This window comes from Mixophyes fleayi, chromosome 12, assembly GCF_038048845.1.
Source record: "Mixophyes fleayi isolate aMixFle1 chromosome 12, aMixFle1.hap1, whole genome shotgun sequence".
Taxonomy (NCBI): domain Eukaryota; kingdom Metazoa; phylum Chordata; class Amphibia; order Anura; family Limnodynastidae; genus Mixophyes; species Mixophyes fleayi.
This window is the reverse complement of record NC_134413.1, coordinates 38,123,447-38,267,625: the sequence shown is the minus strand read 5'-3', so window position 1 is coordinate 38,267,625 and position 144,179 is coordinate 38,123,447. Positions and strand designations below refer to the sequence as shown.

Here is a 144,179-nt window from a genome sequence, read left to right as displayed (position 1 = left end):
CATACATGTAATCAGGCAGAATAGCCCCGGGGTAGATGTAACAAGCTGAATGCTCTTTTCTAGTGTGTCTGCTGTTTATGATTAGACAGCTGGATGGGTGTTATCCCGTTAGTGACTAAAAATACCACCATCGTCTTTATACAGTATATGATACTAACACCTATAGTTAATACTTCATTGGCGTGTGAGAGATGGACAGTTAAGACATTGTTTATGCACGTAGCCGGACAGGGTTAGAAGTTAGGATTGATAGTTCTATAAAGAGAAGAGTGAGCCCAGCTGTGGGGAGATGAAGTTAAACCATACTTACTATTTCTTATTTTCTCTGTGCAACGATTTATCTCCTCACAAATGTAAGCAAAAAAAACAGAACAAATAGAATTGCAAAACCAGTCCCAGGGTTACAGGAGATGAAATTAAGTCTTCTCTTTGCAGGCTCAGGATACGTTTGTTCATACACTTCCGTTCCTTGCCTTGTAAATATTTCCTCTCTTACAACGTGCTGCTAATTTCCATTTTTGGCTCAGTCCCAGAGAGAGTGACCAGCCCAGGGTGTAACGTCTCTGGCTGCAGAGAGAAAACTAAGAAAAGAAAACTTGTTACAAGCAAATATGTTTATCAAGTGACTGTTTGTTTCCCTGGTACCTGCCTGTAGCTGGCTAACATGTATTATGTTTTATAAGGGAATTGTTTGGCAGCATGTTGTTGTAATATGGATAGCCACTGCCAGATCACTGTTTGCTTAAAAGGGGTAGACTTCTCTGAGAACATAATGCATACATTCTATTTGTTAGGTTACCCATGTTTCAGTGTAAGATGGAATTTTAATGTGAAGAAATAGAAACTGTATCACTGGGCTTGAATTTCATGCTATCAGCAATCATTCATTGATAGTGATAACACAAGTATCTAGGGGGGGATTTAATTCGCAAGGATGTGCTGCGGAGTGTCTCTAGATCGGTCACTCAGCGGCGATGTATCTTCTCTGATTTTTCTACACCCCATAGAGCAAGAAAATCATCAATGTTCGGGGGACATAGCACCCAGAAATGAGAGCTGCCGGGTATCACCGTTCGGTGACACTTTGGGGGGAATTTAATTACAATTTGCAGCCGCGAGTTACCCACAGCTGCGCGTTTAAAGCGTCATTACGGTAGCGCAATATCGTGGATTTCTGTGCACACCCCATACAGTGCGCGCACAGAAATCCACGATGTTGCGATACCGGGACCCGTGAGGCCGCGAATCATAATTGATTATGCCCCCTTGTGTCTTTATTATGCCATTAGTTTCAAGAGAAGTGATAGACTGTATTCTCATGCATATTGGGTCAGCCCACAAAATGGCTACCTTCACTATAATACATAGTTGCCTACTCTCCCGAAATATCTGGGAGACTCCCAAATTTTTTTGAGTTCTCCCAGACTCTCGGGAGAGCAGGCAATCCTCCCTTATTGTGCCCTCTTTGCTAGTAAAGCGGGTGGGGCTAAATGTGTCGTCATGTTGTGTTAGGCCGATATTGATAAAGTTTGACTAAGGCGGGGCCTAACAACGCACCCCATGTGGCCACGCCCCCATGACAGAGCCCGCTCCCGGAGATCATACTGCCAAAGTTGGCAAGTATGCTGTAATATATAATACTGCAGTATTCACGGATGGACACTTAGTAACTATAAATACTACGTCAAACATCTGGAGTTCCATTAGTGTCCACAGATACCGCCTTATGTCCATCTTCAGGCCCCATAATATCTACCCGCAGCAACCCAGTGCTCACCACATACTGTACATCCCTGACCTCAACACAGTCATAGACATCTGAGCCTTTTGTTCAGATGATGTAGTCTGTTGAAAGCAACCTGGTCCTATTATTTTGGTTCAACCATAGAAACTAATAGAGATCTATGTATATGACTATTTCTGTGTTGTTGCTTGCAGTGTTAGAGTTGCATATGTTATATTAATCTCTGAGGGGCCTATTTATTAATCTGTCTTTACAGCAAAATACACCAAAAACAGCAGTTTTCGCAGGACAGCTGCATTTTAAAGTAAAGTTGTAATTTATGAATAGGGCATCGCAGCAGATATCCTGTGACCATAGAGTAGATAGGAGACAGGTCTTTGCAAGAACAGCAGTTTTTCGTGACTCCTGTTCCTAGTGAAGATTTGTAATAAATAGTCACAATACTTCAATCCTTATCTTTGCGATAACGATTGAAATGGATCTTGTTGCAAATGCGATTTTTAATACATATGCCTCGGACTCTCATACACGTGAATTTCCAGCCATAGGTTAACCTACTGTTTATACTGAGTAAGCATTTCATGCTTGTGGTGTTATCTCATAAGGACATATTTATTATCACCTCCTAAGCAACGGGGACAAGAGCGCGCTCACAGAATGCATACATTCTGCATTTTGGTACTGCCCCTGTGAATGCTCACAACACAACTTTTTGCAGGATTGCAGGCCTATTTGGAAGAGAACAAATGTCACTTCCAAGTCCAGCCTCCAACTTTAGGACCACCATCTCCATTTATTTCAACTTTTTCATTTTCTCCTTAAATAGTGCTCGGCTTAGCCTACTTTATGACTCAAATTTCTCATAAGAGTGAAAGGACATTGGTGTGCTGTCTTTATTTCCTAAATGTTTCAATGTTTTTTTTTACTATGATCTCGGTGCGCTTCAAATGTGTTTTTATTTATATAAAGTCTGGAAGGTGCAACAAGTGTCCCGTTGAATGTATAGGCAGAGCCTGGTCTGTACCTCCAAAGATCTGTACAAATAAATACTTGTGGGCAGTGGTGGAAGTGGGCTGGTATACAGTGGTACGCCATACCGCCACTTCTCCTACTGCCCTCATTGTAAAACTAGCAAATTCCATTAATTTGCAATTCGACCACTGCTTGTGGGAAATAAAATGCTCAGAGGACCCCCATTAAACAGTGATCTCCCCCTAAACGCAGACTTCTCAACCTTCACTATTTTATTGGGACTGTCCTGACTTGTGGACCTTAAAAGGGATAGGCTTGGGAAATAAGGGACAACACCAACACGTAAGACACTGAAAGCTGGAGCTGCAAAGACCATGCAACTCCAGAAAAATTAGCCAATTTGCATGTACAAAATAAAACCACACACTGCTAAATGTAATACTTTCAATACAACTCTTTAACTTTGCACACATTCTCTAATAGTGATATTTATGGCCATGTTTTACTTATTTAAAGCAAAAACAATGCTTTATGTAAATAAGAACATTACAGTTGTTTTTACCACGCCCAAAAAGTACTCTGACGCAGGCATCGCAAACTAGAATAAATATCACACAATTGCTACTATAAATATAACAAAGTACATAGGCAAAGTCCTTGTTCATAATTTCTAATGTATTTCTACCACATGCCAGTTGAAAAAAAGGCTTATTCAGTGAGACAATTCTCCAAGGCACAAGGTCCAAAATGTCCCTGAATGTGTGCAGCAGTGGCGGATCCAGGGGGGGGGGGGGGGGCGATCGGGGCGATCGCCCCCCCCCCCCCTACCAGGGGCTTGCTGCCGACAGCTGCACACTGTGCAGGTCCGTTCAACAGTGAGAGTGTGCTGCCCGGCTGCTCTGATTGTGTTTTAAACACAATCAGAGCAGCGGGACAACACACTTTCACTGCTGAACGGACCTGCACATACTGTCCAGCAGCCGGCAGCCTTAGAACACAGAAAGGGGACGGGGCCTAAATCGCCTCCCCTAAAATCGCCCGGGGTAGGACAAATGTCTGGGTCCGCCCCTGGTGTGCAGAAAGGTGGCATTTAATGTAGTGTCCTTCTGAGTCATCAAATATCAATCCACTTGAGCATCTGTGGTACAAGCTGTTCAGAAATCCACCAATGACAACTAACAAATTGTAAACAACATGGGCTAGCATCATTGTGCACGTCTTTTGACACCTTGTAAAGTGCAATCCCCAACAAATTTAGGTGGTTTTAGTCATCCTTTATCGCATGCCACCTGATGGATAGAAGGGAGAAGGGTTATGGTCTTTCAGATCAGTGAATTCCCATTCGTATCGGTAGTGCTGCAGCTTATTTAATACCTATACTACAGCAAGGCATTAAAAGGCTACATTGTGGCATAATGATCCATCCATTTCCTGTTGAGGGGGGCTTAGCTGAGGAGCGCTCCTAAACCAAAGCTGGAGATATCAATTCACCCTCACAATCCATTGTTTAGGCCGAAACCCCATACTAACCTTGGCAGGATGGTGCCCAACCGAAGCGCAGGAATAAAGGGCTTCCAGCATGCCAGTAGGCCAAAGAAAATAAAGAAAATGTAGATGAAAGATGTGGTTTTACAAGCACCTGGAATGTCGATAGGGAGTGGTAACATAGGTTGTCTAATCCACAATAAGAGAATATTAACCTTTTGAAGCAATTCCTGCTTTTCCATAATGACAAGTCTTGCAACATTTTTGCAGAGTAGAATCCCATATAACTATCCTCGATTTCACATGCAGGTGGTTATAAGCTCCAATATAGAGTTACAAAACTGCCAAAGCTTATGATAAAATATCTCTCACTTGGCAGAAGTGTTTATCTTGATCTCTTTCTTTGGAAACTTCATTTCAAATTTGTGTCACTGTAGGAATTTAGCTCTGAATATTTGATCAGGTAGTAAGTAGATATTATTAATTTATACACAGCTAAGTATTAAAGTCATCAGGTTTGACATGCATCTGATGTTGATGACTGCTGTGTCTTTTATAAAGGGCACGATCCATGCTCACATTCTGTTGTCACTCATCCTTTTGATTAAAGATTGCCACATAAGCTCAGATCGTGGAACACTTGCTTACTGTACATTGCTGGCACCCTGTCTTTGCTGGACTTTTGAAAGGTGGACCTCAAATCTCGGTGCATAGTAACTAACACTTGGTAGCTAACTTTCTGCAAGTACTAGGGGATGAACTGTAGCTAAAGCTGGCCACATACACTTAGATTGAACCACTTGGGCAGAAAGGTGACCAACAGGAACACAATCTAATTTGGACAAACACATGGGGCAGCCAAACAAGTCAAGGTACAGTCTTTAGGCACTCAGGTAGAGCAGATGGATCACGTCTGGTGTCATTGGAACCTTTACGCATGGTTCTAAGATGGCTGCACACACAGGCTTATAGCGGTCATCTTCTGACAGCATTTACCGTTGTGTCTGATAATAATCTAATTGTTGTTCTGGAGCCTCACAGACTGCGATAATGGGTCAATTGCCCAAAAAAATATTGGAGCAACAATTCTGATAAGAAAAAAAGCAGCTACTTCACAGTTTGATATGTTCATTTGTTACATGAATAGCAGTATATTCTAACCCAAGGGGGGATCTATGTATGCAAAAGACCCCTGGTTTAGGGAGTGGCACAAGTACGTGGCATGAGTGGTATGACAGCCACTATTTTAGACTACAGTTTTTGTTGAAATGATAGCAGCCACATTATGTCTGGCACCTTGTTCCTCTTAAATAATTATGCCAAAGGGAGGCGTTATGTGAAAAGCATTCCTTGCTATACTACACAGTAGGTACAAATGTGTGCCTGGTTTTAGAGCCATGCATATACAAGATTATTGAAATGCGATAAAGGGGTGGAGTTGGTTCACTTTTAGTGGTGTTACTGATTTTTGTACCACCACTGAGCTGAAGGAGATCAGGGGGTAAATGTATCAAGCTGAGAGTTTTCCGGTGGGTTTGAAAAACCAATCAGATTCTAGCTATCATTTATTTAGTACATTCTACAAAATGATAGCTAGAATCTGATTGGTTGCTATAGGCAACATCTCCACTTTTCAAACTCGCCGGAAAACTCTCAGCCTGATACATTTACCCCCAGGTCTCATCCTATACTTTTATGTCTTCAGTAGAGAAGCAAGTGTCTAGGCATTCTTTACTAAATGTAGAGGAAAGCTTCAAACTCACAAAAGTGTCCCATATTTTAGGAGACAAAATTAAAATGTTGAAGGTGGTGGTTCTAACGTGGTAGAACTTGTGATATTTACACGTTTGTATACCATGCCTCTTGAGATATTTCCACCTACCCAAAAATCTAGTCGTACTTCTAGATTGCAGAGACAGCTACCAAGAGAAGACAATAGGTATGTACCAAAATGTGTGGTGGGCGGATCATCAGGGCACGCCAAAGCAAGTAAAAGGCCCTTATTTGTGCGTATTCTTGAGTTTTAAGCAATTCTGATTTTCTACTGACATCTACTTTCTTCTTTATTTTATTTTGTGCATATCTCAACTCCACACTTACTGTGTGTATAATAAAACTACAATGTAAAGGCTAGTATTGCTTAGCAACCTACTTTTTATTAGCAACATTAATTGAGAGCCACACCTGGAGAAGAAAAAATGTTATTGGTTGTGTTATAACCTAAACACCTTAAAATCATTCAAATATTTTCTTGTATTAACCGCTGCAGAGCCAAGGACAAGCAGAAATTCAAACCTTTTAATCCTCACACACACTTTTAAGACCTGTGAAGTGAGGGCAAATATCATTTAAAAATATGGTGTTTAGGGCGCGGCTTAAACTGACAGCAACAAATGGAAAGTACAATATAAATCATAGACGAAATCTTCTGAGCTGCTAACTGAGCATGGATCCTACTTTTGATTTCGTATTGTAACTTCCCTACATTATTATTATTTATTTATTTATAAGGTGCCACAGATTCCGTAGCCCAGGATACAGAAGCAAGTAACAAATAGATGAGGTAATACATGTCAGCAGCACAGGTGAGTGTGAGTAATGCTATGGGGACTTACACAGAGTGCAGCAAAAGACGTGACGGGACGTACGAGGGACAGGAGACAGACGTGGAACAATAGGTAGAGAGGACCCTTCCCGCGAGGGCTTACATTCTAAAGGGAGGGGTGGGGAGAGACTGTAGGATCAACTGGGAGAAAATTTTTAGATGGGAGACGAGGAAGAAGAGGTGATGGATATAATGGTTAGGAGGTGGTAGGATAGGCGAGCTTGAAAAGGTGAGTTTTTAGTGAGCGTTTAAAGAACTGAAGGTTGGAGGAGAGTCGAGTCAGACGGGGTAGGGAGTTCCAAAGATTAGAGGCAGCCCAGCAGAAGTCTTGGAGGCGAGCATGGGAGGAGGTAATGAGGGGAGAATTGAGGGGGAGGTCAGAGGCGGAGCGGAGTGGATGGGTAGGTATGTACCTCGAGACAAGGTCAGATATGTAAGGGGGAGAAGTTTTGGTAAGAGCTTTGTAAGTGAGGGTAAGGAACTTGAACTGAATTCTGAAATGCAGAGGGAGCCAATGAAGGGATTTACGCAGAGGAGAAGCGGAAAAGGTGCAGTGGGAGAGGAAGATGAGCCTAGCCGCAGCATTCTGTATGGATTGAAGGGACGGATTTTCTAATGTTACGGAGGCAAAAGTGGCAAGATTTGGTGAGGGACTGGATATGAGGGGTAAAGCTGAGGGCTGAATCAAGGGTGACTCCAAGGCAGCGGGCTTGGGTGACAGGAGAAAAAGTGATGTTGTCAACCAAGAGGGAGATATTGGGAGGGATAGCAACATTGGCAGGAGGAAAGATTATGAGCGCGGATTTGGAGATGTTGAGTTTCAGAAAGCGCTGTGACATTCAGGTAGTTACAGCAGAGAGACAGCTAGATACCTGGGTTAGGACAGCGGGAGAGAGGTCAGGGGAGGAGGATAGATTTGCGTGTCACCTGTATAGAGGTGGTATTGGAGGCCAAATGATTGAATGAGTTTACCAAGAGAGGTGGTGTAGAGAGAGAAGAGCAGAGGGCCAAGGACAGAACCTTGTGGGACTCCAATAGAAAGGGGAAGAGGGGGGAAGGAAGTGCCAGAAGCAGACACACTATAAGAGCGGCCAGAGAGTTAGAAGGCAAACCATGAGACTGCTGTTTTACGAAGATATATGGAGTGAAGGGTGGTGAGAAGAAAAGAATGATCGACATTGTCAAAAGCAGCAGAGAGGTCAAGGAGTAAGAGAAGGGAGAACTGACCATTGGACCTAGCTGAGGGCAAGTCATTTGTTACTTTAGTGGGGGCAGTTTCAGTTGAGTGAAGGGGACGGAAGTCAGACTGGTGAGGGTCAAAAAGAGAGTGGGAAGAGAGAACGTGGGTCAGACGATTGAAGACAAGCCGTTCGAGAATTTTAGAAGCAAAGGGATCAGAGATATGGGGCGATAATTGGAGAGAGAGAGGATAGGTCAAGGGAAGGGTTCTTGAGAATAGAAGAGATGAGAGCATGCTTGAAGGCCGAGGGGACGATAACAGTGGAGAGAGATAGGTTAAAGAGGTGAGCAAGGTGACAACAGGCATTCGAAGAGAGGGCGTGGAGGAACTGGGAGGGGACAGGACTGAGGGGACAGATTGTAGAAGAAGAGGAGAAGAGAAGAGAGAGTATCTCAGGCACAGGTGAGTAGGACATAAGGGTGGCAGAGTGAGTTATAGAGAGTTCAGGTGGGGGGAGGCAAGTCTGACGAGAACAGATATCATTGTGTATAGAGTCAATTTTGTCTTTGAAGTAGGTGGCAAAGTCAAGAGCGGTGATGGACGGGGGGGAGGAGGTGGGAGAGGATACAGTAGAGATGGTAGCAAAGAGGCGTGAGAGTTTATTGGACAGGGAGGAGATGAGGGATATGAAATAGGTTTGTTTGGCAAGAGAGAGGGCAGAATAGTAGGAAGAAAGGATAAATATTTAGTGGGTGAAGTCAGCAATGGAGTGGGATTTCCTCCATTGGCGTTCAGAGGAGCGGGAGCACTTTTGAAGGAGACGAGTAAGAGGGGCATGCCAGGGTTGGGGTTTAGATTGGTAAATTGGCAGGGATGAAGGGGGTGGCAGGTGATGCAGTTTCAGGGGCAACAGACAGTGTGGTGTTGTAAAGAGAAACAGCAACATTGGGACATGGTAGGGAAGAATTGGGAGCAAGTAAGGGTTCAAGAGAGGACACAAAGATGATAGGGTCAATGCTGTTGATAGGAAGCAGCGTGCGAGCAACTTCCGGCAAAAAACATACAACCACGCTTGGGAGATTTGCTATTCTTCTCCATGCAGCATTTCTCAGTTTGTCATGCTTCACACAGCCCAGATCACTATTTTCACTATTCCCTGCATGACACTGCAGCTCAGAACCCAGTGCACAGAACTAGGAGAGCTCTGGAGATCTGATTCTCCTGCTATTGGTTGGGGAGGTGGTGATTCCGAGGGTACCAGTCAGCTGAACCTTGAGTGTTTATGTGGTCACCATGGCAGCAGTGCAACTTAGGCCATTATGTTTGAGAAGTGTCATTCAGGTTGTGTAACAGTGTCAGGGTTGCTGCCCCCAAGTGAAATAAAGTAACACAAAATTTAGCTGCAACAAGACTTCAAAATTAATACTATCCAAGGTTAGAGGAGCTGCTATGAGAAACGGCCTGGGCCTTTGTAACTATTTCATAAGGAGACCCACAGAATTTTTGCGCAGCTTAGTTTTAACCATTAAACCTGCAACCAGTAATAAGTATAAACAAGCTGGATGCATGACCTTTGTTTTATTTATAGGTGTGTATGACACCACAATGTTTGACAAGTGCCTCATTTCACTGCTCTGTGCTTTTGTTAATGTTTACATACTCAGATTGGTTACCTACGTAATGACAACTATATAGTCTAAATTGTTAATCTGAGCAGTTTAAGATCTAAATAGTATTTAGCAATTACTTTTTTTTAACTACAAAAATGCATAAGGGGATGAATGAGACCTTTTCATGAAACTATTACAATGTTACTTTTTTTGCCTATAACTTCTGATATAGAATGTTGTGGGAAGAGAGGGATAAAGGGCTGGATAATGAGCTCTATGCTGTTAGAAGACTGGGAGTTCTAGAGAAAAAGTATCCATACATATACATCAACAGTTTTCTTTAGACAGTCTTGATCTTGGGTAACCAACAAAATGGTGGCATGGTAGATCAATTCATGGTTGTGGCACTGGTGGAAAGTTGGTGGGACCAATATTGTGGAAAAAAAATGTTTGAAATGCTTTTCTTAACTAGTGTAACCAGTTTAGGGAACAGGTTCCATCTCCTGGGGTAGATGGTAGTGTACAGCAGCAGAAAATCACACAAGTCCATGGTTTTGGCACAACTGGCCTAAGCCCTGTTCACTAAGCAGAAAAAAGGAAACTTTTTAAAATAAACACCTTGGACTAGATTTACTAAACTGTGGGTATGAAAAAGTGGAGATGTTGCCTATAGCTACCAATCAGATTCTAACTGTCATTTTTTAGAATGTGCTAAATAAATAACCCAGAATCTGATTGGTTGCTATAGGCAACATCTCCAGTTTAGTACATATACCCCCTTGCCTGTCTGGCACTAACTAAATACATGTCATTCCTGACTATCAAACTAAACAAAAACATAAGAAGTTCGAGCACATATAGTTTACTCACAACAGATATCAGGCTTTCCCCTGCAGTCCCCTTTCCCAGGCAGAACAGAGACTCGGACTGATCACATGGACATCTTTTTTTAAACACACCTTACAGGTGCAACCATTAATCAGTCTGCTGTCAGACTGGAAGATCAGAAGACCCGGACTGGTCCTTATAAATGGAGCCCACCCTTTTCTCTCCATTTATACCCAGGGACCTTAAGCTGAACACACTCTTTTGGAAAGTTCCTTCCCATACAAAATAATCTCCCTGGGGTTTTTAAAACATGTAGGTCAGAAATCTGGGACAAACATACCTGCCTAAACACTATTCCAGGGTTTTTGTTACACTAGTTAATTTTTAAAGCCTCATTTACATGGCCTGCACAGAGCCCTGACCTTAACCCCATCAAACACCTTTTGGATGGAGTGGAATGCCAACTTGTAACCAGGTCTTCTCGCCCAACCTCACTAATTCCATGTTTTACATATCTAGTGAACAGCCTTCCCAGAAGAGATGAGGCTGATATGGCAGGACATTACTCCCCATGGTTTTGGAATGAGTTGTTCAACAAGCATATAAGGATGTTATGTAAGAGTGTACACAAACATTTGGCCATGTAGTGTATGTCATATCTGTAAGATGTACGATTGTCCAGTGCTTTGGAACGGTATAAATTGGTGATGATGATGATAACATGATGACGTGCAAATAAATTGCACTCAACTATTATCTGTGAGTGTTTAAATATTGAAGATCATCAAAACTTGTTTCTTCCATGGTGTAAGTACATGTAAAAAAAAATAAGAGCGAAAAGATACAAATAATATTTTCTATATGGCTGTGCATATTACATATCAATGAATAGGCAGTGATCATATAATCACCTGATTATAGATGAAATGAAAAATGTTTCAAACTTTTGAAACCATGTTTGTATATGAAAAAGAAGAAAAAATATTTTGCTCTCTATAAATTAATCATAATAAACTTAACATATAGATGGGTCCCATAAACCTTGGACACTGTGTTAAGATGTATAATCCACCAATGCCAGTTTTTAATACAATAATTAAAAAAATTCAGTTTTGTGGTCCAATTATGCTGCAGTGTTAATTTGATTTGAACATTTCTAGATAAGAAATTTCTTTCACTCTATCCAACATCAATTCATGGACTGTGCTTTCCTATTATCTGGAATATACTGGAGGTGTTCAAAATTTTCACCAAAGATCATTGTAATTAACTGAAGCTTGACTTTTTTTTTCATATCCACAACAACTTACACATACCATACTGTATATAATCTGTGCTGCACTGTAACTTGGAGATCAGGATTGTTCCATAGTGATCTGAAGTGTAGGTAGATGTAAGAGATGAGATAGCCTTACACATATTCCTCACTCGACAATTCAAGTGCTATGTTGACTGCTTTGTTTCATAGTAACTACCGAAATCTGCACTATTTAACCACCAAGCAGTTAGCTTAGGTGCCTACTCCGGTACGTATCACTCAGTTGCCCATTCCTATGGAAGAAAATTGGGGCTGGAGTGCAGCAATACACTCTTTAGGCCCTCGCTCTGTGCTTCTAAACACGCATGGGGGTTAGCACATATGCAAGGACGTCAACTTTTTGGCTTTCATTTCTGGAACTGAAACCAAAAGAGGGCTTCACTCTTTATTCTCTGGCCTCATACATGCTGAGAAATACCGAATGTCTGCTCCCCTCACTGCCGAGCTCCATAGCAAATCCATTGGATGCTTTGGTGGTAGTTGGGTCTATTCTTCTAATGAGGAGGTGTACAAACACATGAGCGGTCACATCTGTCCAGCCAGAAGTTCAGTAGGGTGTATGAAGTGTATCAAGATTGAGTCTAGTTGGCTTATACCTTTTGACTTGCCTCTAAATGAAGGATGCAAATATAGTACATAGCTTGTAAAATAAAGGTCAGTGGGTAACTTACTGGTGAGTTATGCCAATGTACAATAGTTTAGGTATCGGTACAATTTAGACTATTTAACTCTCTACCGCTGTCAGCAGTTTGTACCAAGCTTTACCAATTTTACTTTAGTGGCGTCTATTATTTATTCATTGCATTTTATACAGTTTACAAATAGATTTGACTGTATTAAATGTACATTTTTTTTATTCTTTAGGTAAAAATAAACATGCTTACTATATGGCTATGGTTATCTGTTCAGTGGCATCTAAATTTATCTAAGACAGAGATTCCCCTATACTAGAATTCGCTCCACACAAGCTGTTCCTGCCGTCTGCCCTATTGTCAGTGACCGAACTACTCTCTAATTTTTCCAGACGTGGGTGACCAAATAAGATCTTACGGTGTGGTGCTGCAGCCACTACTAGTTAAATGCACATTTTTCTGCATTGCACATAGATAGTGCTCTCTCTATATATGCGTTTAGGGGCAGAAATGAGAATGTGAATGCCGATATAGCAGCATACATGGCCAGGCTCCCAAGGGTTTCATGACTGTAATACTATTAATGCTGCCTGGTACTTCAGAGAGAACAGTTACCTTCTGCTACCTCCTGGCTGCCAATTGCACCTGATGGTTAAAGTATCATTAGCTTCTGCGGTAATAAGTTATATTATTGCTGCAGCAGCAGTTTTTGGCACAAAGCACATGACACATACACTACTTTGTACATGGTGTATAGAGAGAATTTGCTATTACGTATTCAACTGAACACTGGAGATTTGTCTCCACGGCATGTCATACTGCCCAAAATGTTTTATTCATTGAGTGTAGCTATAAAGTCTTAAGTATGTAATCCGACATACAGCAGAGTTCGCTGCTCAGGTTTGCACTATTCATTTTTAAAATTGCTGCTGTCTTTTCTTAAGAGAATGCTGTTTAGATTCTTTCTGTCCCCTGCATCAATGTTTTTTGCATACTTCCAATGCAGTGAAGTCTTGAATTAATGGGCAATAATTCAATATAGTAGTGTGTATTATGCACAGTGTTTCATCACCTAGGACGGCACTGTCATGCATAACTGATGCTTATAAATGCAAATGAAACAAACATAACACAGATTATCTGATATACGTGTTGGGCACTTATATATTCTATGTTAGGACTCAATTGTATGAAACGCTTGGATAGCTTAATGGAAACATTTATGTGGAGATGGTGGAATGCTCATAGCTCTTCTTTGCATATAGAATAGTTTTACAGAAGCAGCTATATGTGTTCTTTTATAATATTTTTGTACTACTGACCCAAGGATTTTCAAGAGTTCAGTCCCTTGGTCATTTTTACCTATGATCTGATCCTGCAGTATGTTTCTTATTTTCATTAAAAGCAGAGATACCGGCCAAACTATGTTTTTTGATGACCCGGTTGAAGCAACACGCTACTTTCTCCCAGCCCCGTCCTCGCATAACTCACCGGGTAGGGAAAGACGGTCACCAACTCGTTGACATTATCGCTCTATGAGATTTTGATATTTTATTTAACTACGTTCAGGATATATTCCTGATTTGCTCAGGTATTTCATGTTATAATATATATCCACAGTTTATTATGTCTTCCCGACATTCAATAAGTTCAAAATTTACTTGTTAATTGTTTTCTTGGTACATCCCGACTCTTGGTCTGGGATCTACCTTTGTTTATGGTTGGATAAGGAAAAAAGAAAATGTGGTTTGAGGAATGTTTGGACATGTTTGCTTATTTTATTATTGTTTCATCCGAGGTCAAACTCAAGAATGAATCCGAACCGACACTGGAGAGGCCGGGGTCAACTTTCTACTTTGCGCTCACCCTTAATCTGGATGTGGGAACTCCATTCCACTAGACCGCGGCCAATTGTGAGTACCCTGCCCCTGGTTGGGGGGACGAGCTAGCCATGTCACACCCACAACATATTAACACACCCGCTCCATCTACACCACCGTCCCTTAAAATCCTCTCTTGGAATGTTGATGGTTTAAATACTCCTGTTAAGAGGAAGAAAGTTCTCTTACATATGAAGCGCTTTGGACCAGACATCATCTTCTTACAAGAGACTCATTGGAGGATGGGGGATGATTCGACCCTACGGGATTCATGGTTGCATGATTGTATCTCTGCACCATACAAAAACAAATCTAGAGGGGTGGCTGTTTTGTTGGGAAGGAAGTTGCCATATAGTATCTTGGACACAGTTATTGACCCTGACGGTCGTTACATCCTATTGGACATCCAAATTTGTGACCATAAATATACACTCCTTAATATATACGCTCCAAACGATCACCAGAGAGAATTCTTCCAAAATATATCACAAATATTAGCCTCACGTGAAACACATAGCTTGATAGTTGGAGGGGATTTTAATATTATTGATGATCCTTCCTTAGATAGACAACCGTCCCTCTCCGACACTAATCGAGTGAATCTACATGTCTTACCTAGGTTTAAGATCACACATAGCCTAACAGACCCCTGGAGACTTTTAAATCCTACAGATAGATCATTTACCTTTCACTCTGGGGTTCATAACTCTTTTTCTCGATTAGACTATGTCCTGATAGCGGACCATCTTGTAGCTGAGGTCATGAAGACAGACTTAGGCAATATTGTAGTCTCTGATCATGCACCAGTACATTTGTCTTTGCGTCTCCCGGTGGTGGGCCCTGGAACTGCCTCGTGGAAATTCCCCTCATATTTATATACTTCTGAACATTTTAATCAGTATCTTCGCAGCCAGTGGTTGGAATATGTTGACAACAATATTGAACATTTAGATAATCCTGTCCTATTCTGGGAGACGTCTAAGGCAGTTTTAAGAGGCATTATTATGTCTTATACAGCAAATAAAAGAAAAGAGGCCGCTATTCGTTACCACTCTCTAGCCCAACAGGTGAGATTATGCTTTGACGCATTTACATCTAACCCTCAAGAAGTTTCTCAGGCCAATTACAAATTAGCAAAGCAAGCCTTGGATGGCTTCCTCTCGGTTCAAGCTCAATCAAAGCTCGACTACACTAAAAATAAGTACTACCGTTGGGGCAATAAAACTGGAAAACTTTTAGCTAATATGTCTAAAATGACCAAACGTAGAAACCATATAGTAGCTATACAAACATCTACTAATACCCCCTTACTACGAACATCTGCTGAAATTGCAGAAGCTTTTGTTGATTACTACAGAGATCTTTACTCTGACATTCCACCAGATAACAACCTGATAGACAGACTACTAGACGAGGCAAACTTACCTGTTCTATCTGATTCTCAGAGGGAACTCTTGGATGCGGATATAAGCCCTCAAGAAGTGTTTGAGGTAATATCAAAGCTTAAACTTCACAAGGCTCCTGGGCCAGATGGATTTACAGGAGAATATTACAAATTATTAAAAATTGAAATCACGCCCATCCTCCTTGATTTATACAAAACGATTCATCGTTCACATCCCACCTATTCTACATTTAATAGGGCATTTACATCCCTCATTCCCAAGCCGGACACTGACCCCAAACTATTAGCCTCATATCGCCCCATCACATTGTTGAATTTAGATTTCAAAATTTTGTCAAAAATCATGGCAAACAGACTTCAAAGCATTATACCCTCGTTACTGACGGAACATCAATTAGGCTTTGTTCATGGCAGGCACTCGGTTAAGGGAATTCGCTCAGCTATTGCTGCCATAGCGGCTTCCAAAGGTATGAGTATTACCAATAATGTGCTGGTCAGCCTAGACGCCCATAAAGCCTTCGACACTGTATCTTGGCCCTTTATGTATACAATTTTGCAGAGGCGTGGGTTTGGAAGGGACTTTATTGATTTGATCAAATACTTCTATAATAAACCAATAACTTCCCTTCTAATTAACACACTTCAAGGGGCTCCCATAGAAATGCACAGAGGGACCAGACAGGGTTGCCCTTTATCCCCATTATTGTTTAATTTATCATTAGATCCAATGTTAAGGGTTCTTCAAAATTGGCCAGTCATGCAAGGGATCCAAATTGGTGATGAGAGTATCCGTATTACGGCATTTGCAGATGATCTTTTATTATACGTGTCCAACCCTGAGGCCGCTCTGATTCCCCTGATGTCGAAGATTGAGGAGTTTGGATCTGTCTCTGGATTCAGGGTCAATTTCAATAAATCAACTGTTTTCTCTCTGGGCATGGATAGACATAAACCCAATTGGGCATCTAACACTCCCTTGAAGTGGGAGATGAATTATATATCCTACTTGGGGGTCTTCCTTCCTCGTAATCTAGCCACTCTTTATACACTCAACATAAGACGTATAATCGAATCTATAAAGATAGAGATAAAAGGGTGGGAGAATCTCAATATTTCATATCTGGGTAGAGCGAATCTCTTGAAGATGGTGTCCTTCCCCAAATTGCTATATCCTCTACAAACATTACCCTTACTTCTCACAAAATCAGATGAACATTTATTGAATTGCCTATTCCGCACGTTCATTTGGAGGAAAAAACGTCCCCGTATCCCGTTTATCAAACTACAACAGTCATCTTCCAATGGAGGCATCAACTTTCCCAATATAGTTCTGTATAGTTACGCTGCACATTTACGGTACTTGAGAGATTGGATATCACAAACTAGTATATATACCAATTTGGCATTGGAAAAACAATTTATACCTTCTATGCATATAAAGTCCTTTCTTCACATTCATGACCAGGAAATATCGATAGAATTATTAGATAACCCACTGGTGATGTCTGTGAGAAAGATTTGGCACATTCTTCGACATAAATTTCATTTAAATCCTTACAAATCTGTACACCTTCCTTTTGTTGGTAATCCTGATTTTCAGGATGGCATGGCGGCTCGTCCCTTTAAGACATGGGAACAACAGGGTCTATACTCTGCGGGTCAATTGATGAATAAATTAACCAAGAAACCATTGCGTTATGCCCAAGCTAGTGAAAAATTTCCATTTCTAGGCCCTTGCGGGATGACATTTCTCCAAGCCCAACATTATGTCAAGAGCCTAATTGTTTTTTTCTCAGACATAGATTGGGATAACCCATTAGACAATATACTACTCTCTAAATCCCCCAAACAAAAAGCTATTTCAATTCATTATAGACTCCTGAGAAACCACATAGACTATTCTACCATACGCTCGGGCCTTGCTCAATGGTTATTGACATTCCCGCACTTAACTAATGAAATTTTGCTTAAAAACTTAAACATCTCGATCAGATTACTCCCAGCCTCTACATATGTAGAAATGTTCCTCAACATATTTCACAGGGGATATATATCTCCACATCGCAGATTGGCTATGGGTCTGTCAGATAATGATAGGTGTCCTAAATGTGGGATGGGAGGGGCAGACTTGTTTCATTGTTTCTGGGGATGTCCGGTTATTAGAGGGTTCTGGATACGTGTGTGGAGGTTTGCTACTGCTGATCTTGTAAATTATCTCCCTTTCACACCAGACTGGGCTATATTGGGCATTCTCCCACCAAATGCCCGCACATCCAGAGGTGGCAGACGTCTGCTGCTGATTATTTCGGCAGTGGCAAGAAAATGCATCCTCCACATGTGGATCCAGAGCACATCCCCCACACTGGACCTCTTTAAAGAAAAAATGTTCTTTGCCATGAAAATGGACTGGTTGGAAGCCTCCCTCCAAAAAACAAAATACACAGGGAGATTTTTTGACACTTGGGAGAGCTTTGTTGGCACTTTGTCAGTCCCGCTGAGAGAACAAATACAAAAATGTTTTCAACATACCCTTTGGTATGAAACTAGAATATTCATGCAAGACCCACCTATCTTTCTGGACTAGGAGAGTGCTTGTGTTGCCCCGGTCTCTCCAGGCTTTTGTACCTTATGTGTGATATCATATTTATAGTTCACTTCAGTGACTCACAGGTGACGTTTTTCCTCATACTATGTGTCATGGTTCATGATTATTAAGTATAAACATATCTTTGTTCTAATTTATTTACTGATGTGTACATGTTTGACATTCTTCAATAAAGAAATATAAAAAAAAAAAAAGCAGAGATACTCAGGCTCGGTTCCCCGAGAACCGAACACACCCGAACTTAGCAGATCTGAGTATCGAGCCAAGCCGGCTCGGTACTTTCGCATGCCCTCGGAATTGAAAACAAGAGAAAACATCATTGTTACATCGTCGGATCTCATGAGTTTTGGATTCTATAAGTATCGCCCTCCATGGCGATCCAGTGCCATTTCACAGAGGGACACAGAAGGAAGGGCACCGTCTCTAGAGCAGTTGGGCAGTGTCATAGGTAGAAAAGAAAGAGGAGGGGTAGCAGTGTTCTTCAAAGTCTCCAGTGACATTCAGGAGAGCTCCATTGCTCATTGTCATTGCTGAAATAGAAATCAGAGAGCTGGCAGGCTTGGTCTTCTAAATCTGCAGTCACATTGTACTGTGTTATAGAGGTAACACACAAAGAAGAGAGCTCCATTGCTCCATTGCTAATTGTCATTGCTTAAAGAGAAATAATAGGGCTGATAGTCTTGGTATAAATCTGCAGTCAAATTTTACAGTGTTATATAGGTAACACACAACGAGGAGAGCTCCATTGCTAATTGTCATTGCTGAAATACAAATAATAAGGATAGCAGTCTTGGTCTTCTAAATCTGCAGTCACATTGTACTGTTTTATCAAAATGAATTCACAGCAGTACACAGAAGACCAGGAGCACCAAACAGCTACTGGCACCAGTCATGATGATAGTAATCCTTTTACGTCATCTGCTAAAACCTATGTTTAAAGTGTTAAAGTGTAAAGAAAAACACATTTTACCTTGATCAAGAAAAAAACTGTAATTCAGGCAAAGTTATCTGCAGAAAAAAATTAAATTGCCACACACAGTGCAAGGAAAGAATGAGGCCTTCGCCTTTTTCTATGAGTGCTAGTTCTGCAACAGTCACTGAGGCATCTTCTTGTAAGGTCAGTCACGACCAAGCAAAACCTTGTCATTCTGACTACAAAAGTGGTGTCCAAAGTGTAAAAGTCGAGCTGGAAGAAAACAGTGAGGCATTAGAAGAAAATGTATGTTCAGATTCAGAAATGACACAAATCCCTGAGGAGAGTCTATCCATGAGTGCTATGTGTAATCCTGACCTGTCTGATAGTGTACCCATAAAGAAGGCCCCTTTCAGCATTTCTGCAGATGTGTGCATGAATAGCCAAAGTGTAGCCGGTGATATACAAATTGAGGATGCCAATTTGGAATTGCAACAGAATGAGGGGGATATTTGTGTAGCTTACAAGGGTGCTAATGAGAATGTTGATGAGGGTGATGTTGTTTGTGTAAGTCCTGCACCAGTGGAAGCAGTTCTTGCACGTGATAAGAAGAAGGCCATTGCCATGCCTGGGCATAAGACCAAAAAATCCACCTCTTATGTGTGGAATTATTTTTACCCATATCCTGACAACAGTTGTCTAGCCATTTGTAGCATTTGTAAAGCCACAGTCAGTAGAGGTAGGGACCTTAATCATGTAAGAACCTCATCCATGTTACGTCATTTGAACGAGTTCATGGCAATCTGTTGGGAAAATCAGAAACTTGTGCTAAAAAAATAACAACAAGCAGTCCAGCATCAGCTAGGTCCCTTCTCTCAGCTAGATCCCAACACCTGCAATCTACACCTACAACACCGTCCTCATCAATATCGTCAGTAGCAATCGGAGTTAGCCCTGCATCCAAGTTGCTAAGGCTAGATGACTCCTCCACTATGCTGGATTCCATAAGAATTCTTGAGCATTATTCCCACTGCTGCTGCTGAGGGTGAATCTTCATCTCAGAAGCAGACCAAAAAGAAGGCTACTAGAAGTTTACAACAATTCCCTGTTAAACAATCCTTTGCAAGAGGAAGCAAGTATGAAAGCTGTCACCTAGTTGCAAAGCGGATCACAGACGCCATGGCGACTATGCTAGATTTAAATCTGCGTTCAATATCCACTATTAATGTAGCTGGTTTTAGACAGTTAATTGAGGTCTTGTGTCCCCGTTATCAAATTCCATCACGACACCATTTTAATAGAAAAGCTATTCCTCATCTCTACTAGAAGGTTCGTAAAAATGTACTTATTGGGCTACAAAATGCCATTCTACCCACTGCACACTTAACCACAGATATGTGGACAAGCAGAACTGGGCAAACTAAAGATTATATGACTGTGACAGCCCACTGGGTAGGTGATTCGCCTTCATCAGCAGGAACAACAGCAGCATTTACCCAAGTACATCACATTTTTCAGAGGCAGGCTACTCTGTGTATCACCTGCTTGACTAAGAGGCATACAGCTGACAATCTGTTGCAAAAACTAAGGGATGTCATTGTAACATGGCTTATCCTGCTTGGACTCTCCTCAGGATATGTCATTTCTGATAACACCACCAATATTGTGAGAGCATCACAGCTGTGTGAATTCCATCACATTCCCTGTTTTGATCACACAAGAAACTTGGTGGTGCAGAGCTTTTTTGAAAAATGACAGGGACATGCAGGAGATGCTGTCTGTGACCTGTAAAATATCTGGACAATTCCGGCATTCGGCAACAACATTTAGGAGATTGCAGCAGCTACAAGAGCAATTTAATTTGCCCTGCACCAATTGAAGCAAGAGGTGGTGAAGAGGTCGAATTCCACTCTATATATGCTTCTGAGGATGGAGGAACAGCGAAAAGCCATCCACGCTTACTCCACAAGCCATGACATTGGGAAAGGAGGGGGATGTATTTTACTCAAGTGCAGTGAAGAATACTTTCGGTGTTGTGCAAGGTGCTGACACCATTCGAAGTATTCACCTGTGAAGTGAGATCAGACACTGCTAGCTTCAGTCAAGTGATTCCCTTAATTAGACTTTTGGAAAAGCAGCTTGAGAAACTGAAGGAGGAGTTGAAACAAAGCAATTACGCTAAGTATGTCAGACTTGTAGATCAAGTACTTTATTCGCTTCGCCAGAGTTATCAAAATCTTGAAATCGGATCACTACATTTTGGCAACTGTGCTTGATCCTCGGTTTAAGATCTATGTCTTCTCTTTGTTTCCAACTGACCCAGATCTGAAGAGATGCAAAAAGCTCCTGGTGAGCAAGATGAAAGCTCAAGTGTTACGTGACAGGACGCGTCTCCTCCTTTTAGTTTCTCACTCAACTGCTGCTAGGAAAAAACTTAGCATCCCAAGAGACGCATGGATGATGCAGATGACTCAGCACAACATTTTTACATCTGGTCTGGTCTAAAAGAATTGACCAAAAAACGTGACACCTCTACCACCTGATCCTACTATTAACATCCAAGAATGGTGGAGGATTATTTTAACAACAGCATAGAAATAGACAAATCAGACAGTCCCTTTACATACTGGGAGGAAAAAAAGGGAATTTGGAGCCCCATGTACCAACTCGCTTTGCACTGTCTAAGCTGCCCACCCTCCAGTGTCTACTCGGAAAGAGTTTTCAGCACAGCCGGGAACCTTGTTAGCAATCGGCGTAGGATGCTACTTCCTTAAAATGTGGAAAAGATGATGTTCATAAAAATGAACTTCAAGGGAGTGGGCTCACTCACAATTTTTCCTACGAACACAGCAATGAATCAAGAATGGTACCAAAATATCTTCCAAGAGCAACTTCTCCCAACCATCCAAGAACAGTTTGGTGACGAACAATGCTGTTTACAGCATGATGGAGCACCTTGCCCTAAGGTAAAAGGTGATAACTAAGTGGCTTGGGGATCAAAACATCGAAATTTTGGTTCCATGGCCTGGAAACTCCCCAGACCTTAATCCCATTTAGAACTTGTGGTCAATCCTCAATAGGCAGGTGGACAAACAAAAACCCACACATTCTGACAAACTCCAAACATTGATTAGACAAGTATGGACAGCCATCAGCCAGTATGTGGCCCAGAAGTTGATTGACAGCATGACAGGGTGAATTGCAGAGGTCTTCAAAAAGAAGGGTCAACACTGCAAATATTGACTCTTTGCATAAACTTAATGTAATTGTCAATAAAAGCCTTTGACACTTATGAAATGCTTATAATGTTACTTCAGCATACCATAGCAGCATCTGACAAAAAGGTATAAAAACACTGAAGCAGCAAACTTTGTGAAAACCAATATTCGTGTCATTCTCAAAACTTTTGCCAATGACTGTAGCGATTCAAGTGTTGGACACGCCATTGTGGGAGTGGTTATACACCCATCGGTCGGGCCCACGCCCCCCATCCCAATGCTGCATGCAAAAAATATATATAGGTATATGATGTGAATGACAAATATTCTTTGTTCAGCACTGCGTAATATAGTGGTGCTTATAAAAAAATGCTTAAATAATAATAACAGAACATATTCTAAAGAATGGAATTTCTGTTGCAACATTTGAGGAAAAAAATATATGTGGCTAGTACAGTCCAGTTCATGCCCATTTTAGTCAACCTCCAGTAGCAGGGCTGCAATAAAAAAAACTTGTCTCCCATCATCAAAGATGATTTTTCATAGGCTTAAGGTATTCTTACTACTTTTTACAAAGATCCTTTCCTGTTAATATATAGGTGAAATTGTGTTTCTGATGATGATATTCAATTAGCTTCACTGTCCTTAGGATACCAAATTCCCTTGAGCCTGCTTTGTATTGTAATCATGAATATATTTGCATATATACTCGTATACTTTTGTTGGAAGCTATTTTAATGTAAATAAAACTAATTTGGCTAAACATAATAAATAAAATCTTCATTTCCTTTAATGAACTCTATGCATTTTGATCTGTTACCTTTCTATGTAAGTCAAGGGATGGGATGGTAATATATTATATGATATAAGGGAAGAACTAACAGAAATGCAGCTAGTCAGCCTTTTACATGATGTTCGTATATAACATAATAACATAGTTTTATGGGTTATAAAAACAAAAGCATCCACCTAGGACACGGAAATAATTCAGTGGTCTTATTTAGATGTTTTCCTGCTTGTTCTGTACATTACAGATGATACCTACCTCATCAGCCCTTCATTGTCATATAAGTACAATTTTATACATTTTCATATGTTCAGCCTCATTTGACCTGCACTTTGTTTCAACCTTCCTATCTACATAAAAATATTCTCATCTTGCATTCTTACAGTTTTTGTAAGTATATGTATAGCGATGCACAAAATTATTATTTTTGTAACACATTATATTTATCACCAAGTCGCAGTATATAGGCAATTGAATGATCTCATCGCCGCCCTAGTTTTCTGTAATGTGACCTTCAGGTAAGTTTATCAGTATAAAGCAAGAAACCAAGTTGTGTTAATGTCATCCAGCAATCAGGTATACATACAGGTGTGTGTATATATATATATCTATATCTATCTATCTATATATATATATATATATATATATATATATATATATATATATATATATATATATACCATAATCCTACTGAGAACTAGTGGTTAATCCTCGAGAGGTGGGTGGACAAACAAAAACCCACAAATTCTGAATGAAATGCTTGTAATTTTGCTTCAGTATACCATAGCAACATCTGACAAAAAGGTCTAGAAACACTGAAGCAGCAAACTTTGTGAAAACCAATACTTGTGTCATTCTCAAAACTTTTGACCGTGACTGTACAATCCTCATGCCTAACAATTTATTTGCAGGGACTAGATCTTTCAATCTGAATTTTTGCGTCAACAAATCTTTATGTATTTTTCTTGACCTGCTAGCAGTAGATCATCCACGCATACCACTATTATGAACTATTTTTCTTCTATAGTTTTACGGTATAGACAGTGATCAATCTCTGACCTAATAACATTTTACCTTCGCCTGTGTTGCCCGCCTGCCCCTTTCGTATTCTCCTCTCCGTCCCCCCTTTTTTCTTTTCTAATTGAGTGGGTTTCGTTTGTCCTGATATGCGGTGGCTTCCATGCATAAGGGCCTATGGGAATTTCTGTGTTGCTGTGTAGTGCTTTAAATGTTTTGTTTTGCTGCCTTACAGTGCATGGAAGTCCGCTGAAGATCTGCGTCCTGGGTCACTCAATGGTACGTTGGGTTGCTTTGCACCGAGCAGCTTTCTCTTTACAGCTGTTATACAGTTCTTTATCTAGAATTTGACAGCTAAGCAGTTTCAAATTTTCATGCTGATGGTTCAGCCATAATACATGCAACGCAATCATGCTTTCCAGGCACCCTGCATGTCTGAATAAACTTAATCATATGCTTCTATACAGCTTGAATCTCATCTCTGTCCAAGTTTTTTTTTTTTACTTCTTTACGACCTGAAAGGAAGCAAATCTGTTAAAAACAGAGAAGGCAACATGCTTTTGCATAACAAAATTATGTGGTATACCAACCTTTGGAAGTCTTGGCTGGGCATTGGTCCTATGTCCCCATACACCGTCTCCCTTCTGACAGGAAATTGTCGACTAAATGCATGCCCACTTGTCTCACTGTTTGCGGGGATAATTCATCCTCTGACTCGCCACTCAATAGCTGTTCTGTTTCTAAAAAGGAACATATATGTAAATGACTGGGGTAAAAGTCACAACCCTACATCAGATACAAGAGTTCCAACTTCCCATCTGGATCATTGTCCATCTCTTGACAGTGTTTGAAGTTTTTAAGTTCCACACTCTTGGGCAAAGAGGTGTATGCAATCTGAGCCTGTGAAATGTGACAACGCAGCTGGTCTGGCAAACATATAGGCACTTTGGGTAGCCACTCTACATTCTTCATGCTTTTCTGGAAGAAGTTTCATTGCGCTTTGCATTGCTGGTGTCAACAGAATTGGAACTTTTTTCCCTTGTTTTCCCTAGATTTGAATCCATGTGATGTGCTGGCAAAGCTTCTCCTTAAGCTCAGAAAGCGCTAGGGCAAAATCTTCTTGGATATCAGAAGTATCTTTTGAAGAGAAGGTAGTCAACAGCATCTTGGAAACTTCCCCTTCCTTTTTTCGATTGAATAAGATCACCTGTGCCGGGGTGACCTTTGCAAGCAATGCCCAGTTTTTAAGCGAAGGCTCGGTGTATAAATAGCTTTGGTACGCTTGCTGTTTCTCATCAAGCTACAACTTCATCTTTTTCACATCTTCAGTGAAAGGTAAGAGCTGAGGCTTCAGGGCAGACGATGAGATCAGATCATTCCTTCTTGCCTCATAGATCTACCTGGTTACATGCATTTTCAACTGCAGCAGTGTCTTAAATGTACCTGTTTCATCGTTTTAGCCAGCTGCCAGCTTTACTTCGTCTACTACATAGAAAAAAAGTTTGCTGGGATGATAAAGTCCTCCCTCTCCTCCAAAGGGGTAGCTCTTCTGGCATGTAACGTTAGCCTTCCCATTTCTCAAAGCTTCTGACACATGTACTCATGTTTGCAACATCTGACTGACCCGGTTGAAGAGATGCTGCCCTATCTGCATGATGCATCTGTCATTTTTGTCTGAGTAAAATTTAAGCTGTCGCCATGTCACTCAAGAGCTTCTAAAAGCCACCATTGATGTCAGGTGGAATTGGCTGAGCAAGGGCACACAGAGACTGGACTGTTTTTGCCAGGTTAGGCTTGTTGCCCCTTTGAGCAGGGTTCTCTTACCTCTCTGTCTGTATGTATTACCCAGTATTGTCTTATCAATGTTTGTTCCCAATTGCGCTACGGAATTTGCTGGCGCTATATAAATAAATGTTGATGATGATGATGGTTTAGTTTACATGTCTTCATGTGTAGCTGCAGGTATTTTCTTCCAAACAAGCCTTGGTAAGCAGCATAGTGCACAAAACCTTCAGGAATCAGGATGGAATCGAAACACCATATCATGTCCTTATCACCTCAGAGTTGTGTGCAAATTTGCCTTTACTCCGAAGATGTGCAAATTGCATACACGTTTCTTTTGTGTGCTTGGGATATTTCAGGCAACTTCAGTCTTATTACGGTTAAAATGCTTGCTATGCCGACTATTTTTGAGAGGTGCTTCTCACAATACAGGCAGTACTGCTTTTTGTTATACACCCTGAAGCAAGTGCCTTTCTGCATAGTGTTTGGACAGATTCCGCATCATCCTCTGACCTTCTGTGTTTAAAACCCCATTGACAACTGGTCGAGAATCGTTATGCATAGAACGTGTCTCTGTGGCCCTTCGCTTTGTACCACTACTCTGTAATGGTGCATCACCACTGCTGCTGCTGGCATCTGAACCACTCTCCTCTGAAGGATCAGGGGCATGCTTGTCTCCACTGCTCTCCAGGTTATAGTTGGAGCAACCACTGGGCTGTTCATGCCTCACTGTCCACACTTTACTTTCAGCAGGAGATGGATGTGACATTGTTTTATGATCCATTTTGCAAAAGGGTAGCAAAGCTGCAATCTCCTTAATTTCTGGTGCATAGCCTATATATGAGCCTGCTGTTCCACTGACATCCAGGCAGATGTCAGTGGTGGCAGGCGGAGTGGTGGCAGGCACACACTCCGCCTTCACCTCAAAAACACACACATATTTTTGGTCCGACAAAGGTGACTCGCGTGGACATGCCAGGTTTTGAGGCAGAGTATATTAGCCAGGTCTCCTGCATTGACTAGCATTGGTAAGTTCCATGGGGACCTCATTTTTCCGCCTCACTACGACTGAAGTCCCCACAATGTTGCTGTGCAAACAGGTCAATATCCCCACAAGTATAGGAATACATGTAGACACACACAGCCATTTAACTTACCAGTATGTTTTTGTACTGTGTGAAAGGAAACCAGAGTCACACAAGGAGAACATACAATCCACACAATCTCCACTACTATCAGTTGGTACAGTAGTTATTTGATTATCTTGAATTTTGTAAAAATCTGGATAACATATTGCAAACAAATCAGCTATATGTTTAGGATTGTTTTTATTTGTTAGTCTAAACGGAAGGGGATGTTGTGCCCAAGTCTCTGTTGTCTCCAGTTATTATTCGCTGGAAGTCTAACAGCTCTGTGACCCTTAAGACAAAATATCATGCAAGTTTGACATATTGTTGATTGTTTTTTCTTTTGTATAACATGCAAGATAACATTCTCTTAGTATTGCCTTTTGAGCACTGCAAACAGATGTTAAGCTTCCATTGGCTGTATTGTTCTTTTCTGAAAAACCCTGACTGTGTTGATGGGATTCTTTTTGTTTGTGTCTTTGGATTGTAATAAATAATTCTGAAGTTTTCAGTTGCAGAGGGTGTGTGGTTTAGAAGTCAATTTTTTGTGTTCAGACCTTGTGATGTCATGAATATTGGATGATTGCAGAAACCATTTATCAGTGAGAATTTCTACTCTGGAGCATACAAAAAGTATAATCTGTAGTTGATTGGTGTACTCTCAAGACATCATGCACAGCATATTACTTTTAACCAATTGGAGACTGGGATAGTTAATGAGTCGTCTTGGCAACTTATATAGATCTCAAATCTGATCTAACCATATAAGGATGGATTGAGTGCCATAATAAATTCCCTCAAAATTATAACGTTACCCTGGTTAGTTTATTTAACTATGCCAAGTATTTTTTAAGAGAGCAGATTTGATGAGAATTTGGGAGATGTATATTAAAACTTGTATTGTAAATTGAACAAATAAGGACAAAGTATCTCATGTATTCATCCAAAGTTTTGCTGGATACAACATCACCAGTATGATGACACAATGGAACACAATTTTTCTTTAGAAAGGTGTTTATTGAACACTTACAGTGGGGTTAGAAGCCTTAAAATGTTTTTTTTTGGATGGTTGTTATGTGTATTTGTTGCTAGTGAAAAAAATACATAATAAAGGACCTTTTATTAAGATAAAATAGACCCTTGGCATTAATGGACATAAGATTTAGTGACACATGTACTTTGAGGGGACTAATGCACAATGGACAATATCTAAAATCATTGTAAATGAGAGAAAAAAATAATACATCATTAGCAATGGGAGCATGATTGAGGAAGGCACTTATTATTAAATAAACTTATATAAAATAGGCTTGAAAATAAATGGAGTGGTTCATGTATTGGCCTGGAATGGCCAATACATGCCTTATATAACCTAAGGAAAAATGTAGGTGAAGAAAAATAAAGTGGAGAGGCATGAGGGAGGCAGGGGGTTTCAAAGCAGCCAAACAGCAGCTCAACGAGAATTGTTATTTTTAATAAAACTAGAAGAAAGCAGTCCTAATAAAATTGTGTAAATACCCCACATCAGAGAGCCTGAGGGCCATTATTACACACGGGGGAAAAAAACTTACATAAATATTATAAATGTCTCAAAATGGATTCAAACCAGGTAAACTGAGCCCAACTAACAGTGCCCACTTGTCTTTAGCAATATGGGATATCTGCAGTAGAAATAATAGTAATAGTAATGCTTTTCATTGCTGTACAATGAGCCAAGGCATAGTGCAAGAGATGGATAGTAAGTAGTAGTATAGTATAACATAACCTTGGCTAGTTTTGTTGCATTTGTGACACAGGTGGACAATCATAGTCCTAGACCTATATGGTTCTCATGGGTCCAAATAACATAAGACTGCATAGAAAAAATGGTATTAAATCTCATAAACAGTTAATTCAGTCATTGTCAGATGTACAGAATTGCTGAAATAGGTAATAATTTTGATATATTTGTCCAGACCCAAAAAAATAAAATAGGAAAGAAAAATGTAAGACTATGCTGAATGATTTGGGCACAGCTATAGCCATCAAACATCACACAATGAGTTGGTTTTATCCGCCCACAGGGAATTTATAATATTTTAAATTCATGGGATATATGGAAGAAGGGGTGTAGAATCGTCATAATTTATTTATATAGCGCCACCATGTTCCATAGCGCTTTAAAATTGGGGACAAACACAGTAATATACAATACTAGGTATTACAGACAGAGAGGTAAGAAAGCCCTGCTCACAGGCTTGCAATCAGTAGGCCAATGGGAGTTGGATACATGAGGTTAAGTCTACATATTGCATTTCAGTCCAGCAACATTGTAAAGGTAAAAAGGATTCGTATGCTATATGATTCAGTCCCAGAGCAATGTTAGTCAGGGGTCAGAGGATTGTTGTCTTGTCTGAATTGTGTAATGGGTGGTAATAGGGTATCCAAGGGGAGGTTAAGAGGGTGGTTGATGAATATTATAAGCTTGCCTGAAGAGGTGGGTTTTCAGAGAATGCTTGAAGCTTTGTAGACCAGAGGGAAGTCTTATTGTGCAAAGGAGGGAATTCCATAGAGTGGGTGCAGCTCAAAAAAGTCCTGGAACTGGGAATGGGAAGATGTAATGAGGGTGGATGAGAGACGCAGATCTTGTGCAGAATAAAGTGGCTGTGTTGGGAGATATTTTGAGACAAGTGAGGAGATGTATGTTGGTGCAGTTTTGTTGAATGCTAAAAGTCCTTATGTAAGCTACTCATGTATTACCCACCAAATTTATAGAATTAAAGATATTTATAACTCTCTCTCATTTTATCAAATGAGCGAGTGCATTTTATATATCCCTAAAAGCAAATAGTGATGTTCTAAGCTTACCCTTGTAGTTTTTTTTATATACATATAAATGTTATCAGTAAAAACTAAAATAACCTTTTCATAATCTGAAAAGATGAGTGCCCATAACTAATTTCTATATATTAATTCCCATTAAAGAGTAGAAAGGAAATGCTAACATATCTACACTAAGATTTGTCATTACACTGTAGCCATATGGAACACATAAACTGATGCAAACACATTAGAAGACTGTTGTTTCTTTTGAACAAAAACTGTGTTGGTAATTTGCCATATATAAAACTCAGGGCAAGGGTTACATTTCTTTGGTAGACTATGGGAGATGTTTTAATTGAATCATAAACTCATTGAGGTTAACTAAGGTTTTAACGATAGTTTAAGAGTATAAAATAAAAAAAGAATGATGGAGGTTACACATTTTACAGAGCTTACATCTTACTTCTGGGTTTGAGATTAGTTTATGCTCATCATTTCATGTAACAATAATTTGTCCTGGGAAACCCCATTTGTAAAGTATTCCATGATTACCAAAAAATGGTGGTGATTGGGGTAAATTCTCTTCTTTCCATTTTAGATCTGAGTAGTTTGAATAATATGATATGATGTGGAATTTTTGAGTTACTCCAGGACTGGTAATAATTGATCATAATAATTTTTTTCACTGTAACCAAGGGAATTCTTAGTAGGACATCTCTAGGTAGCTCAGCTCCCAGATATTTCTAGTTTAAGCAGCCTATGAGTTCTGTCAATCAACAACTCTATATTGGTAGTAGCAGGGTACAAGGTTCGTAAGTCTTACAGGTATGGCCTCTGCTGAGAATCTGTTATGTATTCTGGTATTCCCCGTGTGCATAGGTTGTCTCTGCTGGAACAATCCTCCAGTTTGACTATTTTCTTTGTGTAGTTATGGTATCTTTTCTATGTTTTTTTGTTTTACTTATTATAAGATCCTGAACCCGTCTAGGTGCTCAGATGTGCCAAGTTTTAACTTCAGCTTGTATATGTTGATAGCTAGGAAGGTAACTCTTTCTGTTTTGAACGGTATTAGAAAAGCTTGAAGCATTGAAGCTGTAGCTGGTTCCTCACCATGAGAGAGTCGGTCATCATATGAAACTTGTTGTGAAACTGGAGAACTCCACCTTGCAGACTCTGCACAACAGCACTATCTTAGAAATGGGTGCTGCATGTGTCTTATAATTATTACTATTATTATTGCCTTGGATCTCTTAAACTCTCTAGGTGGTTGTACTGGGTTAGGGAATTGCCACGTTTTTTCTGCTGTCTGATCAAAAATCACTCACCCTGGCTTGTATGTCTTTATATTAGTTCAAATATCTGTAGAGATCACATTTCCCCTTAACTCTGACTGAGAGTCATGCATCACACACGTCGGCTATGAGGAATTATTGCTTCTTTACTACTCTTACTCTCTCAGATTCCACTGTTTTCAATCAGAAGATCGCTATACTGTGACAGAAACAGACAGCAAACCTGCATGTGTTTCTTGAGGTTTCTAGCTTGTATGCCCAGGTACCAAGAATGCTGGGCGCAGTAGTGCCACACAGATTGATGACATATCTTCTGGTCACGGATGCCTTTCTCCCAGGTGTGCATGTGAGGGAAGTGTGAGAGTGTGCTTGCCCAGTGACCCATTCAGAGAGCATGTGAGGTATGATAGAGGAGGCTGAGACAACTACTTGTAAGATGTGAAATGGTCACTGGAAACAAACTATTGCAAGTAAGATAATGGGGGCAATATATGAAAGAGTGAAATCCTTATTGACATAAACAAATGGGCATTTTCACTGGAGATAGGGCTTGTTTTCACTTCAGCCTATATATGAAAGCCTATCCTGTTAACGTCACCTCAGGAGTGGTGGTAACAGAATGGACAACTGGAAACAAATGTTTACTGATTAAATGGTTTTTTTTCAGTCCAGAAGTCTTTGACATGAACAGGGGTGGGGTGGTAGATATATTACCACATTCATATGGGCTGCTAGATTAAGTTTATTTTATTTTTATATGTTTGTAATAACAGTGGAATTGAAAGCTGAAACTGAGCTTCCTGTCCCATGTATGCACTGGCCTCTGCACAGGCTTAGTAGAGCAGAAGAGCTTATCCAGAGCGATAAGTAAGTTTCTTCACTCTAGATAGCTATCGATCAGCTGCCATGGTTAGAAATTACTGTTAGGTTGTGGCAAAATTAATTTTTTTATCGCTGCAATAAGAACTGTATTTGAATAACGTTACCCTGCTGTTCAGGTATGAGAGGACTTGATGTCCATTCTGGTAACTGTACACTGCTACACCGGCTGTATCTGCACAACAGGTGCTTTGCTGTTATTAAACCAGCATGGGCACCTTTATTCTGATTATCTACAGAAGTCCGAGGTGAGAGAGCAAAGCTACAGCTGGGTGGCTAACCCAAGGGTACTACAGAGCAGGGCCATCTTTTCCATTGGGCACGATGGGCAGCTGCCCGGTGGCCCCACGGGCAAGGGGGCCCCATAGGCACCACTCTTAATGAGAATAAATAATCGTGCAAAAGAAAAAAACCTGCAAAAAAAACCTTCAAGGGTCACTGAGCAAGTACATCCATCTATCTCTATATCTGTATCTGTATCTGTATATATCTATATATCTATATCTAGGGGCCCCGGTGCACTGCTTTGCCCGGGGGCCCATAATCTTGTTAAGATGGCCCTGCTACAGAGGAATACCACCAGCAGGCAAACAAGGGTTACACATGCAATAAATACAGTTCTGATGTCTCCTTGCTCTCATGATTAATTTAAGACATAAACTGAGCAGAGTTTTAATAGAAACATTTAACAGTTTAAATTAATTAACATTTTCAGATGAACGTAAATATGGCACTGCAGATCTCCATTTTGGTGATGAATACACAGTGCAGATCCAAGGTTCATGTTACCAATATAACCATATTTACCAGTTCCTAATTTCAAGGAGCCAGTGCTGTGATTGGCTGCTCTTGTTGTTTTTCTCCCCAATGGAATAGAGCAGCCAGTGGCTTAACTACTACCTCTGCAGGACGTTAGGCCGACACGAGGTCCGGAGGTGAGGGGGCCCGGCAATGCAAAAGAGCAGAGGGGGAGCCACGATACAGTGGCTGTTTGTGCCATATTATGTACATGAGGGCCCATAATACATTTTCTTATGCATCCTACAAATGTGTATTTACACCCATGAATGTTTCAGACAACATCACTAGCTAGTTGGCAATAATGGCAGCTTTGAAGTGTAAAAGTAAACAGGCTTCAGTGACTGCCAGCTACGCAAGCTAAACAATAGACTATGTAATTGTATATAATGCACCCACAGAGCATTATTGCATCAGAATCACAACATGTAGCCGGTTAAACAGGGAGCATTTGTTTGCAGGATAAATGATAGCTCTGTACACATTTATCTGTGTAATGTCTAAGTGTCATATGTATTTCATTTTGTGTTTCATTATTTTTTTTGTGAGGTTGGGGTGAGGATAATTGCAATTTGTTTTTAGTTGAGATTATGACAATTCAGTTACAGAGTATAAGTAAAAGTGTTTGTGGCAAAGGGTAAAGTGATTACAAATTAAGATCTAGCAAAAATTGATCAGCAGATTGGACAAAATGTGCTAAAAAAAATTTTTTTTAAACAAACTATGGGGTCTATTTATCATTGGGGCTAACCAGATGAGGGATACTTCAGCTGGATCCCACGTTAGAGGCTAGTAGCATCATCCTGAGATGCTGTTATTTTGCTGTGAAAAGCTTTGCAGATAAAACAATCCTTAATTTCCAAGGATAGTCCCAGGGTTTAAGAATTCGTCTTTGGAAAGGTCCCTATTTTTCAGTACTGATCAGCTGCATAATAAAATGTATATTTTATTGCATGTTATATGCCATTCTTACCATCTATTTTTATTCTCTGGGCCTGATAAGTTAAAACTTATAGCAGAGGATCAAGTTTAGCAAACATGATATAACGGTAATGATCAAAGTTGATGGATAGGGACTAAGAGAAACATTCAAGGAAGCCACAATAGATCAAATGTAAGGATATTTTACATCAATAATTTAATCAAATATGTGCACTTACAGTTGTGTTAAATCAAGCAGACTTTGGGCACTTTGGCAGCCCCCTTAGCCCTTTAGGAAACGTGACCCCGATACTGGATGCAGCACAGCTGTAAAATATCACCAAGGTAAGAAATAGATCAAATGCAAGAAGATTTTAGATCAATAAAGTCATAAAATGTATTATTAATTATATTTATATTTTATTGATCCAATATCTTCTTGCATTTGATCTATTGTGGCTCCTTTGATGTTCCTCCTAGCGCCTATCCCTCAACTATCCCATTTGGAGTTGATACTTGTTTCTATGTGGGACGAAGTTCAGGAAGTCAATCCTATCTGGTTTAAGGGAACCTTTACAGGATTATTTTGGACAATAACTTTTTCTATTTATTTTGGGTAGTGCTGAATATTATAATACATTTGGTGTATTCTTGTTTGAATTATGTGAATGATAGTGATCCGAAGTTTGCTGAGATAATATTGCATGTTACATGCATCGACACTGTAACTATGTACTAGTAATTTCTTCCTAGTAACCAGTTCTGATATATTCTATAGAATTGCTGTATCAACTATATGAAGCAAGGCATTATTGTTAGATTCGTGCTGTCATGAATCTAAAAGTAACTTTTATTGTAGTTATTAAGAGAACCAATCTACATGACTTCAGTCTCTGATGCGAGTATAAATTCAATAGCAGCTCTATCAATATGCAGCGATTAGTATATACATTTATCCGCAATTTGTCAATAAAATATCGCCTGAGGAAAACAGTAAGGGTTAACTTACCCCTTTGTCAGTCCAGTCTCGAGGACTATGTACACGTGTGACCCCACTAGCCAGTTTGCACATGGGCAGTGGAACTGAAAGTCTGACTTGGGCTTTCAGCTCTACTAATAAATAAAATGTTAAAAAAAAAAAGTTTAAAATATTTAAAAAACAAAAATGATTTAGTCAAATAGTAAAGCATTTTTTCAATGATTTTCTTCTGCTACCACTTTCCTGACATGGAGATAACAGAACAAGTAGTGAGGCAGTACATGTACCGCCACAATGCTTGTTAAGCAGGCCTACACATGCAAAACTATCACTGGCGAAATATTATTGACGGTGGGGTTTACACACTATTGGTCCCAGCATGCCCATAACTACACTAATTGTCTCTGCAGTGCCACATGGTTGTCACACTGAAATCTGCCAAGCGTATCTCTCCAATGTTACTCTCTCTCCATGCCAGTTCTCTGCTCAGCATTCCTTCACACTATTACCAGACAAGGTCAAGGCTATCTCAAAGGGCTTGAAGTTAGACTAAACTTGGACACTGCTCATACACTAACTAGCTCCCCAGTTAAGGATAGGTCATTAAACTACTCGACTTGGATCTCTGTACTTCTATTTTTATCTCTGTCAGCAAGGATCATTACTCTCTCGTCATACTCAAACCTCTTTACTCTGTACTTTCAATAACATAGACCGCCCAGGATTGAACTGGGACATTTTTTAAATGCTCTGATCCCATCACAAATTAACATTCACCCCCTTCTTACCTCTTTGGCCTCTTCCTTTGATGGAACTAGCAGTCACTATACTATGGGGCGCAACAAGTGGTGTTACACCAAATAGTTTGAGAAAGTTCCCCTAATATAAAGCATTACATTTATTAGCTACTAATATTAGCCAAAGAGGAGGCAGGGCACTTTAAGAATACAATTACTCTCCCTATACTAGCTGAATCCCTCCCATTGCCAAGCAGATTTTGATAGATCACTTGAGCTCCCTGAAATGTTTGCAGACTGATGTGTAAAGCTTCCAACTCTGCTGAAGCTGAAGGGGTTCTTCATCTGACAAAGTAATTCCTCAAGAAACATGATGAAAATCAACCTTCTAACCTTTCCTGACAATGCTCGGAACCCACTGAACTTGAATAGAATGTGTTCATACCTCTGCATACTCTTTGATCCTGCCACCAACAAGCCTGAATGCCCAAAAGGGTTGTTCAGATGCAGTGGTACCACCTTGTCTAGTGTATTGTCTCCTAAGCTTATAACTTTGTACATTGTTACAGTGTTAATGAGATGAGGAAGGGAAATACATCAAATTTCAATAATGCAGACAGTTAGATATACCCCAAGAAAACCTCTGCATCACGGTGTCTAGATTATCACCAAAGAGCAAGGAACATTCAAAGGAGAGTATTGCTAAACTGTTTTTATATTGAGCCTTCTGCCCATGGAGGCAGCCAGAGAACTCTTCTAGCTACAGTTGGTGAAGCCATAATTCTGGCCGAAAATGTAATGGTTTCCAATGATACCTTGCAAAGAAAATCTGTTCCCATGTGCATAACTTACTAATACTTTCCTGGACATCTATATGAAGATTTTTTCCCCATAAACTGAGTGCTCTAGCCACTGAAGCCTTAACTACCCCTAGTTTAAAGGTAGTTACATAGGATCTCTTCCATAGGATCTTTTGTAGCTTCTAAAAGAATAGTAGTCTAGGCTGATTGCTGCATCCACTTTTGAAACTGAACTACATGCATTCTAATCTTTTCCAGTTAGACAAAAGTTTTTCTACTTGATTCCATTCTTTAAGAATTAAATCATTTACTACTTGGTGCACAGGAAAAACTATTTCTATTACTACAATTCTCAAAGAAAGACTTCTGAGCAGCAGTGGAGGTTGGAGATTCATCCACCCCCATGGATTTATATATGTGCATAAGAAATCTCCACATTATCCAAATTGAATAGTCTGGGCTCTTCTTCGATTTCCCCAGATTCACTGTCATAGGACCGCATCCATATCTTCCAAAGAGTCTAATTCTGATTGGGAAAACCTCTAAGTCCATACTTGTCACACTGGATCCTTGGTCTCTGTATCCCCTGCATAACTTATAAATCCTCCTTAATCACAAGTGATTTCACCATCCAGGTTAGCAGCTCCTTAAAATGCTCCATGCTAGTTACAAGCTACACAAGACTCCTTCACAGTCAGTAGGCAAAAGTTTGTCACAGGCGCCACGGACCTGATGCTGCTGGGCTTTACACTCTTTTTTTTTTTTTTTTTTTTTCCTCCTCGTCCACAGGCACTACGAGAGTAATGATATTTCAGAGTATTACTAGATGGCTGTCTACAAAAATCTAGAAAACCAACCAACCCAACCTAGGGGCTTACCTAGGGCAGTAGCTCTTCTGCTGTTTGTGGTTGGACTCAAACTCCATTCTGCTGGCAAATGTCTGGTTACTCCTGTACTCCAATTTTCCACTGCGATGGCCAGTGGTGCTTCCAGGGAAAGCTGATTTTAGCAGTTCTGCTGTTCTCCACTGGCCGGTCCTATATGTTGTCATTGCACTTTATCCCCTGATGTGGTGGGCGCACATGCGTAAATCACCCTTGTGGAGGTGGACACCATTTTTAAAATTGAATTACAAAGCTCCATTTCTATGTACAGCGTTTACTATCTAAGGTAGCAAACTAGCAGTTTCTGGGTAGCTAGTCCTGATCCTCAGCTTGCACCACCTACAACTCGAGGGACCACAGAAGCCCCACATACAGAAAACAAACTACTACATCTCCTTTATACCTCAGCTAGAGATGTGAAGACGACACAGGGGGAGTGCACTATATACTTCCTGGGAGTATTTGTATTTTCCTCTCTTTACCTATGCCTAGAAGGGGACTAACCCACTGTAATGACTGCAATGGAGGACTGAAGAGGGATTGTTTTTTTACAGAGCGTTTTAAGATTTGAAGGCTGGCAGGGGTCTAATAAGGTGTGATAGGAAATTCCATAAGTAGCATAGAAGAAGTCTCATAGCCAGAAGTGAGAGGTTGTTATTAGAGGGGAAGCACAGGTCAGAGGTATATCAAAGAGGGAGATGTTGATTGTTGTATGTTGATTTTGAGATGTACAAAGGGGTCATGTTGATGAAGGCTTTGTAGGTTTATATAAGTAATAGCAATTGTATTTTTGAGGCTATGGGGAGCCAATGTAGAGATTTGTAGAGTGGTGCGACGTATGTGAAGCGGCAAGAGAGGAAGGTCAATCTTTTTATGGCATTTAAAATGAATTGAAGTGGGGATAAATGAGTTAGAGGAATGCCAGAAAGAGGTTACAATAGTTGTGGTTGGAAATGATGAGGGGATGAATAAGTGTTTTGGTTATATCTTGGCTAAAGAAAAGGCATATTCCAGCAATATTTCAAAGTTGACAGGACTGAATATGAGTAAAGTAGAGGGCAGAGTCAAGTGTGACTCAGGAAATTGTGGTGTCGTTGATGGCGAGGGAGATTTGAGTGGAGGTGAGAACGAGGAAAGATATTGTTGTCATATGAAAACAGACACCAAGTATGATCTCCACAATGTACGAGTCCCTTCTTTTATAATGGCTGAGCATATCATTAAGGCTACATTCTCTTTTGTAGGTAACACAAGGCGCAAAATTGTGACAGGGAGAGATACAAAACTGAAATTAATTTTAAAATGAGTGAATAGTTGTTGACCAAAGTAAAAAGAAAAATGTAGTAAGAGTCTTGAATCTTGACATATTTCTATGAAAGACTGAAGACAATGAGTTATCCTTGGGCAGGTGCAAGTAGGAGAGACAAGGATGGCATCAGCTGCAGAAGTGACAACTCCCTACCCTTCACATCTTCACCTTCAGTAGTTATTTTAACACGTCTTCCTTTTTAGGATAAAGCTACATTGAACTATTTTATTGTGTAACCTTCTACTTTGCTTTAGCATAAGCACATACATGTTATTTTACAATAGAATAGCACAAAAACAGCATCTGAGACTCTCACAACACATTGGAATAAGTAGACAAGAGCATATTTTCTTTTACAAAATAAATTTTACTGCCAAGTTTACAAAAAAAGTTTCCATAGTTTGGGTGGACCTGAAGAAATTCACTGTGAATCATGTATGCCGCCCCCCCTTTTACTCCTCTACTGTGGCCAGGGAGAATACATGCATTAACCCTTTCTCATCCAGCGTATTGGAATGATTCTGTCAGCCTTCAACAACTTGCAGATGGGACAGAAGCAGCACATTTAAACTGAGATGCATCTCCTGGTAGACATACATATTAGACAAAAGAGCCAGCTCCTACTGCTCAGTGGTATGCCTCCCATACACAGGCTGGGAATGTGCCCACTGCTTTGAGGAGGTGTGAATATAAGCCAGCCTTAGCACATACCAATAAATTACAGAGCCCATTTTTGCAAATTCTCTAGACAATTAAGCATTGTTTTTCTGTTTGGCTGATAATTGTACTTTGTAAAAAAGCTCCACTGTTCTCATGACTATAAATAGCGACAGAATATCAGAGACAATAGTGCAGTTTACTTGCTATGGTTTCCACACTCCAACACACTTCTAACCAGGCTGTTTTTAATAACATATATTAAACATATGTGCAATCCTTACAGTGGTGTAATTTTATCTGCATAATATCCACAGCCTCCCTTAGCAAGAAAAGTATACTAATATATGGGGAAAAGTTTTGAGAAATTAGTCCTCTGTCCCTTCATCTTCACTATATTCACTGTCACTGTCCCTCCCAGGGTGATCAGGCATCTTTTGATGTTCCACATTCTCTTCCTCAGGCTGACTGCTCTCACCCCCCACTTTCACTGCCGTCTTTTCAGCTTCCATAGCATCCACCTCTTCCTGTGGCACTGCCTTGCTAACTTCTTCTATGGTCTCAGGAACTTCACCCTGTGCATCTGATGGTTTCTCTTCCCTGCTGTGTTCCGGCTCATGTACTTCACATGTATCTCCCTTGATTTCCTCTGATGCTTTCTCACAGGTCTCTTTTGTATTAGTAGGTTCTTTCTTATGCTCGTCTCTCTCGGCTGAAAGGGCCCTCAATTCATTCTCTTTTGTCTGTACAGGATCTGCCTTCTTGTCTGGCTTTAACGACTTTGATTCTGCAACAGGGCTCTCCGACTCTACTTTATTCGCCATCTCTTCTGCTCCACTCTCTTCCACTTCCATCTCCTCATCATGAGACGGGGTGATGTCTTGTTCCTTTGTGGCAGCAGGTGGAGGCAAGAGACCTTGCTGTGATATAGATATAGAAATATACACAATTAGGTGAAAATAAACACAACTAGCCATTTTTACCTTTTTTGGGTTACTGAATAACTCTGAAATGCATTCGCATAGATTTTTACACCTAGACAAACACATTATGTAATGGCATTGCATCATTCATTAATTAATGTGGCGACTCCCTCCTGTCTGGAGAATGTGAGATCCTTTAAACATTTAGCTGTTGCTCTGAATAAATCACTAGATTTTGACCTGCACATTACAACTATTTGTAAATCTGTAAATGCAAAAAGACAGAAGCAGCTAGGCCAGTGGATTCCAAACTTTCTCAGTTTGAGACATCCTTAGGCTCTTCAAAATGTTTTCAAGGTACCCCATACCAAAATAATTAACAAGTAGTCTCCACCGGCCCTGGCCGCGGCACCCTAGGGAACCACGGTGCACAGTTTGAGAACCACTGAGCTATGCCCTTACTCCCCGAGCTAGACCAGCTGTGGCACAAGCTAGTTTATCCATATCCAAATACTTTTATCTTGGCGTCAAAATCCTCTATACATAGATGGGACATTGCCTACAATGCTATCTGCTCCTATGTCTCCACATCCAGCTTGTTGCTGGAACATTGTCAACTCTAGGTCCACCTAAAATGTCACCAAAACTTCCACCTACAGACTTCTTACTTTGGCACTCTCACCATATTGCCAGATCAGGACCCTCTTGCCTCTCTGCAGCACATACACAGACCAAGCAGCTCTTCACATTCCTAAATGCAGAACCAACATGGGTGTATGAGCTTTCTCACTAGCCACTAAATATTGGATATCCATGCTTTGCTTGGTATGTAAGGCAGCCACCCATGTCAGTTTTAATAAAGGTCATGAACAGCTCCCTCATCCTAGAAACCCTACTCCCCTCTTACATATCTTGTATTTTGTTTTCACTTGATATATATTTTACCTTATATGCAATTTTTCACTTGCAATGCTTTTGCCTTATTTGTTTTTATTTTTTCTGTACAGTTTATTTAAATGGATTTACTTTATGACCCCTGTGTTTTTTACATTTGTGTAATTTTGTTTCTCCCCGGTTGGGTCTGAAAATAGGAACTTCTATGTCTACTGCACCTACCCAATCAACAACAAATAGTTTTACTGCTGATGCACACAGCACAAAAAAAGGCAAACATTGCTTGTTCATTACTCTACATGAGTCATTTTAGTCATATGGTTTTGTTTGACTAACCGAACAAGACAGATGATAGGATTGGCAACTGTTTTCAATAAGGTCTGCAAGCAACTGTTAAAAAATGTAAACATGTTATGGTTTAGTCCTGCTGCAAGTCAGCAATAGCACAATAGCATCTATTTACATAAATGGGAGTTACATGGAATTTGTGCAACAGAAAATGGTTGCATAGTCTAAGACGGGGGTCGGCAACCCGCGGCTCTTTCAGCCATCAGCTGCAGCTCCGGGTGTCAGTGGCAAAGGGGGGGGACAGAGCGCCTCTCTGTCACCCCCTTTGCTAAACTAATTCCGATTGAAAAATATAAAAAACTAATGAGAGCCGGCAGAGGAGAAAGCTTCCCTTCCCCCCCGCCACAGCTCCCTGCTGGCTGAATGACGCCGACGTGACCCTAAGGTCCTGTCAGCAGAGAGCGCGCCGAGGAGGAGCAGAGAGGAGAAGATCAGATAAGAGAAGTTAAATAGTAAATAAAAATAAATAATTTCTTTGGGGCTGAATAATAAAAAAGGAACCTACAAGAGGGGAGAGAAGACAGTAGTTTCTAGTAAACTGATAGGCAGGACTTTAAAGATGGCCACATTCACAGGTAAGCAACAGGTTCCTTAAAAATATGTCAAATATTTCCCACGGATTATAGAGCAATATCATTGACGTTAACCTCATTTAGCAGTTAGAGTGCCCTGTTTGGTACCTTAAGAAAAGACTTATAAAATGTATATTTTTAACCATATTAGTTACCCTTTCCTATGGAAATTGTAGATCCAGTTTTACATGGAGTTCCAGAAAAGAAATATTAATATAGAATATTACCTATCAGCTCCAGTGGCGCAGACTAGCAATGATCTCAGATGAAACTGGACCCCAGGAAATTAATTCTAGAACGTAAGTTCTCGCCGGCAGGCGCTCTTTTCCATCATTTGCATAATAAAAATGGACAATTGTCATTTTAGATGTCAAAAGGGTTTTGTGGCTCCCGAGGTTTTTTTCTCTTGAAAACGGGTCCAAATGGCTCTTTGAGTGTTTAAGATTGCCTACCCCTGGTCTAAGAGATTTGCAGGTGGCACTGTGGTCAGTATTGTTGCCTCACAGTGCTGGGGCCCTGGATTTGATCCTGACCAGGACACTATCCATGTGGTGTTTGTATGTTCTCTCCTTGTTTGTGTGGGCTTCCCCTGGGATTCTTCCACAGTCTACAAACCTACCCGTAGGCTAACTGGCTTCTGAGAAATTGGAACCTAGTGTGTAGTATGGGGTAGAGAATTTAGACTGTAAGCTCCAGTGGGGTTAGGGACTAATGTAAATGATTCAATGAGCTCTGGAAAGTGTTGCATAATATGGTGGCGTTATACAAATAAATGACAACAGACTTCCCTAAGCTTACTTCATAAACACAACAATACAAACATGGGTGGGAAATTGGGCTGCGATGGGAGTCCCTCAAAGAAAAGGAATTAATGGTAAATAATCCGTTCTGTTCTCTAATGGACTGCATGGCAGCCATAATGATGGGCTGTACTAAAGCTTATACAATAGGGAGGGCCACATAATGAACAAACTCATCCACATATGCTGCAAATTAAAAAGTTATTTGTAAGCTGAACTAAGAACATCTCTTCCAAACTAAGCATCTGAGGTGTGAATAGATGACCATCCAGCTGCTTTACAGAGCTGTGCCACTGAACCTTGAACCTTGCTTGCTCAAGATGTTGCCACTGCTCCAGTTGAGTGGGCCCTTTCGTCATCACAAGGAGCTTTTCCTTCTTCCTGATTCCTTCTGTTCTAGACAGATATATGGATATTGCTCTCACTAGATCCAGTGAATGCAATTTTCTCTCATTTCTATCTTTTGGATTTGGATAAAAGGATGGCACCACTACTTCCTGATAACTGTGGAATCTAGATACCACCTTTGACAGAAATTCTGGCTTGGCTTGGAGTACCATTATCCAAGTAGATATTGAGAAACAATTCCTTGTACCATGGAGCTTGCAACTCCCTCCATCTGTGAGCAGATGCAATTGCTATCAAGAAAACTATTTTCAATGTCATCCATCTCAAGGAGACTTTCTGCAGAGGTTCAAAACGGATCAGAGCTTGAGAGGCTACCTTGGTTTCCAAGAATACGCTTAATGCTGATACCTGTACCTTAAGAGTAGATACCGCAAGGCCTTTCTTGAGCCTATCCTGGAGTAAGTCTAGGATCTGCAAAATAGTGGCTGGTATTGGATTCAATCTGTGGCCACACCAAGAGACAAGCTTCTTCCAGAGTCTGTAATAGATATCTGAAGAATTCTTCATTCTTGTCTGTAATAAGGTAATGATTACCTGTTCTGACACTCCTATTACTCTGAGCTGGTTCACTAAGTCTACAAGCCATAAAAGCCAGTTTCTCAAGATCTGAATTCAGAATCGGACCCTGGCACAGCAGAGCTGGCAGAGGCCACTGCTGCTCTCTGAGCATTTCTCAGGCTACTGGAAACCACAGTTGACAAGGACAAAATGGAAGAATTGCCATAACGTCTACCTTTTCCTTTCAAATCTTTCTTAGCATGCAAGAGAGCAATGAAAATGGAGGGAAGACATACCCCATCTGGAATGTACATGAAATAATCAGAAGCATCTTTCCCTTTTGATTTTGGATCCCTGTTTTGAGTGAAAAACCTGGGGACCTTTGCATTTCTTCTTGCGCTATGGCTTCCACTTGTTGAAGACTATACCCATCCACTAGTTGGTGTAACACCTCTTGGTGGAGAGACCACTCTCCTGGGTGAATCTGCTTCTGGCTTAGGTAGTCTGCTACTATGTTCTCTTCTACTGCTATATTTAATTCTGAAAGTGCCATCAGATTCTTTTCTGCCCATCTATCAATGTTCTGTTCTCTGTGAAAATTCTGTGATACCTTCCTTTCAGATAAGAATGCTAGTGTAGAACCCATTTGCACACTGGTCTCATTTCTAGGAGGTTTACGTGAAGACTTGTCTCAATTTAAGACCACTTTACTTGCACTTGTCCTTGCAGGTGAGCTCCTCAACCCTGTAAGAATGGCATCTGTTAAAAATATTAATTCCAGCTTCAGCAGAGACATCCTTTTTCTCTTAAGTTTGGGCTTAGCCACCATCTGAGGGACTGTCTGGGGCTTCTTGACAGGGCAACAACCTGGTTCAGAAAAATCCACCTGTAGTTCCATTTCCTTGTGAGCTTCAACTGGAGATCTTGAGTATGCCATTTCGCCCATGGGATTATTCCTATGGTGGATTAGAGCATCCCTACCAATCACAGACCTTTCTTTACTAAAACTTTCCTCTGAGTTTGCAGCTGATATGCTAGGGACTGGGTCGTGTGACAATGATAGCCTATACTGTACAGTGTCTCTCTGGACTCCTAGGAACTGAATCTTTTGTGGTGGGATAAGATGACTTTTTACCTTGTTCACAATCTAGCCATACTGATTTAGGAACTGCTTTACTTGAGTAGTCTTGCATTTGACACTGATCTCTGAATTCCGCACCACAAGAATGTTTTCCAAATAAGGCCATATATTGACCCTTTTTTTCCTCCATTAGACCATGTGTGACTAGCACCATGGTAAATTTCCTCCAAGTTGTTGACAGCCCGAAATGCGGGCAAGTGATCTGAAAGTGTTGGCCCAGTACACAAAATAAGAGAAACTTTCTGCGATGAACAGCCAAAGGGATATGGAAAGAGGCATTCTGAAGATGTATAAATGTGAGAAAGTCCCCTTATCCTATGTACATGAGAAGGGAATTCAAAGACCTGATAAGGAAAAATCTGGTGACAAACTTGCTGAGCCTTTAAAATCTAGGATTGTGCAAAAGGACCATGATGCCTTTATAACCAGGAAGAGTCTGGAGTAAAACCCTTTGCCTTTTTGTCTGCTGGAACAGGGAAAATTGCAAAATGTTTGCAGACTATCTTGTAGGGCTACTAATTCCACCGTGGTAGACGGATCTTTGGACTGAATAAACAGATTTGTTTTGGATTAATGATGAAAATCTATTTTGTACCCATTTTTTTTACAATATTCAACACCTAGTGATCTGTGATGGAGTGGGATCATATGTCTGCATAATGTGCTATACTGCCCCCAAATTGGGAAAGGATCTGGTAAGTCATTGCTAGGCTCTCTGATTTGACCTTCCTTCTTTTGCTCTTGTAAATATGAAAGGACTGCTTAGTGGAGGTGTGCATATTGTGTGTGCCATAATGCCTCCCTGGCTCATAGCTCCTCACATCTCTAAAATGCTGATGGCAAAAGCAGAGTATTTTATACGTTCTATCTTGTGGCAAACAATTAGACATAGCCCCAAAGGACTTCTGTACAAGTGTCCTAATTTATCTCCAAGAGCAGGAATCCTTCAAACAGAAGGCTGGCCAGGAATTTTTTTTTTCGACTGAGCACCTGCTGCCCAAGGGCACAGCCAGAGGGTTCTTCTAGCCACCGCTGATGAGGCTATCGACCTGGCTGAGAACACAATAGTATCCAGAGATGCTTCACATAAGTAGGTTACCTTTTTCCATATCCTGTATAAAAAGAGTCTCACCCCATAGCCTAGGTGCACGTACCACTTAGGCTCTAGTAATTCCCGAAGACACAAACGACTTCTTAAAACAACTCTCCATTTTTCTATACATGGGCTCTCTATGAGGACCACCATCATTAATAGGAATTGTAGTTCTAGAAGACAGACTTGCCACTGAAGCATCAACCTTCGGTGAACCCCCTCAGCATCAAAGAGGTACAAACGATCCAACCTACCCAACTTAGGTTGATGCTTATCTACATGTGTCCATTCCTTCAATACCATATTCCTTACCACTTAATGTAATGGAAAAACTCTACCCTTATTACTACGTTGCTCAAAGAGGGATATTTGGGGCTCGGTGGAAGGCTGCTCCAGATTCATAATCATAAATCTATAAATAAGTTTTAACAAACGTTCCACTTTTTCCAGATTAAAAATTCTGGGTAACTCCTTAATTTCCCCAGACGCCTTACTAGAGGAGTCCTCCACATCTGCTGGGGAATCGCCATCCGATTGCACACACATGACTTCCAAATCTATGCTTGAGACCTTGGTCTTTTTCACCCATGCAGAGCACACAAATCTTCCTTAGTGACAAATGCCTCTCTCATCCATTCTATAATGATATGATTATATTCTTCTGGTGACTGCTTATTCCCTTGCTTGTGAATTGCATACTGCACAAAACATTCCACTCCTTTCGTTAAAGGCTTATCACAGACTCCATATACTCTTTGTATGTTGCAGTTTTTTCTCTCTCCAGGCTCTACAACAGTACTGAAGATAACTAAATTACAAACTACAGAAAAAAATACCATACAAAAGTATCCCTATACTTAGGGGCGTACCTACTGTGGGCGCTCTTTGGCTGTTTGGGATCCAATTAAAGCTCCATCTGTGAAGCGGATCCAGCTCACAAAGCTTGGTCTTCCATCTTTGAGCCCTCTGATGAGATTTTCGCACTTGCACCAACTGCTGACAACCATGAACTGGGACCAAATTCAATTGTACTGCATGATTATTGTCCCAAGGTCTGATGTGCCCAGGTTAGCCAGCCCATCCACCCCTTGCAGCATTCACTGATGTGTTGCCAGGATCTCAAAAGGAAGGTAAACCCCCTACCTACAGAAAATTACAAACACTACCTATGCAAAAACAGGCGAAGTGGACAAGCTACCTTGTGTTTTTTTTTTACCTGTCTCTACCTAACCGGTCAAAGGAAGCTACCCATAGTTATGGTTTCCATGTCCGAAGGAGGAAAAATATCACAACATCATCAAGCTGTCCGGGAAGATGGTAGATTGGTGAAATTAGTACAAGTAGTGAGGATGAAAAGGATCTGCCCTTTACAATAACTGTTCAGTTTACAGCAGAACATTAGAGGTCTTACAAAATAATTCTCAGCTGTATATCAGGAGAAGTAAGCTTGGTTTGCCTTTAGGATGTAGAGCTTCCATCATATAACACATCCCGGCACCAAGTAGACAGAATGCTGAAGAAATGCACTGGAGAAGAATGTCAGGGCAAGGGTTAAGTCTCTGAATGTATCCTTGCAGTACACAAGCTGATCTGAAACAGTAAAGTTGGATTTCCCTTGGAAGACACAACATTTTTCCATTCTCAGCTGCACACAATCATTAGGATTAGTGCACCCACAGCACATTCAGACTGCTGTGTAACGACTTCCAAGACTCTGCGGAAAGATTTAGTGCTGAACTGCTGGGAAGCAGCCAAGAACTGGAGGGAAACTCCCGCTGCTTTATGTCTGTCCTTTCTTCACATAAACACACTTCATCCTTACTGCATTAGACAGCATACTGGTGCAGTCGCATTCACTTAAGGTTTATTTCTACAAAGGTGCTATATGCCGGGATAAGTAAAAAATATATATAGAGATATATATAATTAACTGTACTTTTGTTTTTGATTTACCCAGAACTGGGCCATTGTGAAAAACAAATACATTAATCCTGCAATTTTCCACAGCGTAGACAAATTACAGCTAAGTAAGCATAACATGTAATTTAATAAATATGGTCACAGACCATATGTTTGTGTGGAGAAAAAAATAGTTTTACCATTACTGTAAGTGGCGTTTCCTGGGTGTTTACCATTACTGCGGATTTAGTACTTGCTGCCTCTCTCCCATCAGTCCTCCTCCTAACTTCCCTGTCCTGGCTCTCTCCCCAGTTAGTACCACCCTATTTGTGTCTCCCCCTTCCCTTTAGCATGTAAGCTCTCATGAGCAGGGCTCTCTTTCCTTGTGTGCTCCTTCTACTATTCCATCACCCTCTGTACCTCTTGGCCTGCTTCCCTAGCCCTGTTTTCCCTGTCCTCTTAAGCTTTGGCCTTCTTCTAGCTGATTTCTACCATCCCTTTCAATATCTGTCCTAGATATAATCCGATTTGCTTTACCCCGTCACCTGTGTTTGTATATATTTTTGTATCATGTTGTGTCTTGGTTCTGTTTTCTGTATATGCAATGTACGGCGCAGCGGGCCCTTTGTGGCGCCTTATAAGTCAAAGATAATAAAAAAAAAAATAATAATAATACTTCCAAATGGTCTGAACTTTGTTTGTGGTAGCCAAATCCTTGGTTTACTAGGAGTTGACTAATTCTATTATCACTGTAAAGAAGCTGTTTTTTAATGTATGTTTTTTACCTGTTTTCTGGGAATAAATTAGTTTAGCTAGATTACGCAATTATCGCTCAATATTTTGTACCATTCTACCTGCAAGGTTTAATACCATTTACTATTGGTTATTCCAATGAGGTTATATAAACCGGAGACCCTGGTAAGCCCTCAATTTTGATAGGTCTTTATCAAAACTTCTATCTATTACATGCATGCAATGTAAATAGTGGGTACACTATCTATAACATACTTTACCATATGGGTACTTACAAGTTACTTCTTTACACATATTAATCAGGAATAACAACAGGCTATGGCTGGCTGACTTCATATATCCTATTTACATATTCTATATATGACAGCTGACACACTTATCACTTTCCATTAATAAATTGAAGTTTCTCTTTGGAATATAAATCTTTAGCCCCAATTTATCCATTTTCTATTCTTATTTCCCAGTTTTCGATCAGTTTGGTTCTGCTAAATACATGTTCCATAAGGTTGGTGACTGCAGAGTAAAAGAAACATGTGCAATACTTGTCTGCTCAGAAAGTCCACTAAGATGATCAGTGCTCTGAATGTACATCTACAAGGGTTTCAGCCCAATCCTTTGGATTCAAGGACTTCAAAAGTGCTTTTCTGTGCAGACACACTGTTTTCAACACCCTCCCTACAGCTTCCATCACTAGAATACGTCAGTTGCAAGCTGTTTGTATGCAGAGCCAAAACCAGTGTGATTTATTAATGATAAAACAATTGTACACACACTTACATGTTAAGTTAGCAACAGACAATGTGTTGGTGGAGACGTACTATCAGCCCTCTGTTGCACAGTTGTGATACTGTTGCAATGTTGTCCAGAGCTCAAAGGGTAGAAAAGCTCAGCTAATAAAGGGAAGTCCACACATTTGTCAAGTTCCCCTCAATCCAGCTCTGGGCAACATTGCTCTGATGTTGGAGAGAATAGTTATACTAATAGCACATCTCCACAATGCAGTCTACTGCTAATCTAATATGTAAATCTGTGTACGCTTATGTAATCATTTCATAAAGACGAACTGACGAACAGTGCTCGTTTCTTCCTGTTTGAGCCCAGCTCACCATGCTCGTCATGAGGATACACAGCCCATGTCTATTGTACATCTAACTAAATCACACCCTCTGTGAGAACAGACCCTATGCATTTCGATTGTTGTGAATTGGAGATCATCTACATATCTCCTTATTTCTTAAAGAAAAAAAAAAGGCTGATTAAAAAAAAATATATATATTTTCTCAATGAAAGGAAATTTGTCACAAACCACATTGTTATTTACTGTGCTCTCACACAATCATCCTGTGGGCAAATCTCACTTCACAACTAAAAAATAAAATTCTCCGTTTCCAATGGTTTTTATGTAGCATGACTATTAAAATGTTTGGCCGAGGATAAAGGTTATATGTACTGCAGAGCCTACTTGAATTTAAAGTCCCTTGGAAAATTCTCCATCTTTCTATGACCAATCTGAACATAGTTATCCAATTAATTAGTAGCATTACCAGATAGTAGTCGATGCCAGATATATGTTGGAGCACCCCACGGGTTAATTAGGCTGTCTTTTGGGGCCCCTCTTGTTTGCTTACCTGGTGGTACTGGTATTGCTGACTGCTTCGCATCATGTGCAAATACATGTTGTACACGTATGTTGCCATCTCTGGCATGTTCTTAATAACCTGGGCTGAGTAGGGTGGCAACTCACCATTCTGGAAAATAAAACACATAGCATAAGACTGGCTCTTATAGTATGGTCAGATGCCTTGTAATAAGTCTATTATGAAACATCCCAATAGTGTGATATGAGGATGTGTGTAACTACTGGTAAATTAGGACTTAAGCACATATCTACATAGTGTAAGCACAGTTGCCAACATGCCAGTCTACAAACCTTACAGACAGATACAAATGAATGATTACTAGAAAATACTACCATGAGATATACATCAATTATTTCAAAAATGCTTGGTTTAAGCTAATGAACATGAGTAAGCTGCAATCTTGTAGCAAATAATGGACAAATAATCAGATATTGCAATATCGGCAGAGAAACGATTGTGTTCTCTGATAAGGATCCTATCAAAAGTGACAGAATTATTATTTTATCAGACTGGTATATACAATGAAAGATGGATGCTACAGGCTATAAAAGGTATTCACCCATTTGGCATGTTTAACATATTTTTTTACACCATGCAATGAAAGTATATTTATTTATTCAAGAATTCTTACTACTGATCTACACAATTATAATGCTTTTTCTTTATTGCAAATAAAAAACAGATAATATTTAATTAGATAAGTATTTTCAATCTTATTTTAATATTTGGTAGAAGCACCTTTAACTGCAATACAGATGTGAGTCTATTTAGGTTTCTAGCAGCTTTGCACATGTGGACATTGCAGTTTTCGCGCATTTTTCTATGCCATGATGTTCCAGTTCCATTAGGTTAAACGGGGATCATTGGTGAAATGCAATTTTCAAATCAGACCACCCCAGAAAAATTAGACATATATTTGTTTATTTAAGCCACTACAATTCGCTTTTGCTGTTTACTTTTGGTATTGTCTGGCTGGAATCTTAATCTTATCCCAAGTACTAGGTCTATTGTCTATATTTTGCTCTATTCACTGTGGCCTTTATTTTGACAAGTTTTCCAGACCCTGAAGCAGAGAAGCATCCCTCCAGAATCATACTGTCACCACCATGTTTCATGGGATAGTGTAGGAAAATGTGCAGTGTTAGACCAGCGCCAAAAACAGAGCCTAGTGTTAGGCCAAAAAGTTTAATGTTTGTCCCATCAGACCATAGGTTCTCCCTCGACTTGACATGTGGGTCACCTACATGCTGTCAAACTCACAGGGACCAGTGTGCACCTTAAAGCGTAGATCATATGAAGGGAGACACCAACATCTTAAGGAGTGGATCCGATACTATATATTTTTCTACTCTGGAACTGAAAATTGTTGTGAGTAAATATACTGCGATACTCTGGAGATTGTGTCCAAGCTACCATGAGTGAATGGAGGTGTCTGTGGCAGATAACACAGCTTTGCCAAGTTCTATACGCATACTCTTTCCTAAGTAACAGAGCAGCTCAGTTTAGCTTCATTAAGTTTTAGTTCCTGTATTAAGTGGAATCGTATAGTGGATCCCAATATTAACTTCAACACTTTGGAAAACTTCTCCCAACCTTTGTGATCCTATATTAATTTACAAAATGACTGTTTTCTACTAGTGCAGTGTAGGTTAAATGGCTATCGAGCATCACATTGGGTTCTTATTTAGAATCAATTGGACTATTTTTTATTCATTTTTAAGTAATTTTTAATTCTCTTTGACTATTGTGTTTTTCTTTTGTATGTATTCTACAATAATTAAATGAATATATGTAGATTGATAAATTTGGTGGTATGATTTACTTGCTATAGGAGATTTGCGCTTTTCTTTATTGTATATATTGTCTTAAAAACTCCCCCACATGTGCTTTTTGTCACACAGGTGCTCAGTTTTTGCTGATGGCCTATACTAGACAAAATCATAGTTATCCTCTCCATTTCTTTAAAAATGGAGGAATACTAATTGGAGGAATATTGAAGTTCTTTTCATCATTTCACTATATTGTGCTTTTTAATAACTTATTCTTGGATTTGATTTGAATTTTTTTTATCTACACAATGAAACTCTTGTCTAAAAATGCACTAATTGTGGCACCTCTCAGACAGGTGTATTTATTTTGAATTACTTGAATTGTATAAATGTGGACCCCAATCAATTATATAACTTATGTAACTTCTAAATATAATTGCACCAGAGAGAATCTTTGGCGTTAGTACTTATGTAATCAATCATTGTCTTTTTTCATTTGTAATTAAGAAAAAGCTTTTGAGATGTTTTTATATTTTGACATGATAAATGATCAATTATTAAATATTTATTATAAATTATTAAAGCATTTTGTGTTGCTCAAAGGTAGAATTCAAGATGAAATCCATTTGATATACAGCCGCTTTATGTTTGTTTATGTGCAGTCATCTTTTGATGCCACCGGAAGCGACCTAAGAGTGTGGCCTTGGTGGACAGGCCAGGTGATTTTAGAAATGTTTGCAATATTTTCTTTTCTTTATCTTTCCTTCAAAACATTTTATCTTTATTGTACACAGTATACTAAAAAAAACAATACTTAAAAGTAGATTTAGCAAACCTTCTCAAAAGCAGCAGGAACCAATCAGATTCTAGCCATTTATCTAGAACATTCTATAAAATGAGAGCTAGAATCTGATTGGTTGCTATGGGCAACATTTCCCCTTTTCCTTTTTAGAACTTTTAGTAAATCTACCCCTTAAGGTCATCACTGTCACATGTATTATAGTGGTAAGGGCACAATTCATAATGATGAACTAATGTTTGTTTGCGGCTGTAGATTACCTCAAGTGAAAATACAGCATCAAATACGTCATAGTTTATTTTTCACATGATAACACTACTCACCTTCCTCTGTGTTGGGAAGGATTCACCGGGTAAGATATGCAGGCGCAGCGGACGAGCGGTCAACTGTCTGAATGCAGGGGTCAGCTCAAAACAATTCTGAAAGAGGGAGACTCGAGCAAATATGTAAAGCCCAAGTCTAGCTCTGGACATCGCGACTACCAAACGCCTCACATCTCTACAAGAAAACAGGGACCATAACAGGTTATTACCACAGACAAGGTAAACCAAGAAATGTATGACTAGTTATAAACTAAGGTTACTTTATTATTAAAATACATCTAAACTATTTAATATTGAAATAATATAAAATGTTGATTTTTGTTATCCTTATCTATAAAACACAATGAAGGTTGTCATATTCTGAAAGGAGTTGAGAGAAATAGTTTCCAGCTTATACCATGTACAGTATGTAGAATACTTGACCTGCTTTCGCCAGAATACGTTAACACAATGGTCTTAACACAACATGGAACACATGGAAAAGTGCTGTAATCCGTACTAATGAGATATTTTCATTTTTCTAGTAGTTTAAAAAATGGAAGCAAACATGTTTGATTGCTACGGGTTACAGCACCTTCTCCTATGCACTGTGTCATTTAGAATACAATAAGGGACATCTACTAAAACTGGTGTAAAAATGCTGTGAAATGTAGATTACCCCTTTCCTTAGCTGCCAACCAGCTGTAGCACAGAGCTCCCCTTCCCAACTGATAGCCATCTGCTGCACAGACACCCCCATACCCCCAACTACTTTCTTGCAAAGAACCCACACCCCCAGGAATTTATCAGTCCAATGTCCAAGTGTTCGTTGGTCCTGAATGATCATGGACTGACATGAAGACTCAGGGAGAAAGTGAAAGTGACTGAAGCCAAATCATTTGAAAAATGGCTGGAACTAATTTCAGGATTCGGTACATCCTTACTTAAATGAACTCTGAACATTCAACCCTTAGAGTGCCAGTTTTAGAAAGAAAAAATAGGATTTTTATACTTAAATAAAATCCATTTCTCTTAGTCCACTGGGGGACACTGGTACCATTGGGGCATAGAGTAGGGACAGGGCGAACCGCCACTTCAAAAAAAACCTTGTTATAACTAGCCCTAGCTCCTTCCTCTCTATACCCCTCTTCCTGTTAGCCCCAGTTTATGTTTAACCAAGCCCCACAGAAAAAGGAGACAATAAAAAAAGAAACATGAATAGAGAAAAAGCAACATTCACTTGAACACCATAGACAACATGTCATACAACTGGAGAAACCAGAGCATCAAGGGTGGGTGCCTGGTGTCCCCCAATGGACTAAGAGAAACAGAATTTACGAAAGTATAAAAATCCTATTTTCTCCATCTTCTTTTGGGGGGACACAGGGGACATTCCAAGCTGCAATCACAGGTGGGAACGCTCAGAAGAAACAGCTCAAAGCACCTTACTCCCAAAACTTGCATCCCCGGATGCAAACACATTAAACCTGTAAATCCGAGTGAACATATGCACGGAAGACCATGTGGCCGCCTGACACAGCTGTTCAGTAGAGGCACCATGACGTGCTGGTCAGGAAGCCCTCACAGACCAAGTGGAGTGAGCCCGAAGATTTTATGGAACACTCTGCCCAGCCGCACTATAAGCCTGACAAATTACAGCCATAATTCACAGAGCTAGTCACATTAGAAGTTGGTCAGCCTCTCTTGTGTGCCCATTGAAAGATCCTGTGCGCGTTTTGCATGGCTATGGGACTCTTCATGCTGCCCTGGTGATTGAGGTATGCCACCGCCATGGCATTGTCCGACTGAATCTTCCCCGTCCTTCCCTGTAGCAAATGTTGTGCTCTGATCAGAGCACGGAGCACTGCCCATAGTTCCAATACATTAATTGGTCCAAAGACTCTGAAACCAAGCATGAAGACAGACGGTACTCCAACCCTGAAGGCTGGCATCCGTTGTAATCAAAGTCCAATCCCAGATCGAGAATGGATAACCCCTGCAGGGATTTTGCTTGTGCAGCCACCAAAGGAGCGACTGATGCACATGAGGAGATAGACTGAATACCTGGCCGGACAAGTTCTGATGGGAATTGTTCCATTTCGACAACAGTTCCAAGTGGAACTCCCGTGCATGAAACTGAGCAAACTGGACTGCCTCGAAAGTCAATAGCAACTTGCCCAGCACTCTCATGTCGAAATGCAGATATCGGTTTGACAGCCAACAGGGATATTACTATTTTCTGCAAGGCTGGAATCTTTTATGGAGACAAGAACACCCTTGTTGCTGGGTATCGAATAGAAGTTCCAAAAAGATCACTTGTTCGGCTGGGGTCAACTTGCATTTTTTGAAGTTGAGAATCCAACCGTGGGACTCCAGCATCTGGGTCACACCCTGGATATGAGACAGGAGTACCACCGGAGACTCAGCCTTCAAGAGAAGATTGTAAGGTAAAGGATGATCGTAATCCCCATGGACCGCAACAGCACTGCCATGACTGACATTGGTGAAGACACACGGGGCCGTGGCCAGACTAAAAGAAAGAACCTAAAATTGGTAGTGCTCTGACTGAACCACATACCTGAGGAGGGAACATGCAGATAGGCATCTTTGTGTCTAAAGTCACCATGAACTCCCCCTGTTCCAAGCTGTGTATCACTAACTGCAGAGACTCCATCTTGAACCTGGACAGGCTGACCTGCATGTTCAAAGATTTCAGATTCAGAATCGGCCTGAACGAGCTATCAGGTTTTGGAACAAGAGAAAGATTGGAATAAAATACCAAAACTTTTTTTGATTCGTGAACCGGACTAACTACTCTGGAAAAAATCAGGAGCATATGGCCTCTCGCAAAGCCAGTCAGTCTTGTGGACACATCCATTGTAGACTAAAACTATTGATCCCTGAAGAGAAGAAAACGGGCTCCCACCACGGCCGACCGTAGACGGGCAGAATGCCCTGTCACGCCAACTGTTTGTCTACTGAATTTGTTGCCAGACGCTGAGCCGACCAGGCCAGGCCTGACGTCCATGCTGCAGACCACCCCTGGGAGCGGACAACTGACCTCTGGAGGACTGACCCACAGAGTACTGACTGCAAGAACTGCCAGAAGAGCAAAAGGAAAGAAACCTAGACATCTTTGGCTTGGGAGCAATGACAGGAACAATAGTACTCTTTCCTCCCATCGCCAAATAAAACACCCCCAGAAAAAGGGACTGTTTCAAGAGTCTTTTCAGACGGAACATCAGCCTCCCAAGACTTAAGCCAGAGTCCGACGAGCGAAAAACGCAGAGGCAGATATCCACACCCAATAAGCCCTGAGTACAAGGCTGCCTCTCCCAAGCAGTCAGTCGCTCTTTGAATCTGTTCCACCAAAGGAAATTGTTCAGAAGACTGTCTCCCAGCCAACAAACCCTCAGACAGCTGCTCTGACCAGCATTTAAAAACTTTGTTGAACCACGCAGACCCCAAAATGGGATGCCACGAAAATAGACTTAATGATGCCCACAATCTTACGGTCTGCGCTGTCCTTAAGAGTAGCTGCATTGGGAAGAGGGATGGTAGTGATTTTGGCTAGACTCGCCACTGGAATTTCCACACGTGGAGGCGCCTCCCATTTTGCTAGAAGCACGGTGTGGGGCTGAGGGTTGGGATAGTAAGACTGGATAGTAAGACACCATTTGGTTAAGCTCAGCTACAGTATTGGCTAGTGACTGAGCCCAGGCAGCCTCTGCCTCTGAAGCACTGGGGTCATAGGATGCAGTCAACACAATACGAATACAGCATCCATGCCGGACTGTCCGGACGGCAACTTGAAGTTCACCTGTGCAATCTGTAACTCTATCATAGAATTTACCCCAACTGTAACTCTCACTGATCTCCCCCTATCTGACATTTTAAACACAGATAGGACAAAAAAGTGACAAAAAAAACACAGTGGAAAAACAAGCAGCACACAATCAATAGCACAGAAGAAGAACCTGCAATATAGCCAAAGAACCCCAACCCCTTAGTAAAAAAATAAATAAAAATAAAATACCCCACAACCTGCACCTAACAAGACAAGGGACAGAGAAGGGAGAATCTGGAGCTCCAAAATGGTTGCCTATTCTGGTGTCTGCACATGAGGAGTGAGAAACCACAAGAAAGGAGGTGCAGAGGGGGAAAAAAATTCTCCCCAGGGCCCAGGTCTGGACTGGCAGCTACCTAGCAGGACAGTCCCCTCCACTAATCCAGTGCCTAGCAGGGGCTTACACTATAGTAGTTGACCCTTGCCTGACCCAGCCCCCCCTAAGCACACTGCTGACCACCTCTAACAAGAGATAGCCACCTAGGGGGCTCAATGTGGCTTTCTACCTCCCCTCTCTCAGCACTGTGCATATAATGTATTGCTTTAAATGTGCAACAAATTAAACTTTTAAAACTAGCCTACATGTTGTCAGACTCTAGCACACATAGCAAGATTGGGTACCATTTATGTATAGTTCCATAACACAAGTAACGGCAAAATACCACAAACACAACAGTGCTTAATCATAAAATATTTCCAAAAAAACACCAGGAAAACCCCCCAAATTACAATTCAAAACTGTCCAAGAGTTATTTTCTGGTTTACTATATTATATTGCAATAGTATATTATATTATTGAATGTTTACACCAAAAATGATCTTTTACCAAAAAATAGCTGACTATTGTACACAAGAAATAGAAACCCCGATGAAATATAAATTCCCAAACTGTACTGTAGAGGTTTTGACATAATGTATATGTACCTGGCAAAAAGGAAAAATATTCACATGTAAAATGAAGTTGGTCGATAGCAGAGAGGTAGTGTTGGTTGTTTGGTTGATTAGTGTGGGTGTAATGGATGTGCCTTGTAGAGAACAGCCACTGCTCTGAGCACTTCTGAATTTGCTGCCTTAAACTCTTATACAGTTTACAAAATGGTGCAGGAAAATAGTAAATCACAAGAAACAGTGGGGTCCCAATTGAGTGATCCCCACTGCTTTTCTACATGTTGGCCATTTTAATATTTTTAAAGTTTTGATTTCTTTTAAATAATTTTTTTTATTTTTACAGGATTGTCATTGGCCCGATTGTCCCAAAGGTAATTTAGTTTGATATTTATCACCGACATAACTGGGTTATATCAACTTGGGGGTTTCGCTCCACTCGTCCCAGGCATTGAATCCTGGGAGTCTCACACCTGCATCTAAACAGGAACAGAGAAACCTAGTACCAAATGCCACCCTTAGGATAGAGCAATGTGGAGCATAATACAGAAATGGTTCTGGCCCAGGGCGAGCAGGTGCTAATGTTCCTTAGCAAGCTGGACCATTGAGGCTGTAGGCAGGCTGTCCTCCAGACTAATATAGTAGGCTGTTGTAATGTAGCAGGTTGGAGTGGCTGTAGAAAAGTCCCACAAATTCCAGTTGCAGATGGGAGGACAAGTGGGGCATTCCATTGAGTCCCCGTTGCTGATTGCACAGTGCAGTTCACACGTGCACAACCTGATTGGTCCAGCACTCTCCTTAATGAGCCTTCTAGATATTCCCTGTTTACCTAGCCTTAGTCAACTTCTCCCGGGCCCCTGCCATCTTGGATGCGCTGCTCCCTGGGGTAAAGGAATGCACGAAGATGTCTTCTGTTCTTGTGTAGCTTTCCTGTATGGGTAGTTTGGGCCTCTGGCACTATGTTAAGCTCTCCGTACTCATGACGCTGAAGTGTCCGGAATGAAAGGATCAGTGAAGTTGAAGGGGCCGCAGATATTATTGTCTCCATCTCACCCAGGCAGCCCCGCATCTGGAAAAGAGGAATTAAACTCCTCTCTGCCGTGCTCCAGGGGACAACTGAGGCTAACTCTCACAAGAGTTGCCAGTAAGGTACAACAGGGGACAGCTGACAACCATTAACCCTTCACACATTTATAGGGAATGCTTATTTTACAGTTATACCTAGCTGGAAAAACACTAGTAAGGGTATCTCAAATTTCTGACAAAAAGAGGGAGGGGTTCATCCAAGTAGTTTTACATCCAGTACTTGATGTGCAGCAAATGCACAAAGAGATGTAAACAGGACCCAACAGATGCCATGCATGGTGTCATAACTGGGAACTGACACATTGCAAAGCTTCTCCCAAACAATATTGCGTCAACACTTCAATATCCCAGAGAATAATACTTTAGTCACACCTTAGGCAGCTTAGATATCAACACACTGTTCATATCCATAAACGGTTCTTTCTTGTATCCTAACAAAGTTTACACAAGCAATTAATCTCAACTCTTGGATTTACTACTCCCAGCATAACTGTAAACCACTGAAAACCTCATGCTGGCCATTGTACACAATTAGAAGCTGAAAAACAATACAATGCCTAAGTCTGTACTATTTCATCTGATGAGACAAAGAATACACAATGCATGGTATTTATAAGTTGGATGATGACATGCTGCAGCCACTCCAATACTGCAGTAAGTATATTTTGAGGGCTTTTACAAGTGTCTGTTTTATACCAGCAATATAAGCTATATGGCTGCAGCGAGGAAAGTAAGATGAGGATTGTGCTGTGACTCTCACCTCAGGTGACCCACAGCCTTGGTTCTGACAAGTGACAGGATAATGTAGTCATTCTGTTGTCCCTGGAATCTGTCCACAGTAGTGACCTGCAAAAAATAAACATTATTATGCTTCTGTTAGAGGACAATGCTGAATCTTGGAAGCACTGAAATCCTTGGTGTCTCTAACTTGATGTCTAGAAATGCAATCAAAGCATGTTCAGTAGATAAAATGTGTCAGTTTTATTTAATAATCCAGGCAATGTATTTTAAGTAATAGTTTATTAAATTTTCACAATATTATGCAAGGACCTACTGGAACTCTTCTATGTGATACAAATAGTGCTACCGTTCTTACAGTGTTTATTGTACCCCACCAGAGCCACAGACCCTAATCTAACAATCTGCAGAAATAGCAGTTAGCTCCGAGTCAATCCATGGTCTCCAAACAAGTTTTGTAAGCACCCAATTGAATCATTTGTATACTTGTACAGTAGTGCGTTTTCATTCACCATTTTATCCAAAACTGCAAGGTAGGCAGTTTTTATAATCCAGCCAATAGTTTAATACTCACCTTGCTAGGCTGCCCTATCACAGGATTGTTGCCGCAGCGCTGGTTGATAATATCACGGATCAGGTGCTTCTGTCCATTATATGTGGTCAGGATGCTGATTCGATTGGCAGGATATCCAAGAAGACGCATATACATAAACAAGGCGACAGCATACTCGGCCTCAGCCAGATTCTACAAGGTGATAATGGTAATTAGTGACTGAATAACTTACAAATGTATTTAAAAAGCATGAACACTCCGAATAATAAAGCTTTGTGGAGTAATACAAACAGTGTATTAACTTGATCAACAAGCAAGATTGTATACTAATAGATCAACACTGCATATTGAAAAGCAATTATGATGAAAAGCGAATATTCCTGTACTCTCATCACGTCAAAGATCAATAGGCACCTTGAGTCTATCAAATGTTCTAAAATAAAAGTAAAAAATTATTACAGTATAGATTTATAGTAAAGTTCCTCTGTAAATAGGAGACCCATTACCTGGTAAAAGTATGGGTTTGGCTCTGACTCCCCTACGCCATTAAAGTCTTCTACGTTTATAAGTTGGAAGTCATAAAGTAAGCCAGCATTAGCTGATCTGAATTCAGGCAGCAGCTGCACATGAGGTAGGTTTCCCAAACTCTTGTAGCGCCAGTTGTAAAGGTTGCACAAGCTGCAAATAAAGAGAGGAAGTTCACACATTTACATATTATTGTTTGACCAGGTGCAGCAGCACCTCTACAAAGTTCTACAAAACATCAAATTTTACCTGGCCCTGGCTCTTCCTTGGGCATCAAGGTCGACAGTTGGCACACCTAGCCGAACAAACCGTGTAAAGAGCGACTGCTCCATGTTGGAGTATTTCTGGAAGGCCATGTTTTTAATGACTGGTGGCAACTGGTGATGATCCCCGATCATAATCCATCGCTTCAACCGACTGAAACCATCTTCCGGGTTCTAGGAATGGAGTAGGATGGGGGGCAGAATAAAGAAAGGCATCAGGCAAAGTAGTACAGTTTAGAAATTACCATCCCTGAAGCTTGATTAGAGATCAGCTTCCTAGTTAAGACACTTGAAAACAATATTAAATCTCTGTCTGTGGCCCCTTTAACAGCTAAAAAGGCTAACCCAACGAAAACCTAGCAGAGCATAATTTAACAACGTTGAGGTGCTTGGGTATTGACTCTCTTTAGTGCACGGTTATTACTTCCAGAAAAGTTCAAGACAAGAGGTCATAGTCCCATATTGTACCTGCAGAAGGAGGGGAATGAAGGTCTCAATTTCCAGAATCTGAGCAGCTTCTTCCATCAGGATATTATCGTACTGCAGAGAAAAGACAGGAACCAAGAGTCAGCAAGAACAGTGAGCAAACTTCAAGGTGACCGTCTGCAGACGATGTACAGAATCGTCTGGAGCTGCAAAAAATCTAGGCCAATACCACAATAAAAAAAAAAGCACTTTTGTTGCATATACAGGCAACAGTGACAAACAACTCGGTGTGGCACTGCTGAAGAACTCCATAGAAAATACAGTACTGGAAAATCAGAAATCAGTGTGTACAAGAGTGTGTGTGTGTGTGTGTGTGTATATGTTTGTATGTTTGTATGTATGTATGTATATATATATATATATATATATATATATATATATATATATATATATATATATATATATATATATATATATATATATATATAAGGCTTCCATTATCCAATGGCTTTTCTCTTTTCTTGAAATTACCTTGAATCCTAAGTCCACAAGGTCATGACGTTTCAGAGCTGCATGGGTGCAGGTCATGGCAATGATCTTAGCTTCCTTCACAAGAAGATACTTGGAGCGATCCAGTCCACTCCGCAACAATTCAAAAGCACGGAATTCCTGAAGAAGTTAGAAAAAAAGAAAAGTGTGTTGTTATACCATCACTCTGTTATCTGCCTGTCCATCTGTACAGTCTCTGCATCACTTACACTACTGGGAATATATTACCATTTTAAAAAGAAAAATTAGATAGAGATTTAAGTTAGTAAAAAAAACACAAGTTCAAGGCTCCATCCAGGTGTTAATGCAATCTATGCACAAGAGTTTGAATATTACCCATATACAGTATGGAAATTATATATCTGGTATGTTATTACTATAAAAAGTTCATATTGTCAGTGAAATACACCGCACTAAAAATATCCCCAGCTAGTCAATCTCTGTAACTCATGCCACATATGGTACACTTCCTGCAGCACTGCATGGCTTTGTTTTAAACCGCCTTCATTAAATGTGTACATTTCATCCCATTCCCCAAATCCTTCAACAATGACACTAACCATTCACTTAACAGGTGCTATTAATTATGCCCCCATATAGCAGGTTTATCTGACAATGTAAGTGTTAATTCTTTTTTTCTTGAGTGCAGTGTTAGGTTTGTGGAGATGTGATGTCTGCTACAGAGGATCACAGTGTGAACACTTTACATACATGCAGGGTGTTGATGATGACGATACTCAGTCCTACGCATCAGTCTTGGAACACTATTTACCTCTAGCTGAGTGAATATCTTCTTAATGTGCCGGAAACACCCTTCTGAAATTTCCATGTCCTCCTGATAGGAGCGTCCTTTGAAGATGGGTTGGGGGGCGTTGGAGAAGTATTGGTGAAAAGGGAAGAATTTGGCAACGTCACTCACATCTGGTATTTGTGAGGACTTGGTTTTCACCTTGCTCAGGTAGGCCTCCCATCGAGACATTATCTGCAGAAAAGGCCCAAAGTAACTTATTTGTGAAACAATTTGTGAGGACTTTTAATTATTGTGCACGGTCAGGCTAGTCCGTTTTCCAATTCTTGGGTCTTCAGTTAAAATAATAACTCATTTGTGAATATGATTATAATTATTCATTTCTTTCATGTAATAAAATGACTAACTGAGCTACACTTCCCACAATATCACAGTTTGTAGCTACTTTCAGCAACTACCATGCCCTAAAGATTGGCTAGTGAAAGTTGTTGCCTTTGAGATGAATTAATAATTAATTTATATTTGTTGAGCTTTATAACGGACAGGTTGAATAGAATATTAGTAAATATTGTTTATGGAGCATACTATTCACCTGGTACAAAAAGAAGTGGCCAGCGGTCTCGCAAGTGTAGGACACATCTCCAGGGACTCCCAGACTTTCCTGTAGACGTCCCACCTCCTTAAGAAGCTCCAGTCTCCGCGCCAACACATAATTCACTCGGCCATACCTGGTAAAATTATATTATCAATTTATATGCATAAACCACCACATGATCACAATGGGCAGTCCTACACATAACATTTAAACCTTGAGATATATATTACATGAATAAATATTTTACAAATACATATTACACATTGGAGAAAGCCCCTCGCTCCCCCCAAACAAAAAGATTTATATGTTTCCATTCCATTACAAACATATGTAACTGGTAATAAGTAACCAGTAGTACAAAGACAAATCCTTATTTTGTATAACAGAAAACAATATACCCCTGTTGTATATGTCACCTCGGTGTGTCCTGCCTAGGAGCTCTGACCTTGTGGTCTATTCTCTATTTTCGGCCGTAAGTTCTGTCTTGCTTGTACTATACTGGGACCATGTTCAATATATGTTTTTAAAGTAAGTCTTTTATTATTTATTTTTGTGTTCACATTATCATCTTATCTGGAGGACACTGCTTCCATGGGGATGTATGAGGGGAGCTAGGAGTTGGCACTTAACTAGATAACTTGTTTATTATAAAATGCTGACAAACCCCTTCCCCTCTGCAACCCCCTGTAGCTCCTCAGTTTAGTGCCCAAGGGAGTTGGGCTTACTTTATTGCTAGTAAGGTATTATTCCCTATTTTTTCTTTACTTTTTTTTTTTTTTGTATTGCTTATAGAGGTAGTGGGCACTGTTAAGAGACAGCACACTCCTTTTCAGTGGAGCCGGATACAGCTTTAAATTTCAGTGTATAAATAAGCTATCAAGTATTTGTGTGTTACATGAAAAAAACAGTCAGTATTTAAATTATGTGCAAAACAGAACACTCATTTGCACCCCTTCATTGTAACATGGTTTTGTCCAGGAGACTGAAATAAGGATCCTCTTCATTTAAGATCCTTAATGAATCAGGCCCTAGAATCTGAGTGGTTGCTATAGGCAACTTCTAAACTTTTTCAAAGTTTAGTAAATATACACCCTGGACTCTTCGTAGGGCGCCAAGACTGCCCGGGAAAAATCAACAGACACCAGAGAAGCTGCTGACAGACTCTTCTCCTGCTGAGCTGCATTAGCCTGTTGGAAGGCTAAGTACCAATATAATTATATTATTTATATATATATATATATATATCTACTATATAAATGCCTAGTGGCGTGTGTGAAAAAAAAAAAAACCCAAGCTGCAGCGCCACCTGCTGGGCAGAGTTATACACTGACCTATATATTTCTTGAAGGAGAAGTGACAGTTGGGAGTGGTTGGTGGTTGCCGGGGGTGACAGTGGGGAGTTTTTAACACCTTAAGTAGCTTGAATAAGGATGTGGCGATGAAGCTGAAGGATGAGGTGAAGGAGAAAAATGATGAGGTGGTGACATGTGGACAAAACCACGTTAAAAAAGGGCGCTTGCGTCGGGAAGTAACGCTCTTCCCCTGAGGAGGCCTGGGCTAGGCCCAAATGCATGACAAGAACCTTTTTAACACCTTAAGTAGCTTGATTTGACTAGAATGCATGAGTATCATGCACGGGTTAACATATATATATATATATATATATATATATATATATATATATATATATATATATATATATACACACACACACACACACACACACTAATACACCCATACATATTCACAGATGTTTTCTATACTCACCGTACTAGAAGATAGGGGTATATTAGTAAACCAGTTTTGTGCAATTATCATATTATATGGAATTCTACTCAAGATACTTCTTTTGACTTCCATCATAGATTAGTTAGTATCCTGGTATCCAAGTCAAACCTGTGTCTTGTATGACCGTCTGTATTTGCATTCTGATTCTGTGACACTTTTCCATTCAGAATATGTCTGAAAAGGGAAAGGCACTCCGTGCAAAATACTTTACTTGTTCAAGGTGTAAAGTTAAGTTACCTATTAGACAACTGGACCTAGGGGTGCTTTGTACTGACTGCGACGAGGGGGCCCAGGCCGCGCGGGCCCAGACTAGTGCACCTCCACTAGTGGAGGAACGGGCGTGGGCATCTTCCCTTGTGCAATTGGTTGCAACATTAGTCCAGCTAGGCGGGCGGAGATACCAGCAGTTGCCGTGATAATCCCCTTCACCTCAGCAGCAGTTGATCCTCCTACAACAGTCAGTATACCAGTGACCGCTGAGACTGTTGATTTTGGGACTGGCTGGTCTGTCATTCTCCCTCGCTATCCCAGGCCCTCCTTCAGGAGAACCGGCTTGGTCTACATCCTTGGTCAGAGGCTTAGATTGGTTAAACTGGTTCTTGGATTCACCAAGACCTACACTGTTTAGAAACAAGCGGCACCGGTCCACAAACCGTCTTCTTTCACTCTCTGATTCCGAGATATCGTCAGCACAGTAGGGTGAGCTCATATAGGACTCCTATTCCACAGGTTACAAACCTATACAAATCCCCCAGACATCACTGTATTGACAACCTGGTTTTAGCAGTTCATCAATCTCTGAATCTTCTGGACTTAGAGGAACCCAGAGCCACAGAACAGGGCCTCAGTAAAAAAAAAATAAGAAACGCATGATCTGCCCAAAATGCAGCCTCCACTTTGTCCTCTGCATCTGTAGTGGTGGTCAGAATGACTCTATGGCTAAGGTCCTGGGATGCAGATACAGATTTAAAAGTTTTGCTAGAAATAATGCCCTATTCGGGCACAGTATTATTTGGTCCTGAATTAGACAATATTATTTGTCAGGCCACTGGAGGCAAGAGTACCTTCCTTCCAGTAAATATACCGATGCCAAGAGCACCGAGATTCGGTTAATTTCGCCAGCCCTTTTGGGCGGGCCCCTCTGCTAAAGGCCAGGCGACCAGAGGCAGACCGTTCGGGACCAGGGGGCACTCCTGCAGAGGTAGGTCTTCCTACTCCACTAGACCTCCTGCACCCAAGCTACCGGAAAAACCAACAGCCTGTCTGTCATCGAACCCTTCTAACGGCTGCGGGAGTGGGCGGACACCTACCACTGTTCAAGGATCAGTGGGCGGCGTCCTCCCAGAATTGTTGGATTTGAGGGATCATGATGAGGGACATGATCAATCTCTCAGATTGGGCCCCTCGTTGTTTTTCTGCAACCTCCCTGCCCCGCGGTCAGGAAAGAAGACAGGCGATGCTTCATTGTGTTGCCACTCTTCTTTCCGCTGGGGACATCTGCCAGCTTCCTGTGAACCAGAGAGGCCAAGGGTTTTACTCCAACCTCTTCCTGGTGCTTAAAGCTGGATGGCTTCTTCCATCCCATTCTAAATTTAAAGATGCTAGATCTTCACCTGTGGAAAGAGATTTCGCAAGGAATACCTCAGATCGGTCATCAATGGGTTGGAAGCAGATGAATACAGCGTCAATAGATATCAGAGATGCCTACCTCCATGTTCCCATATGGGAGGGCCATCAGGCCCTTCTCGAACTTACGGTAGGAACTTCTCACTACTAATTCAGGGTGCTGCACTAGCACTTGGCCATTACAATAAGGACCCTGGAACGACATGGCTGGATAATAAATATCCACAAATCCCAGTTAGTTCCTTGCCAGAGGATGACCTTCTTGGGGCTCATCATGGATAGCAAGGAACAGAAAGTATTCCTTCCAGAGGACAAGGCACATTCACAGCAAATCACAACGACACAGGTTTTGGCCAGCCGCAGACCATCCATGCTCCTTTGCATCTGTCTCCTAGGAAAAATGGTGTTGACTTTCAAAACCCTTCCTTACAGTCGATTCCATTTCTATTGAAAAAGTGGTCAGGATCCCATCTGCGATTGAAACACCAACTAATCCGGTTGTCACCAAAGGCGTAGGTATACCTCTAGTGATGGATAATGGGACTACCTGGCAGTAGGCAGATCCTTTGCCCGGTAGTCCTGGATCATCGTGACCATGGATGCCAGCCTGCGCGGGTGAGGGGCACCTTTCTTCAGGGCCTTTGGTTGCATCAGAAAACCTACACTCCAATCAACATCCTCGAACTGAAGGCCATGTTAATGGCCCTACAAGGGGTCCAGACCATCCTCCAGTGGTCCCTGGTCAGTCTACAATCTGACAATGCCATGGCTGTGACTTATATCAACATGCACGGTGGGACCAGAAGCGCTGTGGCAGCCTGGATCTTGACCTGCGCGGAGCTACATGTTCACTCAATTTCAGCAGTATTCAACTCAGGTGTCCAGAACTGGGCGGCAGACCACTTAAGTACAGTAATGCCGGGGGGAGTGGTTACTCAATCCGGAGGTCTTCCAGTCGCTGCTCCTGAGGTGGAGTTTTCCGGACCTGAAACTCATAGGGTCGAGGCACAACTGGCAGGGTACTCAGGTTCTGCTCAAGGGCCAGGGACCCTCTGGCGGTGGCAGTAGATGTCATGACAATGCCCTGGGATTCCCAGCTGGGGTACCTGTTCCCCCACAATCCGATGCTTACCCATGTCTTCAGGCGGGTCAAGCAAGGAGGACTTTGAGACATGCTAGTGGCTTCTGCTTGGCCTCGCCGAGTCTGGTACGCAGAAATACAGAAATATCGTTCATGGTGGTGGGTCAAGGACTTCGTCTGCAACTTTGAGGCGACCTTCTCCAAGGACCATTCTGACATGAAGACCTGCTTTGGCTGGCTTTAACGGCATGGCTGTTGAAGTCAGCCTTTGGCAGTCAAGAGGGTTCTCTCCCAGAGTTGTAAACACCCTACTATGGGCTCAAAAACCAGTTTCGGCTCGAATCTACCACATCTGGTGTGAGAGTCTAGCCTGCCACACGGCTTCCTTTCATCTCCCACGCTTCCTCACCTTCCTCCAGGATGGCCTTGATGCAGGCCATTGCCCGGGCTCCTTAAAAGTTCAGGTCTCGACCCTCTCTGTATTTTTCCCACCATCGCCTGGGAAAAATGTCCGCCATACAAACATTTATGCAGGGAGTCCTGCATATCCAGCCACTATATGTCCCACCCACTGCATCTTGGAATCTTAATCTGGTGCGCAATATGCTTCAAGGGCCACCCTTCGAACCCTTACAGTTGGCGAAATTTCGTTTTTTTACATAGGAGGTAGCATTCCTGCTGGCAACTGCATCGGATTGCAAAGTGTCGGAGTTAGGAGCCCTTTCATGTCGAGAACCATTCCATATATTTCACAATGACGGGGTGGTATACCCTATCTTTCAAGCAAAAAATGGTTTAGGGTTTCCATATAAACCAGGAAATCGTAGTTCTAGTATTTAAAGAGGTGGCGGCATCTTCAGGACCTAACACTATGAATTGCCTAGATGTAGTTAGGGCTCTCCGCATTTATTGGGAGAATGTTCCAAATTTGCCACACGGATTCCTTATTTATATTGTTGAATTAACATAAACGGGTATGGCCGGCTTCAAAACTAAATATTGCTAGATGGCTTACTTCAACCATAAAGCAGGTTTATGTCAGTGTTAACCGACCTGAGCCAGTTCGGATTGCTGTCCAATCCACCCGTTCGGTGGGGGCATCTTTGGCTATGCAAAATGGGGCCTCAGCTGACCACAGCAGTCACCTGGCGCTCGGTCCATATTTTCACAAAATGTTATCACTTCAATGTCTTTGCCTTCACGGATGCCAGTTTTGACCGTAAGGGCTCTACGTGCCGGGTTGTCAGAGCAGTCCCTCCTTTAGGTGGGCTGCTTTTGAATGTCCCGATGGTAGCAGTGACCCCCGGATAGGATGAAAGAGAAAAGAGGATTTTTAGATGCAATAAATCCATTTCTCTGATTCCATCTGGGGAACACTGCATTCCTTCCCTTCTGCTGTTTGGTCTTAGATGTTTAACTCACCTTCCTTGGGGTTTTAAAATCAAACTGAGGAGCTATGGGGTTTGCAGAGGGGAGGGGGTCTGTCAGCATGTTACAATAAACAAGTTAACTAGATAAGTGCCAACTCCACGCTCCCCTCATACAATCCCATGGTAGCAGTGTCCCCAGATAGAATCTGAGAAACAGATTTATTGTAAGTATAAAAATCCTCTTATTCATTCATTGAGGCTTTAACCTTTAAGAATTTTCTCCACCTATTGGATTATTAAGTGTTTAATATAATTTACCTATCGTAGTTTATCCAAAAAGAATATGTTTCCTTAACATTTTTGATTAACTTTTCATGTTTATTTAAAATATCCTTTTGTTTCATTTTCGTCTACAGAATTTTATAAATAAATTACTACACTTTTATTCAGTAAACAAATTGCTATGTATATGCATCTACATTCCCTGTGAAAATAGCAGAGCCAGATTCATATGTACTTTGATTTTTAAAGGGGTTAATTATCATTCATCCTGGCAGCTCACCTGCTAAAATCCTTCTCAGTCTCTAGCTCCTCCTCGCCATGCCCCAGACGCAGAAGGTGCCTCTCGTCAATATCTAGGGCCATAATCTTCTCAAACAGCTGGTTGAGAGCCTGCAGATTGATAGGGACAGGAGGAGAGAGGTATTTAGAAACTGCATGTTTTAGTTCTAGGAAAAAGGGCGACAGGCACGAGCTGAAACGACAGGCTAACCAAATTTGAAAACTCTCAGCCAGATAACAGATGGCACTTTGCAGTACAGAAACAGTAAACAATGCAAATTAAAGACAGAAATGGAAGACGGATGAGGTTTAGGTAAAGGGAAGTAAACATACGTAGAGTGCCTGACAGACAGATGGCGAATAAGACATAGAAAAATTGATTGAGTTGAAAGGTAGAAAAATGTAAAATAATACAATCATGGTATGTAGAAATTAATGATAAAGTACCATTTTGTTTCAATTATATTATATTAAATAATAATTCTGCAACATAAGAACCTTGTCCTCTGATGATTAAGTTGTTCCTAAGGAATCACTATTATCGCAGTTTCTTTTTTTCCACTGTTATATCTGTGACCATGACACTATCAATGGGGGAGCGTACTCCTTCAGCTATCTGTAGCGTACTTGTAGTCTCCATTTCCTGTCCCACATCATGATACTGACCCTGTCAACATGCAGCCCTTACTCACTTACACAATCACATGAGTAAACAACTCCATGTCTCCCACAAGATCAGCACAATCTCCTGAAATTATCTATGCTGCTGTGATCATTCTGATTGTCTGATTAATGCAAACAGTCTATCCCCTCCCATTTCATGAAGAGAGCGGCAAATAGCAGGAGAAAAGGAATTATAACAAAAAGGTGCTCTGACCCTAGTCATTTGCACCATAAAAATGAAAGCGAGCATTTGATTGGCTGCTATAGATAACAGCACCGTATTTTTTTTACAGATACCTAAGACACAGTTTTGATACATGTCCTAAAATATTACCAAAAACAAAAAAATGAAATATTTTTCCAATAAAAAAAGAACAAATGCAGTAATTTTAATACAGCATACAGGAAGCAGTGTACACGATAGTGAGGTGTGAAACTAATGAGGTATAGATCAGAGAACACAGCAAGAGAGCGCATCTGACACATCTATAGCATACAGGGGCGGATCTAGGAAATTACTATACCCCGGACGATGTAGGGGGGGCGATTTAGGCCCCGCCCCCTTTCAGACTTCGAAGGCTGCCGGCGGCTGCACAGTGTGTAGCTGTCGGCAGCAAGCCCCTGCTAGGGGGGAATCGCTCCCCCCCCCCCGGATCCGCCACTGATAGCATACCATAGTTGCTTACGCTCTTGGAATGTCTGGGAGACCCACGAATTTCTAGGAGTTCTCCCGGACTCTGGGGAGAACAGTCCGAACTCCTGCAGGCGGGTGGGGCTTTATGATGCAATTCATAATGAAATGAGTCATCCTGTCTTTGCCCCCACTGTATTATGCCAAAAGCTGGACACGGGGGGGCAGGGAATACTTAATGGCGTGATTCGTGCATCATTAGGATAGTATCAAAGCAAGTACAGCACGGTGGCAAAATAGTATGAGAAAGCTTTGGGTATGAAGGAGAGAGGATATATGCAAACATACTACTGTGGTATAAAACTATTTAATCCTCTTATGGGAAAGTATGCCTGACAGATAGAATTGAGTAAGTGTAAGTCTAGTACTGGGGAGGTTGGAATAAAACTGCTGTGGGGGATGGGACCAGACATCACAGGGGACATAAAACAAATATTACACTAATGGAGAGGCCTGAGATAACACAGAAAGAATATGTCTACACACATGGAGAAGGAATCATGTAACACATAGATCAAATGACTTAGGGATTTCTACAAGCAATGTTCATATTCAGCAACTACTATGCCACAGTGGGAATTTATATTAAAATGTTAGCTTCTGTATGAAAGTGAAATTAAATCAGTAATTTAAAACATTTCACTGGCCAAGCTATAGTCCAAGACTTGGCAGCACAAATCTTACCTGGTTAGAATGAGTAACTATAAGAGTTCTCTGCTCGGGGAAATTGTGGTAGAGGTTGGAAATGATCTGAACTGCCACATCTGTTTTGCCTGTGCCAGGAGGTCCAACAACCTTCAAAAAAAAAAAGTTGCGATTAAATGATTAATCTGAAAAACTAAAACTTGTTTTCAAAAATACACTATACACTGACATTTACTGCAAAATGACATTCTTAAAACAATATTAAGTAATATGAACAGGACCAGCTTGGTGGAAGAACTACATGAGCAGTATGCAATTCTTACCACAACTTTGAAAGTGCGCTTTTGTTATGCACAATTACATTTGACAATTATTATATAGCAGACCCCTTGCTGGATATTTGGTCATTATATTTGTATTTAAATACTCTCTTCACTTTATTTTTTGTTTAGCAGTTTTCAGATGAAAAGCTGTCACCAAATGTGTATATCTTAAGCATAATAGATGACACAATGTATCTGAAGTTGCTATATTACTCCCTCTAATGGAGCAAATGGCAACTGCATTCTTCAGATATCCAGGAAGAGTACTCTACACTGGCATCAAGCAGATATGTGGATCTTCTTTGTGCACCTGTGTTTACAAGTCACAGTGAAGAGAAACAGACCCAACATCTGGAGGTATTATCCCAATGTGAAATAGAGCAGAGCAGCTACTCATAGCTCTTGAACTGGAAAAACCATTAACTACCTGTCCATAGAGTAGGAGTACTATTTCTTAATGAAAATTCTATTTATCTTCTCTTAAGCCGTTAATGAAAATCAGAACACATTTTAGGTAAAATTATGGCTGGAATATAGAAAATTCTAACAGCTTCCCTAACCACTTTATACACAAAAGAGCCCGATTCATTAAGGCAGGTCTTGTGCGGGTTTTTTTTAATTAAAAAAATGCACATAAATCGGGCATATGTACGTCCATATTCAACAAGGAGTGGATGTAGATAACAACATTTTTGTACTTAACCGTAAAATGTCTCTCTCAAAACAGCTGGGGGACACTGCTCACCATGGGGTATAGACAGCGCTGTGTGGTGTTAGGCACTAAAAAGACCTGTTTGGCCTGCTACCCTCCCCTCTATGCCCCATCTGGCCGGAGATATATGTCATCTATCTTACAAAGCCACAAGAGAGGTGCAACACAATCAACAGAACACTCATGATCCGTTAGAAACAACAAACAAGGGTGGGATCGAAGTGTCCCCTAACTGTGTTAAGAGAGACATTTTATGGTAAGTATAAAAATGTTTTTCTCTTGCATATACAGTTGGGGGACACTGTTCACCATGGGGACGTTCCAAAGCTGCCCCTCATGGGTGGGAACACACAGTCTGAGCTGCGCGCAAAACTTTTCGGCCAAAACTGGTGTCTTTGGAGGCAAAGACATGAAAACAATAAAATCTGGTAAATGTGTGGACAGGTGACCATTTGGCTGCCTGACTCAACTGCTCGACTGAGGCCCTGTGCCCCACCGCCCAGGAAGTATCAACCAACCTAGTGGAGTGACCTGTGAGGTCATCAGGAACCGGAGACTTCTGAGCTGAGAAACATAGGCCTGCCTAATAGTAACCGTTATTCATCTGGTTATAGTTTGCTTCTTGGCTGGCCAGCCACGTTTTCGAGCATCATACAGATTCAAGAGGCTGTCTGTCTTGCGAACTGAAGATGAGCAATCCACATAGATCCGTAAGGTTCTGACCACATCCAATTCCGGCAGAGAGCCATGTTGGATGAAAGATCTCTAGACAACATCGGGATAACTATATCCTGGTTTATATGAAATTTGGATACAACTTTTGATTGAAAAGAAGGCAGAGTCTTTAAGACAGCCCTATCGCATTGAAAAACCAAGAAGGGAGAGTGATGACAACTTTGAAACATGCTCAATAAATTGCCAACAAAAAAGCAACTTTCCAAGTGAGAAGCTTGAAGGAAACAGATTCCAGCGGTTCAAACGTTGGTTTCTGTAAAGCAGTTAGGACAAAGATTAGGTTCCAAGGAGCCACCGGAGGAACAAAGGGTGGCTCAACATGTAGGACCCCATGGAGAAAAGTCTGAACTTCTGGTAGCAGAGCCAGTCGCCTCTGAAAATAAATTGATAGGGCCGACAACTGAACCTTAATGGTTGCCAGCTGCAAGCCCTTATCCAGACCATCCTGAAGGAATGCTAATACTGTGGCTAAACGAAAGGAAGAGGTTGACACACTTTTCTGCTCACACCAACCTATATTTGTCTTCCAGACATGATGGTAATTTCTGGAAGATGCTGGGTTTCTAGCCTTTATCATTGTTTGAATGACTCTATCCGAGAGGCCTTTACGTCGGAGGTTTAAGGTTTCAACCTCCAGGCCTTCAAAGCCAATCATGCTAGGTCCTGATGAAAAAACAAACCCTGGCTGAGCAGATCTTTCCTGAGAGGAAGCTTCCAAGGTGCGTCCATTGTCATGGCGAGAAAATCCGCGTACCACGGTCTCCTTGACCAATCAGGTGCCAGAAGAATGACCTCGACTCCTTCGTGCCTGATTTTCTTCAATACCCGGGGTAACATCGGTATTGGGGAGAAAAATGTAAACCAACCCGCAACTCCAAGGACCCGTCATGGCATCCACTAGGCACGCTTGGGGATCCCGTGACCTGGCACTATACATGGTGACCTTACAATTCAACCAAGAGGCCATCATGTCCACCTCTGGTTGACCCCACTTTTGCACAATCAGTGAGAAAATTTCTGGGTGGAGAGACCACTCTCCCGAGTGAATGGCATGGCGACTCAGGTAATCTGCTTCCCAGTTATCCACTCCTAGTATGAATACCACTGAGATGGCAGGAACACTGTTCCGCCCACATCATGACCTTGGTCACCTCCTTTATGGCCAGAAGACTTTTGGTTTCCCCTTGGTGTTTGATATATGCCACCACCGTGGCATTGTCGGATTGAATCCGAAAGGATTATTTATTTCTCAATCGGGACCAACGCCTTGAAGACCACCCTTAACTATAGTACATTGATGGGCAACTTCTTCTCCGCCATGGACCAGAGATTCAAGTTAGCGCCCCCCCAGTCTGACATGCTGGCATCCGTGGTCACAATGGTCCAATCCATACAGACCACAAACATACCTCACTTAAAGTCTAGCGGCCATTTTCAAGCACATGGTTTCAACCAGTTCAAACTACTACACTTTCTATGCATAAACCAACATAACCTGCACTTTCTATGCATATCTAACAATCTGATCACTTAACCACAATCTGATCACTTCCTAATCCATCACTTTCTATGCAATGTAGTCACCATCCAAAATGGCTGACTTGCCATGCTTGTAGGCCCACAAGGCCTACTAAACAATTACAGTTACTAAACAATGTGAACTCAGTACAGACACATTACTCATTACAAGCAGTATTTAGCCAATCCACCACAAATAGCTCTATAATCAGCAGTAAACGCACAATGTCCACTGGCCAATTTTTACACCTGATATTTCACTGTTATACTGTTATTTTACCTGTGTTGCATGGTCCAGATCTTTTCTGGGAGCAAAAAGACTCTCTGGCATCTAGTGTCGAACAAAAGGCCCAGGAAAAGCATGCGTTGAGTGGGCACTAGGCTGGACTTTTTGAGGCTTATAATCCAGCCGTGAGACTGCAAGATCTGTGCAGTCAGACGCAGATGGGACCTCAGCTGAGAGACCGAATCTGCCTTGATCAGGAGATCGTTCTAGTACGGAAGGACCATTACTCCTTACTGATGTAAGACTGCAGCTATAACTGCCATGACTTTCGTAAATACCCATGGCGCCGATGCCAGACCAAAGGGCGGAGCCTGGAATTGAAAGTGAGATTGGTTCACCGCAAAACTGAGGAGGTTGTGATGTCAATGTCATATTGGTATATGAAAGTAAGCATCCTTGATGTCCACGGATGCTAAGAAACTGGTTCAGTTGCATTGAATTTATTACCGAACGGATAGATTCCATGCAGAAACTGGGAACCCTCAAGTGAGCATTGAGGGACTTTAAGTTTAGAATGAGGAGGTATGACAGATCTGGTTTTTGTACAAGGAAAAGATGTGAGTAAAACACCAAACCCAGTTGTTCTTTTCGGACTGGTACAATCACCCCTGACATCAACAGGGGGAGAATAGCCTTTTAAAGGGCCACCCTACCGGTTCCTTCTCGCGGAAGGGGAGTAATCATGAAACGCTGCAAGGGCGATCCCAAAAGGTCTATGATATAACCCCTGCCAACTATTCCCTTTACCCAGGTGTTGTGGTAGAACTGTACCACTTGTCCCGGGAACAGCAGGAGACAGACCCGTAACACCGTACTTCCGGAAGGGGGGGAAACGGAGTCATGCTGGTTGCTTGCCTGTTCGCTTTGGATTTGGTCGCCGCCCTGTCCAAGCCTGCCTAACTCGCCGCGACACAAGGTACTGAGAAATGACCTCTGGCAGGGGTGTGTCTGTATCTGCCTGCAAAATGAAAGGAGCAAAAACACCCCCCCAGTGGCCTGAGAGATTTTTCTAAGGCTGGACCAAATAAAGCATCCACTTTCCATGATCTCAATTACAGTGTGCGCCTAGCCTGCCACTGCCAGGGAGGAGGAGGAGGTCCGGGATAACCCCTGACCTGCGTCAAGTACTGCATCTCCAAAATAGTCACCTGTCTCCTTAATGTGGTCGGCCAAGAAATACAGTTCAGCTCTAGAAACTCCCGACTGGAGGCCATCACTCAGGGAAGTGGCCTGCTTTAATCACCCATGCTGCCACCGTCATCGGAGGGAGGGACATCTTTTAAGTTAGCAGCACTGGGTAGTGGAATAATGGTGGATTTTGCTAAATGCGCAATGGGAGCATCCACGATGGGGAGAATTTCCCATGACACCACTTCAGAGTCTGGAAATGGATAAATGAGGCAAAATCTTCTGGGAATCAGACATCTACCATCAGGTTTCAAAAAAATTAAAAGGGGAACTATACCTATATAGGAAAATATAACACACAATCAATCACAGGCAAAGAGCATGAGATAAAACATTCACTTGGCCAGAGAAATGAAAAGTTGTTCCCTCAGGACAATCATGACAGGCACCGCAGAGACTGTGAAATGGCTGCTGCTGTGAGCAAAGGTCGGGAAGGAGTGTCTCCTCTCACTAGAAGCACCTCCTCTCGTACACCAAATGGCGCCTGTATCACCCACAGAAAAAAAATTGGTAGGAGCTGTGTGCGCTATATGCGCTCTCCCTCCCTGCTGTGATGTTCACGCTGTGAACACTGCTGTTAGATTTTATTTATTTTATTACATTTTTTTCTAAGCTAAAGAAATAGGTGCCTACTCCAGAGGCACTAAAATAAAAACTGATAACTCCGACCATAGGGGGCACAGATGGGAGGGGAGCAGGCCAAAGAGGTCTGTTTAGTGCCTAACTCCACACAGCTTCCTCTACACCCCATGGTGAGCAGTGTCCCCCCAAGAGAAATATATCTGTTGATGAATACTTGTCTAGTGCTTAGCACTTCTGCCTCACAGCACTACAGTCATGAGTTCAAGTGTGGAATTTGTATGTTCTCCCCGTGTTTGTGTGGGTTTCCTCCGGGTACTCCGGTTTCCTCCCACACTCCAAAAACATACTGGTAGGTTAATTGGCTGCTATCAAAAATGACCCTAGTTTATATCGCTCTCTCTCTCTCTGTCTCTGTGTGAGTCTGTGTGTGTTAGGGAATTTAGACTGTAAGCTCCAATGGGGCAGGGACTCATGTGAGTGAGTTCTCTGTACAGCGCTGCAGAATCAGTGGCGCTATATAAATAGCTGCTGATGATGATAGATGTGCTAACAGACAATACACTGCAGGATACATCCAATACATATGTTGAATATACAGCACACAGCAAAAAAATTAAAAATAAATAAAATAAGGTCACATGTTAATAATATAGTCAATAATGACAAAACATTGTAAATATAAAAAAAAAAGGTTTGTTCTTTTATTCATTTTTTTCTCCATAAAATACATTTATTAAGATGTTATTAATGTCTACTGTATATAAAATGCATTTTTACAGTTGCTCCTGATTGAAAAAACATGTTCTAGCATGTATGAACAAATGATATACCTAGTAATCAGCTCTTACACCTGCCCTGTAGCTGGTGCAAGTGATACGACTAAATAATATGTACCCTTAGAGATGCCCAAAACCTGAATCAGGCACAGATGTGTGTACTCGAGCATGGCACACCCCTAATTGTACATTGACTATGTGCCTCCGCCCATTCCCCTCCCCGTTCCGCCCATGAAATTGCAGGCAGTAGTACGACTCTCTTGCACTCAAAGATGAATTGGATGTTGCTGCTTTCTCTGGCGTATGGTTTGCTTCTGGGCATGCGCCAAGAAATTTTACGTAAAGTACAGAATGTATCGGCATTTACGTGCCATACTAAATTCGGCCGAGAATCTCTTCCACCCCTAGCACATAAAGCTTTATATCATTTTAATCACCACAAGCAATCTTGCCCACATATTATTGCCAAAGTCTTTATATCTCTACAAATGCATGTAAGCCTCTATGCCTCAAACAATGGAAAGGGTTAGGGAGAGTTTTCAGGTAATTCCAATAACAATAGACACTATTAATAATGCTACTTTTTCAAGAGCAGTCATTTCTGGAAAATGCCATTTACAAAGCAGCTGAGTCAGTTTTTATTTTTTTTAATATAGTTTTGTTAGACCACTCCAGATTCTTGACAGTATGGTAAACCTTACATACTCTCTTTCACTAAAATGTTGTCTCTGCTTACCATGGTAAGTCCTGGCTGCATTCCAGCACGAATAGCTTCTGTCTGTGTTGCGGTGAACTGAATGGTATTCCTGGAGACAAAACAAATGGAACACATCATTGACAAATACAATACAAAGAGGTGGCGTCTTAGGGTCCCTCGCCAATACATGTAAATATGTTTGTGATCTCTGTGTTTCTGTGCTGAGCTGTTCATCATGTCAATAAAGAAACATTTTAAAAAATCCTTTCTTTATTCCACATTGGTCATGGTAATCCATGCAGTAAACATTACTGTAAATACAATGAGCTGTGTGCTCTTACCGTTTGGGTTGGTTGTACGGGTAGGGACCACGGTTAGGGATAACATGAGGTTCCACAATCAATGTGTGTGCATCTTTTTCTACGTTTACCGTCTCACTATCTCCTTTCCGCTTTATTCCTCTTCCACCTGAGGCAGGAATTGTAATCCTGGAAAAGAATAGGCAGTTTTACAGAGCTGTCTTAGGGAATGCAGAGAGACAATCATGAGAAGGAATACTGATATAACTTATTGCGTGCCAGTAGGATATGCTATATAGTTGTTACCTGAAGGGGGCCTTGTGCAAGGATGGGTCTTCCACAGTCACCTTCACCTGATACCCTGGAAAACTAGCCTTCAGATGGTCCAGGCTTAGAAAAGTATCATTGAAATCCAGTGTTTGAATCTGATTGGGCATCTTCGAGTAGTGGGCACTGCCTGGATCTCCATAACCCAAGATAATGTCATGGAGCCAATCAGGCACCACACAGTCTGTGTTCATAAGTTTCCTGATAGTCTCCAGAACTGCCTGTCAAGGAACAATTACACCAATGCAGAAGGGGAATTAAAAGGAACTGACAGTAGATATGATAAAATAGAGTATATATACATAAATGTACTGCAAGTCTTGTCATATTTTCTTTTCCTCTTTTAAAATGTATAGTGCACCACATCTTATATCACACACTGCACATTTCTGCTGTAAATTATTTAATCAATGGGAAAAAACAACAACCACAAAGTTACTTTGCAATATGTCAGAGTGCTATATTTGTGCCTCAGTGATGACAATTGGCAGGTTGTAGTTTTTGTGGCTCAGTGAAGTCACTTGTACCTAGTGAATGCATAGTCTGCATCCTCATGTATATTCTGTCAGCAAAAATGGAATTTTTGTACTTCGGTTGAATTTCTCTGAATTCAATGGAAACTGCTTGCTATAGAGTGTGACTAAAACTGTGCCAATGCACTGCTTCAAAGGTGGACATCGTTCCCAGAACCTTCATCCCCAGGTGTACACACACCTGACCGCAAGCTATCAGGGACTTCACCAGTCCCTTAGCTGAAGACCTCGTCCTTTGGCACTAACACCTGTTGCTGACAGGTGTTAAATAGAAGTTCCAGGAAGATCATCCTCTGGGAAGAGCTCAGATTGGTCTTCTTGAAATTGATAATCCAACGTGTGATTTTAACATCCAGGTAGTCTCATGAACATGTGACTGAAGCAAAGCCATAGAACTCCCTTTGATCATCAGATCGCCGAAGTATGGGATGACTGTCACCCCTCTGGATCTGAGCAGGGCCCCCATCACTGCCATGAGTTTGGTGAATACCCTTGGTAGGGCCAAAACCTGATAATGCTGAGAATAAACAGAATCTCAGGAGGCAGTGATGACCTTCCCAGACTGGAACATGGAGGTACACTTCCTTGATGTCTACGAACACCATAAGCACGTTCTTTCCATGCTGTTGGTGACTGACCATAAAGACTCTCATCTTGAACCTTTCCACCCTCAACTGAATGTTTAGAGATTTCAGGTTCAGAATAGGTCGAAGGAGCTGTATGGCTTCTGGACTAGGGAGAGGTTTGAGCAAAACCCCAAACCTTTTTCTCTTTCTGGCACGAAAATTACCATCCCTGTTGAATGCGGCAGTAGTGTCCAAACTCACAGAGAGGGTGGATGTCTGTAACAGGAGGAGCAGATTGCGGCACCTTTGTAACCTGCCCTGGACATCCCCAGCAATGGCTGAGGCATGCCTTACAGCAAGACATGTTTGTTTACAAATAACTGAAATAAAAAAACAGCGCTATGAAAATCATAATAAAAGGAGAGGGCTGCCATATACAGCCATTAATTTGCGTCCAGCTCCTGGGGGCACTTAACAAAAACTAAGGTTTAAAATATAGCCAATGGGGTATAGAGGGGAAGAGCTTCCATTTCAGCCCTAAATATGAAAGTGTCAAGGCTCCAGTGACCACACTCTACGCCCTACAATCAGAGGGGCCCACATAGATGAAAGTGAAAGGCAATAGTTTTTGGTTTTGTGTGGATTTTTTACACTGCAGGGGAGGACAAAATAATGTAGAATTCAGTAGCCAGTCAGTGAACTATAGAAGCAGAGGTATCTTTTAAGGAGCCATCTGTTGAAAGCAACAAAAATGATTTCTACAATTTATACACCAACAGTCACTGTTTTTTAGGCGCATCAGCTACTAGGCATTTTTACAGCTCTGGCACACAGTATTGATCTTGTAAAATTACATCAATCTTGCTTTCTCCCCGCAGCAATACCCACTAGGATCTGGCTATTTATACACATCATGGAATTTTTAGCAGTGATTTTGACAGATGACTTTTTTGATATTCAAACCTGCAGATTTAACATTTCCAGGTCAGATTATGTCACTGCAATCTCTTAGGGATTTCACAGAGAGAAATTGAAACAACTTACTAAACTATGAAGCCGGTACACAATTGTTCCCAAGTCTGAGAATATTAAGGAAAAAAAACACAAGGGCTTGGTAACCTGTAGGCACAAAGGATGAACTCTGCCCCTCACATTAGTGCGTATCAGATTCAACTGACTGTCATGTCACATTCTTATCCAAGCAAGACATGAATTACGGTTATCAAGCCCAGGAGGACACAAATTGTGAGAGAGAAGAAGCAGCCGTCTCCTCTCAGATCACTCTGATTAACCCAATGATTGTCAGATGGCACTATAGACAATTGTCAGTCACCAACCAATTGATTTTAAAGAGAACTGCTGACAATGCTCAATGCTAGTCTTAAATAATTTCCAAACATGAGATTAAGTTTTCTTAAAACAATAAAAATGTATATTTTTATTATGCTGTGGTTCTGACTCTGCAGACACTCGAAGTGACTGATCAAAACATTTTGTGACCTCTAAATGCAGCGACTTATTCTCTATGTCTGAGTTTACAACAATTTTTGAGGGAACCTTTCCTATTTATATCTCTAATCGGATGCGATCAGTAGCTTCCCCCTTCCTTATAGCCCTAATTTACAACACAAAGAGCGTCTCTCCTCTTTAGCTCCCTAATTTATGAGACGAGGAGCTTCACTCATATCTCTCATTGACTACATGATTTGTGAATCATTGTTACAAATGTTTTGGCTTTTTAACTGTTGAAATGGGGCACTTATGAATGCTGTTTAAACCTGATTTTTCGCCATTCCAGTTGACCTTTATCTAGAACATTTTTGTGACAAAAATAGATAGTGTTTCAAAGGTTCCTTTTCTATTAACTTAAGATTTATTTACTACAACAGTTGTCTTGCTATACTTTAAAGTGGGATGATGGTTAACCCTTAATGCTGCAGAGAAGCAGAGTAATACATTTTAGTGGTGCATTTCATCCACAATACAACAGAAAATGTGTAACAATGATTTGCAAACCATCCTGGAGAATATAAATTTAAAAAATACAAGATGTATGTATGAGCTCCATTTCCTATAGAAATACGTAACACGCCATGGCCTACTCTCTGGTGGCAAGTGTACATAACAGACCCACTTGAGGGCACCTGGAGTTGCTATCAATCTTCATCATCACTAGCTGATGACAGTACAAGACTAAACGCTAACTCAATAAATGGATCCTGCTAAATGCACATGCCTTTTTTGCTTTACCTTGAAGTCCTACCCAACAAGGTACATGTGCTTTGATGTGCTTTTAATGCTTTATAACTCCATTATTATCTCTTTATTTACATAGCGCAGCACTGTACAGAGAATATGTACTCGTTCATATTGCCTACAGTCTAAATTCCCTAACACAAATGGGAACATTTTTCAGCAGCCAACCTACCAGTATGTTTTTAGACTGTTGGGGGAAACCCACGTAAACAAGGGGAGGACGCGCAAACTCCACATACCTGGTCGGAACTAAACCCATGACCCCGTGGAGTGAGGCTACAATGCTAACCAATTTGCCACTGTACTGCCCATTCATTGAATTTAATTGAGTACTGTCCAGTGCATGAAACACACCCAAGAAACTGCGCAGTTCAAAACTTCAAACTTTGCTGACTTAAAATCAATTACCAAATAGTTACCCTCACCCAGCAGAGTGAGCGATACAGAGCTGCATGGTTTTTCAAGCAGCTCTAAAAGGAAATACATCTCTATTCCAATTTCTCTTACATTGAAGCAGACAGATAATAGTATATTCCCTTCAATTCCCATTGCAGTGAGGTATTGAGCAAACATGTCCATGGACAAGAGTGTCCTAACTAACCTTGAAGTTATTCTCCTTTGGTTTTCTCCTCATAATCAGGTTAAATGTTTCGTACACATCCTCACCCCCATTTTGAATGGTGTTTGTCATGTCTTGCTGATATTGATTGGGGTCAAGAAACACTCGGAAAGTTCTTGCATCTCCTTTGAGTTTGGGTTTAGGTTCTGGTCCTGAATAAATACAATTCGCAAAAACAATAAAATTGAAACTGTAAATAAGCTGTAAAAATATGTTTTCCATACATTTATTTTTCAGGCTCACCTTCACATACGTCATCAAAAGATAATATATAACTAGCTGTGTTGATGGGCTAACCGCACTTCATCAACTCTGAACCTGTATCACTTGTTCACTAATACCCTTTCACACTGCCTCAAAAACCCAGATTTTGCCAGCGGGGAGCCCTGATGACCAGGGTCAAGGCCGAGTGTGAACGGGTCCCCTGCATCTAGCCGGGTCGGATGATCCGGGAATTGAACCCGGGACTTTTGCAGGGTTATTCCCGGGGTCTCAACGAAACCTATGGAAACATTAAAAAAAACAAAACAACATCACAAGAGGAGACAATCAAAGCTCCGCTTGCAATGTTGTCAGGGAGACCCGGGTCCAGTGTGAACCCAGTCAACCCGGGTTCAATGTGAACCCATTCAACCAGGGAATTTGTCGGGGTGGGAGGCTCTGTCACCCTGCAATATCCCGGGATCATCTACCAAGAATATTGCAGGGGCAGCAATGTGAAAGGGGTATAAGAGGGATAAAATACTTCATGTAAACTTCATTTCACTTAATTCACACAGTGCTCACAGTTTAACGCTAACAAGCGGAGCAATGCAGCACTACCGGTGTACCTAACGGTCTGGGATTCATGTGGGAGCAATATGGCACAGTGTGCTGCATTTTCTCCAAACCATTATGCATCATTTCTTATATATGTATGATATCTTTGTGATTATTATGTTACTGTCATTATTTACATAGACCTGTCTAGATGGGTTATACAATACACACTTATGCGCATTTTACCTTCCTCAATGACACGCCCCTTCTCATCCAGCATGCCTTGAATCTCACATCCTCGTACATACATCAGACCAGTCTGCTCCACAATAGATTGTCTTCGATCAATCTTTGTGCCATATAGTAACATGGGCCGCAGGGTGACCAGGAAACACACATCATGTTTACGGAGACCTTGTTACAATGAAAGAGACAGGCCAAATGCTATTAGTACTGTCCTTATTGTATCTAAGAAATCAGTCAAGAAACAGCATTTTGAATCAGTGGCTTCTAAGGCATTCTCATGTCTATCCAATGTATTTTTTACAGACAGCCTTATTATACTAATTAATCCTTTATTCTGGCAATGATGAGTAAAATTCCCAATGCCATTTTGTAGTTTTCATACATTAAGAGAATAATGGAACAGTCTTGATACATATAGAGAATAACAGAACAGTAAAGTAAAGGCAAACAAACTTCCCCCAATTTTCCATGTTCTCCTAGACACTTCGCCCCACTAATACTCCCTCCCCCTCCTCCTTCTGCTTCCGGAGTCATCTTCGGACACAAGACCCTTTGCGTGCCACAACTTGCATGAAATTGCTCTGCGCATACACCAGAACGTGCATGCAATTCATATTCAAACGCAAATGACACTTATAACTGTCCTACGACGTGAAGGGCTAAACGGAGGTGGGAAAGGGCGGACCCATATAGGTAATGTACAGTAAGGGGGTGCCGAGGCTGAGCGCACACACATTTGGCCGATTCATGTCCGGGGCATCTCTTAGGTACATGTTTTTTAGCCATATCACTTGCACCAGCTACAGGGCAGGTGTAAGGGCCGACTCATAGTGATGACTGATGCGGATGAATTCCAGAACACGTGTTTGCAAGTAAGAGAAACTATACAATGTATTTTATGTACAGTACGCATTAAAAACATCTTGATTTATGTATTTCATGGAAAAAACGTATTTTTAAACATATTTTTAATAATAATTATACTATTAAGACTTGTTTGTTTATTTTGCATGCGTTCTGATGGGACTTTCTATTGTACATAGGCATGTGCCTATACTGCACTGTGTTCTGTATGTCTGTATACAGAAAGCAACATATAGCCAGAGCGTACTTATACTAAGATTAAAATGCGAACGATTCTTGAGGTCAACTTGTATTAAAAATATGGACGTACAAGTTATGTGCTGTTTTTTAAACTGTTACATTCACATTGTGATGGAAGATGTCTACTAGAGCTGGGAAATTAGTGCTCATTCCTAGAGTTCAGTAACAAGGTACGGTTGCAATATTATCGATTGTGAGCAGGAACAAAGGGTTGTGCCATGATCTAGATCAGGCCTGAGCAACCTGTGGCTCTCCAGGGGGTAAATGTATTAAGGAGCGTTTTTTGCAATTTGACATTGGTGATTTGCAAAAATTGCTCCTTGAAACATTTACCCCCAGGTGCTGTGAAACGACTAGTTCCAGCATACCTTGCCAGCTATCGTCTGGCTACTGGCTACATGCTGGGGGTTTCACAGCACCTGGAGAGCCACAAATTGGCCAGGCCTGATCTAGATAGCACTAAGGTATGCTTATCTAAAGAGGTGATGTTTGAGAGAGTGTTCATAAATTCAGAGGGTGGGAGAAAGTCTGATATTTTGAAGTACATGAATTCCATAAGTGAGGCACTGCTTGGAAAAAGTCTACTAGACAAACGTAACAAAATCCATTGCAGAGAGCTAAGAGATGAAGCAAAGAAGGATCTGTGGGTAAGCAATATAAATCAGGACGTAGCATATTAAACTGACTGATAAGGAGATAGGCGAACAAGTGAAAGTCCGATAAGGTAAAAAAATGATAAGGATGCAAATTAAGGTTTTGATGGCCTCATTCTAACATCAAAAAAGTGCCAAAAACAAATTCTTCTTGTGGTGGTTTTCCAAGAGAAACATATAACTTTAAAATCAAAATGCAACCTTTGTTTGTAGATAATGCCTATTTGTAAGACTACAATAATACAATCATTTAATTAAAGATACATTACAGGGAAACAAGACATTAAACACTTTGACGGGCCAGCAGCACAGTCTTGCATTGTAATTCTGCCAGAGATCAGGAGATAGAGTGGGGCACACATGCTGCCCAGCTGTTGGCGTATCTCACACAGCAATGGTCAAACACACTGAGCACACTTGCTGTGCCAACAGAGGTCACCTTAAGTGTGAGGCTCCAACAGAAGGATCTATGGGGATATGTTATGTAATTCTGTGCCAGCTGGCAGCATCCAGCAGACTACTCACAGGACCTTCAACATATAAATTACATTTTGCCGTTTCAGCTGCCCTGACATCTTCCAATGCAAGAACTCTTGGAACAGATACACATAAATCGCTCAACGGGTCCATTATAAAAATCTGCAGTGACAAAACAAAATGCCCTATTCAATACAGTCCAAACTGCCATGGGCCAGGCTTGTGCTGATGACCCAAATACTAACAAATAAACAATGTCTGGCACACAGACGCTGGTGCAACAGAAACAATAAAATCTGAGAGGAGAGCTGTCATGCTAACCTAGCCACACCACTGTATAACAAGCTTGAACATGTACGCTCGAAGCAGAGGTCCAAATAGTAAGATATAATTACCTTTAAAAGAGAATCAACTTTTTGCCAATTTTTCACCAATAAAGCATAAATAAGTCATTCAATGCATATAGCAGTGGATCCGAAACTTTCTCAGTTCGAGTCAACCCCAGGGTCTCCATAGTTTTTTCAAGACACCCCTAAGCCAAAATAATTCCCAAGTAGTCCCCCGCCATGCTTACCACCGGCCCTGGCAGCAGCACCCCAGGGAGCCACGTATAGCATATAGCATAATTGCTCAGTGCTCTCCCCAGAAAACGTTGCCAGCCGGATGGCATTAAAAAGCTGTCGGGTGGGGGCAGTGTAATACTTTGCAATAATAATAATAATTAATGTTGGTGGTTATTGCCCACACCTGCCAGGACTGGGCAGACTGGTGGTCAGTGGTCTAACACACACTGCTGGCTGCAGTGCTCACATAGTGCCTGTTTTAATACAAGAATCAATTGTTTGTCCTTTTATAATAGAACTCTGCTTGGCTCCAAGAGCCGGGGTGGCAAATAAAAACAGCCAGGTGGAGCACCCGGGAAATAGGTGCTGGGGAGAACACTGTTGCCATATACGGTATACTTGTATTTCTTAACGTAAGTGGAAACTCCTTGCAACTTATGGCTGAGACAAACTGAAATATCTGCCACCCATAGACCCTTACAATGTAAGGACACTTGCTTAGCTTTATGAGAATGGCATTAAAACAGCGACTCTCTCAAACATGAGAAAACCCTTGTTTTCATGCAATGGACACACACAAGAACATATAGAACTCAAGTGTAAGAGGATACTAAGCACCATCATCAAGATTAAAACACCTGTGGCTAAATAACAATTCTTGATTCCAGCACTGGAATTACTACTATACACATCTGCCATTTTCATTGGTTGTTGGTGTTTAAACGTTTATCATAGTCAGTACAAGTCTTTGCTGCATGTATATACAAGAATATTTAACAATGTAACAGCACAAATGTGCTTCGATTAGGCCATTTTTGATACGTACAGATCATACTCATGAGCGTATACAGGAGTGCTTGCAGCAGAACTTCATTGAACAGAACACAAATGAACAGATTTGAAAGATAATATACAAACGCGTGTTCAAATGTACGCATAGTGTGCAAGGTCCATTCTGTTCAATGCTTCCGATACAGCCTCTTGGACTAGACAATATCAACTCTAAGAAAAGATTGGCCACTATGGGTTATAGCATGTATGCTATAAATACCATGCTGTTAAAGTCACCTGGTATTGTTAATATGTCCAGAATGCTCACTCTGGTATAGTGCATATGGACTAGAATATCCATCCCATTATTTAAAAATAGGATATAAATAGGTCCTTGGTAATTACAGGAGAGTAAGTCTAAACTCAACAGTGTGGAAACGGTTTGAAAATTTATTATGATACAGTACATTTAAGTATGTATCAGATAACATGATTATAAGCAAAAATCAGCAGATTCATGAAAACAGGTTGTACTAAGCAGACTTTCCGGAGGATTAATTTTGAGCTTAAACCAAGGTTGTGCAGAGACAGAAATCATTGAAATTCGCTAAGGATTCTGATACTGTGTCTCAAAGAAGGTTAGTAGAGAAACTGAAGGAACTAAGAGTTTAAGAAAATTATTTGAACTTGGAAGAAAAAGACAAGAGGGTCATTGCTCTGCCAGTTTTGCAATACAGCGGAGGGGAGGTGTAAGCAGAAGGACCATTCACAAGCCGATATCTCTTGATTGGTCTGCCTGCTCACCTCCCGGATTTCCTCCAGGGTTGTCGGAAACAGAGGAGCCCATGTAGCACCCAGCTAGGGGAAAGGAGACACCTAAGAAAATATATTCTTGTGTGGTAATGCAACTTTAATGATAAAAGACAAGTGCACACAACATAAATCTGTGCAAGGCAATACATTCAGATAAGAATGCATGTATTGCTCTTAGAGAGAACTGGATGAATCCAGGGCTCGAACATGTCTGTATACTTTGAGTAATAAAAAATACTATATACTAATTTTAATTGTCCTGATGGAGAAGGATTTGGTTTGTACTTTAAGATAATAAGCTTGCAATAGTCCAGTGTCAATCAGCAGCAACACATACTGTAAGACATTAATACATAAGTTAATGATACAGCCTTACAGACAGGGTGAATTAGGGATCGCTTAGTTACAGACAGTCATCTTGTAATAGCTTTTTCACTGTTACTTTATCTTCATGCCAGGAGTGAGACAGTGCTGACAGTGCCTTTCTTGACTTGACTAAGAACTGGCCTGTGCCAGCACTTACACAGCCAGATGTATCTGGATCTCCATGTTTGACAATTGCTTTTTTAACGCTATCCTGATTTTCCATTTGTATTCATTGTGGGACAACTAAAAACGTGTTATCTTGCCATGAGTTAAGTTAATCTCAAAGTGTACTACTCAGGAAAGATGACTTTAAAACCACATGTAGGGATTGTTCACTCTTTATAAAGTTATTGCGTAAACAGGCATATGGTCAATATGTTTCTGCAGCAGTGTGGTGAACTGGTGTTTTGTGAAAATGCACCAAAAGTTTCTGTATACAAGATGTTATTGAGCACCAGAGCGAATGCATCTCTGAAGATAGAACTCGGCCTGGGCTGCTTTTCCAGCAGGGACACTGCCTGGGTTGCTGCTAAATAGGATGCTTTCACTGATTGAGTGTTTCCCAGGAAGCTGGCACAGTGTTACACATCTGGTAGTCCTTTTCGAAATCCACTTACATGAGTGCTAGAATTCAGGGAATGGCTAAGCATATCTCCACACTTGATCTGGGTAACAGATTGGGGGACTCTATGGACTTGTACGTTTCTGCCTTGTGTGCACCTGCTAACCATCATCAGCAACGTATATGAATTGGTGTAAGACATCGTCTGGTATCCAGATTTAAACTACAACAACATAATGTGTTTTCAAGAGAAAGTAGTAGCCAGAAATGAAGGTGTAATGTTTTAATTCAAGCGGATTCAGGTCACCCTGGGTTTCTTTGTCAGTTTTCCTTGACTATTGCTTTCACAGTTCATATGATGATCTGCCAGTTCATTGCTGTGCTGCCTCTAAGCTGTTTTCTCTTTTTTATTAATGTTATTTACTTGCTTGTATCAGACTGTAGATTTTACAGATAGGAGGGAATTTAATTTCACTTGGGACCAATAGAAGAAAAATTGGATTGGATTTTTGTTTACTGTCTCTTGGATCAAAAAGGGGACAATTGAGGAATGCCTCCAAAAGATGTAATTAATTTGTTTGGAAAGACTGCCCGACAGTCTCATCGCACCAAATTTAAACAGTTAATTTCTATGAATAAGATGGAGAGGCTGTTACACAAGCGCTTTAATCATGGGAGCGCTTCTTAAAAAACTAAGCACTCAATAAAAACAATAAAATACATTCTATTCCAGCACACCCTGTCTCACAGAGCATTTCAGTCAATCATTACAGGCTGAGATTTCAAAGGCCTGTGCTTTTCCAGTTGTGATAAAAAGCCAAACTAGACATGAGCGCCTCTGAAGCTGGAAAACCACCTGTGTAACAGCAAAGAGCCCTTTCTATGCAGATGCAGGAGCAGATTTCCTCTGGAATATGTCAAATATGTACTTTTCCTATTATTTTGACAATTTTCTGCAAAAAACTATAACTGATGTAAAAATATATTTATTGCATCAAAATTAACCTCATTGCTCACAAGGCAAAAACAAGCTTTGGTAAAGAAATAAAAAAGAGGTAATTTCTATTCTAAAGGATGCACACCAAAACCTTGGTCATCAACTGTGGGAAGCATAAGTATCCATGTTCTTTAAACTGCAGCACACATAGGTGTAACCAAGGTAAGATTCCTCAGCCTTAGATAAACTTGGTCCCACACCATGATGAGTGTATATGGCACATAGGATTTCTTCAGAAGCCATAATAACACTGACACAGATCATCATAGCATAATACACTGTACACTAGATGCCCTGCTCACCATACTGTTTTCTCTGACTTTTTTGGGACATTTTTTATCTAAATAAATTTTCCATGGGCATATTTAAATTTTAACTAGTTTTTTTCCACTATTTTGGAGCATGTACACACTTGGCAGTGATGTTATTATTCAGTGGTTAGAGCTGAAACTCAAGTTGCACTGTTTTGGTCATTTAAAAACCAATGCAATGGAGGGACTTCAATTGCCGGCGATGTGGTGTGCCGACATCGCGCCGCGCACATCTGGAGGCAATCATGGTAGTAACCTCTGCTCATTTTTCGGGTGTGAGGAAAAATGAGCAGCGAGTTCTACCGTAATTGTCAGCAATATGCGCAGTGCAATGTCTGTGCGCTACATTGCCGGCATTTGAATTCCCTCCTTTGCACAGGTTTTTGAATGACCAAAACTGTAAAAATCTCTACCGCAAAGTGTCTCACGGACATTCCAGAGACACTTCGCAGCTAGCGGAATTCCCTCCAATATGTTCTCTTACCATCATTTTATCCATAAGACACAGCATTAGTAGGTTGTCACTCTTGAGAGCACTTGAACAAACTTATTTTAACAAAACATTAGAATCTCTCTAAAGTGTTGGATGGAAATCGAAGGAAAAAATAAGTAGCGAGGAGACCAATATCGTGACATGCCAGACTAGCCGACCATAAATTCATGTTAATAGGGAAACCAGTAAAATATGGAAAAATACAGGAAAAGGGCCAATTTCCTCTAAAACATCCTTATAAAGGAAAACCATCATGATTTCTTTCCTTATACTAAATCCTTTACAAACAATTCCTTAACTCACATGAGCCAGATTACCCATGTTCATCCTCCACCTCAATCCTGCAGGATGGGTTTAATGAGAGGAGAAAAAAGATTAAAAAACAAAACAAAAAACAAATAAAAAACAAATAAAAAACAAAGGAAGAGTAACAGTAGCCAGAGATTCAATCTTTGGTCCATAACGGACAAGGCTTTATATTTCTAAACAGAATAGATCTTTCTACCAAGAGGATCTTGCATGTCACTTAAGTATGTTTTGCTTTAATCAGGGATCTCCAGGGAATGTTAGAGGGATAGTTTTTGCATAAAGTTTTTACATTTTTATTTTGAGAACAAGTGTAAAGCTGATAGTCCTAACATTCTCTCTCTTGGGATCACTGTTTACATCTCGTTTTAATAAAAAGTACTTTGTCAAGGAACTTCTTGTTATATCATATGCCAGGACTCATCAAAATCCTATTGCCATGATATCTAGAAAATAATTCACCATTCCAAGTTATATCTATTTTCACATAATAACTTCCAGTACACCGTTTATACATACCTTCCCATTCATCTTTGATCTGGTTTCTGACATTCAGATTGATGGTGACATCAGCTCGGACTCTAGTAGGCCAGTTCTCGCCAATATTCGGCTTAGCCACTTCCACTACTGAGAAAGCCACTATAGGCTGGGCCATGCGGGCCCAACCACCGAAAACCAAACCACCATATTCAGATTGCCTGTATGAAACATTGTGTATAATTACTAACATATCTAGAAGTTTAGCATTATATTTGAGGTGTTTGTATTATGTATATTAGTATATACACAGTAATCTATTGATGTGATTATATTATGGAAAAGAAAACACTATTAAACTAATATTAATGATAATAACTAATGTTTGTGCAATTGTCAGAGAGGCAAATAGATGAAAAACAGTAAATCCTTGTCTAGAGACTACAGGTACCATTATGGATATAAACAAATATTCAGGTATGTGCCAGTTTAACGCTACAGGGTAATAGTAATAGTGTGTCTTGAGGCGGTGCAGGAGAATTTGCCTCCTTGTTTAGAATAGCAGATTTGAGCTGTGAAAGCGTTACAGATCAAAAGACAAGCAAGCTCAGCACCCTGAAATAGCAATGAAATATGAAACAGCAGCTATGGTTTAGGTTCCAGGAGTCGTTACTCCGCATTAGCGAGGGCAACTGAGGGGATTTATACAGATCAGTGTGCCAAGGGATGAATGAGAACATGTAATTAACCATTTAGTGTACAGGATCAGGAACACTTAGCATTCCAGCTGCTGCCTTAAGCACTCATCGTTAGCACAGTCTTGGTGGACTGGGGAAAGAAAGAGAGCTGATGTTCCCTATTCCATCACTAATTACAACACAGGAGGACACTGGTTAATGGACTGTAGCTTCAAACAGCCCCCCCTACAACCTACCTATCAGTCTCAGGCTTTGCGGACCAGAAGCCACAGTAGGCTCATCGCCCAGGGGGCTTTAAAGTTACTAAACTGCGGGTCTGGAAAAGTGGAGATGTTGCCTACAGCAACCAGATTCTAGCTGTCATTTTGTAGAATCATCAACATCATCATCATCATTTATTTATATAGCACCAGCAAATTCCGTAGTGCTTTACAATTGTAGAATGTACTAAATAAATGATAACTAGAATCTTATTGGTTGCTATAGGCAACATATCCACTTTTTCAAACCCGCAGTTTAGTAAATATACGCCCCCTGGAGTAGTTTATATCAAGAGAAACAATATTCCACGGCACTAGAATTACTTTGTCTATTTTTTTTTACAATATGAGCAATAAAACAGGACAAATAAAATAAATAAAACAAAATCTACTATAGTATAAAATGACTAACAGAGCAGTTCATTTTCAGGCTGCTGAAGAACATGGCAGCATCCAGTGAGACAGAAAACATCCACAGCTCTACCTTTACAATAACATAAATGATATTGTTGAAGTATTTACTGTGAAGCACAGGGAACATGTGTTATTTAGCACAATGAGTGTAGGGCTTATGTGACATGAGAAATGAGAAGCTGTCACATGACATACAGAGCCCTACAATACTATTAACCTTCATTTACATAGCGCCAACAAGCTGCGGTCTGCTTTAATGTTTACTGAGTAGGGGCCAATTAATATGTCTCTCTCTACATGGCTATATCTAAATCTCCCTCCCTTTATCATATATATATATATATATATATATATATATAAATATAAAAAGACGTGACAAATGTGATTACAAAATAAATAATTAAGCAAGCACCTTGGGAGTGAATGTTGTATGCACATCTCTGCAGTACTAGCTCTGGTGGAAGAACACTTTGTGGTTCCAATCCTGTTTGTAATCCCTCATAATCACAGTACTAGACACATTTTGTACTATACTGTATACATAGGCACCAAGCCACAGCTCTATTTAATTGTTCCATGTATGTGTAACCATATAAATAAATGTAACAGGGATAATAACAATAAGGATCTGCAGCTCAAATGTATGTTTGGCATATGCGATGTTGTTAAATCACCCTTTCCTTATAAAGACTGACCGGGCACTGTGACTTTCGTGTCATTCCTCTGAGGTTAAACAGGCAGACAGCACAATACATGTCCAGGATGAGGAACAAGCTTCAACACGTTGCTTACCAGGGTTTCATCCGGCACACAATGTCTTCTATGTCCTGCCGAATCTCATATGTAGACTCTAGTCGGAAGAGGTTGAAGTTGCGAAGAAGGTAATCATGGAGAGTGAGGAACTGTAAGTTTAGCTTTGGCAGTGCCAGGCACCCTGATAAAGAGAACCAGAGATCAACAATAAAACCTAACCCTAAAGCAAAAAAGACTCTCAGTCAACCAATGAACTGAAAGCATGCACAGTTATCATTCATTTAGTACATTCTACAAAATGACAGCTAAAATCTGATTGGTTGCTATAGGCAACATCTCCACTTTTCAAAACCGCTAGAAACTCGCAGCTTGATACATTTATCCCCAAATGTTTTCTTACGACAATTTTAAAGGGGCAAGATCACCTAAAATGGTAGCTAATATGCACATATAGTAGTAGTAATGATATTTAATAAATAAAACCACTAATATTTGTATAAAACTAATATAGTTTCACATTATACAGTATGGTACAGTGACAGCCTGTTACATTCAATAGAATAGTTAATTCTCCTTCAGAATCACAGAGGGGTATGTAGACAATAGGGTTAATTCACCAGCCCTAGGAGGCAAGGTAGTAAAAAAAGAAATTAAAAACACCTACCCCCCATATAACACCTCTCGTCATAATTTTTTTTAGTATTCTGCTATGAAAGCTAGGAAGGGTACAGATGATCCATATCATGCAATAATAACAATAATAATTAAAAAAAATTAGAATCATCACTACAGGTGATTATGGCAGGGTGGCGATATTAGGGGTCCTGGCCATGTTCTGGTCTGCTACTGTGGCTGCAGAGGGCAGCATGTTCCTTATCGCACATTATATAGATAACTATGCAGTCAATGTGTGCTCTAATTAGGAGGAAGATCAAGTCCTGGTCATCTAACAAGATATCCTTTGGACTCCTCACGACATTGCCATTTCTTTTTGTCCTGGGTACCCATGGACCCAGCATACAAGTGGGCCTTTCACTGGTCTGCCATTGCTGAGGACAGAGGTCAATAGCATGGTCCTTGTGAAACAGAGGGCTTGGAGGTACTCCTCAAAACTTTTCCTTCTTCCAGAGAATGACAGCTCTTATCATCCTGTCCTCATCTAGGCTCTGAACACCTGCCTGCCTAAAGTGCACTATGGGATTGGAATCTGTGCTCTGCATGTGTACATGAAGATCATGGCGTCAGTGGCCATGATATTTAGTGGCTACAGATGATAAATAATATCCCCCTTATCTGGACAGGCTCAAACTGAAGACCACAATTTAGCAGCCTATAATCTGGACTATCTTGCGGCTTTTCTGCAGTATCATAGATGGGTAACAAACAGGAACAAATCTTCCCCGAACCCTGTGATGACCAGTGTTTCTGCTGGGGAAAGTGCACTCCCTGCAGTGACTAGCATTCCTCTCACCCAAGTTCTGAGGATTAGGGCATACCCACTGTCCCTGTGCACCCTTATAATGCTGAACTAGATCAGACTTTACACCAGCCATAAAAAAAATTAAAAAAACATTTCTTCAAAGCAAGAAATGCCCTTTTTTTGGTGCTCGAATCCCATATATCTTTACTTGGCTAGTGGTAAACTAAATGGTAGGAAATTATAGGGAAAATATATTTTCTACTTAATGTATTTCGTTGAAGCATATAGTGGTATACAGACATGATGGGACTAAGTTCCCACCCATAGAAGGCACTAGAAATAAAATGATAAACCTCCTTTTTACTTAACTGACATACAAATCAGGCCCTATAGAGACAAGGACTATACAATCCAAGGGGCAGATTAAATTTGTTCTTTAGAACAACGCAGGCCACGCATTATTACCGTTACTACTCTAATATGAACGTAGCTTTTTACTCATGGCACACAGAGCTGCAAGGAAAACTCAGTAATGAAATTACCGTAGTAATGGTAATAATGTGCAGCTATTACCGTAGTGACAATAATAGTGTGCAGACCGCGTTATTCTGGAAATTGAATCTGTAAGGGCTATTACCATCTAACACAATTAAACATTTGAAGTCCAAATTCCTCTATTATCAAAAGGCAGTGAAGAGTGGGAATGCAGTGGCTGCAGATTTCTCACTATCATCTGTGAGCATTGTGTTGAAATGTTTTGGCCCCACTTTGTATATTTAATACATGAATGTATTGCTTCTAGGACTTGAAAGAGTTAAAATCGCATCCATATAAGCTGTTCCCGAGAACCACGGGAGAAACAAGATTACATTTCAAAGGTTGAGTTGTAATGGTGGGTTTCATGATATTATTAGGGTGATCAAAACGAGGCTCAAATATCAGTTTATAGCCTCACCTTCCCCAGAATAGTACTCTGTGGGCACAATGTTCTCATCCCAAATGATCTTCTCTGTGGGATACAAGGGCATCTGGTTCAGCTGCTGGATCTGAGAGATACGCCGCTCATGACGGGACACCTGCACAGTGGGAAGACAATGTAAGCATGGTTCATGTGGGTGCACTGTACAAACAGAACGTCTGCAAAGCAACAACACCTAGACATTGTTACACTATAATGCTGAAAAACAAGGAATTACAATTACTAGTCTTTGTAGTGATAGACTCGGTTCTGAGACACTTCAAGCGGAGAAAAAAATATCAAAAATAAAAAAGAGTTCCAAATATCAATGACTTTTCCACTGGAAAACGAATACACTTGTGGTTACAGGAATATACTGTAATATAATACATACTATAATATAATACAATATCATATATTATAACACATGAGTAACGTTACTAGAATAATATTGTACTGTGTATTATTGCCAAGTAGTGACCTATTAGGTGTTGTTGTTATTATTTATAGAGCGTCAGACACCATATCGCTGGACAATCTTATAATTACAGATGACACATAACTAATACAGTGAGCAAGCAAGATGAAATACAGTGATATAGTTATACCTAAGAAGTATACATGAATGTGAGTAATAAACTGTAGGGACTCACACAGAATGTAGCAAAAGACATGGCAAGGTGCTATCACTCGTCTACTCAGTATAAGTTATATCCCTTACAATATATAAGGGATAGCATAAATGCTACTCAGTCTAAACAATAAAGCATATTAGTAGGTAATAGAGGCATGATCAGTATAAAGCAGCAGGCCTTCTTGCATCATGCCTTTGACTCAGGTATATTTACTAAACTACAGGTTCTAAAAAGTGGAGATGTTTCCTATAGCAGCCAATCACATTCTAGCTGTCATTTTGTAGAATGTACTAAATAACTAGAATCTGATTGGTTGCTATAGGCAACATCGCCACTATTTCAAAGCCGTAGTTTAGTAAAGATACCCCCTCAGTGTTATAAATTTTTAATTCACAGTTGCACATCAAAGTTATTGAAAATCTATATTGCAATGGCGTTAGACAACAGATGGTTACTAAAACAGACAACTTGATAAAGGATCATGTCTGACTTAATAGTTGATCTAAACTATTTTGTGAATATTTACAAATAGATGCACTTGCCAAAATAGGTTAAAGCTAAACTTTTAACAAGGATTGAGCTTTCATTTCCGGTGCAGGGGCATTCGTAAGATCACATACATACACTGTGCAGTAGATAACTGACACACTATGGAATAGAACTGATGGCTTTAAACATTGAAACTCAAATTTTAAAATGTCACTTAAACAGGAAAGCAACAGAAAAGACATAAAAGAACAAGTAAAGCACAATGTTTACCAGTAACTCCAACAGAAATTCTTTGTCATATTTAGTTTCCTCTCCTTCGGCCAAAGCCGGCAATAAGCAGAGGTATGAGGCCACCTGATGGAGTGTGTTGGAACTGCAAAGCAAAAAAGAAAATATGTATATCAATTTGATGACAGACAAATGTTCAAGAACGAACTATTCATTAATTACATAGAAAAAGACTTGGCACACACATGAAACAGGTGGATACATACAACTAAAAAGTAGAATACAGTGCTCACTCTTTATAAAGGCTGGAACTATGAATAAACTTATAAATTATATAGAGGGTTACATTATATTGAATGTTCCTTAACATTTATTTTATATAGACTTTATTCAACTCCGGTATGCTTCAGGTGCACCAATTTAGGGAAAACATTCCCTCAATTATCGAGTTTAATACGGGAACTACTTTTCAATATTCCACCTCCAGAAAAGGTCTAATTTCTGCTTTAAGTATTGTTCTTGTATTATATATATTTAGGAAGGAGAAGCTACAAGAAAGAGAAAAATGGCAATTGGTAATATGGATATAAAATCAGATGGGCAGTGTGACTATAAATTAGAAAACACATTCAAAGTTTATTTGAATTATGGCAATAAAATAAGCTAAATATTTGTTCTTCACGGAACACATTACACCACAGACAGGGGGATGAACACTCATATAAGGAATGCTTAAATGTCACCTAGACACTGGATACTTCATTCGTATGATTTATAGATGACCCAAGCGCCAAAGAAACTGGGCACATGAATTGATTTGCTGGATATTAATTCTATATTCATGGTAATTTGATGAGAACCCACTTCTATGCATACTAGGATGGCTTGATGAATGAATTGCAGACAGTGCATGGATTCAAGCTGTAAGTGAACCATTATTTTTAACCAGGGGGAAAAGACAAAACTATGGATGACAACTAATCTCCTTCTCTGGGTTTTATATTAGCAAATCTTGTGGGAAATTTGGAAACTTATAATGAGCAAAGAGGTCATATGTTGAAATACAATAACATCAGGTGGATACTAGGGTTGATTGCTAACTTAAAAAAAACACCAAGATACTGTGACAGTATGGTATTCAGATATTTTATGATATCGAGTCGGTTATGTGTCACTCACAGGATGCAGAAATATGAATGTGGGTAAGTGTTTTGTAATGCGTTCGCTTTATTTCAATTTCCTGGTTAGGGTTTCTCAATTCCTGGCAAAACATTTTAAATATCATGCTTTAAATTTAATGAAAAACACACAAATCTAAATGTGTAAAATTAATGTTAGGACTACACAAATGACAGTGCCGAAAATCAGTCACTTTGCAACTACAAAAGCACTATGGCATAAAAGCAGTCACAAAACCATAACCACAGATCCTAAATAGAAGATGTGTTAGAAATTAGAAAAAAAAGAAGATATTTTAAAATTGTGTTTGACTAGGGTGTGAGAACCATATGTATCAATCTTTAACCAGATTACTGGCAAGTTTACAGCAGCAGAGGAGTATGCTGGGAGGCACTGACAAGTAACGTCATGTGATTATGTTAGTGAGGACAGGGCTGCATGTGACAGGGCAGCGTGGAGGTAAGTAAGTAGTTGCAGACAGTGAATGGAGTAGGATTAAAAGAGCACACAGATGTAATGCTCGTGTCAGGAAGATTGTGTTGTCAAATGCATCTCTATCCCCATACACCAAACCCACAATCAGCACACATTCCTACTTCTGCCACAAAACTTCCCACCGACCACATACCTCTATCTCCTGCAACCCCATTCTCATCCCTTCTCTTACCCATCTACCCTTATGCTGTGCACTTTTGAACACTAGATCAGTCTGCAACAAACTCTCATCATCCACAGCTTATTCCCCTCTAACTCATTAAGTCTCATTGCAGTTTCTGAAACCTGGATCACTCTCTCTGACAACACGTTCCCTGCTGGACCTATCGGGGTCTCTCCTTCACCCACACTTCCCATCCTAGTGACCGCCGAGGTGGTGGAATAGGTGCCCTGCCTCCTGAATGCACCTTTAGTGACATCCACCTTGAACCCTCCCTTTCCATATCGCCCACGCATTGCAATGTTCACTTCCATCTCTGCGACATCTCCAGCTATTTCAGCCTTCCCACTCTCAGACCATGATCTCCTATAACCTCCCCTTGTCCCCTGCTCCCCCAATGCACCAAAACCTGTACATACATAACGACCACTAAAACAGCCTTGACCTTATGCTCTTCTCAGCCTCACCCACTCTTTCTCCACTCACCTAGCTACCCTCCTCCCCCTCAACCTGTCCCCTCGACCCTGTTCCCTCCCAACTTCTTCATTCCCTCTCCCCTAATGCTTTTCAGCACTTAACTCACCTCTTCAACCTGTCCCTCTTCACTGGTATTTTCCCTTACATCTTCAAACATGCTCTCATCTCTTCTATTCTCAAGAAACCATCTCTTGACCCTACCTCTCTCTCCAGCTATCGCTACAACTCTCTGCTCCCCTTTGTTTCCAAACCACTTGAATGGCTTGTCTACAACTGCTTAATCCACCTTTTCTCTCGCCTTCTCTGGTATGGGCAGAAGCTTGATTGCAAAGTGACTTACTCATGGCTAAGTTGAAGGGGTCAAATCTCACTGCTCAAACTGCTTGACCTCTCAGACACTTCGGACATAGTCAACCACCTTCTTTCCCTCAACATCATCCACTCCCTTGCCCTCGCAGCACTGCCCTCTTCTGGTTCATCTCCTACTTCTCTGATCACTTCTTCAGTGTTTCTATGTTTTGACTCATGCTCTCCACCTCTCTCTGTGAACTCATACACTCCTTTGGTCTCCATTACCAACTCTATGCAGATGACACTCAAATCTACCTCTCCTCCACTGACCTCTCTCCTTCAATCTTATCCTATGTGTCCAACTGCCTCTCTGCCTTCTCACTCTGGATGTCCTAACACTACCTCAAACGCAATATGTCCAAAACACTCATCACTTTTCCCCTCCTAGTGTCACTAAAGCTCTCCTTCAAAGATTATAATATAAAACAATACAACATTTTTCCCTGTTCCCCACAAATTCAGTCTTGGTGTCATCAACTCTGCGCCCACGGCTTTAAACAAACACTACGGACTCCTTATGGCTTTAAAATATTCCTCCCTACATGGATAAACATAGCGTTGTCTGCCGTGTACACAAAACGTCGAAGGAAGTCATATGAGTGAACTACAATGAACTTCATGCATAACATATACAAAGTTCTACAATGAACTTCATATGTATGCAGACCACTTGGCCATCTTGCACATCTGTACAGGAGGTTGCTAACAGAATGCCCAAGAAATGAATCGAAGACAGGGTAAAATGTGCTATTATACAGGAGGAATTAACCAGAACAGAATAAGCATTGGACCAGTAAATCTAATATGAAACATAAAAATAACAGGAAATGGCTTAATCGATACGACATGTATTGTGCATGTTCTCATAAATAAAAACTCCGGCACTCAATTAATAGAATAACAAATATTTGAATTAAAGACTGCATATGAAGGATAAAAACAAAGCTCTAAAGGGCAGAATTTATAGAAAGCATACATAGCCAAAATATGTCAAACAACCCACCGCCTTTCTGAAGCTTTGCATAAATTAACATGGGTACCGTTAATTGTATCAGCCAATATTGACCACATATATGTATGTGTAATTTAGAAATGAGAAACAAAAAAAGGAACTGAAAGCAAATAAGGCTGAAAACAGAGATAATGAGTTAAATGAAGTGCACTGCCTTTATCTACTTACCACAGTGGTCCAAAACACTTCAACAGTGATTCCCGAGTATCTACAGCTGCCACATTGGAAAGAGCAAAATTGTAGAGTTCTGGGAAGTGTGCAAAAGCTGCTCTCTAAGGGGACAGAAATGTGAAAGTTAGGACTAAAAACTCCAGTTTCAGTAAAGCCTAACAGTGTTAGACCAGGAGTTAATATGAATTCATTGAAGTAACTCTTCCAGTCATGAAATGGAGCGAACAAACTACAAGACAAGGAAATGGACACCAATCCTAAAATCCTAGGGTGGTAACAGATTTTGAACATATCTAAAAAAACAAGAGATTGCTATAAAATTATTAAGGATCTAGCACCCAATGAGGACATCTGCTGAAGGCACCTAGTGGAGATTAAAAATCACTAGGGGGAATGTATAAAGGTCCCATGCTTTTCACACGTAACTGTACCACAGAAACATATCACCTAGGCAGCATTGGGAGCCATGGTAACTGCACAAAACTCTGTGATGGAGGCCTATATCTAACAGCTTACTTACTAGCAAATGCAAAGCAGATTCAACAAGCAATAATGGCTTTTATTGCCATGCTGTTTCTGTAGCTAACAGTCTGATTGCCTAAAGGAAGAGGTAACCAACAAGTAACAATAGAGCAGTCACCAAATGCCAAATGGGTGCAAGGCCGTCTCCTAAGGATGAGAGGATGCAGGTCAGATGAAAGCGATAAGGACCTGATTAAGGTGAAATTGGGTCAAGAAAAAGAGCGGAGTAAAATTAAGTGATCATTACTCGGAAGAATATCTAACAAAAACATATAGACAAGAATTGTTCAAGGACATAACTCTGTATAATTTCCTAGGACTGGATTGTGTGTGTGTGTGTGTGTGTGTGAGAGAGGAGCATATATAGTGTGTGTGTGTGTGTGTGTGTGTGGGGCATATATGCTGTGTGTGTGTGTGAGAGAGGGGCATATATGCTGTGTGTGTGTGTGTGAGAGAGGGGCATATATACTGTGTGTGTGTGTGTGTGTGTGTGTGTGTGTGTGTGTGTGTGTGTGTGTGTGTGTGTGTGTGTGTGTGTGTGTGTGTGTACATTTATGGATAGGGATGATTCCTGAACCGACCAAAGGCCTTGAAGCCGGAGGTGAAGGATTACCGCCTTTCAGGCTGGCGTCTGTCGTTGCTATGATCCACGCCCCCGGAGAGAAGGATCTGCCCACTGTTAAGTGATCCTGAATCAGCCACCACTGGAGGGATTCCCTGGACCTCGGGGATAGAGAGATCTTCTGTAGGTCCAGACGTAGGTGGGATCCTGACCACTTTGTTAACAGATCCCACTGAAAACAGCGAGAGCGGGCTCGAGCAAAGGGAATGGTCTCGAAGGAGGCCACCATCTTTCCCAGCAACCGCATGCACAAATGGATTGAGGGTCTGGGAGAGGACAAGACCTGGGAGGTTACACTCTGAATTGAGGTGGCCTTTTCGACAGGCAGGAACACCTTTTGTTGGCTGGTGTCCATGATGAGGCCCAAGAAAACCATGCGCTGACACGGGACCATCTGAGATTTCTTCAAGTTGATGAGCCATCCGTGGCTCCTGAGAATCGCCAAGGCAAGGGATAAGTGATAACGCAAACAACTCTCTGAGGAGGACTTGAAGAGCAGGTCGTCCAGATAAGGGACGACCTGAATGCCCAGAAGGTGCAGACGAGCTGCCATAACAGACATGACTTTTGTGAAAACCCTCGGTGCTGTGGAGAGGCCGAAGGGGAGGGCCCGGAACTGATAATGGGAGGGTCCTACAGTGAATCTGAGGAGGGACTGATGGCCCTCCCAAATGGGAATGTGGAGGTATGCATCTTTTATGTCTATGGAAGCCATAAATTGATCCTTCTCCAATCCGTTTATGACCGACCTCAGAGATTCCATCCGAAATCTGTCTACCCTTAGGTGTACATTGAGTGACTTTAGGTTTAAAATGGGTCGGAAGGAGCCGTCCGGCTTCTTCACAAGGAACAGGTTTGAATAAAAACCCTGTGTCTTTTGGAATTCTGGAACCCTGCAGATAACCTTCTGAGAGAGAAAAGAAGCGACACAATCCTGTATTGCTTGTCTTCTGGATGGATCTCGGGGTAGGGGGGTTACGAAGAACCGATGGGGTCTGGGACCCAGCAGGTCTATCCTGTATCCCCCTGATATAATGCCTCGAATCCAGGGGTCCTGGGAGGACTCTGTCCACTGTTGAAGAAAAAGAGACAGACGACCTCCCACTGGGGTTTCCCCCCGGGGAACCAAGTGGTCGTCAGGACGCAGGCTTCTCCTGAGTCCTGGAGGCCTGGCGCCTGGTCGAAAAAGAGGATCTTCCTCTAGAGGAGGAGCTTCGGGCATTTGGCTGTTTACCCCTAAACGACTGTCCTCTGGACAAGGAGGATCCTCGAAAGGGCTGACGGAAGGAGCTGAACCGGGGTTTTTTGCTTCTACCTGGGAAAACCGGCAAGGAAGTACTCTTGCCCCCCGTAGCCTGGGATATTAAGGTATCTAATTCCGGTCCAAATAAACCTGCTACTGAAAAAGGAATGATTTCAACAGATTTTTTTGAATCTGCATCTCCTTCCCAGGATTTCAGCCATAGAGTTCTTCTAGCTGAAACGGATGCAGCCTGTATAGAGGAGGAGACAGCCGCTGAATTTTGAGCCGCCTCATAAATGTACCCCGATGCCTCTTTTAAGTGTAAGGCCAAGGGGAGTAATTCAGAACCATGTAAGGCCTCTGCCAGCTGGTCTGCCCAAACTTCCATGGATCTAGCCACCCAAGCTGAAGCGAATGTGGGTCTAAAGGACGAACCTGCAGCCGCAAAGATAGACTTCAGTTGGGATTCAACCTTCCGGTCATTGGCATCCGGAAGGGACGCTGAACCAGGAGCTGGAAGTAAGGTGTGTTTTGCTAAACGTGCAATAGGCACATCTACTTTTGGGATACTTTCCCAACGAATTACCTCCTCCTCCTGTAAGGGGTACAAGGAGGAGAATCTTTTGGGAACTGAGAACCTCTTCTCAGGTTGTTTCCATGCTGCTTCAGCAATATCTACGAGTTCCCTAGAAGGGGGAAAACGGCAAGCCTTTCTTTTGGCTTTCTTGAACAGAATTCTGTCTCTAGGCGTAGAATCCTCCGGTTCTGGGAGGTCTAACGCTTGTCTAACTGCAAAAACCAAATCATTAACAAATTGGTTTCTAGAACTATCCTCCTGTTCCGAAGACTGAACTTGGTCAGAATCGGAATACACTGCCCCCTCATCCTCAGAAGATTCCTCAGAATCTGAAAGGACCATGATAGGGTTATTCGATCTAGGTCTCTTCCTTTTAGCGTACGGGATATTTGGGGACTCAAGCAACAAGTTAAGCTTATTTAAACCTTTAAGGAAAGCTGTGGACCATGTCGCTTCTGTGGAGATAGCGTTTTGGTCAGAAAAAGAAGAGGAAGGTCCTGGTAAGGACGCTCCAATAGACCCTGTGGTAACAGGGAGGCCCAGCTGAGTGCTATTACTAGAAGCCACCGAAGTAGCCATATTAGATAGCAATTGGTTAGATTGTAATACCATCTGAGCTAAGGAGGAAACCGACTGTCAGGGAGGCCACCCAGGCCGGCTCCTCCGTCAGAGGGGCTGTGGGCTGATGAGTCCGCACAGTGGAAGCCCCTGCATCACAGGCAGAACAGAGGGCCAATTTAGGGTCCCCCTGCCCACACGGTAATTTAACTTGACATTTTGAGCAAGTAAAATATTTTGCAATAGGGCCCTTTCCCTTATCTGTCATTTTTTATAAAGGAAGGCACACCAAACACACAGATTAAAGGGTTAATCTAGCTGTGTAACAGAGAGAATAGAGAGAGATATGTATGCAGAAAACAAATTGTATAACAAGAAACAACTAATCTGTATAATAAAAGTTGTACTTGCAATAATTAAACACCAATTGTTTTGTAGGCAAGCAGGAGACTATAATGTAAACCTTACAGCCTACTTTTTTTTCCACAGAAAATAAACAATATGTGTGTTTAAAGGCAATACTTAGCCCAGGGCCATAAAGGAGAGAAGTCCACGGCAGTCTGTCCAGTGTCTGCTCCCTCAGCTCTGATCTCTCTTCCCGGGCTTCCTTTGGCGCCAGAAGACTGGGATATACCATCTCTCTGTGGAAGGAGGGGGGAACTCTATGTATTAGCTCCCCCCCCCTTCAATAGCTCCAATCGTTGAAAAAAAGAAAAAAATGGAGCGTGACAGGTAGTGGAGACCCCTTTATAGAGGTCTCCGCAGCGACATACCCGGCGCCCTCCTCCTATGCATGAGGGGGGAACCGTGGTATAGCCCCCTTCCCCCTCTTCTCCGTAGCGCTGCTGGCCCGAAATCCAAGATGGCCGCCGCTACTTGCAGATCCGATAACCGGCACTCTATGCCTGTCATGGCAGCGCCGGTTATCGGGGAGGCTGGAGGAGTGCAGCGGTCCATGAGACCGCTTGTCACTCCTCAGTTTAGGCACCCTTTCAGAAAGTTTCCCTGTCAGTGAGAGCCTCTGGCTCCCATCTGACAGGAGAATGCCTGCGCTGCTGGCTGTGAGTGTGTTCTCTCTCATAGAACACACTCCAGCACTGTCACCAGTAAGAAGGATAATAAAAAGTAAAAGAAAGAAATACATTTTTTTAAGATTACACTAGCTATAAAAAACGCTGCCCAACTCCAGGGCACCTGAAAAAAACTGAAGAGTCCAGGGGGATTGTAGAGGGGAGGGGTCTGTCTGCAGTACTAAAACTTAACTAGTTAGGTGCCAACTCCCCCAAGCTCCCTCCACAACCCATGGTAAGCAGTGTCCCCCAGACTGGATGAAAGAGAAAGAGAGCATGCAGAAAACAGAAACAACGCAAGGTAAACACAAAACAACAAAAGGTAAGGGGAGTCCCGCTCATAAGAGTTTACAATCTAGTGAGATTTCCGGTTAAAGTGCAGAAGCGCCCCAGCACCGCCATGTCACCATACAAACTGAACGCCGTTTGCAAAGACCGTTTGGCCAGGAACTGAATGAGATAGTTCCTGACCCTATTGCTGCACACAAGGGCCATCAATGACCGTCACGGTTGTGAGATATAGTTGCGTACAAATAAGATTCATCACTATTATTCTCAATGCTATGGCGGCGGATGTGTTATTTCAAAGCTTAATTTTTAGTTAAGGCATTAATAGACCTAGATTATTGATGCTACAAAATACATCCCAGGGACGTACGTCAGATTATCCAATTGAAAATTCAGACGTACCTGTAGAGAAGTGATGCGATCATAGTGAATCGTGGTCATCTCATTTTCTGTGAGGGCATTCCCAGTCTGGTCATTGATTTCAAAGCCAGTGTAAAATTTTAACATGTCCAGGAGCTATTGAGAGACACACAGTTAGTGAGGATGTAGGATTTAAACTATAACCCAACATCCCTGAGAAAACAACAACATACCTGAGAAAACAAGTGTCCTTCTTGCTCTCGCTGGTAGAGACTGGATAAATAGCAATGAACTACAAGATGAGAGTCATCCTGCACAGTGTTAAACCAGCGACGTGTGGGAAGTAAAGCCTGGGGGATGGAACAGGAATTCATTTACACAATCATCATCAGCTATTTATTTAGCGTTACTAATTCCGCAGCGCTGTACAGAGAACTCACTCACATCAGTCCCTGCCCCATTGGAGCTTACAGTCTAAATTCCCTAACATACACACACAACAGACCGAGAGAGAGACTAAGGTCAATTTGATAGCAGCCAATTAACCTACTAGTATGTTTTTGGAATGTGGGAGGAAACCAGAACACCCGGAGGAAACCCACGCAAACACAGGGAGAACATACAAACTCCACACAGATAAGGTCATGGTCAGGAATCGAACTCATGACCCCAGTATACAATGTGTTTTTGTGATTAAAGGTGTGTTAGAGAAAGACCACAGCACTAAAGATTAGACACATTAAAAAGAAGACAAAACAATAACATAGGCTCATAGACCTAAAATTTGTGGAGGAGTGAGCTCTCCAAGGTTTGCAATGCTTTATAAAGAGAATAAATTAAAAAAAAAAAAACAAAACAAACAAAAAAGTCCAATGTTAATTCAGTCCACCTAGTCAGTCCATAACCAAGCTGCCTTTAAAACAGACACATTCATTTAAATGATTAGCATTTAAAACACCCTGTTCCCGACTGCCCAGGCTTTAGTCAGAAATCCAACATGCAAGCTTGCGCTCATACAGCTGATTGTCTTGGTCACATGATTTTCTCCCAGTCTTAAGATTTGCATTTATTGCTAGTTCCTTTCATGTAAAGTCACACCCCAATTTTGAAACCAGGAAAGATTTGTTTACCTGCTTCCCCCAAGTTAAAGTGCAGTGATATCTTAGATTATTGTTTTAAAATATGTAACAATAATTGTGTATGATTAATATTTAAACCTAGTTCTATCCTCTTCATCCCCGGTGGAACATTAAATAGTAACTAACATACCAGTTTTAATTTGTGCTGCATCAGATACACCGGTAATAAACTAACCAAGTGACATTGTTTTCAATCTATTATTTCTCAGGACAGATAAGTCTTTTCCTACAACATGGAAATAAATATTTTTTCTTTTGTGCATTACATAGGGGGAAAAAACAACACAATTTTCCAGATTTCTCCCAAAACTTAATAAACTGTTAACAAACCAATCATATTTATATGTTGTGATTTCAATGTTTATAATTTGAAATAAAAATCAATAAAAAAAAGGTAAGGAAGTATAAATGGTAGCACTCTAGACCATAACCTGAGTGACGTTTAAACATTATCAGGACATGGCACAAACTGTGATGAAGGTATACATCTCTGATACTAAATGAGGACAAACTATCCTGACTCAACAGATTAAACCATTATATACAATCATAACTGTGCACTCCTTGGAAAGTTCATTATTCAGCCAAAACACTGCTCAAGAATGTCACAAAGTAGGTTATAATCCAATTATTCAGATACTAATAGACTTATACTTGCGCAACACAACATAAGACTCCCATATTTTCCACAAGCAAAAATAACAACAAAAACGTACCTCAAGGTCAATCATGAGCTCTATAAAACGCTCACAGTAATGTATTTTCTCCAGGGAGACAGGACCTGCAGAATAAATGAAAATTTCATCTTAACATCAAACAAACCTTTCACACATTAGGAAACACTGCAAAGTAAACGCAGTATGGGTGGCTGCTTCTGCAGGAATCAGTGATCTCTATGGTAAACAAATCCACAGAACAAGCAGCAGTTGCACCCAGCACTTGGGTGTAGAAGTGCTTACCATAGGGAGCAAGCAGTTCCAGCAGTGTTCTTCACCTAATGAATGCAACTAAATGCATGGCAAGAAAATCACTGTCCCCCTTGGGTGTAAGAGCTATAATGTATCCTTTTTTACACACATATAAGATGACAAAACAAAAACAGCATTAAATATAATCTATAGTCTTGACGAGTCTAACCTGGTGCCATGTAAACTGCATAAGCCTATCCTGGCTGTCTGACAGGACAGATACAGACCAGCAGTGCTGGCAGCTTCTACTATAATCGTGCAGACATGTAGGACCAGTGGTTCAGTACAGAGAAAAGTTTAAGTTCCCGGGAGGTGGACCCCCACCAAAGTTTACATATGATGAAGGGGGGACAGAAGATGGCAGGTGCTAGCTAAAAACAGGGGGATTGTCCAAAAATACCCAAACCCTGTACCCATGTACTTTTGCATGTACAGAAAGTATATTTCCTTTATATATTCTGTACAGTAAGCACCGGACATGTTTTACAAGTGTTAAGAATTACCTGTTGCTTGAATTGATCGGAGCACAGACAGGAACTTTTGTATAAGCTGCCATAAAAATTTCCTTTCCTGGGTGGCTCTGCAATATCCAGGAGAGAAAAGTTAAATTAAGACTCAAAAAAAGGACACAGATACTGTACCAATAATTATAATTGGCTTATACATTTCCAAGCTATGAAGGGACTGGAAACATACTGTGCATACACTTCAGCAGTTCACCATTATCTGTACAAACTATAATTCAGCATTTGCTTGGTCACATTACAAGTCTCACAAGAGGGAAAAAAAACATACAGGAAAATGGAACAACCATGGGCACCACAACAGAGTCTTCATTTTGATACACCTGTAAATTATACTGTTTAATACATGTATACACATTAAACATTGAAATCTTTTGACTTATTTTTCATCCTTTGGGGAAATATTATGTTTACGTACAGTTCTCGTGCTTGTGTGTCCATTTTCTCATCAGTCTTTTTAATTAGGTTGAAGAACTTCCTCAGCTTTTGAGTTTTCGTCAATTCTTGTTCCAGACGAGGCTATAAATGTAACAAGTGATCAGTATACTGGTGGGAATAAAGTCAAGTGCAGGTTTTCCACATATCTGTATATAATTCAATTTAGCCACAAGAAAATAAACTTACAGGCTGCAGGCAGATCCACATGGGTAAGGATATCAGTTGCTGGATTTGTCCACGGATTAAATCAACCTCCTGCAAAAAATGACACATCAGGCACTGGAAATAAACTGCCTCAAAAACGTAGGGAGAGAAACTCGTGTAATAAGAATGAAATGTAAAAAAAAATCAGCCTAATTCAAAATGCAAAAGAAAACAATTTACCAATCAAATTACAATGATCCAATTCACTTGAATTGCAGGTATTATTATTGATTTATAAGGTGCCACAGATTCTGTTGCACTGGATACAGTAAGCAAGTCACAAATAGATGGGATAATACACATAAGTAGCCCATATGAGTGTGAGTAATGCAATGGGGACTCACACAGAATGTAGCAAAAGACATGACAGGACATAGGAGGGAGTCCAACAGTAGACAGACATGATATAATAGGTAGAGAGGACCCTGCCCGTGAGAGCTTATATTTCAGAGGGAGGGGTAGTGAGAGACAGGACCAACTGGGAGAAAATGGAGATTGGGAGTGAAGGAAGAGGAGGTGACGGATAAGATGGTCAGGAGGTGGTAGTACAGACAAGCTTGAAAAGGTAAGTTTAGAGAGAAGATTTGAAGGATTGTGGGTTGGGGGAGTGTCGTGCCAGGCGGGGTAGGGAGTTCCAAAGATTGATGGCAGCACGGCAGAAGTCTTGGAGGTGAGCATGGCAGGACATAATGAGAGATGAATTGAGGTGGAGGTCAGAGGCAGAGTAGAGTGGCCAGGTGGGTTTGTACCTCAAGACAAGGTCAGAAATGTATGGGGGACAAGTGTTAGTAAGTGAGAGTAAGGAGCTTGAACTGAATTCTGAAACAGATAGGGAGCCAATGAAGGGATTTACACAAAGAATTAGCAGAAGAGGAGTGATGGGAGAGGAAGATCAGCCTAGCTGCAGCATCCTGGATGGATTGAAGGTCAGAAAGGTTAGAGACAGGAAGACCAGTGAGAAGGAGAGAGATAGATTTGTCATCATCGTAGAGGTGGTATTGGAGGAAAATTATTGAATAAGTTCAACGAGAAAGGTGGTGTAGAGAGAGAACAACAGAGGGCCAAGGACAGAGCCTTGTGGGACTCCAATAGAAAAAGGAAGAAGGGAGAGGGAGAGTTGGAAGCAGAGACACTAAAGGAGCGGCCAGAGAGGTAGGAAGCAAATCAGGAGAGAGCAGTTTTGCAAACACCAAGGGAGTGAAGGGTGCTCAGGAGAAGAGAATGATCAATGGTGTCAAAAGCAGCACAGAGCTCGAAGAGTCTGAGAAGGGAGAAGTGAACTTTAGACTTAGTTCAGCTTAAGTCATTTATTACTTTAGTGAGGGCAATTTCAGTTGAGTTAAGGGTATAAATGCCAGACTGGAGAGGGCCAAGAAGAGAGTGGGAAGAGAGAAAGCGGGTCAGACGTTTGAAGACAAGTCATTCGAGAATTTTAGAATCAAAGGGAAGCAGAGATATGGGGCAATAGTTGGAGAGAGGTGATGGGTCAAGGAAGGACTTGTTGAGGATAGGGGCTATGAGAGCATGCTTGAAGGACCAGGGGATGATGCTAGATGCGAGAGAGGTTAAAGAGGTGAGCAAGGTGACGACAGTCACTGGGAGAGAGGGAGCGAAAGAACAGGATCAAGAGGGCAGGTTGCAGAAGAAGAGGAAGAGAGAGGATCTCAGACACAGTTACAGGAGGGTAGGAGCAGAGGGTGGCAGAGGGAGTGATAGAGGACAGGCGGAGGGAGGCGAATCTGGCGAGAACAGATATCATTGTGGATAGTCATTTTTGTCTTTGAAGTAGGTGGCAAAGTCGAGAGGCTATGGACAAGGACACAGTAGAGAATTAATGGTATCGAAAAGACGTCGGGGGTTGTTGGACACTGAGAAGATGAGGGATGACAGGGAAGAAATGGGAGCAGAGGGGTTCGAGGGAGGAAGCACAGAAGGTAGGGTCAATGCTGTTAAGGGGGCGCTACGGGCGAGCTACTCTAAGTGAGGGAGGGTGGGCAAGGGGTAAAGAGAGGGTAAAGAAAAGTAGGTTGCTGTCAGATAGGGGGAAGACAGAATAAGAGAAGTTGGAGATGTCACAAAGATGGGAGAGTACGAGGTCCAGTGAGAAGTTGTTCACTGGGAGAGGCCATAGGAAGAAGTGAGAGTTAGAAGTTAGGGACAGCAGGAGAGTCAGTAAAATCCCAGATAATAATAGTGGAAAGATCAGAAGAAAGGAAATGGGAAAACCATGCGGAAAATATATCAAGAAACTTGAAGGAATGGCTAGGGGGACGATAGATGACAGCAACACAAAGGTGGAGAGGGGGAAAAGAAGCGGAATTAGTGAACTTCATAAGAGGGGAAGGAGAGGAAGGGTTCACAGGGGATAACATTGAAGGTGTAGCTAGGAGATAGTAGGACACCTACACCACCTCTCCTTGGTGGTCCCCAGAACAGGGAGTATGGGAGAAGGAGAGTACAGCAGGGGAAGCAGTATCAGAGGAGGAGATCCATGGTTTCAGTATGGGTCAGGAGACCAAAGGAATAGAAGAGGAAGAGGTCTTGAATAGGAGTGAGCTTATTGCAGACAGATCTTACATTCCAGAGTGAGCAGGACAAGGGAAAGTGGGAGGAATGTTGGCTGGATTGGATGCCCGGGGGACAGGGTGATATGTGCAGGGGGGGAGGGGGGGGGGGAGGCGAAAGCTGATGGAGGGGACAAGCTTGGGCTTGTAGTATGGAGTAATGATGTGGGGAGCCATGTGTGGGAATGAGTGGAAGTGTTGAATAGAGAGTTATAAGGTACAGGAGATGTAGCAATTGAGTCATTGCAGAGTCATGAAAAAAGAAAGTGGGCCAAAGTTCAGTCCAAATCTAGTTCAAACTCCAGTTTCAACTAGTCATGCTGGTGATGGAAACTGGCTGCACATACTAGCCTTGTTGAAGAGTATATAAATAATCTATTATTTTATATTCATTTCATAATATATATATGAATTCAGCAATATTTGAATGAGCACAGTGACTGTGCACATACCATCCCTTCCTCCACATGTTAATATGAAACTTGAATACCAGAGAAACAAGATTTGAGCAGTTGGTCAGATTAACATGTGAAAGGCTGTGGTCTGTTTCTTGTGGAAAGGTAAACTCCGCCCACAAGAAAGGTTTTTGATCTCATGTAACAAGGGAAGTGAAGCTCACCTGCTGGATGTTTTTCTACCTGGGAGGACATACATGGCCGAACTTCTGGAATGGAATGGTGGTTTATATAAGGGGCCTGGAGAGGCCATTTATATTAGAACCTGGCTAGCAGGAAAAATGTAGTTGTAAAAGGAGTGTTGCAATGGAAGATGGTTGCTGTGTGGTTCTGTGTTGGTTTAATGTTGTAATAGAGTTTTGTTAGGTTATTTGAGTGGAATTGTCCGAGATCAGATAAAATGGAGTTAGTGAAGTTTTGTCATGGAAGCATTTGTGGTTTTGGCAAAGGTTATTCTTGGAAGGCTAATGGAAATTGCAAATGTTGTGTAACAGAAGTGTATGAAAATAGTTTGTTTTATGCAGTGTAGTGTAAATGTATAGTAAGTGAATGGAAATGGTTGTGTATAGTTTGTTTGTTAGATAGAATGGTGGTGTTGGACAAGTATTTCATGGGAAAGTTAAGAAACAGTGTAGATGGTATTGGAAAGTCTGCTATGCTGCTGTTGATAAGTGTGGCGGAAATTAGGATTTAGATGCATAGCAAGTGATTGGATTGTTCAGGAAGTGGTCAGATTGTTCAATATAACATTTTGTTAGACTGTTGGTTTAAAGGGTAGTTTGTAACTCTGAATCTCTGAAATAATGTGGTTTATTGCTGGAAATGTTGATGTAGTTAATATGGCAGCAAGGTGAAATACCATGTGTTTAGAGCATGCTCAGTTCAGACAATAGAGGAAATGGATCTAGAAGCTCCATGCTAATAAAATGGCTGCCATCTAGAAACTCATGTGAAGGGAATGTGGATAGTGAATAATGGCTGTTGGACTTTGACTGAGATAATGAAATGAAATGATAGAGGGATAAATGTGGTAGAGTATGTGAGAATATTTGGAAGGTTAAAATGTATGCTTGAGTGTGTGTCTCTCTCCCCCCCACAGGTCTCCTCCCTCCACCCCCTACACACACACACACAATGCATTCACACACCTGGAACAATAGGTAAAGCTTGACTCACACACACACACAATGCATTCACACACCTGGAACAATAGGTAAAGCTTGACTCACACACAATGACTTGTATATTTATATAACAGGCAATAAATGTAAAGTATTGCACCAAAATCTATACTTTGTGTAAAATATTGTTACGCTTTTACTGTTTTATAATATATACATAAGTTTTACCATTATAATGTTAATAATACAACACATTTTAAATGAAACTATATTTTGTGCGTAGTTTTTCTTGAAGATATGAGCATAAGCTATTAAATGAATATTGGCCTGTGGATTTAAGGAAAAATAAGAATTATATTTCTTAGGTTAAATCACAATTACCTTTGCGAGGAGTGGGTGGATGGTAATAATCATATATAACGGTATTAAATGGTCATCCATACATTTGCCAGATTATTAAAGAGATTAAAACCCCATAATCACCCTAGAAATCCTTTTACAAGCCTAAGATTTCAGAATCGGACAATAATCAGGTAAAGATTACAAAAAAAAAAAAAAAAGATAGCCACAAGTGGTGAGTATAGTGTCTCCAAAACTACCACAATGCCCAATAATGAACCTACTGACATAGTTATTAATGGACATGCTGGAAAAAATAGTCAGATGATGAAGCAATCAGTCTGTTTGTGAGGTGTGTTTGTAAAAGATCCATATAGGGATCGAGATATTGCACCTAAACATAATAAGTTGATTTTTTTCTGTTTACAGGTAAATCCTTTTCCTCCTCATTTTACCATTAGCCCAGCAAGGAGACAAGACCAACAAGAGAAGAAGGATAAAACACTGGCCCAGCATTTCTGGGTGGGTTTGCCTATATCTCTATGGAACCAGAAAAAAAAAGAAGGAATGGGAAAAGAGAAAAAAAATCCCCTTTGCTCCCTCCAATAGAAGATTGACTGAGAGGAGACACTACAAGCCTGTCAAAAAATAAAAAAAAGAGCATCTGAATAACAACTTCTGTGTTCATCTTTGACAAGTAAATCCATAGACAGCATACCATAAACATTGAATGAATCAAAACCTTAGGGTTCCATGATGTGGACAAATGGACAGCATCTCCAATTCTTGGTAGATTTAATAAAAACTTGAATCCTTAAGTTGAGAAGTCAGCACTGTGCCATGTTGTTAAAAAAACCTAGGATGGGGAGCCGGCAGTTCAGAAACATGCCTTGCTGAGACATCACTAGGAGGAAGGCTACCTCCAAGTGAAGAAGCAAAGCACACATAAAAGGGCTCAAAGGAAGCACCCTGTAGGACCTTCAGAACGAAGTTAAGATCCCAAGGAGAAAGTGGGGACTGAAAGGGTGGTTGAAGACAGCCAATACCTCAAAGAAAAACCTTAGCCAACAAAATGTAAGGAAGCAGAGTAGGCTCTTGAGTAGACAAAGTACCCAAGAAACAATGGTAAAATTGAACTTGGAAGTGGAGGCTGGCGTCCATGGTGACCAGCTGCCAAGAAGGAACAGAGAAAGGTGTCCTTGCCAACAGACAGATCTGATCCATTAGAGAGGCAAGCAAGATATCTGCATGGTTAAAAATTGACCTGTTCTATGAGTGCCTTAGTACTTTCTGGAGAGGGGGCATGTGAAAACTGTGTATAAAGTACCAGTAACCAGTACTTGCATGCAAAATAAAAAGGTTGCAAGTGGGGTTGGTCAGGAGGGTAGAATTAATCTTTGGAGGGAGTGGATCTTGTCCTGAAGAAGAAACATTTGCTGATGCGCCATGTTAAAGGGTAGCACTAGGAACACTATGGAAGTTTATGTACTAGGGACAATTTGGACTGTTGACAAACCAGTCATTTACAATGATTGTTAGTATGGCTAGTTTGAAATGTTGAAGGGCCAGTTCCTTGTAAAGGGATGTAAGGCGAAGCAGAGTCCAGGGATAGTTGATACTCTGCTTCCTTCATTGCCTGATCAATGATCAAAGTTGTTTCATCTTGAATGGCTCCAGAATGGCGCCAGAGAAAGGCACTTCTTGGTGGCTTTTTGGATGGAATACATGACGGAATGAACTGTCCGTCTTGGGGACTAGAACAAGGTTTGAGTAAAAGAAAGAAACAAAAAAAAAAAACCAACACTTCTGGTGTCAGGAAACAGGACAGAAGACTCCTGAACCGCAGAACTGATGGCTTTACTGCACTCTGGAGACCCACAACAACAAAAAAAGCCTCATCAGAGGAAGCTCCAATAATGGTGACAATGCTGGTCACCTAGGAACATGGAGTACTACTCAGTAGGATTCAGCAGGAAATTCTTTTCGGATGAAATCACAAGAGAGAATTTCCATATCTACACTTTAATAAATAGTTATTTATTATGTTGCATAGCCCTCATTTAAACCTATAGTGTACGTTATACTATTAATGTCGTTATAGACAACCCACACACCAGTGTCCAGCACAAAACCATGAATAATATAATTATTGCAGCAATGTTTAGTTATCTAATAATACATTAAATAAATGGTTTCAACATAATGTACACCAGGCAGATAGTTACCAGGCTGTTGAAGCAATGATCTAAGAACAGGAGCAGGATTGTACGTTCATGTAATGAGAAGTCGCTCTCTGATTCTTCAGCCACAGACGCGTCTCTTATACTCTTGAAGAAAAAGGGGAAATGCTCTGGCTTCTTCTTGAAGGTCTAGAAGTTATAGATAAAATTACAGAACAGTTTAAAATCTGATGCATATGAGCACGTACACAAACGAAAATGCTTGTATATCTTTCGGAGGAACAAAAACAAACCATTTGCAGTGATCAATTTTGTGACTAATAAATTGAGTGTGCCTTTTAGAGCACACCTGTTACCCACATACAGTGGAAGCAACCACTGTGTAGACTAATCAAATAGACTTTAAAGTGTAGCCTATTAATTCAAAAGAAGCCAATCATATTAATGAGGCACATAGTGACTGCACTGTAATGCACATTGGTTTAAAAATGTCTGCCTTCCCTGTGCAACAGTTATGCTTTAATTACATTAATCTAAAAAATCCTAAAGCTCTGAATTTATTTTGACCCTTGAAGACTAGGTGAGACAATCTTGATCAGCATTAGAAACATAAGCTATCCATACATAAAATAGATTCTTAAGGAAACTGTGGCTTCATCACTTCATAAACAAAAAGGTATTAAATTACAGTAGTGCTGAAATACTCTGAACGTACTTTGCAGCTGCAAGCTGCATACTTACTCTATTTAGAGTCAACATTGGAATGAAACAACAATTCTAAATAAAGAAATTACAACAGAAATAGAACAAGAGAAAGACTAAACCAAAATCTCTATTGCTAAGGGGAAGGACAAAAAAGAGCCTCTTTTTTGTTAAAGGGCCCTGGCTCCTCTAATCTGTGGGCCCCAGATGATGATGGCTTGAGTCATACAATGTTACATACATGCTGTTCTTACCTCCCAAGCAGAGACATTCTCCCGGAACTTCTCATTCACCATACAGCAGATGGACATTAGGTAGGCTTTACTGGATACCTCTGGTGCATAATTCAACCACAGATAGTTCTCTAGGTATTGACTGTTACAAAAACAAATGAAAAACGTCTTACAATTCATTTCTTAACAAAGATACATTCACAAAAGTGTTTGAAAGAGCACTTTCATCAAAATTGCAAATACAGTCTCTATTTTGTTGTTGGAATAAATCCTGTGCATTGTGGGGCTGCATCTGTTACAATGTAGCTTCTCTCCATCAGCTTTATTTTTTCACCAGTAGCTCATTTATAATAAATTAGCAGATTATGCTATATATAGTCCAAATAGCTTGAGCAATATAAAGCTAATGGTGCAAGAGATCTCACTAAGAGAAACCTACTAAGGCTGTTGCAAATATCTTTCTAATACTGATTACAGGACACTGCCTTGTAGCTAAAAAATAATAATAATAAAAAAACAAAAAAAACAAACAGCAAATATATTTAATATTTTGCATGATAAAAAGAGGATTTATGTACTTACGTTAAATCCGTTTCTCTGATTCCGTCTGGGGGACACTGCTTACCATGGGTTGTGGAGGGAGCTTGGGGAGTTGGCACCTAACTAGTTAACTTTTAGTACTGCCGACAGACCCCTCCCCTCTACAATCCCCCTGCCTCTTCCTCTTCCTGTCAGTTAATTAAAAAGCCCCAAGGAGAAAGGTCAATCAACCAAGAGCATACAGAGGAAAAGCAGAAGGGAGGGATCGCAGTGTCCCCCAGACGGAATCAGAGAAACGGATTTAACGTAAGTACATAAATCCTCTTTTCTCTTTCATCCAGTCTGGGGGACGCTGCTAACCATGGGGACGTTCTAAAGCAGCCCCTTAAGGGTGGGACTACTCTGAAAACCCCGCTCGTAAAGCTCACTACGAGCGAAATTTGCATCCGCGGATGCAAATACATTAAACTGGTAAAATTTTATAAAGGTGTGGATAGAGGACCAGGCGGCTGCCCTGCAAAGCTGGTCTGCAGAAGCCCCATTTCTAGCTGCCCACGACGCCCCTACCGATCTGGTGGAATGGGCCGTAAGTCTCTGCGGCACAGGACGGTTAGTCTTTATGTAAGTTTGCTTGATGGTTGACGTAATCCATCTTGCAATGGACTGTTTTGAGGCTGGCCAGCCTCTCTTATTAGCATCATAAAGGAGACAAACAGAGAATCAGTACGTCTAATCTGAAAAGCTCTTTTGACATAAATGCGGAGAGCCCTAACCACATCTAACTTTTCCATAGACTGTTGATCCGAATGGGTAGTAGATGAGAAGACCGGAACTACAATTTCCTGGTTAAGATGGAAGCCGAAACTACTTTTGGAACGAAGGAAGGGAGGGTTCTTAACACCGCTCTGTCCTCGTGGAAAACCAGGTATGGTTCCCTACAAGACACAGCTCCTAATTCCGAAACCCTACGTGCAGAGGCAATAGCCAAAAGAAAAAGGACCTTCCAGGTCAACCCCTTCAAATCTGCCACAAGTTGTGGCTCAAAAGGAGGCCCTTTAAGCATATCCAGAACCAGGTTGAGATCCCATGGTGCTGTAGGGGGAACATAGGGAGGCTGAATATGCAAGACTCCCTGGAGGAAAGTCCTAATATCTGGTAAATCCGCTAATTTCAGGGAAAAAAAATACTGAAAGAGCCAATACCTGGACTTTTAGGGAACCTAACCGAAGCCCTGCTTCTAGGCCATCCTTCTGGCTCACATCATAGTGTTCACTACGCTGGAGGGAAAAACCTCTAGCCCTCCAGAGGCTGGCTTCAACAGCCATGCTGTTAAACTTAGCTGAGGTAAATTCTGGTGACGGAAGGGACCCTGCAGAAGAAGGTCGTCTCAAGACGGAAGACGGAAACCCTGTCCTTCCGCCATAGAGATTATGTCCGCATACCAGACTCGGCGCGGCCATGAGGGAGCTATTAGAATTACTGGCAGACCGCCCTGCCTTACTCGTCTGAGTAGGCGAGGAAGCATGGGAATCGGAGGAAACAGGTATCCCAACCTGAACTCCCATTACATCGTCATAACGTCCACTGCCACCGCTAAGGGGTCTCTTGCCCTTGCGCAAAACCCGTGAACCTTTCTGTTGTGTCTGGAGGCCATGAGATCTATGTCCGGAAGACCCCACCTCTGAACCAGAGACTGGAAAACTTCCGGATGGAGTGACCACTCCCCCGGCATCATCTGGTTTCGACTTAGGTAGTCCGCCTCCCAATTTCTTATTCCTGGAATGTATTCTGCCAATATTGCTGGAACATATTGTTCTGCCCAAACCAAAATTTGAGCTGCATGCACTCCTGGTTCCTCCTTGCCTGTTGACATATGCCACTGCCGTGGCATTGTCGGACTGAAATTTGACTGGGTGGCCCTGGAGGAGGGACTGGGCCCCCCGGAGGGCCAAAAGAATAGCCTTCAACTCAAGCACGTTTATTGATCGGGCTGATTCCTGAACCGACCAAAGTCCCTGGAGCCGGAGGTGCAGGATTACCGCCCCCCAACCTTTCAGGCTGGCGTCCGTCGTGGCTATGATCCATGGCCATGGAGCGAAGGATCTTCCCACTGTCATGTGATCCTGAATCAGCACCACTGAAGCGATTCTCTCGTCCCTGGAGATAGAGAGATCCTCTGGAGATCCAAACGTAGGTGGGATCCTGACCATTTTGTTAATAGATCCCACTGAAAACATCGAGAATGGGCTCGAACGAAGGGGATGGTCTCGAATGAGGCCACCATCTTTCCCAGCAGCCGCATGCACAAGGGCATTGAGGGGCTGGGAGAAGACAAGACCTGAGTTGTTATACTCTGAATAGAACTGATCTTCTCGACAGGCAGGAACACCTTTTGCTGGCTGGTGTCCATAATGAGCCCTAGGAAAACCGTGCGTTGACACGGAACCATCTGGGATTTCCTTAAGTTTATTAGCCATCCATGGCCCTCGAGAACCGCCAAGGTGAGGGATAAGTGATGATGTAAGCAATTCTCTGTGAAGAATTTGATGAGCAGGTCGTCCAATAAGGCACGACCTGAATTCCTTGAAGGTGAAGACACGCTGCCATAACTGACATGATCTTCGTGAAAAACCCTCGGAGCTGTTGAGAGGCCGAAGGGGAGGGCCCGAAACTGATAGTGGGAGGATCCCACCGAGAATCTTAGGAAAGACTGATGGTGGATCCAAATCGGAATATGGGGGGATGCGTCCTTTAGGTCTATGGACGCCATAAACAGATCCTTCTCTAAGCCGTTTATCACCGACTTTAGGGTCTCCATCCGAAAATTGTCCACCCGTAAGAGCACACTGAGGCCCTTTAAGTTTAGGATGGGTCGAAAGGAGCCGTCCGGTTTCTTGACCAGAAACAGGTTTGAATAAAAACCCCTGTCCTTTCTGGTAATCTGGGACCCTGCAGATAACTCTTTGTGAAAGAAGAGAGGCGACACAATCCTGTATTGCCTGACTTCTTGAAGGATCTCGGGGTAGCGGAGTTATGAAGAAACGATGTGGAACCGGTCCCAGCAGGTCTATCCTGTACCCCTCTGATATAATGCCCCGAATCTTGGGAGGACGCTGCCCACTGTTCCTGAAACAACGACAGACCTCCCCCCACTGGTGCCCCCTCTAGAACAGAGTGGTCGTCAGGATGCAGGCTTCTCCTGGGTCTTAGAGGCCTGGCGCCTAGCTGCAAACGAGGATCTCCCCCTGGCAGAGGAGCCTCGAGAATTGGGCTGTCTGCCTCTAAAGGACTGTCCTCTAGGTAAGGAGGTCCCCCGAAAGGGCTGACGAAAGATGCTGACCCGAGGGTTTCGGCTCCTGCTAGGGAATACCGGCAAGGAAGAGCTTTTACCCCCCGTTGCCTGGGAGATCAGGGTATCCAATTCCGGGCCGAACAAACCTGCTGCAGAAAAAGGAATGGTTTCCACTGACTTTTTTGATTCCGCATCTCCTTCCCAGTATTTCAGTCATAACGTTCTTCTTTGCTGAAATAGACGCAGCCTGAATAAAAGAGGATACAGCCGCTGTGTTCCTGTGGGCCGCCTCATAAATGTACCCCGATGCCTCCTTCAAATGCAAAGCCAGGGGAAGTAAATCAGAGTCCTGCAAGGCCTCTGCCAGCTGGTCTGCCCATGCTTCCATGGCTCAAGCCACCCAAGCTGAAGCAAATGTGGGCCTAAAGGAAGAACCCGCAGCCGCAAATATAGATTTCAGCTGGGATTCCACTCTGCGGTCATTGACATCCTGCAAAGATGCAGAACCTGGAGCTGGAAGTAAAGTGTGCTTGGCCAATCGGGCTATTGGAATATCCACTTTTGGAATACTCTCCCAGCGAACCACATCTTCCTCCTGCAATTGATACAGGGAAGAGAACCTTTTGGGAACAGAGAAGCTCTTATCAGGCTGTTTCCAGGCTCCTTCTGCAATATCCTTAAGTTCTACGGAAGGGGGAAAACGGATAGCCTTTCTTTTGGCCTTCTTAAATAGACTTCTGTCTCTAGGAGTAGTATCCTCCGGTTCTGGGAGGTCCAACGCTTGTCTCACTGCTAAAACCAAATCATTAATAAATTGGCTTTTAGAGCTTTCTTCCTGTCCCAAAGGTTGAACCTGGTCAGGATCAGAATTAATTTCCCCCTCTTCCTCTGAAAACTCCTCAGAGTCTGAAAGGACCATAAGGGTATTATCAGATCTAGGCCTCCTTCTATTAGCAGGCGGAATGTTTGGGGATTCAAGTAACTGGTTTAGTTTATCCAAACCCTTTATAAATGCTGCAGACCATGCCGGTTCTGTGGGAACAGGGGCTTGGTCTGTATGAGAAGAGGAAGGTCCTGGTATAGACATTCCAATAGAACCTGTGTAACAGGGAGGCCCCACTGAGTACTAGTATTATTAGCCACCGAAGTAGCCACAGTAGATAGCAATTGATTAGATTGAAAAACCATCTGTGCTAAAGAGGAAACCGACTGTGTCAGGGAGGTCACCCAGGCCGGTTCCTCCGTCAGTGGGGCTGAAATATGCTGGACCTGCGCAGGGGGGACCCCTGCCTCACAGACAGAGCAGAGTGCCAACGGGTCCTTCTGCAGACAAGGTAATTTTACATTACATTTAGAACATGTAAAATATTTTGCAATAGGGCCCTTTCCCTTATCTGACATTTCTTAATAAAGGAAGGCCCACCAAACACACAGACTTAAATTGTTAAATTTAGCCGAGTAGAGAGAGAGATATAAATGTGTGGAGAGAAAAAAGTAAAACTACAAATAATCAACTAATCTAGATATAAAAGTTGTACTTGTAATATTTTAAACACAATATAATACTTAAGCAAGTAGGAGAACTATAATATAACCCCTACTAGCCCACTTGTACACAGCAATACAGAGTATGTGTTTAAATAAATCAGATACTTAGCCCATAGGCCAAACAGGGGAGAAGTCCAACAGCAGTGTCCTGGTGCCTGCTCCCTCAGCTCTGTTCTCTCTTCCCGGGCTTCTCCTTGGCGCCAGAAGACTAGGACAAACCATCTCTCTCTGGAAGGAGGGGGAGCTCTATGTGTTAGCTCCCCCCCCCTTCAGTAATGCTGCCTCTGCAGCGATTCTGTGTTCAAATAAAAAATTAAAAGTATTATGTGGCAGAGTAGTGGAGACCTCCAGGGGAGGTCTCCGCAGCGGATAATACCTGATGCCCCCTCCTATGTATGAGGGGGGATCCTGGTATAGCCCCCTTCTCCTCTCCTCCGTTTTCCAAGATGGCCGCCGCCAATGCAATATCCGATAACCGGCGCTCTATGCCTGCAGTGGCAGAGCCGGTTATCGGGGAGGCTCCAGGAGTGACAGCGGTCCGTGAGACCGCTTGTCACTCCTAATTCAGGCACCCATTCTTCTTCTCTCCTCCTGTCCCTGTCAGTGAGAGCCGCTGGCTCTCATCTGACAGGGTAGTGCCTGCGCTGCCCTGCTGTGAGTGTGTTCTCTATATTAGAACACACTCCAGCTCTGCCACCTGTAGAAAAAAAAAATTAAAAGAATAAAATAAAAGTTAAAAATTACCAACAGTACTAAAACACTGCCCAACTCCATGGGCACCTAAAAAAAACTGACAGGAAGAGGAAGAGGCAGGGGGATTGTAGAGAAGAGGGCTCTGTCGGCAGTACTAAAAGTTAACTAGTTAGGTGCCAACTCCCCAAGCTCCCTCCACAACCCATGGTAAGCAGTGTCCCCCAGACTGGATAAAAGAGAAATGGCAATTTGAGGCACTGTCACAATAAAGTATATGAAAGATGTTTAATTAAAGAAGATCTACAGGGTTTTTTTCATTAAACATTTATCTCAGCTGTCGCACGAAACAGATCATTTTTGCTGTACAAAGTGAGAAAGAAGTTGGTTGGACAAGATGTGGCTCTGTCATCCTGTAGAATTATACGTTATAGGCTCTCCCAATGTTCGAGTGTCCCAGAAATGGGAAGCCAGTGGTTCTATCAGTTGGTGGGAGAAAGATGCCAGTATTAAAAGGGAGAGGAAGAGAACCTCCCAAAAGCACAGTTCTAATTGGGTGGTGATGGGGTAGAGTTAAAAGTTATTTAATGCCTGGAGTTATCCTCTAACCATACATGTCAATAAATAATTTATAGGGAATTAAGGCTCTCTGTTTTAATTATACTGGCATAGGTTAATCTGCTAAACAGCATAGAAAAATAGACCAGATATAAAAACATGGTATACTTTTGCTTTAAAAGAGCTAAAGCTTTAAACAGATGTTACCTTATATGCAAAAGCCAGAAGTAACATTCACAAATGTATAGGTAAAAGTTTCATGACCTTACCAGAACTGAAGTTATTTGTAATAGAGTTGTGATCGTTGGAGAAATAGAGGAAATTTCTTCTACGCTCAGCAGATTTCCTGACTTGTATTTATAAAAAAGTATTACTTTTTTACAATAATCCACTTTTATAGAATTTATGTAGTTGTGTAAGTACCAGTCAAAGTGAATAAGAAAGCACATCAAGGCAGCAAGTTATGTCACACAGCACAATTGACTTCCATACTGTATGCATAATCAAATATAACATGATCATATGCATTTAACTTATGCCATTGTGTCAATGATAAGTCAATTTTCAATGTCCATTAAACAGCAAGTATAATAATATAAAAAAAATAAAAAAGGACTATGTGTATCTATCTTCAAAATGTATCCCAGTGACTAGAAACTTGAGCATTCAAAAGTTGCTGATGCACAAAATAGTTTTGTTTTTTTGAAAACTCACAGATCATATCTCCATCGTACAACCTACTACATCGTTCTACACAATTTATCATTACTACATTTATCAATACAAACACAGACAATTCTGATCTTTTATGCATTACCAGCCATGCACGTAAAATCTTACTTCCTTAAACTCACCTGAACTCCAACAGCATTATCTTCCTTATAGTAAATCTGTAAAACATGGATAGCCATTAGAACATAAATAAATTAACCACTCAACTAAGGTAGACATAATTTTCAAAAGGGGTGTTTATAATATAGCACCCCCACGTTAAAGCCAAGAAGTCAGTTCCACCCTCCCTACTTCATAAAGCCACGTGCCTTATTGCACAAAACTTGGTCAATGTTTCTACACATCAATGGAGTGTACTACAAGTCTGCCTTCAGTAGAGCTCTATGGAAGCACTATTAGTAGACAGTCATATGGCTTCAGGCAGTAGGAATTCAATATTAAGCAGGGGTTGTCCAAAAATGAAAAACACCTTTAATCTCTAAGTAACAGTATAAAATAACTATACAACAAGCTGAGATGAGAGATATTAACATCAGAAAATGAATGACTTGTGTACACAGAAAAGTCTAGGACATAGAACAATGACAAATAACACTTACCTGGACTTGACAATTTCCTTGACATAAATATCTTCTATTACCTATGGAAAGTTAAAATTAATTTTATGTAAAAACATTAACGACAAATAAAACTGCGCCCAACATTTAAAAGCTGACGTAATGTATGTCTTTCCTCTACCACTCCTGCCCTGACTTTGCCACAGAGTACAATACATTTGCTGTTTGAAGTTTAAGTAGAGCTATAAAAAAAAGTACATAATATGACTCCCCAAATGTACTACTAATTAATGAATAATTTGTCCAGGCATGTAACAACCTAAGCCAGTGTTGGCTAACCTGTGACACTCCAGGTGTTGTTAAACTACAAATCCCAGCATGCTTTGCCAATATATAGCAGCTTATTGCTGGAAGGGTATGCTGGGACTTGTAGTTTCACAACACCTGGAGTGTCACAGGTTAGCCAACACTGACCTAAGCTATGAAGAAAGACCACTTTAGAAGAAATGTGTATAATCATGTCTTCCAGTTCCACAGATATATTAGGATGCATTCAAGAATGATACTAGTTCATAGGTTTGCTATTAAAAGTAACATAACATTTCGGCTGGACACAAACCTACCTTATAATCAAAAGGAAGTTTCTTCTTTGAATGTGGGGCCCAATAGGTTTTGGCCAACTGAAATGAAACAAAAATATGGTAGTTTAAAAACCCATACATTTACTTATTATAAGTATTAAGAATTAAGACTGGTCTCTAAAGCTGAAGTAGATTCTTCTCATTTAATCCCAAGGACTAAATCAGGCTTAGACAACCTGTGGCTCACCTGGTGTTGTGAAACTACAAATCCCAGCATGATTTTCCAGCCGATAGCTGGAAAGTTATGCTGGAACTTGTAGTTTCACAACACCTGGAGGGTCACATGTTGTCCAGGCTTGGCGTACAGACAGTTTTACATTCTGCTGCACAAAAGGTTAGTTAGCAGTGTTACGCATAGCTTGGCAGAAAAGAGGAGAAATATATGTGAAAAGAAAACAAAGTGTTGAGTTTTAATGACAATAGACTAGCATCATGCTGACAATAATCAACTTTCCCTACAGCAGTGTGCATAGTAAAGAAATTGTTGTTTCAGACAGTACGGTGGCATAGTGGTTAGCACTTCTGCCTCACAACGCTGTGTTCGTGAGTTAAATTCCCGACCATGACCTTATCTGGAGTTTGTATGTTCTCCCTGTGTTTGCGTGGGTTTCCTCCGGGTACTCCGGTTTCCTCCCACACTCCAAAAACATACTAGTAGGTTAATTGGCCGCTATCAAAATTGACCCAAGTCTCTCTCTGTCTGTGTGTGAATGTAAGCTCCAATGGGGCAGGGAATGATGTGAATGTCTGTACAGCGATACGGAATCAGTGGCGCTATATAAATAAATGGTGATGATGATGATAACTCCACCTGGCTTGGCACACATGGCATGTTTGCCAGTAGGTCATAATATTTTAACTACTAAAATAATTTTACATGAAATCATACACCTTACAAATAGCAGAGCGATTGGGGCCCGATTGCGAAGGGATCACTATCATTGTCCGAGCCGGGAGGTAGCAGCCACACACAAAAAGCAGCAGCTGGAGTATAAACATTTATTGTACTGCCAGTTTTGTAGAAAAGCGTTTAATGAAACAATTGTCCACCGATTGGAGTAGTTCTGTAGTGACTGTCCGCAGTACATACACAGCTTCTGCAAGCGGGACTTGTTCAGTGCTATCAGGAACAGCTTGTATTAAACAGTATGCTTGTGGCTTAGCATATTTTAGGCATAGGGCTCCATTTTACTGAAAAACCCTTTCACTGGGAAACAAATTAATTAAAGTAGATTTAGACATTACTGACTTTACCCACACACTGCCCTGGCTTTTGACAACTTGGGGTAAATGTATGAAAGTCCGTTTTTTTTTTTAACTCGCCGGAAATCGGCGAGTTTACAGCTAAAATTTAAAGCGGCGCTGGCTTGTAAAGGCAAGCTTGCCTTTAAAAGCCAGCGCCCCTTTAAATTTTAGCTGTAAACTCGCCGATTTCTGGTGAGTTAAAAAAAATGGACTTTCATACATTTACCCCCTCATCTCTACATTAGATTACTTAGCAGAGCTTGTAACAGTGCCTTAAGGAGGAGGAACTTGGTGATTACATTTGTCAATATGGCAGCAATTATTTGTATTTTTAAAATTGCTCTACACAATAGATCCTATATTTGTATATATCCAATTACAAAAATGGCAATGACAAGTGAAATGGCAGTTCAGGATTTCAGTACCATGGCCAGATATACAGTAGTTTTAGATGGTTTAGATGGAAAGCACCTTTACTTCATTAGGAACGAATCATTGACTGGTTTTGACAAGAAACAGATTGACTCTCACATCAGTCTTCAAATATTAGATCAAGCAATTAAGGGAGCAAAGTGTTTAACTAGGTCACTGAGAGGTTTGCTGGAGACCATGGTTAGAATTCCACTGTCAGCTCCTTGTAAACATTGGCAGTCACTTTTGGTATCCACAGGCAAGAAAAATCCAATGCTTAACTGTATGCTTTAATGGCAGTTAAACTATGTTTCATATATAAAAGTAATAAAGTTATTCATTTGGTGTCATATAGTGCATAACACCGATGACAGATTATACTCATTTAAAATAAATAGACACAGACACAGATAACGTCTGCAACAGACATGACCCTGATTAAACTAAGAAGTGTCACTGAGCAGAGTCTCCATCCATCCCCACGCTGGGTTAGAATTGAGTTCAAGCATGAACATATCTCTTATCACCTGGGTGACAAACTCCGCGTTCATCTGCGTTACTGTGGGGGTCGCCATCTTCCGGGCGGGCGGCTGCCCTGCCGGGCGGGTTTCCATGGTAACGTAGAAGATACCCAAATCTTCTGGGGTACAGAATGAAACAAACCCACGGTGCCTAAACCGGAAGTGTTGGCAGGCTGCGAAGGACGTGACGTCAGGACAAAGCTACAAAAACGCAATGTAAAGTGTATGAAAACATCATGTCTCCACTGCCGGAGCCATATTGTTGAAGTCATTGCATCAGAATGGATGCTAATCATAGAAAGATTGTCGAAGCTTTAAACTTGGAATACGCCAATACTGGGAACTTTTCAATAAACTGTTCTTGTGACAATACATCTCTGGTGTCGTAATCAGAGAACTGTAGCACAAATTATGACTGAACTACCAGCACCTGCCAGAAGTGCCGGAGGCTGGCAGAGCATATTGGAAGCTTTAGGTCCACAAGAAACTGTAAAGTTGCAAGTCGTCTCTCTCTGTTTATAGCAGGCCTGTCCAACCTACGGCCCTCCAGGTGTTGTGAAACTACAAGCCCCAGCATGCTTTGCCAGTAGACAACCTGTTGATAGCTGAAAGGGCATGCTGGGACTTGTAGTTTCACAACACCTGGAGGGCCGCAGGTTGGACAGGCCTGGTTTATAGGATCCACTTGTCCCTAATTTTTAAATTCAGTACATGGCTTTGTCGTTGGGAAGTTGACATTGCTCAGTGTGGCCCAAATCATGTATAGTATGATTTGTCTTACAGTTTATGTTGGATACAATGTTCTAATATCTGTTTTTGTATCTTTGCTTTCTACGCTAGCCATTATTTCAAGTTTATTTAAAGGGTAAGAAACTCCATGGTTATAGCATTGCTGGCTAGCAGTACTGGCACCTTTTGTTTAAAACTAACCAGGGCACCATCATGGTTACTCAAGTTTCCTCCAAAAGTCCAAAAACATTCTGAGTGTCAGTGCCAGTACTGATGGGAATTAGTAAACATTCTCTGATTTTACAGTGCTGTATAATATGTTGGCACCAGAGGTCGAAGTGTGCAGATATACGGTGGTACGCCATAGCTCCACTTCTCCTGCTGCCTTCATTGTAAAACTAAAAAATTCTATACAGCTACGTTTCTCATATCATCAGTTTGAAATCTCCATATAGCCAATGGTTGGCAATATATAAATAAAGGATAATAATAATAAAATATTATAACTAAGTTCAGTGAATATGTCATTATGGAAATTATTGCATGCCAAGGTCCGCCTAGACTGCTCTACACTTAAGTGTCCATAGAATGTGTTTTTTTAGATAAGTTCTGTAGTGTGTGTATGCAATCCCTCACATCTGTAATTGTGGACTAATACTTTGACTACCTATTAAAGCAATTCAGTTGTACAGGTACTTGATTAAGGCAAACTGATATGTGTGTGTGTATACATGAAGCCACTTTATTAAGTCCACATTTCTAGTTAGTAGTCCCCCTGGAAGTAGTCATTATAATATACATATATACAGGTACACTGTGTCCATAAAGGGCAAAACATGGTCAGCAACAATACTCAGGTAGGCTGTGGCATTTACAAAATGCTCAATTGGTATTAAGGGGCATAATGTATTCCAAGAAAACATTTCCTACACCACCACCAGCTTGCACAGTTGACACAAGGCTGGACTGTATCATCTACACGTCGCATCAGAAATTGTCATTTGTCAGGCCAGACAATGTTTTTCCAATCGTCAACTGTCCAGTTTTGGTCAGCCTGTACCCACAGTTTCCTGTTCTTAGCTGATGGGCAGAACATAGTCTGGTCCTCTGTTCCTGTAGCCCATCCACTTCATGATTCAATGTGCTGTGCGTTCAGTTTGACCATTCTTCTCAGACCTCTCTCATTACAAGGTATTTTTGCCCACAAAACTGCCACTCACTGCATATATTTTTGTGCACCATTCTCTGCAGCATGTATCAAACTCCTATTGTCCTATTGATTGTAAACTTGCAAGCAGGGTACTTTTACTTCTCTGTCTGCCTGTAATACCTAGTCTTGTTTTATTACTGTGTTTGTTCCCAGTTGTAAAGCAGCTATAGAATATGCTGGCGCTATATAAATAAATGTTAATAAAAAATAATTCTCTGTAAACTCTAGGGGGTAAATGTATGAACATGAGGGTTCTTCAACACCCGCGTGTTCGGCGATTAAATTTCAAGCGGCGCTGCATTGTAAAGGGTAGTTTCCCTTTACAATGCAGCGCCGCTTGAAATTTAATCGCCGAACACGCTGAACACGCGGGTGTTGAAGAACCCGCATGTTCATACATTTACCCCTAGAGATTGTTGTGCAATAGAATCCCAATAGATCAGCAGTTTCTGAAATACTTAAACCACCCCATCCGGCATCATTGCACAGTAAAAATCACTTAATTCACCTTACTTTCTTATTCTTATGTTTGGTCTCAACAACAGCTAGACCTCTTTACCAGGTCTGCTTTGCATTAGATATTTTAATTAACGAGCAAGTGTATCTAATGGGGTTTTTATGGTTCCCCATACTAGTAAAAAGCATACTTGCCAACTCTCCCGGAAAGTCCGGGAGACTCCCGAAATTCGGGTCAGTCTCCCGGGCGAGCTGGCATTTCTCCCGCATCCCAATCTCACAGAGAATCGCGTCATTTGATGCGATTCTCGGTGAATCACGCCATTTTGGAGGGCGGGAGCGAGGCCCGCCCCCTCCCGCCACGCCCCCTCTCCCGGAAACAAGTTGGTAAGTATGGTAAAAAGCAGTTTGTTTTCAGTAATTGAAGGGAATAATATCTGATTCTCACCTTTATTATCTTTCTCCTGATGTCTAGTGAGCCAATAGAATTCATACTCTTATCTGCTGATAACTCTTTTTCACGCCTTAAACGGCCAAATTATTATTTTTGATTGTATTTTCTGTTTAAATATCTGTGCTCATGCTCATTGAACCTCTTAAGTATCACTACTGTATAATAAATATTGTTTTTGACTCAGTGGCGGATTTAGGGGGGGCGATCGCCACCCCTAGCAAGGACCTACTGCCAGCAACTGCACACTATGTGCAGGTCCGTTCGGCAGAGGCAGCCTTAACAATCAAAAAGGGGGCGGGGACTAATTTGCTTCCCCCATACAATACAATTCTAGATCTGCTCGTTTTGACTTTAAGGTGTTGCGACAATTGTTTATCTTTGTTTTAAATTATATATAATCAACCATCAGCACAGTTACTTTTTTCTTTATACTTTTCAATTGAGAGGCTCCACAACCACTATTGACAGCAGCTCGAATTTAGTTTTTTTTTATAATAGTTTATACATTTTAAACATAGCGTCCAAGTCTTTTTTTATTGTTTTGTTTTTATAGCAGAAAGCTATATAACTCTCTGCCTGGAAGACGTACACTTTTACCATTAAAATCAAAGAAACTCCTCTTTTGTACCTTCTGTCCAAAGGACATTGTTCCAGAACTATTATGTTTCCTTCAGATACAACGTTGCAAACTTAAGTTGTGTTTGAGTATAGCAACTGCTATAGGCTTATTGCTTCAATGACTATACTGGAGAGACATTAAGTGGAGCTGTTTCTTAAGTTGATCACTGTGTAGTCTCTTCCTGTTGTTATAGTGTGTCATGTTGCTATGAGTTTGTCCTGTAATGGTGACAATAACGTTCTTCTCCCACAAACATTCCCTGCTTGTTTGATGCTTGAGCATAGAATCACAATCTGTAAAAAGTTATGGGTTCAGATATTGCACAAGAGACAACTGAGAAAATTTAAAATCCACTGTATTTTGTTTAAAATATAGAGTGAAACAATGTGATTAAAAGGTTGCTGTAACAACCATAGGGGTCCTCAAAATGTAGTCAGTATGTAATACGTCTGTTTCAGATCTTTTTTTATGTATATTGTTAATCAGTAAAGTATTTACTTTGTTCTCTTGTCTTTATTGTATAAGAACTGTCACTCTCATGCTGAGGAAGTATGAATCCTGGACTGTCAGCCCAGATTAGCACTACCATAAGCAGAGAGGCTGAGTCTCATATGCCACTAGACTTCACAGGGATGCCCATAAAGAAGTATGGGGTCCACTGCAGGAGACACAAAGTTCACAGCCCTCTGCTCAGGTTCCAGGCTGATACACTCAGACCAAAGAATATGTCAGAACTAGCCAGGTTAGTAACAGGCTGACATTGAAGGTACAAAATCACCAAGTGAAAACAATGGTCAGGTTCACAAATAAAGTTTCAGGGTCAGAAAACAAGGCAAGAAACTGCTACACAAGAAATCCCCTAATATAATATATCTCACGGAACCAGAGCCGGATTTACACCTCATAGGGCCCTAGGCAAGATATTGGTTTGGGTCCCCCCAGCCCCGCGCACACGCGCCCCCCCGTTGGAATGACAGCATGGGGGTTAAAACAAAAAACATTTAATGTTTACATACAAATAATACAAATGAATGTCCACAATTGCCATATGAATGGCAGTCTGACACTGCAATTGTTACAATAGTAATTGGTCAAACAGCCATGGTCTGCGAGTTCCAAATAAAGGGGAACAGTGGAGGCTGCTAGAGAGAGCTCTGTTGGAAAGATGGTATATCCTTATTACAGTCCAACCAGGTCAAGGGAAAATAGTATGGGGCAATGAGGTCCAATTAGAGAACAGTCATAGACCAACCTCATACAGTCCAGCAGTCAAATGGAGTCCAAGGAGTCCTATGGCGATGACAAGATGCAGGGATCCCCGTTACGATGAACAGCGTTAATCGCGCTCACGAAGCAGGTCCTCAGACCTGCTTCGTGAGCGCGATTAGCACTGTTCATCGTAACGGGGAACCCTGCATCTTGTCGCGAGTCGGGGGAGGGGCCGAAAATTATTATTTTTTTACATTTTTTTTCTGTTTTGTCCTCCCCATCTGGGCCCCCAGAGAGCCGCTAGGCCCTAGGCAGGTGCCTAGGTTGCCTAGCGGGAAATCCGGCCCTGCACGGAACGCTAGAGTAAAGGAGACCTAATACTATGGCCAGGGCCGCCTTCAGAAAAAATCGGGCCCAGTACGGCCCCCCGTGCCACCCAGGCCCCCCCCTCATGAGCGCCCCATCCCCCATGAGCAACACATACTTTCATACTTACCTGGGGGCCCGCCGCTGGTCTCCGCTATTCTGCCTGTGACAGATCACATGATCGCAGGGGGAATGAATCCTCCACCCCTGCGATCGGATCCTGGTGCCTGGCTGTCACGGTGACAGCCAGGCTGAAGACAGAATAGCGGAGACCAGCGGCGGGCCCCAGGTAAGTCTGTGTTGAGCTGTTGTACCGGGCCCCCTGGTGAGCCCGGGCCCGGTACAACAGTAGCCCCCGTACCCCACTGATGGCGGCCCTGACTATGGCACCATTCTGTCTTCGAAGCTGGTTTAAATAGTGACTGTAGGGGACAGGGACGGATTCAGATTGGAGCGATCGCCCCCTCCCTCCCATTGTACATTAGGCGGCTGTTTTGACTGAACTCCTGAGCAAACTGAATTAGAATAGAACGGACTGTGAACCGGAAATGCTATCACACCGGAAGTGATGTCATTTTGAAACTCCTCTATGCCAATAATAGAGGTCAGTTTTTCAGTATTATATCACCCCTGGGAAGTGACATACTATATTATAGCAGACCAATATAGGAATTGATTTTGCAGGAGCCCAATAATATACAATACAACCTCCTACAACATGCTGAAGGAATATTAGATGAACAGCACCCAGCCTGGTGCCCACACATAACTGCGCCCTGCCTGCTGCCCACACAGAACTGCGCCCTGCCTGGTGCACACGCATAGCAGCTCCCAGTCTAGTGCCTATACATAACAGCTCCCTGCCTGGTTCACACACATAGGGGGGTATTCAATTGTCGGCGGTCCGCGCACGATTACCGATATTATGGTAATCATGCGCGGAAAAACATGTAATACGGTAATTTACTCGCTGGATTTCAGCTCGCAGCTCCCTGAGCCGCGAGCTGAAATCCAGCTACAAATTACCGTATTCCATGTATTAGGTTTTCCACGGCGGGATCCCGCCGACAATTGAATATGCCCCATAGTATCACCCTGCCTGGTGCACACACATATGATGCAGCACGTGCCCTTGTGTATCAAACTCCCATTGTCCCATAGATTGTAAGCTTGCGAGCAGGGCCCTCTTCTCTGTCTGTATGTATTACCCAGTATTGTTTTATTACTGTTTGATCCCAATTGTAAAGCACTACAGAATCTGCTGGCGCTATATAAATGATGATGATGATGATGATGAACAATTAAAGTTACAAAATAACAACATCAGTTATCAGTATGATAATGTAAGTGGCTAGATTATACTATTCCCTTTCTTTATTGTAAAGGAAATCCTACATACAATAAACAAATAGGGGAATTATTATATAGGTACTATGTCAGACCAAAAGATATTACCTTTTCATCTTGTTTCCCCTTGTCCTACTTCTTTTACTGATATACTGGCATTGGAATACATATCTTGAATTCATCAATATAGTAGCAGTGGAAATAATGTAAAATATCTAATAATTATAATCTCTATGGTAGCTAACAATAGGCAAAACATTTTTGTGAGTGCTTCAGCTATACATATACCAATTTTGTTTAGAAATTAAATCTCTCCCAGAGAGAGAACCCCATTGGAAAACAATCAAAGAATTTTCTTGAAATATAGATTTTCTTTCCCAGTCAATAATGAACATAATGCAGCTACAGTGAAATAATGTATTCCATAACTGAGGTGGTGTGTGAGAAGGTATAATGCAAAGTGATATTTTGTATACAATAAGACCATATACCCACTTATGGTAAACTGGTGCTGGTGGGAGCAGTATGATGAAGATGGCACAGTGTAAGGAGGATGGCACAGTGTGATGAAAATGGGGGCAGCAATGTGATGAAATGGGGGCAGTGGTGTGCTGAAGATGGGGTTAGCAGTGTGATGAAATGGGGGCAGCAGTGTGATGAAGATGAGGTTAGCAGTGTGATGAAGGGGAGGCAGTGTGATGAAGGGAGCAGCAGTGTGTTGAGGCATACGTATCTGTTATTTGTTTCTCTTATTGTTGCAATTTTATAGCAATATAGTGGTTTACTTTAAATAAAGCAAAGAACAAACCTGTTACACATAGGGGCATATTCAATTGTCGGGGAAACGTTGAAAATCCCGCGGTCGTAATCGTGCGCGGAAAAACAGTTAATACGGTAATTTACTCGCTGGATTTCAGCTCGCAGCTCCCTGAGCCGCGAGCTGAAATCCAGCTACAAATTACCGTAATAACTGTAATAGTTTTAACGCTGCGGGACTTTAGAACAATTGAATATAGGCAGCACAGTGGCCTAGTGGTTAGCACTTCTGCCTCACAGCACTGGGGTCATGAGTTCGATTCCCGACCATGGCCATATCTGTGTGGAGTTTGTATGTTCTCCCTGTGTTTGCGTGGGTTTCCTCCGGGTGCTCCGGTTTCCTCCCACACTCCAAAAACATACTGGTAGGTTAATTGGCTGCTATCAAAAATTGACCCTAGTCTCTGTCTGTCTGTCTCCCTCTTTGTCTGTCTGTATGTGAGCGTGTGTCTATATTAGGGAATTTAGACTGTAAGCTCCAATGGGGCAGGGACTGATGTGAATGAGTTCTCTGTACAGCGCTGCGGAATTAGTGGCGCTATATAAATAAATGATGATGATGATGATGATGATGAATATGCCCCATAGTGTTGTAGGGCACAGGGCTTTTAGGAGTCTGGACCGGAGAGAGGAAGTGGTCAGGATTAATCTATAAACCCCCCCCTCCCCCCGGCGGGTGGTTTATAGACTAAAAAGTCTAGATCCGCCCCTGGTAAAGAATTCAAAATAGCCAGACAAAGTGACATCATTAGTCACATGAGCAAAGTACAACTCTGAAATCGACGGCTGGACACAAGTCCACATCAGGAGCCGAGATTAGCTCAATTCTTCAATAATTACAGGAGGGAAATTTATAGGAGTATTGTTTTAGCATGACTATATTCCCTTCCGAATCAACACATTGACATTTACATTTATTTATCTTTCATTATTCTGCCACAGTTAATATTATTTATTGGCACTACAACTGTAATATGTCATACTGTGCATGTTAACAAACTCATCTGCTGAATAAGGATCATTCATTCAGTGAAATTTAGCTACAGGCAATAAGTAGACTGTGTACTTTATGTTGTCACATTACTCTGCTTGCAGACATTTCTTGTTAAATGTACCTATTGCTACAATGTTTCCACATTGCACAGTTAATTTTTTATTTTTCAGCAACCTTATAACTAGATGTTTGTTTTGTCAATATTAAGTTTAGAAAATCTCCTGATATTTTAGTCTGCCTTCATTCCAGGGAAAAAAAAACAAACTGTGTTATATAAATCCAATCCCCTCAGTAAAATAAAACCCAATATATTATTATTATTATTACCATTTATTTATATAGTGCCACTAATTCCGCAGCGCTGTACAGAGAACTCACATCAGTCTCTGCCCCATTGGGGCTTACAGTATAAATTCTCTAACACACACACAGACAGACACACACACACACAGACTAGGGTCAATTTGTTAGCAGCCAATTAACCTACCAGTATGTTTTTGGAGTGTGTGAGGAAACCAGAGCACCCGGAGGAAACCCACGCAAACACGTGGAGAACATACAAACTCCTCACAGATAAGGCCATGGTCGGGAATTGAACCCAGTGCTGTAAGGCAGAAGTGCTAGCCACTTAGCCACCGTGCTGCACTAATATATTGCAGTTTATATTAACTCATATGTAAACCCCTAATAGATACATATAAATTGAGTGTGTTGCTATTCTCACTTATAATTGTAGCAACTAAATATAGATTGCCTGCAGTTTCACTGAATATCTTTGCACCATTTTTATACTATGTGCATATCAGTGATATATTTCTTGTGTTACTCCCTCTAATTTTGATAATGAATGCCTATTTTTTTTTATTTTTTTTTATAACTAAGAAAGTAGAATTTATCAACAACATGAAGGAAACACTGAAAACCATTTGGCAATTTCAAATCAGTAGATAATTCCAAACCAATATATTTCCATTTATTTATATGTACAGTACAATATATGATCATCTCATTGTATTTTTTTGTCCTTTTGTCATTCTTCTCTTCTCTGATGCTTTAGATCATGTGGATTTCCCATTCAGATCTTCATGAAGCAACAAAAGGCTTATTTAAGAACATGCTGCAAACAGATGTTCTATTCATTCAACCTAGCAAAAGTTCACTAATGCAAGGGATTCTCTGACTGGTCGCGAGGGTATGTCTGACAAAGCCGTCCATTGTCATTTTTTGTATTGATAATAAACAGGCATTTTAGTAGCAATTTGTATCCATGAGAAAATATGTAGTTCCAGTTTGATACCAAGATTGCACTACACAATTTATTAAATGTGTGTATTGGTGGGTATTTTATAGGAGTCCTGTACACAAAACACTATGTTTTCCTGTGAGGTGCTGGTATTGTCTAGCAACATCTCAGTACATGTTTTATCTGAATTTATAAGTCAGAGCACTTTTCAGAGCACTTTTATGAATGCCTATTTTTATATAGCGATGTTGTAAGATCCGCCACTATTACTGACTCCATTATTTGAGCTGCCTAAGAGTCACAGAGCTGTATCCTGACATAAGTTTCACATAAACATCCTCCAGGTATAAAAAATGAGGTGGTTGTTGTGGTACACTGTATTTGGTTTTAGCCACACAAGGTATTGTCCATTAAGATTAAACAACGCCTCTGTGGTATCATCTGTCTAGAGCAGGCCTGTCCAACCTGCGGCCCTCCAGGTGTTGTGAAACTACAAGTCCCAGCATGCCCTTCCAACTATCAACTGGTTGTCTACCAGCAAAGCATGCTGGGGCTTGTAGTTTCACAACATCTGGAGGGCCGCAGGTTGGACAGGCCTGGTCTAGAGGACATTGTTCCCAAAGTCTTGTTCATTCAGATGCAAAGTTGTGTTGAAGTACAGCAACAGCTAAAGACTTTTATTACTTGATTGAATATACTGGAGGGACAGTAGGTGGAGCTGCTTCTCAAGTTGATCACTGTGAAGTCTCTCCTTCCTGTTATTATAGTGTCTTCTCTTTTGTTAATCTTCCATGTTGTTATGACTTTATCGCATAATGGGGACGGTAACATTCTTCTCCCACGTTCCGTGTTGATACTTGAGCATAGAAGCAACAAGTTGCACTGTAATTATTATGTTTTTGTAGAGAATGGGCTTCCTCATGGTTATCCTTCCATGAAAGCCAAATTTATTCCATCTTCTCTGATAGTAGACTAATGATCTTCAATATTTACAGATTTGACAGAAGACTGTAGCTCTGTGTTCATTGCACATTCTGAGAACATAATACGGTATGATCTTTGGGTGAATTTGCTGATATGTCTACTCTTGGGATGTTTGGAAACTGTCATCAATGTTTTTAATTTGTAAATAATTGTTCTCACTGTAGAAATTATTTGAAATCAATTTATAGTCCTTTTTAAACTGATGGACAACACCTATTGCTTTTCAGAAATCATTGCATATGTATTTTCTCACTGCCATGACACAAACATGAATGCTCCAGACCTAATTTCAAAACCTTCTGCTTTTAGCTGGTACCACTTCCTAATGATCAAATAATGAAATGCATTTGGCTTCAATTACCTTCTGTATTGATATGGAAGTAGTAAGAGTTGGCTTATTAATTGTTGAATAAAGTATATGGATTATTAATCACATGTGATTAGATTTATCAAACTATAGGACTTGGTGAGTAATATTTGATTGTCAATAAAGCCGTGAAATGTAAAAGCAGATTTCACATGACAATATAAGAAATAACCGTAGTGTTTCTACAAAATATGTCCACCTGGCTTTCTTCCACTCCCCTGTAGCAGGGTATGTTAGAAGGAAGGTGCTTCTCTAATACAGCTTAAACACAGTAACAGAAATGGTTTACTCAAATGGTTGATTTATATGCTATGGCAGGGCCAGTTGTGTCACAGTTCTTACATGACTGCATTCACAGCTTTCTGACTGGTATCAGGTTCGATAAGGCTCATGTCTTAAAGTTGTGATATCGGCAGGTGAGTGGCAAAGTAATACTTTACTTTTTAACAGAGCTGCAGTGGAATGCCAGGTCAACACTGTACAATGTAATTTACCTTCATGATTCATATCTGCAAATATAAATTTTGGGGATTTAGTGGTCCTTTAGCTACAGTTGCCTGAAATATCAAACAATAATATGTTAGCAATTAAAACAAATGTAAAAAATTCTATCAAAACTTAAATGATCATATGACATATAAAGTCAGCTCTTCATATGTCCCAAAATATGGAATAATTAATCTTTTTTTTTTTTAGTGATATTGATTTGCTTACATTGTCCCAGTAGACAACGGATATCCTTAGTTCTGAAATTACAGTAGTGGAAATAACCCGGGATATTATAGACCAAAAATAGGATTTTTGTACTTACCATAAAATCTCTTTCTCGTAGTCTATTGGGGGACACTGTGATACATTGGGTACCAGGAGTCCAGGCACTAAAACAGTTAAGTCTGTGAGTGTAGCTACACCCCTGCTATACTCCTCCTACAGGAAGGAGCCTCAGTTTATGTATAACAAAGCCAAAAGGGCCAAAATTCAGTTAACCAACAACAGAGTCAACCCAACAAGTCTCAGAGCAAGCTTGGGTGTGCAGTGTCCCCCAATGGACTACGAGAAAGGGATTTTACGGTGAAAATCCTATTTCCTCTATCGTCCTATTGGGGGAACTGCGATACATAGGGGACATACCAAAGCTGCCCCTAAGGGAGGGACTGGTCTGACACGGCTGCACGTAAAAACCTTTATGGCCGAAGCTGGTATCCTGGGATGCAAAGCCTTGCAGCCTGTAGAACTTCACAAAAATCTGGACAGATGACCATATAGCCAACAGGTACAACTGTTTGGCTGAAGCTCCGTGACGCTCTGCCCAGGAAGCACCCCTACCCGTCGAATGAGCTGACAAGCCTCCTGGCAACGGCCTAGCTGACCTCGTGTAATCCAATTGGATGGTGGAAGGGATCCATGGAGGTAAAGACACCTTGGAGGCCAGCCTGCCTAGTTCCTAGTAACAAAGGAGAGCTTGGTGCGAAGTACTACCCAGACCACATCAAAAACAAGAAAGGAGGGGGAACAAGACAATTCCCCCCAACTCGGATACTCGGCGTGCTGAAGACACTGCCAGAAGAAACGCCACCTACCAAGTGAGATACCGAAGATCCACAGACTCACGGTTCAAATGGTTCTTTGACAAATGCTTGAAGAACCAAGTTCAGATCCCATGGCTCAACCGGATGTACAAATGGAGGAAGGACATGAAGCGCCCCCTGTAAGAAAGTCTGAACACCCAGCAAAGAGGCCAGTTTGCACTGGAATTAAATGCACAATGCTGAAACCTGCAACTATAAGGAGGTTAAACACAATTCCTTGTCTAAGCCTGCCTGAAGGAAGGCCAGCAACCTAGAAAGGTTGAAACAAGAAATGTGAAAGTGATTTGTTTCACACCAAAGAACATAAGCCTTACAGATTCTATAGTAATTGGCAGCAGGCGAATGCTTCCTGGCTTTGATCATGTTTTTACCACTTCTGCAGAAAAGCCCTTTGCTTTCAGAACCATGGTCTCAATAGCCACGCCTTTAAAGCCAGCCTACTTATGAGTGGCAGTGAAGAGGTCCTTGTGTGAGTAAGGCTAGTGGAGAGGCAATCTGAAAGGAGGATCTACTGCCATTCTTAGAAGGTCCAAGTGTCAAGCTCGGCGTGGCCAGTCCGGGCCCACCAGGATAGCAGTCACCCGTTCCCTCTTCAGCTTCCTGAGAACCTTTGGGAGCCTGGGAAGAGGAGGAATAAGTAGACCAGGTAAAACCGCTAGGGAATCACCATGGCGTTCATAAACCCTGTTGCAGGATCCTTGGATTTTGCGTAGAAGAGGGGAACCCTGAAGTTCAACCTCAATACCATCAAATCTACATTTGTACAACCCCATTGTTGACCTAGAAAATTGAAGACCTCCTGATGTAAGGACCGTACTCCCAGATGGACCTTGTTGCGGTCCATCCATAGATAATCGGCCTGCCAGTTGTCTACTCTAGGAATGAAGATTGCTGGAATGTATCGTTCTGCCCACAACATTATCCTGGTGGATTCCTTCATGGCCCTGGTACTGCGAGTGCCGCCCTGGTTGTATATGTATGCGACTGCCGTTGCATTGTCCAACCATTGTTCTGACCAGTCTTCCCTGCTGAAACACCTGATCTTGTATTTATCACATTGTAAATTGCTCCAGCACAGGAAGGGAAGAGATAAATCCAAAGGATCCCACAGATCATGAAATCTAAGAGTCAATATGAATCCACGCCATCTCGACAAACTGGCATCAGTGGTGACAATTGTCCACTCCCACGTGTGGAAAGATCGGCCCTTGGAGAGATGTGACCTGAGCAGCCATCAACTAAGGGACTAGCGGACAGGGGATGATAGTCTGATCATCTGCTTGTCCAGGTGAAGGTGGGATCTTGTTCATTTGCGCAGGAGGTCCCACTGGAACGTTCACGAGTGGACGAGTCTTCCACACTAGCACGTCAGAGAATAATTTCCTAGCTTCCTGTGAAGCCTGACGCCTATGAGATTGTCTCTTTGCATCATTCATTAAGCGTTCCAGCGAGGAAGTGGCTTTAACCAAACCTTGGGCCGAGACCGCAAGAGTTTGTGCTAAAGAGGATTCCACCTGGGACATCCCAGCAATAAATTGGCCAGTCTGTGAGCCTGACTTGTGTGGTGCAGAAACAGAAGTGAAGGACTGACCTACCTCACAGTGTGATATTACCCTCGTGAGCTCTGCTAAGGTTGAAGTCAAAGGACGCAGCCAACCAGGTTGTTCCGTGGACATAGACGCAGACTGGGTCTGGTTTTGGTCCCGGATCTCTGTCTCACAGGCTGCACACAGGGCCTCCGGGACAGACTGTCGACAAGACAATTTTGCATTACATTTTGCACAATTATAATGCGTGACAAACTTTGCAGAAGTTCATGTCTTAGAGGTCCCTTTGTTTGTCATGGTGAATATATATATATATATATATATATATATATATATATATATATATATATATATATACAAAATATAGAAATATATATACAAAAATATAGGGATATAACACCAAGGGGTAAATGTATGAACGTGCGGGTTCTTCAACACCCGCGTGTTCAGCGTGTTCGGCGATTAAATTTCAAGCGGCGCTGCATTGTAAAGGGAAACTTCCCTTTACAATAGAGCTCCACTTGAAATTTAATCGCCGAACACGCTGAACACGCGGGTGTTGAAGAACCCGCACGTTCATACATTTACCCCCAAGTCTGGCCACAGAAAAACTATATATATGTGCTCCTTCACAGAGAATATAATAGTATTTTATCAGTTTTGCAGGAATTTGTATATAAAATACACTGTGTATATATAAATATAACAACAACAAGGGCCCAGGATGTATTTAAATATATATCTGGTAACCCCTTTCTGTATTTAACAGCTTTTGGAAACTACATTATATCAAATCCTTAAAGATAGATATAATGTAAATCTCAATAAATGACATCCTCTCACATACACTCTTATACATATTCAGATGTAGAAAAGAGCGTTGAAACAAGTAAAAACCTGTCCCATATGGAGGAACACAGCAGTTCTGGTAACCAAGTGAGGAACATGACACTGGAAGCGCTGGTGAAGGTGCCAGGAAGCTGGGGGAGGAGTCCAGGAGCTCCTCTTCCTTTCTTGTAAAATGGTTGTCCCCGAGTTGTTAAAAGGAGATATCTCTGTTCTGTGCCCTCCTGTGTGAGTAGCAGCCATAGCTGTGCTCTCCGATTCAACAGGGGTCTTGCTGTGGCTGCTTTTGGTCCCCCTGGTATCTGGCAATGCTCGTTGCTTAGGGGGGCACAACCACAGCACCTGTCTGAGTGCTGCGGTCGCAGCGCAGACAGCTCACTGCTGGCAAGCTGTCCTAGAAGTGTCCGACTGTGCTGGGGGTGAGGTACTCACCCCGACTCAGAGACTCTGGGTGGAGGAAGGCCGCAGGCTGTCCACCCCTTGGGAGGCATCCCTTAGCCCAGCAAAGTCCCCCCGCCCCCTAAAAATTAAAAGTAAATAAAATAAATAATAAAATTAATAAAGTAAAATCTAGGGCAAAACATGACTGACTCCTGAGGGCACTAAAACTACCCTGAGGCTCCTTCCTGTGGGAGGGGTATAGCAGGGGTGGAGCTACACTCACAGACTTATCTGTTTAAGTGCCTGGACTCCTGGTACCACCTACTATACCCCTATGTATTGCAGTGTCCCCCAACAGGACGTAAGAGAAATTGTATAGTCCTAACCCTGGTTCACTATAACCAAGTAGGTTTTATCCCAGGAAGGCTAGAAAGGCCATGGAGCTGATTCATATTATTTAGTCTAGGAAATCACCACAATAATAGTATGTTTAGATGCTGAAAAAGCCTTCAATAGGACA

General features: G+C 41.3%; 1 protein-coding gene and 1 long non-coding RNA gene across 2 annotated transcripts in view; both read right to left on the bottom strand.

Moving 5' to 3' along the window:
* The window catches only part of LOC142108216 (uncharacterized), an 8,895-nt gene extending 8,268 nt beyond the window's left edge, over nucleotides 1–627 (bottom strand). Inside the window, exon 1 of the long non-coding RNA XR_012680121.1 lies at nucleotides 311–627. This is a non-coding gene — a long non-coding RNA (uncharacterized LOC142108216). The remainder of the gene's footprint in view (nucleotides 1–310) is intronic.
* A 38,228-nt stretch (nucleotides 628–38,855) lies between these two features.
* On the bottom strand, nucleotides 38,856–128,673 carry AQR (aquarius intron-binding spliceosomal factor). The gene is made up of 35 exons (XM_075192720.1): nucleotides 128,509–128,673; nucleotides 126,308–126,364; nucleotides 125,727–125,767; nucleotides 125,250–125,285; nucleotides 117,789–117,909; nucleotides 116,878–117,021; nucleotides 110,156–110,224; nucleotides 109,950–110,050; nucleotides 109,511–109,587; nucleotides 108,756–108,820; nucleotides 107,134–107,250; nucleotides 106,943–107,056; nucleotides 101,658–101,761; nucleotides 97,858–97,960; nucleotides 96,461–96,581; nucleotides 94,125–94,266; nucleotides 92,003–92,181; nucleotides 84,068–84,235; nucleotides 83,045–83,214; nucleotides 79,068–79,309; nucleotides 78,804–78,950; nucleotides 78,502–78,571; nucleotides 71,685–71,795; nucleotides 69,648–69,757; nucleotides 63,218–63,353; nucleotides 62,650–62,859; nucleotides 61,860–61,997; nucleotides 61,371–61,442; nucleotides 60,889–61,076; nucleotides 60,621–60,792; nucleotides 60,136–60,306; nucleotides 59,584–59,669; nucleotides 53,027–53,201; nucleotides 50,124–50,243; nucleotides 38,856–40,086 (listed from the first exon to the last, which is right to left on the bottom strand). Exons 1-35 carry the CDS (start codon nucleotides 128,593–128,595, stop codon nucleotides 39,535–39,537), a joined length of 4,716 nt encoding a protein of 1,571 aa, XP_075048821.1. The 5' UTR covers nucleotides 128,596–128,673; the 3' UTR covers nucleotides 38,856–39,534.
* Between the last annotated feature and the right edge of the window lie 15,506 nt (nucleotides 128,674–144,179).

Coding starts and splice junctions, on each gene's coding strand:
- AQR (XM_075192720.1), bottom strand. CDS start 128,595: ATGGAAACCCGCCCGGCAGGGCAGCCGCCCGCCCGGAAGATGGCGACC. Junction 110,051..110,155: donor TGTGGATCTGCCTGCAGCCT/GTAAGTTTATTT, acceptor TTACATTTATAG/CCTCGTCTGGAACAAGAATT. Junction 101,762..106,942: donor ATCGCATCACTTCTCTACAG/GTACGTCTGAAT, acceptor CTGTCCCCTTAG/AGAGCAGCTTTTGCACACTT.